Source organism: Bos mutus, chromosome 27 (genome assembly GCF_027580195.1).
Source record: "Bos mutus isolate GX-2022 chromosome 27, NWIPB_WYAK_1.1, whole genome shotgun sequence".
Classification (NCBI taxonomy): domain Eukaryota; kingdom Metazoa; phylum Chordata; class Mammalia; order Artiodactyla; family Bovidae; genus Bos; species Bos mutus.
In genome coordinates this window covers 33,046,884-33,191,062 of record NC_091643.1, presented here as the reverse complement: position 1 = coordinate 33,191,062, position 144,179 = coordinate 33,046,884, and the positions used below count along the sequence as shown (strand labels likewise).

Below are 144,179 nucleotides of genomic sequence, written 5' to 3'. Positions count from 1 at the left end.
AAGCCCCTGCTCCCTAGGAAACCAAGTAAAAAGAGAAAGCCTCCGGAATGACTCATTGCCATTATTCTAAGATGCATGTTTCTCAAATTTTAGCATTTTTGAAATTTGAATTCATCTTCTAAATGATGGCATCTTAGTAATGTGTCTAACTTAGTTAACACTTATTTTTCTCTTTTCCAGTGATAATGGATAATAAAATAATGAATTTTATTATCAACTATAATTTAGATGTGATAAAATACAGAATATAATTTTTAAAATGCCCCGAGTTACTTATATGGTGTAAACATTTACAATTTTAATTAACTTTTTAATATTCCACATGTAATATTAAAATGCTCATCACTGGTAAATCAATTCCCTTGCCATTTTGCTAACTGCTTTAGAGATGCCATTTTACTCAATCTTTGAAAATTTCCTACAAAGCATATTTTACTCATGTTGCTTTATAGATGAATGAACTGGGGGCAGGGAGCTTGAGTAGCTTGTCCAAGATTATAGTGGAGTCAGAATTCAGACTGGATTTGACTAACTCATTTTTTTTTCCTATTTAAAATAGTGTTAAACAATCACCTATAATGAAGTAGCTAACTTAATAATTATTTGTTTACCGTCTTAACATGTAAAATTTTTTAGAGATGGCTTAAATGATGTGGATCTCTTCACAAGGGTTTTTAAGTGAGTATGAAATGATAGCCTCTCTTCCTTTTTCTTAATGAATTTCCTCTAGTGGTCAGGATCAGTCAGTCATTTCACTGACTTTTTAAAAATTAATTTTTATTGGCATATAGTTGCTTTAAAACGGTGTGTTTTTTCCTACTATACAGGAAAAGGAACCCACCATACATGTACATACATGCCCTCCCTTTTGAATTTTCTTCCCACTGAACTCATCTCAGTGCATCGGGTTCCCTGTGCTATGGAGTCGGTTCTCACTGGTTATCTGTTTTATAAATAGTATCAGTAGTGTTTGTGTGTCTTCTGAATTCATAAACTTGGGTTGTATTAGAGCTGAAAGGCCCTGACACAGCATCCACTCAAGCATCATTAACCGCCGTTGCTCAGAGAGCTTCCGCCGGGGTGGATGATCAGTTCCAGGAGAAGCTGGGACCCTGGCAGAGCCCTGGGTCTGGGTGCTACTCCATTTTCCTCTCTCCTTGATCTCCATCTGAATGGATTGTTTGAACTGTCCTTCAAGACAGATGTGCTCAGCCAGGACTTGTCATCAGCAATGAAAACTGTGTTGTTTCTCTTTGTCATAGAAAATTACATTTACAGCTCTATACTGCCCCAGCACTTCTTTCGTCTTTTCCCTTTCTCCTTAGTTCCTTCAAACCAGCAAAGCTGTCCAAGTCTCCTTCCTAAAAAACCACAGTAGGGAACAAGAATAGCTTTGGATTCTCCTTCATTTTGTATATCCGCAGCCTTGGTGTTGTCAGTCACTATCTTCAGTCTGGCTTCCTATCCCAGAGGTTTGAGCATCTCCCAGTGGAATTTCTGCACATGAGATGTTAAATCCTGTGACCCTCCTGGGAACCTAGTTCTAAAACATCTCCCTTCCACCCCTCATTTTTTTCCCTCTAACATCTTTATTTAAAAAGGGAAATAATTTAGAACTGTTTCTCTCTACATCAGGATTGGCTCCCTCATCTATCCTTCTGTCCAGTAGGCAAGATTCTTGTTCTGCAAAACCCCAAAATGCAGGGACCCCAAAACACCACATCTCCAGTTGCACTTGACACTTCATTGATATGTAGGGAGTACTTCACTCATCACTGAAAAGTCAGCAGTATCATAAAGTCATTAGCGCTCACAGTTGAACAGAAATGGGAAGAAACGCCCATGATGCAAAGACTACACTGAGGATGCTATTGCCTTTTTGACATAGAAGTTACCTAAGGAATCGGGGAAATAAAATACATCATAGAAAATGAAAAGATGCTGGCCTTTCCCTGGATGGATAGACAAAGTGAACAGTCAAAGAGCAAGAGAGGAATCTGGGAACCCCCTGCATGTCTTACACTGGCCAAAATTCAATGTGCGTTTTTCTTTTATTTTCTCATTTCCACTAAGTTTTGTCTGGTTTCTGAGTATCCGACCTGTGATCTTTTACTAATTTGCTTTGCTCAAGTAAAGCTACGTATATGATTGGAGCCAGAACAGAAGGCCAGATGCTAGCTCACTGTTCGCACCTGTCTCCAGCCAGCCTCACACATTTATCTGTAAAGATGACATGGAAGTGTGTGCACATATGGACTCTGACCATATGTTTAAATCCACACAAAGCGCTACAGAACATTTCTTCTCTTTTGGAAGACGCTTCCTCAGGATTTGCTGAAGGACGAAAAAACACACATGTTGAGCTCTCTACTTCCATCTTCAAAATACATATTTATTGTCCATAGTATTTAACATAAATCAGTGAGGACATTTTTTAGTTGCTGGAAAATGATGCTGCAGCACATATTTCTTTGCCATCTAAAAAGCAACAACAAAAATAACTTGCCCAGCCTAGTCTCCAGACACTTAGATTTGCCTCCTAAACAAAAACAAGCACAATTATTCATCTTACTCCTTTTCAGGTTCAAAGGCAGCATAGAACATTGCCATAAGTAATTGCACAAATACTAATTCTACTTATGCATTTCCAGTCCTATACTTGAAGTAGCCTGAGATTTTTTTCCTCCAATATGAGCTAAGATCAATCACAAGATTGCAGGTTAGACTCCCTTTGGCTTTTAGATTGGTCACTTTATTTGGAAAGAATCGGGATCCATATCGTCAGCTTTGGATGCTCAGAATACAGGTCTTTCTCTTAAAGCAGGGAGGGGGTGGGGAATCCAATCCTCTGAGGCTTCTAATCTCTTGTCTTTTTTCATTATACGGAATCAAAAGAAGAAAGGCAGCCCTAGCAGTTTCTAAACATTCTGGCAAACAGCAGGACAGTTGTGGGAGTAGATTGTTTTCAGACTTTTTTCTTTTGTATTATTTTATATAGTAAGTTAATGATCACATTTACATTCTTTAGAATAAAAATGCATCTTGTTATGGGGGTGAGACGTTTGTGGTAGGACCTGGAGGAGTCAAAATTCAACATTTGTGATTATAAGATAATGCCATAATAATTTATATACCAATTACCAGGAGAAAGATCCTCCTAATTTATACTCTGGTGGTAATTTTAAACAAAACACACTAACACAAACAGAAGCAAAGCCTCCAGACTAGTATTCACATTTGATGATTCCCTTTGTTTTAGTTTCAGGCTCAGGAACACAAACCAGGGCGTTGTAGGTTTTTCGGTTGGTTTTGAATGTACAAGTGTCATTAGAGGAGCAACGTAAAAGTGTCATAAAAGGAGCAAATGGAAATGACATAATAAGCAGCAAACTGTAGGAATTTGAAACAAAGAAAAAGTGTCAGTTTCACGGTCAGTTGGGGAAAAAAATGTCGCTATTCCCGAAAACAATGGAATCCTAGAACCACGCTTTTGAGAGTTAACCCCATAATATTGCTTAAAGAACTTTTCTTCTTAACATTTCATTTGCCTCAATGTGATATTCATTTCCAAGACAGTATCTAAATTCTGTTTTTTTTTTAATTTTTAAGCTTTTTATTTTATATTGGAATATAGACATTTAATAATGTTGTGATCATTTCAGGTGGACAGCAAAGGGACTTAGCCATGCATATCCATGTATCCATTCTCCCCCAGACACCCCCTCCCATCCAGGCTACCACATAACATTGAGCAGAGTTCTCTGTGCTGTACAGTAGGTCTTTGTTGGTTATCCAAGTTAAATGTAGCAGAGTATACATATCATGTATCTAAATTCTGATTCCCAATGTCTTATAATAGTTAAATATTTACTTATCTTTGGGTTTCCCTGTTGGCTTAATCTGTAAAGAATCTGCCTACAATGCAGGAGATACAGATTGGATCCCTGGGTTGGGAAGATCCCCTGGAGAAGGGAATGGCCACTCACTCCAGGATTCTTGCCTGGAGAATTCCATGGACAGAGGTGCCTGGTGGGCACAGTCCATGTGGTTGCAAAACGTCACACATGTCTGAGCAACTAGCACACTTACTTACTGGTATTTATACTTACTAATGTCCATCTTGAGGTATACTGAATAAATGTTTGTATAAAAATTGAAGAATTTTTGCTACTACTCTATATTAGTGGAGAAAATACATTAGAATCTGCAGGATATGACTTAAGAGAATGTTGCCCTTGATGTCACCTTGCAATATGGAGATATTTTAGTTCATTCACCTTACTTCAATTAAACCTATCATAGTCAATACACATGATTCAGAAGAATTGTAAAACATGGTTCCTGCTGTCAAGTAATGTGTGATCTAGTCAGAAGAGAAAAATGATGTATGTAAGAAAACTTTAATATCAACATAGTAAATCTTAGACTGCCCATGGCCTATTATAAGAATTTAAAATAATAGGAATGAGAAGATAGAAATCGTGAGTTATAGCTGTATTGTCGATTCTGTTGTTGTTCAGTCCCTAAGTTCTGTCCGACTCTTTGTGACACCATGGACTGCAGCACACCAAGCTTCCCTGTCCTTCACCATCTCCCAGAGCTTGCTCAAACACATGTCCATTGAGCGGGTGAGGCCATCAAACCATCTCATCCTCTGTCATCCCTTTCTCCTCCTGCTTTCAATCTTTCCCAACATCAGGGTCTTTTCAAATGAGTCAGGCTCTTCACATCAGGTGGCCAAAGTACCTACCAGAGCTTCTGATTCAGCATCAGTCCTAATGAATATTCAGGATAGATTTCCTTTAGGATTGCAGTCCAAGGGACTCTCAAGAGTTTTCTCCAACACTACAGTTCAAAAGCATTAATACTTCTGTGTTCAGCCTTCATTATGGTCCAACTCTTACATCTATACATGACTACTGGAAAAACCACAGCTTTGATTAGATGGACCTTTGTTGGCAAAGTATACAACAAAGACCTTTGTTGTCTCTGCTTTATAATATGCTGTCTAGGTTGGTCATAGCTCTTCTTCCAGGGAGCAATTGGCTTTTAATTTCATGGCTGCTGTCATCATCCGCAGTGATTTTGGAGCCCAAGAAAATAAAATCTGCCACTATTTCCATTGTTTCCCCAACTATTTGCTGTGAAATGATGGAATTGGGTGTCATGATCTTAGTTTTTTGAATGTTGAGTTTCAAGCCAGCTTTTTCACTCTCCTCTTTCATCTTCATCAAGAGGCTCTTTAGTTTCTCTTCACTTTCTGCCATATGGGTGGTATCATCTGCATATCTGAGGTTATTGATATTTCTCCTGGCCATCTTGATTCCAGCTTGTGCTTCTTCCAGCCCAGCATTTCTCATGATGTACTCTGCATATAAGTTAAATAAGCAGGGTGACAATAGACAGCCTTGACGTACTCCTTTCCAAATTTTGAATGAGGCAATTGTTCCATGTCTGGTTCTAACTGTTGCTTCTTGACCTGAGTACAGGTTTCACAGGAGGCAGATAATGTACTCTGGTATTCCATCTCTTTAAGAATTTTCCACACTTTGTTGTGATCCACACAATGGATCTTGTAAAGATGAGGATATTTCAGGTGTGGGGATGGTCTTTAACATGGTTCTATCTGATTTGGTCTGAGTATTTTCATATTTTCTTTATTAACTCATATTCTGTCAATTATCAATAACTAAAAAACTATGACTATGATCAATTTGAATATTTTTCCTATCATTTTTAAAATTAAATTGTGAATTGAAAAAAATCTTTTGAGTGCTTTTATGTCCTCCTATAATTACCATCTTTTTGAACTTTGGCTCTCAATACTATTGTTCTGTAAAAATTTTGCTTTATGTTTTTATTAAGCATTCAGATTTACACATTAAATGTATCTATCCATTCTTCCCCTTCATCTGGTGAGCTTAATATTCTTTGTTTTGGAATATTATATTTTAATTTAATTTTTATTTAGTGACCTATATATCTATAAAATTATTCTGCTGTATGCTATCAAAATTTTCAAAAACTTGTCTCCAAAATTTTTACTTCTATTTTCTGGAAAAGTAATCCATTTTAATAACAATATATTTGTTGAAAAGATGTCTAGATATTAAATATAGATGTCTGAAAAGCTAAATTTAGAGTGTCTAAATATTTAACAATGGATTCATTGCATGTAGGGGAAATTCTCAAAAAGAGACAATACAGTGATAAATGTGATAAAATTACAATCCCATTTTTTAGTGAAAGAGAGTCTAGTGTTGCATTTCTGCTTTTTCCCGTCAGGGTATGGAATTTGCTAGAAAACTTTAAAAGCAAATGTTCTAATATTCCATAAGGACAGTGTGTATGCTATATAAATAGCCTTTTGATATATTTCAGTGATTCCTTCTGACAAGGTAGCATACCTAAGAGGAATCAATAGATAGCATCTTGTCCACAGTCATCTCGTATTTGTTTTGTAACATGAAAACTATAATCCCTGGAACAAATTTTTTTATCACTAAAAGTTTAGAAAGATATAACATATCTTGAAGATAAATAGTTTCCCCTCCCCTTCTTTTTCATTATAAATATCAAGCAGTATCTGTTGAGGGCAATAATCAGCATAAAGAAAACATTAGTCAAAAGAGGATGATACAAATGCCTAATGTGTTTCCTTGGTTGAAAATAACAATACAGTAGAAAATACACTGAACCATATGTAGCTTGTATATTTCAACATCTTGCAAAATCAGCTACTCTTTCCATGCACAAATGTGCTAAAGCTGATTTTACAAAATAGGCAACAGTTTGTCCAAGTACCTGATTCAGCAGCTGGCCCACATTTTTTATTATGAAAAATGAGGATTAATTGATGAGAATGTTGACCTTCCCTCTGAAGAATCACACTTGAAACTTAGCATTTTTGTTTGGGTTGGCAAATGAGTATTGTTAGACCTACATGTTGTATTTTTAATCTAAAGATACATGAATTTAAACAACAACAACCAAAAAAAAAACCAGTAAATGATATAGTCAATTTTTTACTAGGTTTTGGAGCTGCTGTTCACTGCTCTAGTTTCAGTTACGAATTGCTAAGTAACTTTGTCTAACTATAATACTTGCTTTGAAAGTTTTGCGTTTCTCTTCACTGATGCAAACTCGATACTTGGCATGTAAAATGATTTGAAATGCAGATGAAATTATTCTACAAGCAAAGTGTTGATGTATTGTAAACCCAATGGATGTATTCTGGACACTGAAAGATGACAGAAATTAGTTAGACATAAATCTTGTTTTCAAGGAAATACTGGTCATCTGGAGAAAGGGACATATATTCAAGTTACTCTTGTTTCTGCAAATATTGATAACTCGCCTTGTTGCTTTAGGCAAGTCAGTTCAGTTTTGTGGGCCTCAATTTCTCTTCCCTAGAAGCTCAGATGGTAAAGAATCTGCCTGTAGTGAAGGAGACCAGGGTTCAATCCCTGGATCAGGAAGATCCCATGGAGAAGGGAATGGCAACCCAGTCCAGTATTCTTGCCTGGAGAATGAATTATTCTGCCAGTTTGCAAATTCTATGATTATATTACTTTTTTAACCTCAGAAATGCAAATATGTGTAAGAAATAGTTTTTAGATTTAAAATACAGGTCCACTAAGTTTTACTTGGGTCCATGTGATTTTTTTTTTTTTTAACTTTTAAATATGCTGAAAATTAGAGGGGATAGGATAATAAATACCATATACCTCATAAGCTAGATTTAATCCTTATTGTTTCTGTTTCTGAAACATTTTAGTGTAGATTATAGACATCATGACATTTCACTCGGAAATGCTTCATTATGTAACAACATCACGAATCCATTATGGTATATCATGAAATTAACAAAAATTCCTTTATATCGGCTGATCATGACTTCCTGATTGTCCCTAAATATCCCTTATGGAAGATCTAATCAGTGTCTGTGCACTGAGCTATGGTGTCATGTCTCTTTTGGTCTAGACTTGTCCTTCTGCCTCTCACATCGTGTTTCCTTGTCATGCTTTTATGGCCATGACTGACATGTTTAAGACAGTAGATCCATTGCTGTCCTGAAGAATGACACACACTCTGTGTTTGCCTTATGGTTTTTCTCTCTGTGCGTTCTACTTCTCTAGGCTATTCTAGTTCATAAATTTGAAGTTAGACTCACAAGCCTGATTAGATACAATTTAGACATTTTGAATACTTTCTCGGTGAGGCTGTATATTTCATACTGCCTCACAGAATCCCTTTCACTATCAGTGATGATAGGATTGATTGATCACTAAGTTGAGTGGTAACTTGTATTTTCCATTGTAAAATCTCCCTTTGCATGTGTTCTTGCAGATGATAAAATCCTTTTTTGTTTTAAGTTGATGTCTATGCTGATTGGTAGTTGTCTGAAAAGTTTAAGTAAATGTGTTCTCTCAGCAACCCTATTGTAACATTGAAGTAATATGTGTATAATCAGCACATTTGCTCTCTGATAACATCTTATCTTTAAGGCGTAAATTCATAAAGATAATAGGATAATCTTGTCATCTGAAATACCTTTTCTCCTTAGAGTCAAAATCTTTATTTCACTTTATTTCCTAGAGAATGTCATCCTCAGATCATTGTCATCATTGTTTTACAGAACCAACCTTTGGATGTTTGCCAGGAAATAGTATTTAACCAAATTTTAAAACTACATGAGGAAATATAATCATAGTTTATGATTTAACCATGGAGTATAGTTTTAATATTGATGTTCATAGGCTTTTACAAATAAATATTGGCTATTGTTGTTTAAATTTAAGATATATTTGAATCCCCTGATGCATACAGTAAAATACTTAAAATGTAACTGGCTCCAGTGAGAAGTGATTGATATTTGCACAGCCACCTATTTTAACTAACAGCGTTAGTATTTTACTGGTACCTTCAAGTGTATGGAGTCACAGCACTATGAAGCCAGTCTTCTTGGGTGGAGTCATCAGCCATGTTACGTTTCTGCCCACTTCCATCATGACCACATTGTAGCTGACCTTGTTGGTGCCTGGCCCCATCCCTTTGATCTGTCAGTACATCTTGCAAAGTTTTGAAGCATTTCCCAGGCCTCTGCCCCCCTTGCCATATGATTAAGCTGTCATTATGCATTGCATCTGATTTAACAGAGCCTGTTTATTGTCCAGATTCATTCACATCTGTGTGTCATAACCCATCATCTTTACCAGAATTCTCACTATTTCCCAAGTAAACTGTTTAGACTCAAATCTTTGTCTCAAGGTTTGCTTCTGGAAAAAACCCAAGCCAGGACAGCCATTCTTGTTCCTGACATACTGAACTGTTGGCCAAATTTCAAAGAATAGATCTATTTTATCTTCATATTTGTTCCTACAAGGAACACCATCCTTCCCTCCTTCTCTCTCTGGCTAACAGGTATGCATCTTCATTTTTAACACTTAGATTTATGTCTAATACATATATAGAAGAAAGTGGTTCTATAAAGTCTGTTATTTTTAAAGACATATATTTTGGCTTTTTTGTTTCTTTTTATTGTATTTAATGTGTTTCTCTAGTCCTCTACCTTTTAAATATTTCATTTCCTAAGGGCAGGTAACCATTTTCAACTTTTGCCCTGGATTCTTGTGGAATTTGCCTCCTAGTCGTATGGTAATATTGTTGTTTCTTGATTATTAGATTTTTGTCATTGACTCTGCATTTCCAAAATGGAAGAGAATGATTTCACTTTCTTCACTGGCACAGTACCACATAGATTCACAAACATTTCTGTCTCCCAATTCTCCTAATATATGTGATTGCTAAGTCGTTCAGTCATGTCCGACTCTGTGTGACCCCATAGACGGCAGCCCACCAGGCTCCCCCATCCCTGGGATTCTCCAGGCAAAAACACTGGAGTGGGTTGCCATTTCCTTCTCCAATGCATGAAAGTGAAAAGTGAAAGTGAAGTCGCTCAGTCGTGTCCGACTCTTAGCGACTCCATGGACTGCAGCCTACCAGGATCCTCCATCCATGGGATTTTCCAGGCAAGAGTACTGGAGTGGGGTGCCATTGCCTTCTCCAAGATATGCAGATGACACCACCCTTATGGCAGAAAGTGAAGAGGAACTAAAAAGCCTCTTGAAGAAGGTGAAAGAGGAGAGTGAAAAAGTTGGCTTAAAGCTCAACATTCAGAAAACGAAGATCATGGCATCCGGTCCCATCTCTTCATGGCAAATAGATGGGGAAACAGTGGAAACAGTGTCAGACTTTATTTTTCTGGGCTCCAAAATCACTGCAGATGGTGACTGCAGCCATGAAATTAAAAGACGCTTACTCCTTGGAAGGAAAGTTTTGACCAACCTAGATAGCATATTCAAAAGCAGAGACATTACTTTGCCAACAAAGGTCCGTCTAGTCAAGGCTATGGTTTTTCCTGTGGTCATGTATGGATGTGAGAGTTGGACTGTGAAGAAGGCTGAGCACCAAAGAATTGATGCTTTTGAACTGTGGTGTTGGAGAAGACTCTTGAGAATCCCTTGGATTGCAAGGAGATCCAACCAGTCCATTCTGAAGGAGATCAGCCCTGGGATTTCTTTGGAAGGAATGATGCTAAAGCTGAAACTCCAGTCCTTTGGCCACCTCATGCGAAGAGTTGACTCATTGGAAAAGACTCTGATGCTGGAAGGGATTGGGGTTAGGAGGAGAAGAGGATGACAGAGGATGAGATGGCTGGATGGCATCACTGACTCAATGGACATGAATCTGAGTGAACTCCGGGAGTTGGTGATGGACAGGGAGGCCTGGCGTGCTGCGATTCATGGGGTCGCAAAGAGTCAGACATGACTAAGCGACTGATCTGATCTGATCTGAAAACTTATCAGTGAAACAGCTCAATTTAAATATGGGTAAAAGATGCTCAACTCATATGTCACTAAGGAATTATAAGTTAAAATAATGATATACCATGTCACTCCTATTAGAATGGACAAAATCCATAACACTGATAATACCAAATGCTGAGAAGAACATGGATCAGTAGGAACAGTCATTTGTTACTGGTGGGGATACAGAATGTTCCAGCCACTTTAGAAGAGAGTTTAGCAGTTGTTTTCAAAACTAAACATACTCTTAACATATAAATTTTTGGTTGATTGTCTATTTAGCATCATTATTCAACCTCAAACTGTTTGATTACTATTAAATATTTAGATATCCTGTCAGTTTCTTCATCTTGAAGAAATTTCTCTCTCCATATTCTTAGAGATATGACTGATAGTTTGGTTAGGTATACAATCCAGGTTATAAATAATTTTTTCATTAAAAATTTCAAGACATTATTTCTCTTTCTTCCTCCTGTCTGTCTCTTTCTCTCTCTCTTTCTCCCTCCCTTGAAAGTTTATAGCATGATCTTATTTGCTACTGGTTTTCTGAAATTCTTTAAATTTCATAATAATAAGTCTGATGATTGTGAATCTATGAGCACTTATAAAGTAATTTAAATCTATAAAAATCATATCCTTTGGTTTAGGGAAAATTGACTGACTATGTTTTTTGAAAACCTATCCCCCTCAACTTCTTCAGTTCTTCTTCCATGAATTTTGTATTACTTAAATGATGAAATTCTTAGACATAATCTCTGTTTTTTTCTTTTTTGTCTACATTTTCCATCTCTTTTGTTTTTGTTAATTTTCTCATAACATTTTGTTTTCCAAATCTCCTACTTCTATATAATGTTAGTTTCAAAAAAAATTTTATATCTGTATTTTTCCTCTTATAACATAAGATTCATTTTATACATGAAATAACTCCTCTCACTTCTCTGAAGGTGCGAACGATAATTGGTGAGTCTTGTTTTTCTCTTTTCCTTGCATGATTCCCACTTCTCCCAATATGCATGCTTTCTTGTTTTGGTCTTTGTATTTCATGTCATATATTCTCTTCAAAATTTGGAAACCCTTTGCTAGGAACTTATATCTAAAAATACCAAAAAAAAAGAACTGTATGAAACCCTTGGGCCCTTTGCTGAGTTGGCTGTAGTTCCTACCATAGGCTGACCTGTCTGGACAGTTTCATTGCAGAGCCCCAAAGGTCATTAATTCCCCCCCCCACCCCGAATTAGCCGGATTCCCTAGGAAAGGGTTTTTCAGTGAAGTTTTATGTCTCACTTGGAGCATTCTTCACGTCAATATGTGACCTCGATCTTCCATCAACCTGTTATCCCCAGTCTATAATCCCTCTGTTTTACCATCTCTGGAGATTCAACATATATTCTATGTGGACGGAGGGGTTGGTTATGAAGCAAAGTTCTCTGGTTATGGGGGAGAAGCTGCAGATCTAATTGCTTCTTAAATAGCTTTCAAACAAGTGTGCATGTACCAATTACAGGGTACTTGCTCAACCAATGCCTGTTGCTTTTGGTGATTCTCTGATACAAATTAGGTGACATCACAGCTTCCTCTACTGCTGGCATAAGGCCAAGTCTTTCATGTTCGCTGAATCAATTACCAATTATTCCTGTTTATGTGAGTTTGTAAATAAAACAAGGAAACAGAACACAACTTTTGACTTACTTCAGTGCAAATACCTGTGGTTAGTTCTCCATCTTAAGCCAGAATTGATTTCACTTAACCTGTAAGAAGACTTAACTCCCAAAATTTTCCCTTGGGAGACCTCTCCCACCATAACCTACCTTCACACCATCCTCCTCGTGCTGCAGAGAATCCTGAGTATTCCGGAGTCTACGGCAGTGCTTTCAGATTACATATCAACTCTTTCCCTATCTGTATTTTTATCCTCAATCTATACAAAAACCTTGAGATGAAAGCCTGTTTTTTATCCCTGTGCCTTTTTGCTTACTCAGTGTCCAGCTCATGGTAGGCTTTCTTTATCTTTATTGAACACATAGATGATTGAATGAAGTGTTAAGGAATCGAGAAAAAGCTAAAATAAGAGGAAATGGGATTCAGCCATATTCTAGCTCTTAACAAGTAATTAATAAAATCTGCTTTGCTGTCACATTTATGGGCAGTTTCACTGAAGTTGGATGAAAACAGGCTGAAAGGAGGAATAAAGAATTTAGGTGCTTGTTACCTGTTTATGTTAGTAAAAGTCAACATGGGTCCTGAGCATGTTTTGTGAAACTCTAATTTTTGTATCAACATACCATTTTGCCAAATTGTATTTTCTATTTTTTGGTGTGTTCCCCTCTCATCTGAACAACAACAACAATAAAAAATGTCCTGAACAAGTAGTTGCAAAACTTCTGTATATACTTGATAGCTCACTATGCCTCATCTAAAGTCCTATTTATTTGTTTTAACTAATGTTCCAAGGAAAATGTGCAGACCCTCTAACATATTGCTTGAAGGTTAAAGAGTGTGTTCATTTCATAACCCTAAATTAATGTTCTGTGTTCTGTATTCACTCTAACAGAGCCGTATCTATCTCCTGAACATCTATGAAAGGAAACTCCCGTAGGAAAAATAATTCATAAATATCTGACCAGTCTCAACTGGATCTTTGATGTTACAACTTCACAGGGAGCTGCTTTTGGTTATGGAGGTTTCAGAAAATTTGTACTCCAGGTTCTTAGATCATTCATTTCAGGTTTATTAGTTTATCACTTTCGGGTCTTCATGTAACTGAAACATTCCACTTTGAGTATTGTCAACTGAAAGAAAAAAAAACTCACAACCTGAGAGTTAAGATTTATTTATTTATTTATTTGGTTTTTTTAGGCTTTTTTTTTCCCTTGCCTTCGCTGAGGACTGTAACCCAGCCAGGCAGCCTCTTAGACAGTTCTGAGGCACTGTTCCAAAGAAATAAAGGAGGGGCCAGGATTTGCAGGAATTTTTTGCTGGGTGAAAAAAGTGTAACGTCAAAAATCACTGCTAACCACACACATACACACACACAACAGTCATCTTAAGTTAATGAGTTTAGTGCTATTCTATATAGGGGAAAATGCAAGTGTCCAGGCTTGAAATCATTCCTTTGACGTGCACCTGAACTCTTGAGGGCCAATATCCTCTTTTCTCCAGTCTGAATTCACCTGGGCTGCTGCAATGGTTGATAGCTTTATGGCTTCTCAGGGGGCTCAGCAGGTACAGAATCTGCCTGCCAGTGCAGGAGACCCAAGAGACATGGGTTCGATACCTAGGTCGAGAAGATAGATCCCCTGGAAGAAGAAATGGCAACACACTCCAACATCCTTGCCTGGGAAATCCCATGGACAGAGGAGCCTGGCAGGCTACTATCCATGGGGTTGCAAAATGTCAGATACTACTGAGCACAAGCACAGCTCTAACTTATGGTCGTAACATCCTATGTTTACTGAAATGGCAGGTGACGTTCATTGTCCATAGTATCAAACCTGGGAGGCAACCTTACCTGCTAAGCAAAGATGAGAAAAAAATAGAGTCTTCCTCATGAAGACAGCATTTTCCAGTTCGGCCTGTTCTGGAGCCTGGAGTCAGGGGCCACTGGTAGTACACAGCCCAGGTAGCTCTGCCTGGGCCATGAATTTAGCATCAACTATAGTGTTGGAGGGTAGTGACAGAGAATCAAGACCATGATCTCTGTACCATACCTGAAAGGTCCTCTTGGTCTGAGGACTCTGGAAATAAATGAATTATCATGGAACAACCAACTAGATTAGGATAAATTAATACAAATTGGATAAAGATTTACTATACCATAAAGTGACATAGTAAATAATCCGCCTGCTAATGCAAGAGACATGAGTTCTGACCCTGGGGTGGAAAGATTCCCTAGAGGAGGGCATAGCAACCCACTGCAGTATTCTTGCCTGGAAAATCCCATGGATAGAGGAGCCTGATGGGCTACAGTCCCTGGGGTCGCGAAAGAGTTAGAGACGATTGAGCAAATAAACAGCAACAACAAAATGATGTCTCAGCTAGTGCTCATCAAGAAGGCCTTGGTGTCTTTCTCCCCCAGGAGCACCCCGTCTTGGGTTTATATCTATACGTCTTAGTTTTCCCCTCTTTTAATTTTGTCTTTCCTAGTTCCCTGATACTTTACATCTACTCAGACTCTGATCAGATTTTTAAGGGTAAAAAGATGTTGTGAAATTGTTTGCTGCTGTCCTGTCCATTCTCTGGACAGTGATCACTGTAACTCCCCATTCCTTCTCCAAAAGCTGTCGGCTCGAACACTCCTGTAATCCTGCACTGGGTCCCTTTCCACACTGTGTTCTTATTCCATTGTTCATGCTATCATTTATTTGATTTTTAACAGACTTTTAAAAACTTCTAATTACAATGCAGATTTTCTGTAGGATGAATGATAACACCAATTAGCATTGAAAGATCTGCCAGACTCTGTGAAAGCACTTTACAAACATGATCTGAAATCACTTTCAAATAATCCTTTTGTCTGCAGAGGCTGTTGTTCCTCACTTTATACATGAGGAAAAAAGATGAGATTCAGCAAGCTTTGGTGTTTTCCCCATAGGCACACAATTAGAAAGTTCTAGAGGTGGAACTTGAACCTTAGTCTACCTAGATATTTATCATGGGAGTTAGATCTTTATCAAATGTGAAAAGGCACTCATAGTTCTATTATCTAAAAGAGAACTTTGTGATATTCTTTCTTTTGTTTACGATAGCACATGCATAAATTTGTGTATGCACATACAAATTCATCAGATCAGATCAGATCAGTCGCTCAGTCGTGTCCGACTCTTTGCGACCCCATGAATCGCAGCACGCCAGGCCTCCCTGTCCATCACCAACTCCCGGAGTTCACTCAGACTCACGTCCATCGAGTCAATGATGCCATCCAGCCATCTCATCCTCTGTCGTCCCCTTCTCCTCCTGCCTTCAATCCCTCCCAGCATCAGAGTATTTTCCAATGAGTCAACTCTTTGCATGAGGTGGCCAGAGGACTGGAGTTTCAGCTTTAGCATCATTCCTTCCAAAGAAATCCCATGACCACAAATATATTTACATGAGTTTTAAATTACATGTCTATTTAATGGGATACTTTTATGTGTATTTTTATTTATAACTTCTGAAGCTTTTTGTGTGTTATTTTATATACTTTATGAAAACAAAATAGTTTTGTGAAAATAATATCCAGTATTCAAAATAATCTTCTTTTAACCACTCCTTTACTGGTGTTTATGTGGATTTTTTTCATTTTATATTTTCCTACTCTTTTATTATGAAAGAGGTGGTCATGGGCAGGGTTTACAGTCCACCTTTTAAGGACACACCTCAGCCTAACTCTAGGGGGCCTCCTTTGCTGTATACATTCTCTCATCAACCACTTTCATTGTTCTAGCCAAAATGGCCAGTCTTCCAGCCTGTTGCTTTCACAGACCAGCTCCCAAGAGAGTATATTCCACCTGTTCTAAATCTAATCAATCTTCATAAATGCGTGCAGAGAAAAAGGCTAGCTTCACGGCAGAGTGATGTTAGAAAGACTATTTCCCTAGAAATCAAACCCCAACCTCCTTCCCCTCCCCCGCCCCATTCCCCTCTCCTGTCTCCTATTTCCACATCCTCATTGAGGCCAGGACTTGTCCTCTGTGGAAGCCCAGCGTTAATCAGGTCATCACTAACTAATGTGTACAATGAACTTGAGCAGTACAGTCGTCAACTACGTGGTCCCTGAAATTACTTGTTTCCTTGTTTCCAGCTGCTTCCTGAAATACCACGTCTTAGGAGCAGATGCTACCTGCTTACTTTTATGTAAATTTGGATTCTGACATTAAATCCCAAAAGTATTCTTAAGTGTTGAAACATTTGTCATGTCCAAACAGGATACCTGTAAACACTTTGCTGTTTTAAGCTGTAGTCTTAGTCCAAAGAGTAGATTTTGTCATTTCTTAAAATTACCTTTAAAAAAAAAAAACAGACCTTTGTTTTACTAGCTAAGACTTACAGGAGGAAAAACAAATTCTTTAGATCTGTACTCAACTCCTTATTTCTCATTTTTTTGGCATTTAGGTGACTTACAGAACTTCAGAAGTTCGAACATGCCCACACTTTTGTAAACAGCCTGACTGCAGTTTTTCAAACAGAATTGTGTAATGTTTTCTGTCTCCCAGAGCACCTGAGGAAACTTGTGGGTTCGAAGAACCTTTCTAAATTCTCTGCATATCACACATAACTGCCTTTTTCCTTATTTAGAATATTTGCATCAATATTATGAGCAGTGATTGTAAGATAATACTTATACTCCAACATACAGAAGCTTTTTATTCCTTCTCTCTCTCTGTTTCACACACACATACGAGAGAGAGATAAATATGTGAGGTTCAGTACAGTCACTCAGTCGTGTCCGACTCTTTGCAACCCCATGAACCGCAGCACGCCAGGCCTCCCTGTCCAGCACCAACTCCTAGAGTCTACCCAAACCCATGTCCATTGAGTCAGTGATGCCATCCGACCATCTCATCCTCTGCTGTCCCCTTCTCCTCCTGCCCTCAATCTTTCTCAGCATCAGGGTCTTTTCCAATGGGTCAGCTCTTCGCATCAGGTGGCCAAAGGATTGGAGTTTCAGCTTCAACATCAGTCCTCCCAATGAATACCCAGGACTGATCTCCTTTAGGATGGATTGGTTGGATTGCCTTGCAGTTCAAGGGACTCTCAAGAGTCTTCTCCAACACCACAGTTCAAAAGCATCAATTCTTCAGTGCTCAGCTTTCTTTATAGTCCAACTCTCACATCCATACATGACCACTGGAAAAACCATAGCCTTGACTAGACAGACCTTTGTTGGCAAAGTAATGTCTCTGCTTTTTAATATGCTGTCTAGGTTGGTCATAACTTTCCTTCCAAGGAGTAAGCGTCTTTTAATTTCATGGCTGCAATCACCATCTGCAGTGATTTTGGAACCCAGAAAAATAAGTCAGCCACTGTTTCCACTGTTTCCCCATCTATTTCCCATGAAGTGATGGGACCAGATGCCATGATCTTAGTTTTCTGAATGTTGAGCTTTAAGCCAACTTTTTCACTCTCCTCTTTCACTTTCATCAAGAGGCTCTTTAGTTCTTCTTCACTTTCTGCCATATGTGAGGTGATATATGTTAATTAACTAGATGGGAGAAATTTTGTTCACAATGCACATACATATCGTCACCACAATATATACTTTAAATATCTTGTAAATTTTAGCACAATAAAGTTTAAAAATATGCTTTTATTCATTTTCTGTGCAAATACATTTAAATAATGACAGTATCCCTACTAGTAGGCTCCTTTTCATCCAGTTTATAACTTTATTAATCTATTGTTAACCTTTGATCCTTATCAACCACTTGCCTGATAAAAATTGAAACACCATGTACAGCTCTTTTGAATGAAATGCCATTTGTTAATATATAGTAATGCTAGTTATGATTTGCTGATCACCACGTGCTGCTCAGAACACTTTACATACTCATTTAGGCACCTTAACAGCTTTGCGGAAGTGATGTTGTGACTTGATTTTACAAATCAGAAGAAAAGAGTCAGCGAGGTTGAATAAATTGTGCAGTATCACCGGGTTAGGCTTCCCTGGTGGCTCAGAGGTTAAAGCATCTGCCTCCAATGCAGAAGACCTGGGTTCGATCCCTGGGTCAGGAAGATCCCCTAGAGAAGGAAATGGCAACCAACTCCAGTATTCTTGCCTGGAGAATCCCATTGGACAGAGGAGCCTGGTAGGCTACAGTCCACGGGGTTGCAAAGAGTCGACTGAGCGACTTCAGTTTCACTTTCATCACCTGATTAGTAAGAGACAAAACTATGATTTGCACCCTGAACTCTAAGAGTTTATGCTCTTTGCACAGCTCTCCTCAGACTGTCTTAAGTCATTACCTGATGGCTTAAATGCAGTATTAACCTAATGCATTTATCAACAACTCATAGCAGATTTCAGTGAAAATTAGTCAATCTGAAGTTCAAGTGCTGTTGCACAGTTCAAATTGATTCATTGTGCATATTACTAAGTGAGCATCTACTGAGAACCAGGCAATGTGCTGGTTACTAAAAATATCATGGGGAGAACAAAAAGGCATGACCTCTAGCCTCATGATGATAGCTATATGGTGTATAAGCAACATGCTCTTCCTGCATGGTTTCTTTCACCTGGGGATTTATAACCTGAGATCATGTAAATAAGGGAAGTATACTAATCAAAATCTGCTGGGGCCGCGTCACCCCCACCAATTCCCATAGTCTTTGCTTCAGCTACATGCTCCCATTGACATTCTCTCCCAATCGTTCTCATTCCTGAATTTAAAAAAAAAAAAAAAATCTGAGCTAACTGTAAATATCCTTAAAAATACTCACACCGAGCCCTGACCCATTTCTTTTCCCTACTCCATCCAGCTCATACTTACTTTTCCTAAAGTGAGGCCCAGGCTTCAGTACTATAAGAATACACCCAACTGATTCCCATCGGCAGCAGTCGTCAGGGTATTTTAGTTAACTACTATATCACTTACAGCTTCCCATCATGAATCCATAAAGATTCTGTGGCTGCAACAGAAATCTGGCTCAGGGTCAAAGTTCTGTCCATTGCAGTGGCCCATTTCTAGTGCCCAGATTTTTCTCTGAGTTCCTGAGCTACTGTTAACATTTCCTTTTCTGAGTTTGGTGAATTGAGTTATACCCTCAGGCTCTACCTAGACTGCTGGTCAGTTCAGAGACTGGATGCCTTCTGGGTATTTGCATAGTCTAGGGAGGGAGTGTCTCCTGAAAAACAGATAGGAGAATTAAGGGTATAAGGAAGTAGCAGAAACCTGTGACAATGACAGTAGCTGGTGGCTTCTTGCCTGGCACTAACCGCCCAGTATAATACATGCACAGTCAGTTTTGTGTGAACATTATCATGAGTATTCAATACTTAGGACAACTTACTGAGGATAAAGTTACAAGACACTCCAATGGCAAATAAACTTATGATCAGGGAGACAATTTAAATGATGATAAATGACAATGAAAAATAAGACCATTATGTCATAGTTGTTAAATAAATATTTAACAAGTGTTAGAATTTTAAAGAAGAGAAAGAGTTCTATAGAGTAGTGCTGTGCTTAGTCGCTCAGTCATGTCCAGCTCTTTTGCAATTCTATGGACTATAGCCTGCTAGGCTTTTCTATCCATGGAATTCTCCAGGCAAGAACACTGGAGTGGGTAGCCATGCCCTCCTCCAGGAGATCTTCCTAACCAAAGGATCAAACCCAGGTCTCTTGCATTGTAGGCAGATGCTTTATTGACTGAGCCACCAGGGCAGCTCTATAGGCTAGTAATGTCTTGCTTAATGAAAGGGGGAGATGAGGGATGTCCTGAAGGATAACTAGGATTGTTATGGTGATTAGAGCATGAAAAATAATTCTAGTAGAGAACTTTCTGTGAGCAAAAAAGTGGAACGGATAAACCCAGCTCATGCAATGCTAAATAGAGGCGTTATGTGGCGCTAGTGGTAAAGAACCTGCCTGCCAATGCAGGAGACTTAAGAGACTTGAGTTCAATCCCTGGGTCAGGAAGACCCCCTGGAGGAGGGCACGACAATCCATTGCAGTATTCTTGCCTGGAGAATTCATGGACAGAGGAGCCTGGCAGCCTACAGTTTATAGAGTCACAAATGGTCAGACACGACAAAAGCAAATTAGCATGCATAAACTGGGAAACATAGGGAAGATACAGAATGGATGAAAGATAAAGGCCATTTTGTTTATATGATCTTCTCAAGAGGTTGGGTTTATATTGAAGAGAAGAGTGTTTGAAGCCCTTAGGGCAAGGAAGTAATGAGCAAGCATTGCTTTAAGAAATACAGTCTTCTTTTGTTATCATTTAAATTAATTGGGGATAGATGAGAATTCAGAGAGATGAACTTTTTTAATAAAATGGATAAAAACAAATGTGAAGGACACTGCATTACTAGTTTGGCTAAGGGAAACCAAGAAGAAAAAGGAGGCCATAAAATACTGGATGTCTCAGAAAAATGATGCTGTCATCAACAGAGCTAAATCCAAAAAAGGAGACATTTGGCAAGATCAGATGCAAGAATATGTATTTTAAAAGTCTTACTTATGGCCTGAGGATCTAGGAAGGGCAAATCCATGATGAAATACCTGTTATCACATGAAACTAAACCATTTTAGACAGTGACATATGAAACTGACATGAAAAAACCTGAAGGAAATCTTCACAAAATTGTGTAGTGTGCAGAAAGTGGCAGATGAATGATATTATGGTCACATAGGATAATGCATTCAGGTGAAAGAGATAAAAACTATAATTTTAGCGTGATGAGTTCTCTTATAAAGCTGTCACTTCTGCTATATAAATTTGTAGTTTCAATATTCAAGGGGTTAATTGTACCAAGTCATTGTCACCACCTAAGCAAAGGATGTAGGAATTATTGCAAACTGCTTCCTTAAGCCTTCCTTAGGCCAACATGACACTGAGTACCATAGCCAAACAAATATTAAATGTTATTAGGGAAAGTTTAAAGAGCTACATAATATAACATATACATATAAAGTTGCGATAGCTGTAGAAGGTTTAAGTTACTTCTGGAAAAACATGCAAGTGATATGATAAGATCTTTTTAAAAAAGAATAATTCTTCTGTTGGAATAAAAATGAATAAGTCAAAGCCCCAATCAGTGAGGAAATTACCGTTTTGTGAACAGAGAAAAAGTTTGGACAATTAAATTACTGTAAGCTATGATACCAAATATATCAGAGGAATGAAAAGATTGTTTTGATAGCACAGAGGATGAAGCAATTGATTTTTCCCCAGGTACTTAGGAGAAGTTAACCAGAAGAATGAATATTTAAGTTGAAAATGAAAACTGGAATCATTTCAGTAAAAATGTATGTCAAGAGTTCCAAGTGCAGAGAACAGCACCTGCAAGGCTGTAATGTCATGAAACAGCTCAGCAGTTTTACTGAACAGTGAATTCAGGATTATTTGGACAAGGAGTAGGGGAAAGGAGAAGAAGAATTGCAGGAGCCAAGATGGAGAAGGTAAAGTGAGAATAGGGAAGCTTATGTTGCTGTAACAAACACCCCCAAACCTCACAAATTTAAAGCTGTGAAGATTTCTTTATTTCCTTCACAGCATGGCGATTCCAGTCAGCTTGGAGCTCTGCTCTTTATCTTCCTCTTTCTCCACCATCTGAATGCTAAACACTGTGACAGGGAACAAAAGGAAACCTGGCAAATCACGTATTGGAAACTCACCCGAAGTAAAACGCATCTCTTGCACTGGGTTAGCCACAGCAAGGACATGACACACCTAACTTCCAAAGAGCAGGGAAGTGAAACTTGACCATGTTCCTTAAGGAAAAGCTGAAAATACTGGTGAGCTATATTGATTCCTGACCCAGGCATGCCCATGAGTAGCCAGGAGTCTCCAGCAGAGGCGTGGGTCAGCAGTGGCCTGCTGCAGGGTCAGGGGCCCTGAGGGCAGCAGGCCTGCCTGGGACCTTTTGAGCTCATCTTCATTACCTCCTCCACAGTTTGGCCTCAGGTTAAGCAACAAGGAGGAAACACAGCCCCGCCCTTCAACAGAAGATTGGATTAAAGATTTACTGAACATGCCCCACCCACCCCACCCCCACCATCAGAATAAGACCCAGTTTGCCCCTCAGTCAGTCCTGAGTCTTTCCCATCAGGAAGCTTCCAAAAGCCTCTTATCCTTATCCATCAGAAGGCAGATAGAACTAAACCACAATCACAGAAAACTAACCAAACTGATCACATGGACCACTGCCTTGTCTAACTCAATGAAACTATGAGCCATGCCCTGTAGGGCCACCCAAGATGGACGGGTCATGGCGGAGAGTTCTGACAGAATGTGGTTCACTGCAGAAGGGAATGGCAAACCACTTCACTTTTCTTGCCTTGAGAACCCCATGAACAGTATGAAAAGATAAAAAGGAATGACACTGGAAGATGAACTCCCAGGTGGGTAGGTGCCAAATGTGCTACTGGAGAAGAGTGGAGAAACAACTCCAGAAAGAATGAAGAGACAGAGCCAAAGCAAAGACAACACCCCGTTGTGGATGTGACGGCTGATGGAAGTAAAGTCTGATGCTCTAAGAGCAATATTGCATAGGGACCTGGAATTTCAGGTCCATGAATCAAGGCAAATTGGAAGTGGTCAAACAGGAGATGGCAAGAGTGAACGTGGACATTTTAGGAATCAGCGAACTAAAATGGACTGGAATGGGTGAATTCAACTCATGACCTTTACCTCTACTACTGTAGGGAAAAAATCCCTTATAAGAAATGGAATAGCCCTTATAGTCAACAAAAAAGTCCAAAATTCAGTACTTGGATACAATCAAAAACAAAAGAATGATCTCTGTTCATTTCCAGGGCAAACCATTCAATACTACAGTAATCAAAGTCAGTAAACTAACCAGTAATGCTGAAGAAGCTTTAGTTGAACAGTTCTATGAAGACCTACAAGACCTTCTAGGACAAACACCCAAAAAAAGATGTCCTCTTCATCATAGGGGACTGGAATGCAGAAGTAGGAAGTCAAGAGGTACCTGGAGTAACAGGCAAATTTGGTCTTGGAGTACAAAATCAAGCAGGTCAAAGGCTAACAGTTTTGCCAAGAGAACGCACTGGTGATAGATACCAAACACCCTCTTCCAACAACAGAGGAGAAGACTGTACACATGGACATCACCAGATGGTCAACACCGAAATCAGATTGATTATATTTTTTGCAGCAAAAGATGGAGAAGCTCTATACAGTCAGCAAAAACAAGACCAGGAGGTGACCGTTGCTCAGATCATGAACTCCTTATTGCCAAATTCACTCTTAAATTGAAGAAAGTGGGGAAAACCACTAGACCATTCAGGTATGACCTAAATCAAACTCCTTATGATTATACAGTGGAAGTAACAAATAGATTCAAGGGATTAAATCTGATAGAGTGCCTGAAGAACTATGGACGGAGGTTCCTGACATTGTACGGGAGGCAGTGATTGAGACCATCCCCAAGAAAAAAGAAATGTAAAAAGGCAAAATGGCTGTCTGAGGAAGCCTTACAAATAGCTGTGGAAAGAAGAGAAGCTAAAGGCAAAGGGGAAAAGGAAAGATATACCCATTTGAATGCAGAGTTCCAAAGAATAGCAAGGAGAGATAAGAAAGTTTTCCTCAGTGATCAGTGCAAAGAAATGGAGGAGAACAATAGAATGGGAAAGACTAGAGATCTCTTCAAGAAAATTAGAAATACCAAGGGAACATTTCATGCAAAGATGGGTTCAATAAAGGACAGAAATGGTAAGGACCTAAGAGAAGCAGAAGATATAAAGAAGAGGTGACAAGAATACACAGAAGAACTATGCAAAAAATATTTTCATGACCCAGATAACCATGATGGCGTGATCACTCACCTAGAGCCAGATATCCTAGAATGCGAAGTCAAGTGGGCCTTAGGAAGCATCACTAGGATCAAAGCTAGTGGAGGTGATGGAATTCCTGTTGGAATTCCATTTGGAATGAAGCTATTCCAAATCCTAAAAGATGATGCTGTGAAAGTGCTTCACTCAATATGCCTGAAAATCTGGAGAACTCAGCAGTGGCCACAGGACTGGAAAAGGTCAATTTTCATTCCAATCCCAAAGAAAGGCAATGCCAAAGAATGTTCAAGCTACAGCACAATTGCACTCATCTCACATGCTAGAAATGTAATGCTCAAAATTCCCCAAACCAAGCTTCAATAGTATATGAATCGTGAAGTTCCAAATGTTCAAGCTGGATTTAGAAAAGGCAGAGGAAGCAGAGATCAAATTGCCAACATCTGCTGAATTATTGAAAAACAAGAGAGTTTCAGAAAAATACCTACTTTATTGACTATGCCAACGCCTTTGACTGTGTGGATCACAACAAACTGGAAAATTCTGAAAGAGATGGGAATACCAGACCACCTGATGTACCTCCTGAGAAATGTCTATGCAGGTCAAGAAGCAACAGTTAGAACTTGACATAGAACAAAGCACTGGTTCCAAATAGGGAAAGGAGTACATCAGGGCTGTGTATTGTCACCCTGCTTGTTTAACTTATATGCAGAGTACATCATGTGAAATGCCAGGCTGAATGAAGCAGAAGCTGTAATCAAGATTGCCAGGAGAAATATCAATAACCTCAGATATGTAGATGACATCACCTTTATGGCAGAAAGTGAAGAAGAACTAAAGAGCCTCTTGATTAAAGTGAAAAAGGAGAGTGAAAGAGTTGGCTTAAAGCTCAATGTTCAAAAAATGAAGATCATGGCTTCTGGTCCCATCACTTTATGGCAAATAGATGGGGAAACAATGGAAACACCGACAGACTTTATATTGGGGGGCTCCAAAATCACTACACACTGCACCCATGAAATTAAAAGACACTTGCTCCTTGGAAGAAAAGCTATGAGTAAACTAGACAGCATATTAAAAAGCAGAGACATTACTTTTTGAACAAAGGTCCATCTAGTAAAAGCTATGGTTTTTCCAGTAGTCATGTATGATGTGAGAGTTGGACTATAAAGAAAATAGAGCACTGAAGAATTGATGCTTTTGAACTGTGGTGTTGGAGAAGACTCTTGAGAGTCCCTTGGACTGCAAGGAGATCAAACCAGTCCATCCTAAAGGAGATCAGTCCTGAATATTCATTGGAAGGACTGATGCTGAAGGTGAAACTCCAATCCTTTGACCTGATGCGAAGAACTGACTCGTTTGAAAAGACCATGATGTGGGAAAGATTGAAGGCAGAAGGAGAAGAGGATGACAGAGGTAGAGATGTTTGGATGGCATCACTGACACAATGGACATGAGTTTGAGTAGACTCTGGGAGTTGGTGATGGACAGGGAGGCCTGGTGTGCTGCAGTCCATGGGGTCTCAAAAAGCCGGACACGACTGAGCAACTGAACTGAACTGATATTGATTCCTGCATAAACTTCACTGAAGACACTAATCTAATCTTACAGGTAACCAGTGGAGGTTATCTATGGATGATAGCAGTGGACTTCTTAGATAGTAAACCATTCAGCCAGTAGAATAGAGATCAACTCAAATTAGTGATTCTCAAATTCAGCATTCATCAGAATCATGTGGAGATCTTGTTAAAAACACAGACTGCTGGTACTCACACCCTGAGTTTCACAATCAATAGGCCTGGGGGTGGGTCTTGGGCCTTGTCTTTCTATCACGTGTGATGTTGATGCCCCATTTTTGAGGATCACAGTCTGAGAACCATTGAACTGGCAGAGTCAGATGTTGGAGTTACTGTGAAAATATGATGGGAAGATGACAGATAAAATGAAAGCAAGAGCAAAGTAACAAGAGAAGCAATAGTAGACATTTTTTTGTCTACTAAAATAGAGACATCTTTTTGTGGTTGCATTATGAGAATTTCATAATATCAGATGTTAGAGGTGAGAGAAGATTTGAAAGTGACAACGGAATATCTTCTTTGGATAGGTAACTGCCCCATTAACCACGATGAAGTCTATAGAGGATGGAGCAGGGTTAAGAATGAGTGGAGAAAGTCTTAAGGGAAGAGAAGGAATTTAGTTTATGATATTGCATTTCTCAAGTCCCTGAAGGCATGCAAATTCGATATATCCAGTCAACCACTAAAATTCAGCTCTGGATCTTAGAACAGTGCTAATCTCTGAAGAGAGTAATTGAGAATAGGCAGAGTACTTATGGAATGGAAGCCAATGGATAAAGTGATCATCCAGGAAGAGTATTTTGCATGAAAAAAGGCAAAGAACTAAGAGTAGAATCCTGAAATGCCCTAATAATTAGATACATGAAGAGGATGTTGAGAAACCAGAATAGGACAATAAAAATGATTAAAGAGCAGAAGAACTAGCAAAGATATGTATCAGGAAATTAAAAAAGGAGACATTTAAAAACCAGGGTGTCAAAAATGTTAAAAATCAATGGTGTCAAATACTTTAAAGAGATCAACATGACCAGGGCTTAACACAGGCCTGTAATAATTAAGTGCATCCATAACTTTATTTAGGGCTTCCCTGATAATTCAGTTGGTAAAGTTGCAATTCAGTTGCAATCAGTTGCAATCCACCTGGTTCGATTGCTGGGTCGAGAAGATCCACTGGAGAAGTATTCTTGGGCTTCCCTTGTGGCTCAGCTGGTAGAGAATCTGCCTGCAATGTGGGAGACCTGGGTTCAGTCCCTGGGTTGGGAAGATCCCCTGGGGGAGGGAAAGACTACCCACTCCAGTATTCTGGCCTAGAGAATTCCATGGACTGTATAGTCCATGGGGTCGCAGAGAGTCAGACCCAACTGAGTGACTTTCACTTCACTTCATCACTTTATTTAGCCAGGCCCTAAAACACCTGTTGAATACATTGTTGGCACAAGTCTTTTATCCTCATCCTTAAATTAATCATGGGAATCTTCTTAGCCACCAGGTTCATTTTTTAAAGCTGAAATCACCCTTGAGGATTTAGTCATCTTGCAATTATAGGCACCAGTGAGGTTGTCTTATTCCTTTGGCAAAGGGAGGGATAGTGAAAACTGAGATGAGTCTAAACCTTTACTTGACAGCACTTCAAAGATGACTAGAATCTGGAACTGAAAGCATGCTGCTCTGAGATCCACAGTTGCTTATGTACAAAGGGTCATTGCACAGGCCACACTCTGGCTCATGTTTTAGAAATTCTTCCCAGTCACTTGATACAAAATCTATATCCCTACTTCTATTCTCAGGCCCAATATGAGCCCTAAACTCTAAGTTGAATCTATGACTTTTGTTCAATATATATATGAATCTATATATGACTCTATATTCCCAAATGTGTTTATCTCTACTGGGACTACCACTTAGCCCAACCAGTCAACATGGTTTTTCAAGTCAGACTTCAGAGAATTGCTAAGGTCATCTCAGGTCATCTACAAACTACATCTGACCTCCACCTTTCTTTTCCCAGATGATCCTATCTAAACCTAACCCCTATCTGCTTCTTGCTCTCAGCAAGTGATGCCCCTGTCTTGCTCAGGCAGGTGAAGCTACCAAGTATGGATGCTATGGGCACATAGTTTCATTAGAGAAAGAAGCCAAACAGATTTAAGCAGATCAAGCTAAGCCTTCATGACCATGAATGAGAGATGATGTGTCTTGTTCTTTTTGTTTGTTCTTGAAAGGATCCATTTGGGAAACTTCTTTCACTTCATTATAATTGAAAGACAAAACTATTTTCTCTTGGACCGTTATCAACAAATTGTGGTTTGAGTTATATGCATGTTTTCTTGATTTAAAAAAAAAAGAAAAGGAAAAACAAATGATAAATAAATGAGAAGGTATAGACTGGTTGTCAGAAATCATCATAGTCCTTTATAATTTTCAATCAAAACTATGTTAATGTAACAGAAACGCTCCCCAAATAGTCACTAATTACAAAAGAACAAATAAAGAGTACGTGATGCTAGGTTTAAGAACCTTGGTCCAGTTATTGTAAAGAACCTGAACTGTGTATACCTTTATTTTCTCACATCCACAATGAAGAGAAATTCATGTATGAGTACCTCATGTCATTCTTCAGTTATATATTAATTTATAAATGTTCAGTAGTCATTTTATGGAAGTGTAGATGAAAAAAAATTCTGAACTTGATCTCTATTTTATCCTTGTCTCTGTTATTAGAGACTGAATATGAGCAACACCTGCTCCATAAATAACTCCCTGATTCATCTGAACAACAACAAAAAAAGAAGTTCAGCAAAATAGTTGACTGCTTTAGGATACAGATGGCATCTGTCATTTAAATTACTTAAGTTATTTAAATTGAGTAGCAAAAATATATGATAAATCTTTTTCAGACAAATACAGCAAAGAAATCTGGAATAACATCGAAGACATCAGAAGCTGTTTTTAGGCCTTCAAGATTTTCTTTTATTTAGGGGTAAACTATTGTGTCTGTCCCTCTCTCTCTCTCTCTCTCTTATTTTATTTTTTCTTTCTCTCATGAATCCCATCTGCTTGTAAGTGTCATTGCTGGAGTTGCAAGGAAACACTTTTGCTTAGTACTGAAAAGGTCTAATGTTTGAGACCCTGAATGCAAAACTTCTGATAAAAATAAACTTCAAGGTCTCCAAATACTCTGATCAGATCAACTGTATGATCCCAGAGTAGGTTGCTTAAATCTTCTTGGCTAAGCTTGAGAGTGCAAAGCTTAATACCCACAGGCTTGCAATCTTTTTGAATGTGATTATAATTCAGCACCAGCTTTGCATCCTGGATAAAGGTTTCCCTTGAACACAAAGTATGTTACATGCCTGTGTGCTAGTGATCAAAATACTCAGAGGATTATGGCACTTGCTGTTCTTAAACCTCCAAAATGGTGTTAAAATGCTCCATCCAATCAGCTAAGCTGTAAATTAAATTTTTGTAGATTGAAGACATAATTTTATTTCATATGCCAGAAACTCATTTCAACCCTAGCATTTCTGTTAGCACGTTGCATCCAGCAGCATAACTCAAGAGGTTTAATGAAAGTTTAAAAACAATCTGTTGCAGATTTTGTGCCTAATTTATTTTTAATTGCAAATTGTACAACACATTATTGCCTGTGAAAATAGAAATTTAATTTTCTTCCTTTTTTTTTTTTATAACTCTCATGCAAACTCAGATAGGAAACGAGTTTTAACATGCTGTTTTCTGGGTTTTATTTTTTTGTTTTTAGATCCTTGATGTGACGTCTTTGGAAAATATAGCTCATGTCCCTATCATTATCCTTCAAACACACTTTCATGGTTTCAGAATGCACTATTTGAGATTTCTCTAAGAAGTCTGCATTGACACAATGGTTGCAATTGTTTAACATGCGCTGTGGTTACAGTGTCTCTCTTTTCCACGTGAAAATCTGATAGTTTATTCCTGCTAACAGTGTTCATCTTCATATTTAGATCATGAAGCTTTATTGGTGATGGGGAAAAGCACACACAAAATAGCTTTCATTGTAAGGACAGCTGGATAGTTTGTGAAAATTAGATGTGCTATCATGGTTTCTAATAGGAGAAGAAATAGCCTCTTACTGTGCAGTTTGCTTCTTTACTATGACCTTTAATTTTTGTAATCAGTCTTAGGAATGCAGCGAATGAAAAATCAACACAAGTGCTCATTCTGATCTTTGGGAAAGTTTTGTCACACTCGGCTGCATCTGGTAGTTTGACTTTGGACAGAATCTGAAATGAAGCTTAATGTGAGTGCTATCAAGTGATTCTAGGAAAATGTCAGAATACAAGAGAAGAAAACAAAGGTCTTCTGTGCTGGATTTGCATTCCCTTCTGAAATCTTTGGCACTTGATATCAGAGAGGGAGTTGTGTTATTTATTTTCAATATCCTGCCTTTCTCTTCTTCCCTGTCCGTAGAGAGGGGCCATCAGCTTGCTCCCCACAGCTCTTCCCTCCCCGTGCTGGGGCATTGTGTCCACCCGGCCAGCTGCCTTCAGAGCTGGTGATGAGATGAGAGCTGTGTCTTGCTGGAGAGGGGTGGGTGGGGTGTCCTGACTAGGTCTCCCTGCCTGCCACAAACTTCTTGTTGCTTCCACAAGGCTCAGCTTCCAGGGATGGCCAGATCAGTGTGATACCCGGTCTCACGTGTGCTCCTCTGAGCAGGGTCCCTGCAAGGAACACTTGTTGTGAGTGAGTACCTTGACCTTGACCTCGTATAAAACACCAGAGTTCAAGTTCAGGTAGGACTTGCCCCTGGGTTGGTGGAGCCGGACTTATGGTGTAACATTTTGAGCACTTGAACAGCATTACAGCTAAAAAAAATTAACCTCAAATTAAGTGGGAAAATGGTCAGGACAACTATTTGTCAATAAACTTCAAGTATAAAGTATAATAATCTTTCTAAACTTAAGAATGTTAATCATTGTAAAACAGCATATTCCCATAGAACACATCTGATTCGTTTAAACTTACACAGCTGTTTCTTTGAGACATTTTATGTTTCTATTTTAATTTTTCAGAATAGCCTGCAATATGATGGTAACATTTCTCCTTTCATGCACCACTTGCCCTTAAAGGAAAATTACACTGTTTAAATTATTATTTCTTAAAGTATTTGTTTCCTTCTTTGACATATTAGTTCTGATCAGAGCAAAATATTAATGTAAATTATTCTTAATGAAGTAAATAAATATAGAAATTCCAAATGAATTAGGTCTTTGTGATATACAAGAAAAACTTATCATCTGTTGTATTTGTGTAGCGTTAAGTACAAGTATGTTTGAAAGAGATTTGATGGAATGGGCCAGACATCCCAAAGAAAGTTTGGATGGATGCTATTTATTGACCAAATCTACAGAAGAATGCATGAATTGATGGAATCAGTTGCAGTACGTTTTTAGAATGTAGTGATGTACAGGTTAGGCTAATAAAACTGATGCCTGCATATATAGAAATCATTGTAGAGAAATACAGTGATTATTACTAGGACATAAACTTGTACCTATTTTTATAAACTCCTGTCAGAGAGTGAAAGACAGGTTTCCAAAAGGAAATTGCTTCTCCCGCTTTCTCTCCTTGCTATTTCCACAGGTCAGAGAGCTATGGATAAAAAGAGTAAAGCCAAAAGATCCTTTGGTGGAAGTTTTGCTGATGGGTGTGAAGACAGCTTGAATTTCCACTAGTCTCAGTTCTTTCCAGATAGATCTGTGCTAATTCTTAATTCTTTGCTTATTAAGGGGACGCCTGTCTTTTTCTCTATATGTATGATAAGCTCAGTGTAGCCTTGAAATATGTTCAATGCATGACACTAGGTGCATGCACACACGCATGCACACACAGACACACACACACACACAGACACACACACACACACACTGACCCTTGCTGGGGTAGAGATTCCACTAGAGCGTTCGTAAGCTTTGGAGTTTCAGCAATCTGCTGAAAACGAATATCTTCCTTTTAATCAGAATCTTCAAAATGTGATCAATCTTTAACTCAGGTCAGGAGATGGACTTGAATATACCTACCTTTTTATTTATAACTTTACAACTGTAATTTATTTCTGAAAACTATTCATTGAGTTAAAAAAGCTGTTAGATGAAAAACAGTATTTTCCCTTAATTTGTTTGTATGATCCATTTCATTGAAATTCAAGATCCATTTCATTGAAATTCAAGACACTCAAAGTTGTTCAGTTTAAAATATATGTCCACTGAAAATGAAAACAAGTTTTTACTAGTAAACAAATTTGAACATAAGTATAGTTTGTATATGAAAGGTAATCTAATGAAAGATTATTGCAGTTTTACAAAATGTTAAACTCTTTTAGAGCTTATGAATTTCTTAAATTCAAACTAAACTTAAAAAATAAAGTTGTAGTCACAGAGTGGTTAGATGGTATTTTTTTTAATATAATTGACTTACAATAGTATGTTAGTTTCAGATGCACAGCATAATGATTTGACATTTGTACACATTATGAAAGATCAGCACTGTAAGTCTAGCAGCCTTTGTCCCCGTGCAAGCTTATTGCAATATTATTGACCACATTCCTTATGCTGTATATTACATCGTTGTAACTTATTTATTATATAACCAGAGGTTTGTACCTCTTAACCCCCTTCATGTTTCACCACCACTACCCTTCTCCTCCTTAGCCACAGCTCATTTATTTTCTATTATCTATGAGTCTGCTTTTATTTTGTTTTGTTTGTTTTGCTTTTGTTGATATAAAGTTAGTGAAATTTAAACCAAGTGATGCTCATTTGAAAATTGTATATTTAAGGTGCATGTGTTTCCATATTGAGTATATTACCAATGTGCAATTCTAAGTTGTATATATATACACACACACACACATATACATATATAAAATAAAACTGTAGTCGAGAGGAACATCATGAGGATGAAATAAAGGCAAATTATGAAACACTTGAAAATAGAATATGCATGTGAACCTGAAGAACTGAAAAATCTTACTATTTGTCTCTCTCTAAAATGACCTGTGCAGCTGCTGCTATGATGCTCAATCACTTCAGTCATGTCTGACTCTTTGGGACCCCATGGATAGTGGCCTACCAGGCTCCTCTGTGCATAGGATTCTCCAAGCAAGAATACTGGAGTGGGTTGCCATGCCCTCCTGCAGGGGATCTTCCCAACTCAAAGACTGAATTGTTGTCTCCTGTGTCTCCTGCACTGGCAGGCGGATTCTTTACCTCTGAACCACCAGGACCTGTGCAGATCAAATCCTTTTGGGTTCATTCAAACACAGTGTATATGTGTGTGCCTCATAGATGAGTGCATTGTGGAAAAGACAAAGTTTCTGCCCAAGTATCTGTAAGAGCCTGGCCATCCTTTTTAAATACTGAGGCCAAAAATGAGAAAGATGGTGAAAAATATTTTTCACTTATCTACACTCCTGGATTATATACTATCTTTGAGTATAAAGTGTTCATCAGTGAAACACATATACATTGAATATCTAACTTGGGTCCAGTACTCTACCTGATGCTGGGTACAGAGATAAAAGATTCAGACATATTCTATGATCTTATAGGATATACTCTTATAGCTAAATATGTACATATATTCATCATAATTCTTTTCACTGTGTTACTTTACATCAATCAGTGATCACTTTAACCAATGTAATCAGATTACCTGGCCTAGCCTCATTCATTCAATGTTAATTATTTCCCCATTATATACTATGTGATATAATGCAGTGAGATTTCATAATTTTTTTCTCTTGATATCGTGTCTTACACAAAACAACAGGGTGGGAGAGGCAGAGGCGAATAAAATAAAATCCATGAACAGAAAGCTGATTTGTATTAGCACTTTCACAATATAATCAGTATTTTATAAATACATGTGTGTACACAGACTAAACCAATAGGAAAAGTGTCATGTGTTTTTGAGTCCAACTCTTTGATATTAAGCTACATCAGCCTATAAATCTTTCTTTCTGTTCTAACTAATCAGCATTCTGATAACTTATTATTTGTTTAAGATTACTTTTTAAAGATTTCATTCATCATTATGATATTCTACTGGCAGCTTACTCAATAAATGTGTCCTACAGATTTCATGATCTATACTTACAGATATGTGATAAAGATAACAAATACACTAGTTCTTCAGAGGTGCAGTGCCAAGACATGTCTAAAGATGTGACTTTATGTTTGATATTGCCCCTAGTTCATTGAAACTTTGGACAAGTCATTTTAGACATGCTGATCCTTAGGGGACTTAGGATAATATTCCTCACTTGCTCAGCCATGTCCAACTCTTTGCAACCCCATGAACTGTACCACACAGAGTTCCCTGTCCTTTACTGTCTCCCAGAATTTGCTCAAACCCATGTCCATTGTTTCAAAGATGTCATCCAACCATCTCATCCTCTGTTGCCCCCATCTCCTGTTCTCGATCTTTCCAAGCATCAGGGTCTTTTCCAATGAGTCAGCTCTTTGCCCATGTATTGAAGCTTCAGCTTCAGCATCAGTTCTTCCAATGAATATTCATTGTTGACTTCCTTGCTGTCCAAGGAACTCTCAAGAGTTTTCCCCAGCACCATAGTTTGAAATCATCAGTTCCTCAGCACTCAGCCTTCTTTATGGTCCAATTGTTTGCCACCCCATGGACTGTAGCCAGCCAGGCTCCTTTGTTCATGGAATTCTCAAGGCAAGAATACTGGAGTGGGTAGCCATTCCCTTCTCCAGGGAATCTTTTTGACCCAGGGATTGAACTCGGGTCTCCCACATTGCAGGCAGATTCTTTACTGTCTAAGCCACCAGAGAAGCCTGGGATAATATAAGGAGTTCAAACTGTGGCCCTCAACATAGCTTGCCTAACAAGGAATGACCAGGAATGCATAGGGGTTTCAAAGACTGCAGTTCCTTTCCAGAATTGCTTGAGATACAGTTTCTGGGTGAATAGATAAAAATACAAGTGCGGAAAACTTTCTTTTATTTCCAGATCACATTCACATCACCAGTAATTTGAATTGTACCTTGGCTTTTTAAACATAGCTTCAAAGGTATAGTTTGTGAGTTATGCAAAGAAAATAAAACATGGTTCTTTCCATTAACAAAGTGAAAACCTGAGTAGAGAAAATCTCAACCTGAGATAAGGAACAAGACCAGGCATTATGTAAGCAGTCAATGTGTACTATCAACTGAACTTGAGTTATGAGGAAAAAAGGGTGGTCTTGGAGATAGACACTTCTCATCCTAGAGCTTGCCCTTTATAAGCTGTTAACAAAATGCTACATGAACCCCAATTATGTTACCTGTAGAATGTGTTGAAGAACATATGCACTAAAAGGAAGACATTGATCTTGCGTGTCCTCAGCCTTCAATGGCTTGGAGCAGGGTTCGGGTTCCCAGCCAGAAATTGAGTCTGGGTCATGGCGGTGAGAGCACCAAATCCTAGCCACTAGGTCAGCTCAGTTCAGTTCAGTCACTCAGTTGTGTCCGACTCTTTGCAACCCCATCGACTGTACCACTCCAAGCTTCCCTGTCCATCACCAATTCCTGGAGGACCCTGGCCCTTCGACTTTGCAGAAAATAATTCCCACAAAGACAGAATGTAGTGAAGCAAGTATTTATGTAGTGAAGCAAGTTACATATTTATTAGGAGGAAAAGAGTCCAGTACCTGTGGATAGACACATGGGTGGTCTCGGGGAGAGTCGCAGAGTTGCACCCTCATGGCAGTTTGAATTACTTTTATGGAGCACTTCTGGGTTTTTTTGACCAATCAGTTTGATTTTCCTCGTTCATAGTCCATATATGGGGCTTCCCTTTTAGCTCAGTCGGTAAAGAATCTGCCTGCAGTGCAGGAGAACTGGGTTCGATTCCTGGGTCAGGAAGATCCCCTGGGGAAGGAAATGGCAGCCCACTCCAGTATGCTTGCCTGGAGAACCTCATGGACAGAGGAGCCTGGCAGGCTCCATGGGGTCGCAAGAGTCGAACAAAACTCAGCGACTCAGTTTTTCTTCTAGTCCATATATGGTATATCTCAGGACCCTTCCATGTGTGTTCACAAATCTCTTAGGCAAAATGGATCCAGTCAAAAAGGCCTACAAGTAAAGCATTCCTTGACTTCCCCTTTGACTGCCCAAGTGTCTGTCTGTGCACGTGTGGTCAGGGAGGTCTGCTGACTTTGGGAAGGAGAAATATGTGGTCTGGGCAGGGCCGGACCTCCTCCCTTAATTGTCCTGCTATTCTCTTCGAGTTTCAGTCCATAGGGAACGAATCTCCAATCACTTTACGCTAGGAGGGGGGCTTCTTCCTCCTGCCTCAGTATGTGAATTTGAAGGGAGAATTTAGGTACTTAAGTAGTGTCCCCAAGTAGTTGATTCTAAACAATCATTCATTTCTCTTCCATACTTTCTCTTTTATCATCTTTCTCTTTTAAGTAAATGGGATGATCATGGATCAGCTGTGTCTGACAAAGATCTATCTTGAGAATAAAATGTAATCATAGACGTGAAAACCTTGAATGTTGTTGAGATTTAAGTATTGGTGAGGTGTTATTTCTGGTAATAGATTTTCTGAACTCATAGTGTCAAAAGGCCTTACCAAGAAGCAGAATTGTATTCCCAGAGACTTTATAAATAATCACAGAAATGACAGGAGTATAAAGAACTACCACTTGAATATGGGTTCCAGCTCATGTTCATCTCTATATTCAAGAGAACCACTTTTGCCTCAGATAGAGTCTGTGGATGGGGATGCTATTAGCAAAGATAACACCAGCCTGGATTCATGAGAGCATCAGAACCCTAACCCCACTGCATTAGACACATAATACAGATAACAATGTGTTTAGAGGCTAGAATGTATGGAGGAAGTGTGTGCCTAGTAGAGGCTCTGTTTATCATATACAGAGACCTGATTTTGAACCTGAACTTGCACCCAAGTTCTCTTTCCACCACATACTCTATGATCTCAGTCATGGTACCCAGCTTCTCTAAGGGGTTAATTCCCGCATTTGTAACGCGGGACTAATCATCATGCTTCCTGCATGGACTGCTTGGAGGGTAAAGTGAACGTGTGGCACATGATAAGGGTTCAGTGAAGCTGGGCCATTTTCCTTAGCCCTAAGTATGTGACTATATGATCATCTTTTGTGCATTTATTAGAGAGATAAGTGAGTAACTCTAATCGAAAGGATAGAGGTGGTGGGGTGTGCTTCCTATCTCCTAAAGCCCTGGGAAGGAGGTTGCTCTTTGAAGAGCATGACTAGACTGTGAGAGAGGTTTGAGGTCATCCTCAAGTAGGAACTAAGCTGAAAGTGGAAGGAATACTTGGTAGACAAAGACAAAAATTTTAAAAAAAGCTGTGCGAGATTTAGGGAGGCCAGTAAGACTTAGTAGTGAGCGAAAGAGGTGACGCAACAGTATGTAGACCATACAAATACACGTCAGGACTCATATTTCTCTCTCAGATTATCTGTCCTGTCTACTTGAAATAACTCTCTTATATTAAAACACATAACATAACACAGTGACCAAACACTTGAGTGTTTGGTAAACACTAAATAAACACGTATTATTTTACCCGCTGTGACTAGGTCTGAATGACCTCAAGATCTGCTGTCACCTCCTTGCTTACTTTGCTAAAACGTGTGAAAATATCTTACATTGACCTCTAAAAATTTGGTAGGCAACAGGGACCAATTTAAATAAGATACTTGTGTGAAGAATTTAGTCTCATCATCCCTTTTTTTCTTACTGGGTAAAATGAATGAAATAATAAAAATCTATTCTGTAAGAAAATGTGATATATACATACCTATGATTTGTTTAGATCACTTGGGCTAAACACAAAAGACTCTATTTCATAAAGTCCATTACAGAGACTGCTATAGCAAAGTGAAAATGAATGAAGGAGCAGGCAAATATTGAAGTTGGTATTTTAGAAAGAGTATATATATATATATATAGGTGAGGGATATTTGTTGTTGCTGAGAATTAAAAAGAAAGCGATCTGAAATGTGGTTTTATAATCACTGACTTTAAGTGTTTATCTTTAATTAGGCCCAACACAAACTAAATGATGATAGTGGGTTGATGGATTTCCCTGTTAGATTTCTAAGCCGTTTAAATATAGGTAGTTACTGTAATTATATATTTACTATCCCATTTTTGCAGCTTTCCGAGTGACAAAAATTCAGCAGCCCCCCGTCATGAGTTTGAGATGTTAAACTGTCCTAAACATTGGCAGTGCCGTGATAGCTGAACGCGAGCAGCACACGCTTCATACATTGTCACACGAGGCTAATTTTGGCTGCTGTAAATGAGTGGTTTCTAGGAGAGAAACCAACGTGGCGGAAGGAAGAGGTGTGAAGCCGCCTGGTGACAGTCTCGGTCTGTGATACGACGCTGTTTTATTAGTATCTTATGAGATCTAAAGCAGTTTTGCCTGGCTTTTGTGTCTGCACTCATCATTTGACTGTGTAAGTTGACCCAAGAGCAGTGCTATGAGCAAGACCCTGCCTTTGCATAGTATTTGTTCTGAAAATATGGATTAGACATGAGCATTACAAACAGGACTTGTCAGAGGAGAACCACAGAGACATTTTGCTAAATCAAAGATCCATCCCTTCACAAAATAGACTTATATTTTATAGTTAATGATTTGTCTCAAGATCTGATAAGTATTTTTCAAATATACAGTTGATATTAAAGGAGAGGCATTGAATATTCTGCCACACTAGGTCCTTTGTGAAATCTGTACATGGGATCTGCACAACTTACCTGAAAACTATATTTCAGTATTCAATTTGCTCTGTTTTTTTTTTTTTCCAAGCAGAATTAGTTTCAAGAAGTATTTTTGTTCATTTATTATTGGAAAAGACCTTACTCGCTTATTCAAGCGAGAAAATTACCCCCAAAGCTTGCAAGATTTATAACGCTTAAGGAAAAAAAAAGGCAATTCAAAACCTAATGAGACACTTTAGGCCTCATTTACATCTCTAACCTGACCCATTTTCTGCAAAATGTTTTTGTTGGTAATTTACATACTAAAAGCTAGTTATTTATCCATCCCTAACCAAAAAGTTGATGAGATTACTAAAACAACAGTGAAGTTAGCATTACCCTAAAAGCTAACCATGGCTGTTTCTAGAAGGTTGACTACTGAGTCATTTATTTAGCTGTAATTTCCATTACTGACTGGCAGTGCATCCAGATTCTGAAAGGATGACATGAAAGCTCAAATATAGCTTTGTCACACTCACTTTATTAGCAGAAGTCTTTCCAGGAATGCATACTCTGGAAATAAAGTGTATTAAAGTGCTCTGTGTGTGGATACACATGTATCTACCCAGGACAATAAATAATGCGGTGCAGTGCATTCTCTAAAACAAACTTCAGTATCGTATTTTTCTTTGAATGCCAAAATCCTTTGTGTATGTTCAGAGACTAAAATTGTATTGATGTAGTTCTTACTTTTTAGCAATGTTTAATTCCTGATATTTGGAGAGAAAAAGACTACAAGGAGGAGGTGAAGTGTATAGTAGCTGAGAGAGCTATTTCTCACTATCTTCAGGAATATTTATATTTTTTCATGGTGAAAAATAAGCATCCATAAATATGTAGTATTAGTACTAAGTTGCTTCAGTCATGTCTGACTCTATGGAGACCCTATGGACCACAGCCCGGCAGGCTACTCTGTCCAGCGGATTCTCCAGGCAAAAATATTGCAGTGGGTTGATGTGTCCTTCTCCAGGGAATCTTCTTGACCCAGGGATCAAACCCATGTCTCTTGTATCTATATAGTTTATATATATATATATATATATAATATTTTTATTAAATATGGTGGTGGTTTAGTTGCTAAGTCATGTCTGACTCTTACAACCCCATTGACCGTAGCCTCTCAGGCTCCTCTGTGCATGGGATTCTCCCCTGTGCCATTTTCTTCTCCACGGGATCTTCCCAACCCGGGAATTGAACCCTGGTCTCCTGCATTGCAGGAAGATTATTTTACCAACTTAGCTACAAGGGAAGCCCTGTATTAAATGTAGATTTGTCTTTTTATTAAAACATTTCTATTTTCCATTTTATATATTTGTATTTCAGTATTTAGTATTTGTATTATACATAAATGCTATATATTTTATTATGTTTATGTTATATATGTTACAAATATATATAGTAATATCACCATTTGTTGGTAATTGTTACCTTGATAACTTAGTAACTTGGCTCATATTCATAATATAGTCATCTATGAAATATGAACTATTGATCAATCAATAATTTCAGTTCAGTTCAGTTGCTCAGTCATGTCCAACTCTTTGCAGTTCCATGGACTGCAGCATACCAGGTTTTCCTGTTCATTACCAACTTCCAGAGCTTGCTCAAACTCATATCCATTGTGTCAGTGATGCCATCCAACCAACTCATCCTCTGTTGTCCCCTTCTGCTCCTGCCTTCAGTCTTTCCCAGCATCAGAGTCTTTTCCAATGAGTCAACTCTTCGCATGAGGTGGCCAAAGTACTGGACTTTCAGCTTTAGCATCATTCCTTCCAAAGAAATCCCAGGGCTGATCTCCTTCAGAATGGACTGGTTGGATCTCCTTGCAGTCCAAGGGACTCTCAACGATCTTCTCCAACATCACGGTTCAAAAGCACCAATTCTTCAGTGCTCTGCTTTCTTTATAGTCCAACTCTCACATCCATACATGACTACTGGAAAAACCATAGCTTTGACAAGATGGACCTTTGTTGGCAAAGTAATGTCTCTGCTTTTTAATATGCTGTCTAGGTTTGTCATAACTTTTCTTCTAGGGAGCAAGCGTCTTTTAATTTTTTGGCTGCAGTCATCATCTGCAGTGATTTTGGACCCCCAAAATAAAGTCTGTCACTGTTTCCATTGTTTCCCCATCTATTTGTCATGAAGTGATGGGGTCAGAGTTGGATACTAGTTGGGCAACAGTTCAAAGTCACCTTCCAAGACCTTCAAGACTATCCTCTGAATTGTAACATGTCTACCTCCTAGTTTGAACCCCCTGTCTACCTGGCATAAACCAAATCCCACCAGAATCCAGAGGTGGAGAGCACATAATACATCTGTGCAGTCATTGCTCATTGCTCAAGTACTTTTGTGTGTGTGTGTGTGTGTGTGTGTGTGACTGTGGCATGCAGTTTGTGGAATCTTAGATCCCAAACAGGGGACTGAATCTGAGCCCTCTGCAGTGAGAGCACAGCCCTAACAACTGGACTGCCAGAGAATTCCCAGGAATTTGTAAACACACTGCATTGTGTGTTCCTTGATGAAATCCGGTCCTTTGGGGGCAGTGTTCAATCTGATTTTAGTTTCATTCAGCATCTCCTCCAAACCTTCCTGCCTAGATCAGTGTAGCTTTTCACTGTGGTCAGGACAAGTCTGGTACCAAAGAAAGTCCCAAATTCAACTCCTGCTGGTGACCTTGGAGCCCACAGTCTGCATCTGGGCTATCCGAGACAGCTGCGGGACTGTGTTCCCTGGACAAAGGTGGCTCTATTTCTTTCCTATTTAATTTTAGTTCACTCAGTAATGAGTATCAGATTGTATTTGTTTTTAGAAATTCTGTTTGCTCTTGTATTCTTCCTGTTAGTAGAGGCTTTACAAGTGGATACACAATTGATTACAAGCAGGAAAAAAAAATAATCCTTGGCAAATGTAACTACTAAAAACTCATCTGCAAAGTAAATTGCCATTTATCAGAACTTATTATCTTATGACACAGATCAGATGAGATCAGTCGCTCAGTCGTGTCTGACTCTTTGCGACCCCATGAATCGCAGCATGCCAGGCCTCCCTGTCCATCACCAACTCCCAGAGTTCACTCAGACTCACGTCCATTAAGTCAGTGATGCCATCCAGCCATCTCATCTTCTGTTGTCCCCTTCTCCTCTTGCCCTCAATCCCTCCCAGCATCAGAATCTTTTCCAATGAGTCAACTCTTCACATGAGGTGGCCAAAGGACTGGATTTTCAGCTTTAGCATCATTCCTTCCAAAGAAATCCCAGGGCTGATCTTCTTCAGAATGGACTGGTTGGATCTCCTTGCAGTCCAACGGACTCTCAAGAGTCTTCTCCAACACCACAGTTCAAAAGCATCAATTCTTTGGCACTCAGCCTTCTTCACAGTCCAACTCTCACATCCATACATGACCACAGGAAAAACCATAGCCTTGACTAGACAAACCTTTGTGGGCAAAGTAATGTCTCTGCTTTTCAATATGCTCTCTAGGTTGGTCATAACTTTCCTTCCAAGGAGTAAGCATCTTTTAATTTCATGGCTGCAGTCACCATCTGCAGTGATTTTGGAGCCCAGAAAAATAAAGTCTGACACTGTTTCCCCATCTATTTCCCATGAAGTGATGGGACCGGATGCCATGCTCTTTGTTTTCTGAATGTTGAGCTTTAAGCCAACTTTTTCGCTCTCCACTTTCACTTTCATCAAGAGGCTTTTGAGTTCCTCTTCACTTTCTGCCATAAGGGTGGTGTCATCTGCATATCTGAGGTTATTGATATTTCTCCCAGCAATCTTGATTCCAGTTTGTGTTTCTTCCAGTCCAGCGTTTCTCATGATGTACTCTGCATATAAGTTAAATAAATAGGGTGACAATATACAGCCTTGACGTACTCCTTTTCCTATTTGGAACCAGTCTGTTGTTCCATGTCCAGTTCTAACTCTTGCTTCCTGACCTGCATACAGATTTCTCAAGAGGCAGATCAGGTGGTCTGGTATTCCCGTCTCTTTCAGAATTATGACACGGAAGAATTATGATTTTTGTTCCCTATTTTGAGGCTGTCAAGCCTTGTTGGTGCTGATGCCACTGTCTTTGTGACTGTTGCCACCATCACAGTTTCAGCTACTGCTAAAGCTAGCTCTTGAGAAAAGCCATCTGAAGAGTTTGATTTCTCAGCTCTACTGAGTGGTCTGAAAACAGGCTGTGTTGTCCTTACCCTCTGCCTGTTGGTCTTTCAAAGACCATGTGGCAACTGATTGTTCAGTTTTCTACTCAGCTACTTGGAATGTCTTTGAAAAATGTCTCTAGTGCTGAAATTGTAATACTCAATGAATACTATATTTTCTATGAAAACATTTTATCTTGTCAAAGATTCTCAGCTACATGCTGCTAAACCATAAACACCATCTCCAGAGGTACTATCATATGCTAACGTCAGGCCACTTAGCAATGTATTTCTTTTTGCATCTTCTGAGGATTCTTGTGCTTGATCTGTGAAGACAGTGTTATTTAAGTGCCACAATTCCTATTCACTAATTTAAAAGATATTTCATGATGATCTGAAACTATTAAAGACATTGGTAGATATGAAATCAAAATATATTTAATTAGGGAGAAATATTTATGTCCTTCTTAACATTTCCCCCCAATTAAGTATATTTTAAGATTCCATGTCTACCACTCTCTTTTCAGTTATTTTTTCCAGAAATGTTGAGTGAATATTTACTATGTAATAGTTACGAATGAAACAACCATGATCCCTGACCTCATGAATCTTGGAGTCATGGGGAGGAAGTCAGACCGACCAAAAGACCACGGTATAATGACAAGTTGAGTTAATTTAGAGGAACATAATGTTCAGTGATGGAGAGAGGGTTATATTAATATTTAGATAGAGTGTTCAAGAAGGGTAGCTAGCAGGGGACATTCAGCTCAGGACTGAAAGATGATACAGAGCCAGCCATAGGGAAATCAATGGGGAAAGCATACCAGGGAGAAGATGGCTGTGTGGAAGATATTCCTGATGTAGTAAGGAGATCACTGTAACTAGGAATTGGAGGAAGGCTACTGTGGTTGGAGTGTGACGGTTTGTGTTGGAGAGATGCACAAAAGCAAGACTGGAGAGGTGGATGAGGAGAGACCGTGACCAAGCACGGGGTGCCATCGTCACCCGCGGACTGAATCTACAGCCCCGACTGTGGCCTCCACCCCAACTGTCATTGGTAGTACCGGTTCCTGAGTAAGCTTGTGGCATACAGGAAAACAGAAAGGAGCACGCACTTTCAGAGGAGAGGCCACCTCTGAAGAGAAAGGGAGGAGGAGCATCTGCCCTGAATTTGTTCATTTTCTTTTTCTTTTTTGTAAATTCATTAATGAGATAAGTCACGTCACTTTCCCTGTGGCAGAGAAATGAGTGGCAGAAGTTGCCTGGATTTGTATCCTAATGGAGTGCCCACAACACTCCTGTTGTCTCCCTCACTCTTCTGAGAGCAATCTATCATTTTATAAAGGAAAGTTCTTTTCTTTTCCATAAAGCTGAATTTCTTTCTGTGTGCTACCAAAATGCATAATGTATGTTGTTATTGAAAGTGAAAGTGTTAATCACTCAGCTGGGTCCAACCCTTTGTGACTCCATGGATGGTGTCCCACCAGACTTCTCTGTCCATGGAACTCTCCAGGCAAAAATACTGGAGTGGGTTGCCATTCCCTTCTCCAGGGATCTTTCTGACCTTGGATTGAACCCAGGTCTCCTGCTGTGCAGGCAGATTCTTTACTGTCTGAGCCGCCAGGGTGGTTCATGTTGTCATTGGGTTAGCCCAAAAAAGTTTGTTCAGGTATTTCCATAATATGCTACTGAAAAACCCAAATGAGCTTTTTGGCTAACTCAATATAAAGTGAACATGTTAGATATACCCAAGTTATACATGGTCAGACTAGACTTGAATACTATAACCTTTGAATACCCTAAGAAAATTAAATCTAGTGCCGAGAAGATCAGAACCAGAGTTTTGATTGATCTAATTAACTATAGTCAGCCATATGCTTCAGTGTTTTATTTGTATCATTAGTGAATGTTGTATACCTACAAATGCACAATTATATCATATTTATCCATTTATTCCTCTTTTTCAGAAAAAGTTTTAAAGCTCACGTAATTAAAATAAATGTTTTTGCATAATAATTACCACTAGAAATTGAATTTGTATCTGTGAATTGTTCACCTGCAGTCACAGTCATGGGTCCCTGTGTAAGGAATGCCTTCTCTCAACAGGCCAAGAACTATTTCCTAAGAAGAGCTGCTTCCCAGGGAGGCGAGGTGGCCCCCATCGCCCACAGGCAGAGCCGGAGGTCCGGGCTCAGGCTCGGCTGTCAGCTGGTCTACCTGAGGACCGTGCGGCCCCCGGGGAGGACACAGGAGTGGTGAGTACCCATGCGAGGCCGGGCGCTGTGATAGCCCTGTCTTCTGGAGAAACTTGTTTTCTGATTTTCCAGTCAATCCCGTCATTCTTTCAGACATAGCTTCTAAGAAACTGTCAAACATCTGCCTTTCCTTTTCACACTTTTTTCTGCACTCTGCCTATAGCTGTGGTAGTTCAGTAGGTAAATGACATCTCACCTCCTCTCTTTGCATACATGCGCAGTGCTACAAATGCCAATTCATGAAAGAAAGAGAGAGAAAGAAAGAAAGAAGGAAGGAGGGAAAGAGAGGGAGGGAGGGAAGAACGAAGGAAAGAAGGAGAGAGAGAGAGAAATAAATCAGGCTGTTTTGTAAGTCTTTAAGTTCACGGTCATAGTTCTATTAACATCACTTAGAATTATACCAAATGTCCAGCTGCCGGGAGCCTTTGAAATCCAGTAATTATTTATGAGAATTTTATACAAAAAAGGTAGAAACCATAAAAGAGCTTTGGTTCATAAAACAGGAAAGACAAATGTTGCCAGGAAAAAAAAAATCTATAACAAATGTGGAGTAAACTCTGTGAATGAAAATCTGCTGTATGCTGGTGTGATCGTTAAATGGAAACCCAGGGTATTTGTGTATTTGTTTTGTTAATGAGCAAATCCTGCCCATGTACATAAAGGCAAGTTTATTCCCAAAGATATGGTACAGAAATATAACTTTTATTATTAGAATATTGTTGGGCATCATGATTGTGAACATATTATAAAGTAAATATATAGCTGCAGTTTTCTTTCTTTCTTTTAACCATGGTCTTTTGAAGTATTTTCATATGGAATTTCTGAGTTCTTCTAAGCTTAATTATAATTTTTGACCACTTTATGAACAAGAATTAGAAAACAGAAATCATAAAGAATTTCTATTTGCTGCATCGTATACCCTCTGAGTACTTGAATATTTTAAGGTCTCTGACTATTTTTAGAGAGAAATAATACCAGCATCTGATGCAGACAAAGATTGAAAGCAAGAATTCTATAGAACGTCTAAATGTCACAGGTGTTATTGGAATGCAAATGTACTTTTCTATATGTTTTATAGGTGTTATATATAGCAAGTGTTCGACACCATATTTTTGCACTTTTTTTTTGACTTTTTCACCTATTACCTTTCGCCAAATTACTAGAAACTAAAAATACCTGCCTGAAATTAAGAGCATGGATGCTTTGGCAAATAAAGACAGTGTGGGTTTTCTGCTGTCATTAAGATATATGCTATATATCATTTCTCAGTGGGCTGAACTAACTACTCACTGTGAGAAATCTTCCTGAGATGAGATTTCTGTCAACATAGGATAAATTTGACTTTGGAGACAAGGAATTTGTACAATCTCATTATTTAAAAAAAAAAAAAAAAAGTAGAGAAAAGAGAAATAAAAGCATTATAAAAATTAGATTTCAATAAAAGCAGAGTCAAAAGTTAGAAAACACATATAATTAATGAAAGGATTCATTTTATTTGATATTTGAACCACAAAATTGAAGTCTTCACAGTCTTTCATGAACAAAACTTGGGTTTTGTGGAAATTAAGTGAAATTAAGAAATGATTTCCTTTCAGAGCAAAATGAGAGGGTACATTTTGAGTTAAACACACTGTATAAAAATGTAATGAAAATATGTGTATTTAAATAAAATATGTGTGTTAAATACAATGTGTTTAACTCAAAATGTACCATCTCAATAATATAAAACCTGTCACTTATGTCATTCTGCATATTTTTAAGTCAAACTTCTCATCAATGAGCTACTAAGTAATATGTAAGAGAAATGCTATGTTTAAATAAATAATATCATTCTCTTACTGGATATTACATCAACGGGTATAAACATATGAATGCCTTAGCAGAAATGCTACTTAAACCTTTCAGAGTTGTCAATATCCAAACGGTGTCTTGTCTGATATCATCATAGCCTCATTTGTAGCCAAATGTGTATTTTTATAAGTACTGTAAGTCATAAACGCAATGGGTTGTCTTTTTTAGGAACACATTTTTGGAGTTAGTTACTTGAGTAATTTTCATTGCAAACACTTTCAGAGTAATTTTGCAGAAATAAAACAACTCTTGAAGGAACACAACTGCTTTCTTACTAGGGACGGAAATATTTTAGAAAGAAAAGAGCATCTGTTCCTTTTCCTCACCAATGATTTTATTGTCTTCCGGATTGTGCGAATTTGCTCTGGGAAAATAAGAAAGGTGTGCTGCAATTCAGGATAATTTTGCCCACTCAGGAACCTGAGTTTCCAATTCAGAATATGACCTGGCTTATTCGGGTGACACCAGTTCCTCATATTCTTCTATTATCATTTAAATTTCTGTTCATGTTTTGACAATCTTCTTTAGCAGAAAGCTCAGAAAACATCCAGCTGCACCTCTTGAATCTTCATTCTTATGCTGGGATCCATTATTCTAGGACTAATATTTCCATAATATGTGATGTCATGAAGAAGAATGAAAATCTCACTTTGGAGATGCCACTGTAATAATTCTCACTTATAGTCTATAATTAATATGAATAATGGCAACAAAAGAAACACTTGAGAAAAGTAATTCTAGGCTTTAGTTAAAGAAGCTTAATGAAAGCAGCCTTCTTCCACTTAGCAAATATTTATGTGCCAGAGACTTAGTTGCTAGGTGCTGGGGATCATGAAACTTACACCTATGCTGTGCTATCATTACAAGTTCTTCTGATTGATGGAAAAAATAGAGCACCCAATTTTACCTGGATTTCCATGTAATAGACCAGACTGCCCTTGTCATAGAGGGTGAAGGAAGGTGTGAGGAGTTTCAGACTTGAAGGTAGAGGCGGGGCGGGGTGCAGGATATTAGGCGGTAGAAAGAACACTTAAGATGAAGAACTACTTGGTGTACTTGTTGCCCTGAAAGGGGCCCAGTGTGTCTAGATCAAGGACAGCAGAGAATAGAGAGGAGAGAGATCATACTGGAGCAGTCAGTGAAGAACAGGTTATTTAGGGCCTTGCAGACCCCATTAAAGAAATTTGATCTCAATTCTAGGTGCAATGAGAAACCACAGGGGAATCGGTAGGCCAAGGGTGTGATGACGTCAGATTTCTATTAAAATTCATCACTGATTAATGTGTGAAGAACAGAACAGACATGAGGACAGGATATAGGAAGACCAATTTGGAAAATTTTACACCAGTTCAGAAAAGAGAAAGGGATGATGTTGTAGGAGTCCCCTGGGAAGATAGAGATATAAGTCCTTGGATGTCATGGCTGGTTAAGGAAGAGAATGCACCAGATGGGTCAGAGATCACAAGGGCCCCAATGACTCTCATGTTTCTGGTTGGAGAAATTCGAGGATGTTTTTGATTGTCATGTTCAGTTTGGAGTAGTCACAATGTATCAGAGGGGTGTTTCAAAAATGAAGTTCTGAATGTAGTTCTGGAGCTCAGAAATCTGAACTAAAGGTTTGAATTTGGAGCCACTGGCTTTCAAATGTTAGTTGAAATCATGATAGAAGATGAGGTTGCTGGAAGAGAGAACACAGGAAGATAAAGAAGAAAAGTCCTAAACAGAAAGAATCTGAAAGACTCTGAATTTTAGTAATTAGGTAGAGGAGGAGCAGTTGGGAAAAGAGGCTGATGAGGAAGAAGTATCATAGAAGCCAAGGGAAGGAGAGTATTTCCACAAATTGCTGTAAGGCCAATGAAATGAAGATTATGACATATCCCCTTCAGTTAAACACCAAGAACATCATAGGTAAACTTTGCAACAGAGTTTTCATAGAGGACTGGGGCAAAATCCAGATTAAAGAAGGTTAGTCTATGAAAGAGAGGAAGAAAAAAGATCAACAAATACAGACAGCTCTTTCCAAATTTAGCTGTGAAACTCAGAAGATGAATAGAAATGCATAACAGGAAAGATGTGAAATAAACAGAGTGTTTTTGTTTGTTTGTTTTTAGTGATGATATAAAATTCCTGAAAAAAATAGGCACAGATGGGATCTGGCAATTCAGTGTAGAAAATGTGTATTTTTTTTTTCTTGAACAAGAACATTTTTATTAATATCTCAATAATAAAATTCATGTTTTGGTTTAACTCACATCTTCATCTTTTTTTGCTGAGAAAATCTCCAAGTTAGCTTGGAGCCTCATCGTGTATTCAGGTCACCCTCAGTGGTCTTCATCCGTCTCCATAGGACAATCACTTGGGATGCTGTATAAAATACAAATGCCTGGTTTCTGCTCCTGGAGAGACTGGTTTAATTGGACTGGGTTTTATCCAATGTACTGAGACTTTTAACAGTCCCAAATGATACTGAAGAGCAGACAAAAGAGAGAATTACTGATACAAGGGACTATTTTGTTCAACCTCTAAACATTTTCAAGATATTTTAAACATGCAAGCCCATTATATTAGAAAATGGTTTTTAAAAGAAAAAGGAGTATCTCTCCCACTGCATTAGGAGAGAAAGAGGAAAGGATGGCTACATGAGTTAAAAGGCTTTATTGGTTTGGTGGCAGGAGACTGAATTATTTGCTGAACCAAGGGAGACCATGTTGAGGGTGATGGGCAAAGACAGTCATGGTTGAAACAAGTAAACAGTGTTTGAAATAATCATTGCATTGAGTGGAGAAGAATAACACCTAGAGAAATGCAGGGAGATTACCCACTGTTGCTGGGAGGTTATTAAGGTTTATGACTATGAATATTCAGAAGGCTGCCTAATTTTCTGCAGAAACTTCCCAGCAGGAAAGCTCACAGATGGTATTAATCCAGGGCGAAATTTTCCAAATAGTATGTAAAGAACAAAGAGCACGAGAATGCAAGAGGGCAGTTAAAGAATGATTCCTCCATGGGGCCTTAGGTAGTAACCAGGATCCACAAGGGAAGTGAAGGCAGGAAATCCTGGGGTAATGGTCCTGCTGGAGTCAAATATAAATTCAAGGTGAGCAACTGAGCAAACAGGTAGGTGGGGAGAGACTGGCAGTGAGAGAGAGGATATCTGCTTTAACGTTTCCAAGCTGGGTTATGGGAAAGGATACCCTGTTCCATGACACTGCAAGTGGGTGGCTGAGATGGAGATGAGAAGGAAGAGGTCACTGAAAAGGTGAATATCAAGAAACAGAGAAGTCAGATCATGTCATCCCAGGCTGGCAATGCTTGGATGCGGAGAGACAGTAGACAAAGTCCTCAAGTAATGAAGAGCCATAGCCAGAGCTTTAGCAGTTGACAGCAGAGTGTCGAGGGTAAGGGAGGCATCACTAGGACTCAAAGATAACATGGACTCAGAGAGTGGTTCCCCCCCACGAGGATAGAAGGGATGAGGTCCTGTGAACGGTGTGGACCAGGCAGAGTACTTGTCAGTACTGTTCAGTCACTAATTCGTGCCCGAGTCTTTGTGGCCCCATGGACTGCAGCATGCCAGGCTTCCCAGTCCTTTGCCATCTCCGAGTTCCATCAGATTCATGTCCATTGGGTCAGTGGTGCTGTCTGCTTTTTCATAAACAGTGCTATACTGTCTTTACTGCATATAAATCTGCCTGTGTTGCTATGGTTTGAGAGGAAACAGTAAAACTTTGGGTCCAACTAACTAACCCTTTAGTCCCATAGTGATGCCTTAGTATTTTGTGAGAGTCGAGTCCTCCCCTATTTCTCCTGGGCCAGGAACATTCAAAGTCTTAAGGTTTGTACAGGAGACTCCTCTGGCACAGTGACTCTGAGGATCCTGGCTTTGAACTATGGCTGTACCACTTTGCTGCTTGCTAGCCTGTGGTCCTGGGTGTGTGGCTTAACCTTAATCTCTGCACTTCATCCATGAAATGGGAATAAGAATAATAAGTTCCAGTGTGGAATTGTGAAGATTAATAGAAGTAATTACAGCTGGCATTATTTGTCACATAGGAAGTATTTAAAAGGTAGAAGTCAATCACATTATTACTATTTTAATGTCTTACCCATTGCATGCGCTACTGTTTAAGCTCAAATAATTGTAAAAGGCTTCTGAAAGCTCTCCCTGCCTCTCTGACATTACACATTTTGAAATGCTCCTCCAAGTGCCCATGATCTACATCTAACTGGCACATTTATTTCAAACTGATTCCAGCCCCAAATTTATTCTCACTTCAGCTTCTAGATAGTGAACAGATAACCTTATCTAATGAATCCTAGATAGCATACTGAAAAGCAGAGACATTACTTTGCCAACAAAGGTCCGTCTAGTCAAGGCTATAGTTTTTCCAGTGGTTATGTATGGATGTGAGAGTTGGACTGTGAAGAAAGCTGAGCACTGAAGAATTGATGCTATTGAACTGTGGTGTTGGAGAAGACTCTTGAGAGTCCCTTGGACTGCAAGGAGATCCAACCAGTCCATTCTAAAGGAGATCAGCCCTGGGTGTTCTTTGGAAGGAATGATGCTAAAGCTGAAACTCCAGTGCTTTGGCCACCTCATGTGAAGTGTTGACTCACTGGAAAAGATTCTGATGCTGGGAGGGATTGGGGGCAGGAGGCGAAGGGCACGACAGAGGATGAGATGGCTGGATGGCATCACTGACTCGATGGACGTGAGTTTGAGTGAACTCTGGGAGATGGTGATGGGCAGGGAGGCCTGGTGTGCTGCGATTCATGGAGTTGCAAAGATTCAGACATGAATGAGTGACTGAACTGAACTGAACTGAATGAATCCCATATCTATAACCCCTGAAACACAACTTGGATCAAAGTAGGTGCTAAATATTAGCTTAATGTAAAATGATAGGAAGAAGGAACCTAGTATGTGTTGCTAAAAGACATGTTGTTATTTGTCTTCTGGAAGCAGTGTTGGGGTGGGAAGCAGGTGCAGGAAGGAGACAGCCTGTTAATCTAAACTGAGTGAGGAGAGAGAACACCCTTTGCTTCATCCATTGCAAGTGATGTATTCCCGTGCACTTGGCTGGGAGAAAGGATAATTACGAATTACAAGCATCCATCTTAGAAATGATGAAAGTTCTAGCATCCCCCCATCATGCCCGCTGAGCAGAGGTCTTAATCTGGCAATATTTCAAATATGATAAAAAGATGTTTGAATAACATTTTGGCAAAGGTTTATAAAACATTAAATCCCATAGAAACATATTTGAAAGACCTAGTTTTTCAAAGTTTAATGATTGGATTATTTTTTAAATGAATCACTTTTTAAGATGTCATGCCCAACAGGAAGCCAACCATGTGAGCAAAACTTCAGTCTTATGAAATTATAATTAAATTAAATCATATCTGGTAGCTTACATGCAATATGTATTACAGTGGTGCTGATCATATGGAACAAAACATTATCAGCTACAAAGAGGTATAATTAGCTTATTCTTGCAATATATAGTCACTTAAATTTAAAAATATATAAACAGGAAAGAAAAGCTAAAAAATCTGAAGTACCAAATTTAATTTAATTTTTTAATATTAATGACCAGGTTGTCCTAACAAGCTGGTTTACTATTGAAATTAGCAAATGGCTATCCTTATATAACGATGGCCAGGAGAAAAGCAAGTAGCATTGACTAAGCACTTCTCTTCTGAAAAATCCTATAGATGCTGCATGTGTCATATCTCATTTAACTGTCATTCACTATTGTCCTCAATTTTCATATGGTTTAAAAATATGATACCAAGAAAGAATGACCTGGTGCAAAACAGCTATTAAGTGGCAGATCTGAGGTCTGAATGCTGTCAGATGCCAAAGCCAATATTTTGATCACTGACATACAAAGTGTCAATTCATCCTTGGATTGTCTAGAAAGTCCTGGATGAATTAGCTTATTCATTGCAAGTTCTTAACCGATTTGTTCTGATCTTGACATAACACAGATAAGCCACTTAAGAGTTTAAAACCAAGGAGTGAACAAATGATTTATGAGGTCTTAGAAAATGTGGCAGAACAGCTTGAATAAGTTTTGTCAAAATTTGTCATTTTCCTTTGATAGTTTTTAGACTGACAAAAGTCAGAATTCTAAGGAGGAGTCAGAATTCTAAGCTAGAATAACAAAGCTTAATAATAATAAACTCATGAGCAAGATGGCGAATTGGGAGCAAGATGGTGGAACAGATAGGCAAAACTGGTGCTGAGATTATATTATCATCAAATAATTATCTTGACAAATGAAGGCCATAGATTGTGTGAATGATAGATTTTAGAGTGGGACTTAAAATGCATTGTTCAAAATTTTCTGTTTAAAATATCTTGGAAAATATTTTGAATAAATAATATATTTGAGATATTTAACTCTAGAAAATAGATTAAAAGGATTTAATCACCGACTATGCTTTTTATGAATAATTAAGAAATTTAATTTAGAACTCCTCACAGCATGGTATAGATGTTTTGCTAAGAATACAAGTCTGTATAGCTCACTTCTTGCATTCAGTTCAGTTCAGCTCAGTCGCTCAGTTGTGTCTGACTCTTTGTGACCCCATGAATCACAGCATGCCAGGCCTCCCTGTCCATCACCAACTCCCAGAGTTCACTCAAACTCATGTCCATCGAGTCGGTGATGCCACCCAGCCATCTCATCCTCTGTCATCCCCTTCTCCTCCTGCCCCCAATCCCTCCCAGCATCAGAGTCTTTTCCAATGAATCAACTCTTCGCATGAGGTGGCCAAAGTATGTAGGCATAATTTATTTCTGGTTTAAATATTCACTGGAGCTTCCCTGGTAGCTCAGATGGTAAAGAATCTGCCTGCCAATGCAGGAGACACAAGAGACGTGGGTTTGATTTCTGAGTTGAGAAGATCCCCTGGAGTAGGAAATGGCAACCCACTCCAGTATTCTTGCATGGAGAATTCCACAGAGAGAGGAGCCTGGAGGGCTACAGTCCATGGGGTCGTAAAGAGTCAGACACAACTGAGCAACTCAGTACATACCCACACAGTAAGGAAGTGCTCTTCTTTGGATCAAGTCCCTAAGTGTTGGGAGTTTCTCGGTCACTTAATCGGTGATGAAACAGAACAGGAGGAAAGGAATTAAACCTAATTGGGAAAGTTTATTCAAGGTTTATATTATATAATGTTATATAATAGATGATTTAAAATAGTAAAAGTGGCATTTTAAGATGATTTCTACTAGTTTAAAATTTCTTAATATTGAATAGCTGATAGAAAGGATGGTAAATGTTGATGGGCTTTATAGGAGCTTAAACTTGGTGTGGTAATAATCCCTCTGGTAAGCAGCTTATTATGAAAGATACAAGTCAAAAAAAAGGCAGAGCAAACAGAGACATCAATATGTTTGCCTCAAGTTTAGAATTAGTATTTATTTTAGAAGTTTGATTCAGTTTCATTATTCTGTCTCCTTGGTAGTCAATTTATTGTTTAGGGCTCTCTCAATTAAACCCTGTCACTTCAGGGTAAGTTCAAGAGAATAGTGCATTATTGATATTACAGAAACAGTTGTCAGTAATCAATACATTTTGAACCACATACAAGGTATATCTTTAAGGATATAATTCATCAAAAACAGGCTTGCTGGGGCTCTTCATGCTATTTTCATTGATTTTCCTGTTCTAGGAACACATGGTAGATATTCTGTATGTGACATGAGTTATATTCAAATAAAGAAGCCAGCTACTCAAAAAATGCTCAGTTACAGAGAAAAAAATTAAGGCTAAGGATTCTAAAGAAGAAATAAAATTGAATTTAAGTTGTTATTTTCACATTTGAATATTCCTTTCAGAAGAAGTTAATTAGATAACTTAAAATGTTTTAAAAGATTACACATAAGGAATACCAAATTCTAGGTGTGAATCCTGTTCTTTACTTACTGTGTAAAATAGAGGTAGAAAGCTACTTTTATTTAGTTATTTTATTGCTGCTGCAGAACTTTCTTTAAAATAAAGCATAAAATATGCATTGCTTTATGCTGTATGTATTCTACATATTTGTCTGTTACTGTAAATTTTACAACTATTGGAGTTCACACTATGAAAGTATTCTAAGTGAACCCTAGTGTACACCAAGTGATTGACAAAGGGAATAATAACCTTCTAATCTTGCAAACCTGTACTTTCCTTTATAATGTGAGCTTCAAAAATCAAGATAATATATTCTTTTCCATAATTACAAAGAATCTGAAATGAGGGATAGATGAAAGTAACATCTTAAATTATTTGGTAAGATAGAATATTACTGTTCTTCAGAGTAAGGAAGAAAGAGTTGATCTAAAAGTGAGGCTTTTTACACTTAAAGCGGTGGCTTGTTTCCTGAAATCCAGATGTTTTCGTTCAGCCCAAATCTAACCCTAATACCTGCTCAGGTAGCCTGTTATTCTCATTTTTGTATTAGAAAGGCATTGTTTCAAGCTACTTGAGTGAAAGTGCCATGAAGGCATCCCATTTGTGGAAAAACAAGCAGTCTACACACAGATATGTGTGACAATTGACTCAAACAGCCACTAAAGGCACAGGTACTGTGTGTGTTGCCTCGATGTAGGTCGAACACTGATTTGGGATCTTACTTACAACTTGACCTCTCCACTCTTTCCACATAACACTTCACCAGTCCAGCCCATCTGACGCATTGCTCTAGTTAACATTATCTTCAGAAAGATTCTCCTTTCTTTTTGTATGTGTCAGTGATTCAATACTTTTTATTGATGAGCAGTGTTGTCTATGAATTCATAAATGGAAGGGTACTTAAGCTGGAACCCACATGTATTTTAAATAATTTGACATGAGAACTGGAGAGAGTATTTGTGTGAGTGTATATTTTTATTTTCCATGGGTAAATAGCTAGAAAATGGCATTTCTGTATCTTATTGTATGTATATATTTACTTTTAATTGCCAGATTTGTTGTTGTTGAGTCACTCACTTGTGTCTGACTCTTTGCAACTCCATGGACTGCAGCCGTCAGGCATGCCTGTCTTTCACCATCTCCCAGAGTTTGTTCAAACTCATGTCCATTGAGTCAGGAATGCCACAGAAGCATTTCATCCTCTGTTGTCCCCTTCTCCTCCTGCCTTCAATCTTGGCCAGCATCAGAGTCCTTTCCAATGAGGCAGCTCTTCGCATCAGGTGACCAAAGTATTGGAGTTTCTGTCCTTCTGATGAATATTCAGGGATGATGTCCTTTAGGATTGATTGGTTTGGTCTGCTTACTGTCCAAGGGACTCTCAAGAGTCTTCTCCAACACCACAGTTCAAAGCGTCAGTTCTTTGGCACTCAGCCTTCTTTATGGTCCAACTCTCACATTCATACATGACTATTAGAAAACCATAGATTTGACTAGATGGATGTTTGTTGGCAAAGTAACGTCTCTGCTTTTTAATACTCTGTTGGTCATAGCTTTTCTTTCAAGGAGGAAGTATCTTTTAATTTCATGGCTGCAGCCACCATCTGCAGTGATTTTGGAGTCCAAGAAAATAAAGTCTGTCACTGTTTGCATTGTTTCCCCATCTATTTGCCATGAAGTTATGGGACTGGATGCCATGATCTTCATTTTTTGAATGCTGGATTTTGAGCCAGCATTTTCACTTTCCTCTTTCACCTTCATCAAGTGTCTCTTTAGTTCCTCTTCACTTTCTGCCATAAAGGTGGTGTCATCTGCATATCTGAGGTTATTGATAATTCTCTCCACAATTTTGATTCCAGCTTATGCTTCATCTAGCCCAGCATTCCATATGAGGTACTCTGCCTATAAGTTAAATAAGCAGGATGACAATTTATATACAGCCTTGATGTACTCCTTTCCCAATTTTGAACCAGTACATTGTTCCATGTCTGATTCTACTTGTTGCTTCTTGACCTGCATACAGATCTCTCAGGAGGCAGGTAAGGTGGTCTAGTATTCCCATCTCTTCAAGAATTTTCCACAGTTTGTTGTGATCCACACACTCAAAAGGCTTTAGAGTAGTCAATGAAGCAGAAGTAGATGTTTTTCTGGAATTATCTTGCTTTTTCTATGGTCCAACAGATATTGGCAGTTTGATCTCTGGTTCCTCTGCCTTTTCTAAATCCAGCCTATATATCTGGAAGTTCACAGTTCATGTACTGTTGAAGCCTGTCTTGGAGAATTTTAAGCATTACTTTGCTAGCTTGTGAGATGAGTGTAATTGTGTGGTAGTTTGAGCATTCTTTGGCATTGCCTTTCTTTAGGATTGGAATGAAAATTGACCTTTTCAGTCCTGTGGCCACTGTTGAGTTTTCCAAATTTGCTGACATACTGAGTGCAGCACTTGCACAGCATCATCTTTTAGGATTTGAAATAGCTCAACTGGAATTCCATCACCTCCATTAGCTTTGTTCGTAGTAATACTTCCTAACACCCACTTGACTTTTCACTCCAGGATTGCTGGCTCTAGGTGACTGATTACATCATCATTGTTATCTAGGTTTTTAAGACCTTTTCTGTATAGTTCTTCTGTGTATTCTTGCCACCTCTTCTTAATATTTTCTGCTGTGTTAGGTCCATACCATTTCTGTCCTTTATTGAGCCCATCTTTGCATGGAATGTTCCCTTGGTGTCTCTAATATTCTTGAAGAGATCTCTAATGTTTCTCATTCTATTTTTTTTCCTCTATTTCTCTGCATTGTTACTTTGGAAGGCTTTATCTCTCCTTGCTATTTACGGAACTCTGTATTCAGATGCATATATCTTTTTTCCTTTGCCTTTTGCATCTCTTCTTTTCTCAGCTATTTGTAAGGCCTCAACCATTTTTCCTTTTTGCATTTCTTTTTCTTGGAGATGGTTTTGATCACTGCCTCCTGTACAATGTCATGAATCTCCATCCATAGTTCTTCAGGCACTCTATTAGATCTAGTTGCCAAACAATTTTTCAGATATTGTTGTTGTCTAGTCACTCATTCGTGTCCAACTCTTAAGTGACTCCATGGACTGTAGCCAGCCATGCTGTACTGTCCAGGGGATTTCCCAGGCAAAAGTACTGGAGTGGGTTGTCATTTTCTCGTCTAGTGGATCTTCCCAACCCAGGGATCAAATGAGCATCTCCTGCATTTGGCATGTGGATTCTTTATCACTGAGCCACCTGGGAAGCCCTTTCCAAATACAATACTTTGCATTTGCACGAGCAATGTAAAAGACTTTCATCCACCCCACCTTTGCACCAAAACTTGGTATGTCATTTCTCTTAACTTTAGCCACTCTCTAAAATAAGTACTAATATCTCATGGTGATCTTAATTTGCATATTTCTAATAACTAATGACATGTAATATTTTATGTGCTATATTGCTTATTGGAATATCTTATTTTGTCACCCACCAGAGCCCTTGGCCTTTCTTAATCAATAGAAATTGATGAAACCAGGCAAGAAATTCAGGCAAGACTTTATTGGGGCCCCTACTGTACCACAGTAGGTGGTTCAGATGGTAAAGTATCTGCCTGTGATGCAGGAGACCTGGGTTTCATTCCTATGTCTGGAGAATCCCCTGAAAAAAGGAATGGCACCTCATTCTAGTATTCCCGCCTGGGAAATCCCATGGACAGAAGGGCCTTGTAGGCTACAGACTACAGTCCATGGGGTTGCAAAGATCAGACACGACTGAGTAACTAATACACAAAACTGAAGCAGGGGTGAGCGAAAACAAGTAACAGGTTCTCTTGCTTGCCCCCCAAGTTGGGAGGTGAACTGGTTCCTCATATGGAGTGATGGTAGGGGTGTGCCCAGGAATCAGGCTAGAGGGGTGGCTGAGGTGCTTTGCCCACTTCTTTGGTGGTAGTAAGTACAGGGGCGGGCACAGTACCTTGCTTTTGCTTCTGACCTGTAGTTTTTGCTCCCAGCTCTTCAGAGGTGGCATTTGGGTTTTTTATCTTTTTATGTTTTGTTATCTAGTTTGTCCCAACTGCACACACACACAGACACACACACACAATTATCTTTAGTTCTTTATTTGTTATTGTTGAGTTGCTGAGTCATGTCCAACTCTTTGCAACCCCATGGACTGCAGCATACCAGACTTCCCTGTCTTTCACCATTTCCTGGAGTTTGCTCAAGCCCATGTCCATTATGGAGAAGGAAATGGCACTCCAGTATTCTTGCCTGGAGAATCCCATGGACAAAGGAGCCTGGCAGGCTACATACAGTCCATGAGGTCTCAGAGAGTCACACATGACTGAGCAACTCTCACTCACTCATGTCCGTTAAGTCAGTGATGCCATCCAACCATCTCATCCTCTGTCCCCCACTTCTCCTCCTGCCCTCAATCTTTCCCAGCATCAGAGTCTTTTAAAAGATCAGGTGACCAAAGAATTGGAGCTTCAGCATCAGTCCTTCCAATGAATAGTCAGGGTTGATTTCCTTTAGGATTGACTGGTTTGGTCTCCTTGCTGTCCAAGGAAGTTTCTTTGTATTTTGTTGGTTGAGGAGACATTTGTCAGGTGCAAGCACTGCTGCCAAGGATTTGAGGTCCCAGCCTGTCTCAGTTTTATAAAATTTCTCTGTGTTCAAATCTTTTGTCCCTTTAAAAATAGTTATCTTATTATTGGGTACCTTGTGCATTCCGAATAAATTTATCAGGTGTCTGTTCTGTGAACATTTTTCCCACTGCTAGCCTTGCCTTTATATTTTCTTAATGGTATCTTTTGAAGTGCACAAGTTTTAAATTTTGATTAGGTATAGTTTATCATTTTGTCTGTGTGTCCTGTTTAAGAAATCTTTGTCTAATCTAAGGTAATACTATTTTCACTTGTGCTTTCTCTTAGAAGTTGCATAATTTGGGGGCTTTTATGCAGATTTCTGATTCAAGTTACTTGATTTATATGGTACAAGACAAGAGTCAGTGTTTTTACCTATGGATACCCAATTGTTCCTGTACCTTGTGTTGAAAAATACTTCCATTCCTCACTGAATTACCTGAGACGCCACCAAAAATCAATTGGCTGTATAAGAATGGGTCTATTTGTAGACTATCTATTCTGTTCCATCGATCTTTGTATCTGTTTTTATGCCAATATTACATATTGTCTTAATTACTGTAGCTTTATAAGTATGTCTTAAAGTCAGGTCATATAGATCTTCCATATTTGTTGTTTTTTTTTGGAAAATTATTTTGGTCATCTGTAATACCCTTCCAATTGCCCTATAAATTTTAGAATCAAACTTTAAACCTGAAAGCCTATTGGAATGTTGTTTGGAGTCACATTGTAAATATAAATCAATATGGACAGAATTGACTCCTCAACAATATGACGTCTCCTAATTCCTATTCATTTATTTGAATCTTCTATTAGCAATGTTTTGTAGTTTCAGTGTAAAGATCTTGGACATATTTTTTAAAAAATTATCTCTGCATATTACTTGATACTGATGTTATTTTAAATGACCCAATAATAAAGTTCCACTTATATTTGTTGCTAATATGTAGAAATACAATTGATACTTGTATTCTGTGACATTGAAACCTCATATATTAGTTTGGGGAACTATTTTGTATATTCCGTGTGAGTGTGCGCTCAGTTGTGTCTAGCTCTTTGCAACCCCCATGGACTGTAGCCCACCAGGGTGCTCTGGAATTTTGGAATTTTCCAAATTTGGAATTTTGGAATTCTCCAAATTCTGGAATTTTGGAATTCTGGAATTTTCCAAATTCTGGAATTTTCTAGGCAAGAATACCAGAGTGGGTTGCCGTTTCCTACTCCAGGGGATCTTTCTGATCCAGGGATCAAACCCATGACTCTTGTGTCTCCAGCATTGGCAGGCAGATTCTTTACCAAATGCACTACTTGGGAAGTATATTCCATAGGATAATTAAATAGATAATCATTCCACCTGTGAGTTGAGTGAGTTTTAGTTCCTGTTTCATATCTTGGACATTCAGTACAAATTTGAATAGAGATGAAGAAGTAGACAATGATGCCTTGTTACTGAACTTAGAAAACACTCTCTCATTCACCTAAAGTAATTGATATGTAGGTTTGCTATAGACAGCACATATTTGAGTGTTGCTTTTTTGGTACAATCTAACAACCACTGGCTTTTAATCAGTATATGTACATACGGTTTATGTAATTGATATGTAGGTTTGCTATAGATAGCACATATTTGGGTGTTGCTTTTTTGTACAATCTGACAACCACTGGCTTTTAATCAGTATATGTATATACGGTTTATGTATATACTGTATTTATATTTTTATACTTTTAAAATATATATTTATATATTTATATTTAATGTCATTGTTGAAATGATAGGTGAAAAGGTCCCACTTTGCTATATTTTCCCAATTAGCCAGAAGTGTTTGCTTCTTTTTATCTTTTTTCCCCTGCCTTACTTTAGTTTAAATGAGTATTTTTAGTATAATATTTTATCTCTGCCATTGGCTTATTAGCTGTAGCCTGTTCTTATTCTGTTTTTTGTTTGTTTGTTTAGAAGTTGCTCTAGGGCTTACAATACACACCTCTACATTATCACAGACAGCTTTCAGCCACCTTCTACCAGTTCACATATTATGTGAGGAACTTGCAACATTGCTCCTCATCCCCTCCCTCCTGTCCGTTGTGCTAACGCCGTCATACATTTCACTTCTGTATGTGCTATAAACTCTGCAATATATCATTACTATTTTATTTTGGAGAGGCAGCTGTCTTCTAGTTTTATTTTCCCATGCGCCTTCACCTCTCTGTACATCTAAATTTCTGTCATTTACCCTTTTCCATTTGTTTGATAAGCATCCTTTACTATAATTTGTGGTGCATATCTGCTTGTGATGAATCTTCTTGGGCTTTATTTGGAGAAAAGGCTTTTTTTTACCAATGCTTGAAAAATATTTTCACTAGATATAGAAGTCTATGTTGGCTTTTACTCTACCCCTCTGTAATTTAAAAATATTGCTCTTTTTTTTTTTTCTTTTATCATTTGTGTTACAAAGTCTACTACCGTTCTTATCTTTCTTACTCTACATCTAATATGTCTTTTATTCTGGGTACTTTTAAGCTTTTTTAATAATCATTGATGTTCAGCAGTTTGGATATAGTGTTCCTTGGTGTGGTTTTATTTGCATTTGTTTTGTTTGAAACTTATTGAACTTTGATATGAAGTTTTCTTATTTATTTAAACATTTTCTTATTTTATTCTCTTTCTTGTTTAGAACTTCATTACACCTATGTTAAACAGCTTGTTGTCATTTTGCAGTTACTGGTCCTCTGTTGATTTTTTTTTTCCTCTCCGTCTTTTTTCTATGCTTTATTTTGTGGGATTTTTTTCTTTTTTTTTTTTTTTTTTTGTCCCCATTTCCTTTTGGAATATTTCTATGTCTGTGTTTTCAGTTAATGATCTTTTTCTATTCTGCATACTACAATCTATTGATCTTCTCTATTATATGTTTCATGTCAGTCTCTTTTCTTTCATTTTTATAAGTTCCATTTCAATTTCTTTTTTATGTCTTTCATATTTTTCCTCATTATGTCTGCCTGCTCATCAACATCCTTAAGTATATGGAGCATATTCATTGCTGCTTCAATGCTTCTTCTGTCTAATCCTACCTTCTCACTTGTCTTTGTTAATTCAATTGCTTGGTTTTTCTTCTAATCATGACTCACAATTACCTGCTTATTTGTCTGCCAACTAATCATGGGTTGGATACTAGATATGAAGATTACATTTTTGAATTCTGGATTTTGTTGTATTCCTTTATAGCAAAAGTATTAGATGGACTTTGTTCTGGAACACAGTTATGTTACTTGGAGTCAGTTTGATCCTTTTCTGTATTTGCTTTTAAGGTTTGTTAGGGAGGGTCCAGTATTCTTGCCTGGAGAATCCCAGGGACGAGGAACCCTGGTGGGCTGCCGTCTATGGGGCCGCACGGAGTCGGACACGACTGAAGCTACCTAGCAGCAGCAGCAGCAGCAGGGAGGGTCCAAAGCAACTTTAAATAAGACTAATAGCCACAGTATTAAAATGATGTCCCATTTGAGAAGTCTATAGAATTCTCCATGTATCATGATGTCTTTCCACTCTAGCTGATGGTAACACAAGCTCTTCTCAGCTCCGAGTGATCTCTAGGAATTTCTATTGCTGGTACTGCAGCTTCCCTGTGGTTCTTTCCCCACCTTTGTATAGTTTTCTCTCATGAACAAATTAAAGATTCAAGGGGCCCATCTGCAGTTGATTTTTTTTTTAATTGTAGCCATTCAAGTGGGTTTGAAGTTGTATCTAATCTAAGGTGATATCTAGTAGGTATCTGAAAAGTGAAGTGTTGGTTGCTCAGTTGTGTTTGACTCTTGTGACCCCATGGTCTGTCCATGGAATTCTCCAAAAAAAAAAAAGAATACTGGAGCGAGTTGCCATTCCCTTCTCTGGGGGATCTTCTGGATCCAGGGATCTATCTAGTGATATTGTTTTTTTGATTTGCTTGACTATAGACATTAAGTGTTTTCTCATGTGCTTATTGGACATCTATACACACACACACACACACATATATATATGCACACTTTTGAGAACAGTTTATTCAAATTATTTGCCCAATATTAACCTTTATTTCCCCATCATTGAGTTGTAAGAGTTCTTTCCAAACTAGATAAAATTCCTTTAACAGATATATAATTTGCAAATATTTAATCTTAATCTGTAGGTTGTCTTTTCATTTTCTTGATGGCTTTATTTGAAACATACATTTTTTTAAAATTTATTTATTTTAATTAGAGGCTAATTACTTTACAATATTGTATTGGTTTTGCGATATATCAACATGAATCCACCATGGGTGTATTTTGACAAATCCAATCTATTTTTTCAGTCACTTGTGGTTTTGGTGTCATATCTAAGAAATTATTGTCTAATCCATGGCTAAGCAAATTTTCTCCTATGTTTACTTGTGGAAGTTTTATAGCTTTAACCCTTACGTTAGTGACTATAATTTATTTTGTATAAATTTCCATATATGGTCTAAAGTAAAGGCCCAACTCTTTAAAGATACTTTTCTAAAAAATGACTTGCACCCATCTCTTTTAAACATTATTTTCCATTATTGTATTCTTTAATCAAGTAAATACATAGATGTGTTGAGAGAAAAAGAAAACTTAAGACAAGCTGGTTCAATTCATATACTTATTACAAATTAGTTTTTCACTTAGATACATCAACTGACTAAGGCATTCCTCAGATGGTGATCAACTGAGCGTTTTATTGCCCAGGATTGTAAAAAAGCAAAGAGCACCTCTACATAGACATTTTGCTGTTCATTCGCTAAGTTGTGTCCGACTGCAACCCCATGGACTGCAGCACTCACGCTTCCCTGTTCTTCATTGTTCTGAGCAAACTGGAGTTTGCTCAGACTCATGTCCATTGAGTTGGTAATGCCATCCAACCATCTCATCCTCTGTTCCCCCCTTCTCCTCCTGCCATCAATCTTTCCCAGCATCAGGGTCTTTTCCAATGAGTCAGTTCTTTGCATCTGGTGGCCAAAATGTTAGAGCTTCAGCTTCAGCATCAGTCCTTCCAGTGAATAATTAGGGTTGGTTTCCTTTTGGATTGATTTGTTTGATCTCCTTGCAGTCCAAGGGACTCTGAAGGGCTTCTCCAGCACCACAGTTCAAGAGTATCAATTCTTTGGCATTCAGCCTTCTTTATGATGCAAGTTAGACATTATCTCTTATTAGCTCTTCTTAAGCTTCTCTTATCTAAAAATATCATTCCAAGGAGATAACACAGATGAATCCACACCCCCTCAAATAAATAAATTTTAAGGTATATGAATACATACATTTATATATGCTGTATTTTTTTTCCAACAGAATTGTACACTCTTTAAAATTTGTGCTTTAAAAAGTAAGATTTTATAGACATGTATTTAAATGGTTAGCAGGATTGACACATCCAAGACCTCAGAATACTCAGAATAGTCCTGAAGCTTCACTTTCCGCTACCATGGGCATTTTCACTGGGCACCAAAAGGGGGCAGGTTTAAATGGGAAATAACTAGAAGTACACATCACATCACAGAGTGGAAGACTGAGCCACAGAAGATGGACTTAAGTCCTCCTGTGACACTGGGCCTCTTGCTTTTTGGGGGGAATGACGTTTTTCCCTTCTAAAATGCATTGGTATCAACTCCCCAACTGATTCCATACTTGACTTTTAAATGGTGAATCAGAGACAGCCTATATGCCATGACTTACTCCAAGCAGTCATGTTTTTGACATCCGCTTAGCCAGCGGGAGGCCCGTGCCATGTAAGAAGGCTGAGTCTCATGGAATTTAAGGGCACTGTTGTAAGAAAACTGTATGCTACAGTGTGATCGCACCATGCTGCATGAGCCGCCTACACTTTTCAGGAACTGATTGTGTGTATGCAGTTTATTCCTTGTGAATCCATTATTTTAACACCAGAAATCCTTGGGAAGGTAGAAGAATGAACACATTGCAGTCAGATTGCAATGACTATGTAAGCGGTTTAAAGTCATTTCACTTGTTTTAGATGAGAAAAACAAACCCTACAAAGAAAAACAAAACTACAATTATGCAGTTTATGCATTTGATGTGGCTTTCTGATTTCATGCTTGAGACTGAACATGATATTATACTTTTTAACGTTGATGTTTAGGGAAACAACTGCTTGAAATGTGAAATAACAGCCCCCAAATCTTTACAGGTTGAAGTGTAATATTCCTCTCCAATTTTTGTCTAGTTTTTAATCATGGAAAAGTTGAGCGTGTTAGCACAATGCCTTTATTCTATGCAAGTCTTTTGTGATATCCTTACTCATGTGGTAGGAGCTCCTTGCTGCATCTCTCAAAGTATTTAATTGGTGTTGTCTTAGATCTTAGGAAAAGATAATAATGTCCCTGTATCTGAATAAACTAGATATAGTCAGAGTTTTCCTTCAGCCTTCTTTAGTTAAAAATTTAGAACTTTATTCTACTTGACAACGGGCAACTAGCAATATTTTTAATGGTATAGAGTTACGTTTCCATCTTTTAGTTGCTGTTCAGTGACTCAGTCGTGTCCGACACTCAGTGATCCCATGAAGCAGCATTCCAGGTTTCCCTGTCCTTCACTATCTCTCAGAGTTTGCTCAGTTCCATCTTACACAAGGTATAAATTTCTAGAATCACAAATGTGCTACGAATGATGTCTATTGCATTTATTATCTCCTTTCAATGGATAAAAAAAAAAAGTAATGGAGTATGAAAAATAATTTAACTGGATTAAAAAAACACTCCAGGTTGCAAAATACCTTCCTACTAAAAAATATTTAAGACTGCATGAGTGAAGGATTGTGGGAATATTCTTCAGGTGACACTTGTAAGAGAAATTGTAAATCCAGGACCTGAATCAAAAGGACCAGGGTGGTACAGCAAGAAATAAATAAGAGTTGAAGACTCATTGACATTGATCTTTATTTTTCAAATATTTGTGATACAGTGAGTTTTTTTTTTTTAGAACAGAAAAAAAGGAAAAGTTAGTAATATCTGTGTCACTGAATGATAATACTCTTATTTTTGATACTGCTACCATATTCAAGAAACAGGATCAATCCTATATTATGTACTTTAAAGATTTGTTAGAGTAAATAACTTGAAGTTAACAAACAATAACACTATTTGGCTCTATTCCATCACACTTAGTTAAGCAACTATAATGTAAAATTAAGAAAAAAAAAAAAAGACAAAGTACTTCCTTTGTAAATCCACTAGTTTTATCCCCTCCGTCCCTTGATCTCTTTTTTACATCTTGTCTGTATTTATTGCATATGTGCTCAGATTATCTGCATTTTATTTCACACAGTCAAGGGCACACAGAGCAATTTCTAGTTCAGTATGAATCATCCGCATTTGGGAATTCCAGTCAGTTTGAACCACAACTGATCTTGTGTGTTTGGTCACCATCTATGTAGGGCTCTCTTCAACCTCTCTCGTTTTGGTTCTTTTGCTCGCTTTAACAACTACATTTGTGTAGTTTGACACATTAGTGTAGAAACTAGAATTTTTCTTGGGCTACTATGCCTAAGATCCAGAGCAGACAAATGAAGCCTTGAGCTCTGTTTCTCACTCTATATTGCTGCCAAGGCCCTGACGTGAATGCCTATCTTTTTATCCTTCCAACCTAAATTTCAGCTTCTTATATGCATTTTATTTTTGCCAGCATTTTGCCTTTGCACTCGCTGATTTAACATGCTTTTCGCATGGTATCCTCAGCTTTCCTTACAAATACAGCTTTTGGAAATATTGCTATTTTACTAACCTCTCTTGATTCCACCACACCTATTTGTCCCCTATGTAAATTTGCCTTTTATTTCTTTTTGGTAGATCATTTTTTAAGTCTCAGATGTTAAATGGGATGTCAGAATTTCTTTCAGTCTGTACATCACTTGGTCACTATTTTTATAAAATTAATGAACGGTAGATCTATGGGTTTTGGATTCAAAGAGCTAAATTTTTTTTTTTTTTGTCAAATGGTTCTATTGTAATTCTAAACTGTCATGCAAACTTTTTTCATTGGTTTACTCTGGGTGTATCATAAATTTAGGCTTGCAGTGATGTTATACTTAGTTGCATAGTAGTACTATATGATTTTGCTTGTATTTGAACTGAAATATGTAACATTCTAGCCTCATACATAGAATTACTCCTCTTTTTTTCCTTCATATATATATAATATAACTTATGATCACTTCTACATTTAAAAAGTTTTATGGCCATTAGAAAACAATGCTCTAACTTTGGCCCAAATATCTTGTAATGTTGTTATTTGGGAAGAAATGTAGCTTATTTATAATCAGTCAGCTTTCAACATATTTGTTCATTGAAATTTTATTTTAAAGAATACTTGCATATTTTTATCCTCAGAAATTAGATCCAGATACAGTTTTGAATAACATCAGAGTTAAGAGTAGTAAGTCTCCGTTCATGGCTAGGACAGTAAAGCTGACAGAAAAATTGTGAGCCTTTTCTAAATGTCTGTGCTCTTACATGAATATCACGAAATACCATTTCAAGAATGCTGTTGTGAATAATTAAGTGAAAAACTAATTAGTCTGGTTCTTTTTCTGCTATTTAAAATTACAGCATTTTACATATTTTCCATTAATTGTATTAGTTCTCAGCCAAACATGAACAAGTTCTTAAAATTATACTTTGTCAAAATTTTATGCCTGGGACTTGCTATCTTTACAGTCATATCCTTAAAATAATATTTAATCACAACCCCAGAGTCACAAGTATAATACAAAAAACCTCCATGATATTTTATCATTAAGTCTAATTATTGTGCATGGCACACGGTATCACCCAAGGACATCTGATTCATCTCAGAACATAGCACATGGGGTAGTGAAATGTTTCTCTTCTCAACATGGGACTGTGTTTTCTTTCTGCCAATTCATAGTGCCAGATTTACTAATTGATAAAAATGAAAAGTGGCTTACACTGTGAAAGATTACAAAGTATTCAGGAGGAAGTATCCTATTTACTAATGGCTAAAATAAATTATTTCAAGATCAAGGCAGGAATTTGAAACTTATATAGAAGGAAATTATTTTAAAGTATGATTGGTCATTTTCAATTTGCAGGATCTTTCCAGAGGATGAATTTTGAAGAAGAGGTATTTTTAAACTTTTTTCCCCTAAAGTTCTCTTTAAAATTTTTTTTCAGCCTTTATAACGAACTAAAATATATAACTGGTGTATTTGTTTCATATCAGAAACTTGATGATAAGCTGCTTTTAATCTTGAAGCACAGTTTTTTTTTTTTTTTTTGGTCAATATAAGAAGGGGTCCTAGGTGTTCAAATTGACCTTATAAGGTTCCTCAATGGCAAGCTTCCCTCCCCATCTCAAATAATGTGTTCCCTAAATCCATCATCTCCCAGAGCAATGGGAGCATATGAGCTCACAGTAATGGAAGTCTAGTGAAGCTCTCTGTCCCTCAATTTCCATTTTATGGTTAAATACCAAGTATTTCCTCTGTCAAAGATCTTGAATTTAAACTTGCTTTACCTTGCTTTCTTTAGAAATACATCAAAATTAATCAGCCCAGAGTAATACTATTTCCTAAAAGTATTTGCTAGTACTTTTAACCTTCTTTAATTCCTTATAATAATTGGCTTAGAAAACCAAACTGTAGAACTGGAATGATTTCCAAGTATCAACATTACAGGTTAGATGGTGAAAAGTTTTATTAAATACTGCTAATTTTACATCTTGACATGAAATAATGAATTTATTTTCATTTTCCCCAGTTCCAATCATATATTTTGACATAATTGAGTTTTTTATTTATTTGATAATTTGCTTAGTTAAAAACAAAACAAAACTGTGTATAATCTTATAAAAATTCCATTAGCCCTGACTAATGAGAAATAAAGTACAAGCATTGGATATTGATTTTTCTGTTGGTTAATATTAAGGTATGCACAGCAATGTATCTTTTTAAATTGTTTTTAAATTAGAGGATAATTACTTTACAGTTTTGTAATGGTTTTTGCCAAACATCAACATGAATCAGCATTAGGTATACATATATCTTCTTCCTCTTGAACCTCCCTCCTGTAGCTCTACCCATCCTACCCCTCTGGGTTGTCATAGAGTACTGGCTTTTGGGTTCCCTGTATCATATATCAAACTCCCACTGGCTATCTATTTTCCATGTGGTGATGTATATGTTTCAATGTGGTTCTTTCATATCATCTGACCCTGTCCTTCCCCCACTGTGTCCAAAATGTCTATCTCCTTTGCTGCCCTATGAGTAGAATCATCAGTACTGTCTTTCTAGGTTCCACATATATGTATGTGTATATGTTTGTGTTAATATATAATATTTGTCTTTATCTGTCTTTAGTATATTTACTTCACTCGGTATAATAGATTCTAGGTTCATCAACCTTATTAGAACTGACTCAAATGCATTCCTTTTTATAGCTAAGTAATATTCCATTGTGTATAAATACCACAGCTTCCTTATCCATTCATCTGTTGAATGACATCTAGCCATTGTAAATAGTGCTACAATGAACATTGGGATATCTTTTTTCAATTCTGGTTTCCTCAGGGTATAAGCCCAGCACTGGGATTACTAGGTCATATGGTAATTTTATTCCTAGTTTTTTAAAGAATCTCCACACTGTTCTCCATAGTGACTGTATAAATTTATATTCCTACCAACAGTATATGAGGGTTCCTTTTCCCCTCACCCTCTCCAGCATTTATTGTTTGTAGATTTTTTAATAATGGCCATTCTGACTGGTGTGAATTGATACCCCATTATAGTTTAGATCTGCATTTCTCTCATAGAATTTTTTCATGTGTTTATTAGCCATCTGTATCTCTTCTTTGGAGAAATGTCTGTTTAGGTCTTCTGCCCACTTTTTGATTGGGTTGTTTGTTTTTCTGGTATTGAGATGCATGAGCTGCTTGTATATTTTGGAGATTAATTCTTTGTCAGTTGTTTTGTTTGTTATTAATTTCTTCCATTCTGAGGGTTACCTTTTCACCTTGCTTATAGTTTCTTTCATTGTGCAAAAGCTTTTAAATTTAATTCAGTCACATTTATTTTTGTTTTTATTTCCATTATTCTAAGAAATGGGTCATAGAAGATCTTGCTGTGGTTTATGTCAGAGAGTGTTCTGCCTATGTTTTCCTCTAAGAGTTTTATAGTTTCTGGTCCTATATTTAGGTCTTTAATCCATTTTGAGTCTCTTGAGGTATTCTAATTTCATTCTTCTGATCAATGATAGTAAAATCACAGGATATAAAATTAATATACAGAAACCCCTTGCATTCCTATACACTAACAATGAAAAATCAGAAAGAGAAAATAAGGAAACGAACCCATTCACCATTACAACAAAAAGAATAAAATACTTATGAATAAATTTACCTAAAGACACAAAAGACCCATACGCAGAAATCAAATCTTTGATGACACAAACTGATGGAAAGATATACCATGTTCTTAGATTGGAAGAATCAATATAGTGAAAATGGCTATACTACCCAAAGCAATCTAGAGATTCAATGCAATCCCTATCACACTGACTATGGTATTTTTCCCAGAATTAGACCAAATAATTTCACAATTTGTATGGAATCACAGAAGACCCCAATTGCCAAAGCAATCTTGAGAAAGAAGAATGAAACTGAAGGAATCTGCCTTCCTGACTTCAGACTACACTACAAAGCTACAGTCATAAAGATCGTATGGTATTGACACAAAAACAGAAATATAGATCAATGGAAGAAGATAGCCTGAAGATAAATTCACAACCTATGGTCACCTTATCTTTGACAAAGGAGGCAAAAACATACAATGGAGAAGAAACTGTCTCTTCAACAAGTTGTACTGGGAAAACTGGTCAACTATGTGTAAAGGAATGAAATTAGAACACCTCCTACACCATCCACAAAAATAAACTCAAAATGCATTAAAGAACTAAATGTGTCTTTTTAAACAATTAATGAAAATAATATCTTAAAAAAAGAAAAAGGTAAGAATAACTAGAATCTAGGTTTCTCATAGTTTAAGTACATAAATTCAAGCAATACAGGAAGCCACTATAGATAAATGGATAATTCAATTCAAAATTCAAATTGTATGTCTGCTATGTCTGAGAATATCACAGTTTATTTTTTATTTTATTATTGATTGATTTATTGACATTTGTTAACATGACTCTTTTAGTATTTCCATTAGAGTGTTATGTAGTCACTGTCTATAGGAAGATTCAGGAACTGCAGGAATCCACTCTTCCCTTCAGCTGCAGAACTGATCATTGTAAGGGCTGCTGGGTGGCACTTCAGTGCAGCTCTGGGGAAGTTAGGACCTTCCCATGTGCCTCAGTGGTAAAGAATCAGCCTGCCAATGCAGGAGCTCCAGGAGACATGGGTTCAATCCCTGGGTCAGGAAGATCCTCCAGAGGAGGAAATGGCAACCCACTTCAGTATTCTTCTGTGGGAAATCCCGTGGGCAGAGGAACCTGGTGGGCTACAGTCCACAGTTGAAAAGAGTCAGACTTGACTGAGAACGCACGTGGGTGGTTAAGACCATAAAGAAAGAATGAAACCCACCAAACTTTGAATTTGGGTTCAAAGTTTGCAAAAATGGATTTGTGGAATCCTAGATGCTAGGGTTGTTTTTTTAAAGCCCCTTAATCTCACTCCTCTTCAAGCCTTTATAGGGGGAGGTATCCTCTAAACCCTAAATGATTTTGGATATAGGAGGCCCTTGGCCACCTGCCCAGGCATCTATCCAAAACGTGATGTGCTCTAGGATTGGTTCATTTACTTACATAGTCACTGAATCATAAGAGGAGGTGGAAGGCTGGGGTACAAGTGCTTTAGACATGAAGGTGGAGTTGGGAACTGGAGACCTGATGGGGTAATAGCATTACGGCAGAAGGTGGAAGGGACCACCTAACAAAGTCGACTGACTGAAAAACGTGGGGCCCTGGTTTTCCAGTATGCAAAGAATGACACTCACAGCAGAAAGGATGTTTTCCTTTGTTCAACATGGAACACAGAGTCAGTTTAACAGAGAAGAGAGAGCAGGATAGAGGGGCACCAGAGAGTACCCTTGCCACAGAACCTATTTCCAGGCCCCTGCATAGATGAGAAGGCCAGCACAGCTACTGATGAGGGCGTAGTTCCTGCACATAGAGGAGAGGTTACCGCTAGAGTCTTGGGGTGGGGGGCTGGGAATTCTCCAGATAGTGAATGAGAATGGATAAGTGTAGATATATTCTTACTCTTGGAGGTTTTGGCTTGGGGCAGTTATTTTCTTGTTTTTTGTTGGTTGTTTCATTGTGTTTTGAGTAGCAGTGCAACCTAATGGCTAACAGCATGGGCCCTGGAATAGCCCGCCTGGGTTGAATCTGGGCTGTCAAGCCTGTTTATCGTTACATCCTAAGAAGTTACCTACACTCTGTGTGCCTCAGTTTCCCTGCAGAAAAATGGAGATAATAATACCTCTTTCACAGACTTTTACGAGAATTAGGTGAGTTAATACATTTTAGAATAGTGCCTACACAAAGCCTGGTTACTGGTTTTGATTTTGGATTTTGCCTATCTACACATAATTTTGCTTAATCCTGCTTATAATTAAGGCTCTTGAATCAGGCATGAAACATAAAGGGCAGGTGCCAAAGATTGAGGAATTGAGATCAACAATATTTTATTGAAGTCATTTTTAAAATCAAAATTAATGCAGAAGAGCCTGTAATGAACAAAACTTCACATAAATGCAAAGATCCATCAGCTTATGAATATAGATGTTTCCCGCAGCATGGATCGGGCCTGGGTACTTGAGTAACAAAAACAGTATTTCTGAGTAGATTTGGACCATCGTGGCTGAGATTCACTAATGGGACAAGACATGCCTACTCATTCATTTTCAACTTAACTTTCTTATCATTTAGGCATTATTGCAACTGTAATTATATAGTTATATGTATCTATACAAACACTTAACCTACTGTCCCTTCAGTCATGTCCAACTCTTTGCGATACTATGGACCGTAACCTGCCAGACTCCTCTGTCCATGGGAGTTCTCCAGGCAAGAATACTAGAGTGGGCTGCCATGCCCTCCTCCAGGGGATCTTCCCCACCCAGGAATTGAACCTGAGTCTCTTACATCTCCTGCATTAGCAGGAGGGTTCTTTACCACTAGGGCCACCTGGGAAGTCCACATTTGTGCCTAAGTATATATAACAGCAGTATATTGATAGGTTCAACTTTTAATGTATAGCACATAAATACATGTTGCCAGTTAATACTCATATACTGTGAAAGACTAGAAGATGATTCTATGACAAAGATCCCATAGACATGCCACATATTCATCCATCCGGTGCATATATATTGAGTGGCTCCTCTTTGCCCTACTCCAAATGCAATCATGAAAGGTTCCATCTTTCTGTCTAATGTTCTTCAGCTTTTTTTTTCCTTACGTGGAACTCCAGGGTGCAAAGCAGATAGATCTGGAGTTACTCTATGCGGATCAGAAACAGCGTGTTCTGTGGCCCCTGCCTTACTGTGAAATCTTCCACATACAGCCCTGCCCATAGATTTCAAGTTTGAAAAACACAGTTTCAAAACAAATGATTGTGTAAGAAATTTCTTAAAATGAATACCAATGTAATCATCAAAAGACAAGAAATAATACATCTATCTCTATTTTTATATGAGATTTATATGATTTGTTTAGATGTAAATGTGTCTAGGTATCAAAGCCTAATCTACTCTCTGGGAGTTTGGCAATGAAATGGGCACCTGAGCATCTCTGAATAAGCTGTAATATCAGTGGTGGCAGCCTCTATCCTGCCTGTTGTTAGAGCATTTAGAATTTTTGTTTGGTGTCTTTATTTGGTTTCTGTAGAACTCTAGGATATAACAAGGTAACAAAGGCATGCAGATGAATTCTGTGTTTATTAGCTGATGCTCTTCCACAGGAAAATGTGTGAAGAAAGGAACAAAGTTCCAGGTTTTTTTTATTGAGCAATTGCTTTTAATTGGCTGAAAGGGTGAAAATCAGAAATTCCTAACCCTGTTCTTTTGCTCTCGGAAAACACTGGAGATGTCTATGGAATATTTTTGCCTCTATGGCATATTTGAGATGTGAGACACATTAACAATGAGAGGGGTTTTAGGTCAGAATCACTCTGCATCAGAGATGCCATTATCTGCTGATTTAGCTGGGCTGGAAACTGCTGAAAATAATCCTTTTTGTGCCCTTGTCTCTGGCTTCAGCCTAGAGTTATAGAAAATCGGCTCTACCTGAGTCAGATAATCATTACAAAATGAATTTTGTTCCTGACTCAATGGAAGTAATTGGGGGGACATATTTGATGGGTATGATGACAATTATCTTAAGTTAAAGCTTTCTAGTACATAAAAAAAGAGACTAAGTGCCACTAATAATCAAGCCAGTGGAGGCATTGGCAAATTATCCTTCACTCTGAATGTAGGTGATCACCTGAAATGTATTTCTGCCCCCAAAGCTTGATATTCTCCTTTTCCTGGGCTCTGGCATGGTGCACAGGTTTCATCCAGCTGAGGTCCCCCCCTGCAGCCCACGAAGCTGATTACCCAGCAGGCGTGCGGTTCCAGCGGGGAAGGCAAGATGGTGCAGCCTGTTCCTGGGGAGGGGACATCCTGTGAAAACACCAAGGTTGAGAACTGTCATATTCACAGCAGTAGGTGCATTTTCCTCAGAAATTAATGGAGCAAGCTGGGCAAAAATGTTTTTAAGCTACATCTTCCCTAGAGTAAGATGCAAATTCAAAGCTCTTTTGAAGCCCTGGAATGAAAGTTAAAGATAAGACTTTTTAGTTTTTTGACATTGATAATATAGGCAACCCTAGCACAACGAATATTAAATTGAAATGCTAGATAAGTGGGCTGGATGTTACCCAGGCTGGCTCGGAGTGAAGTCACAGCCCACTCTGGAGCCTGTTTTTCAGGGACACTTGGCGATAAAGGATTATTGGGAATTTTCTGTATATTTCTTCTTCCCATGAGCTGTAGACAAGCAATTGCGTTCAAATTATGACTGGTAAATTTTAGGATGTGATAAATATATTCAGTGAGTGACTTTGACCCTGAAAGTAACATCTGGAAAAGAAATAGTCACAGCTTTTGGAAGTTCTCTGATCCCTGTTCTGCAGGGTTGAGGGCCTGGGGGTTGGAAAACTGTTACTTTCCCCCTGCACAGCATATAATCTTAAAGTATGCATCCTATTCAAGAGAGGTAAGAGAGAATTATGTGCTAAACTTAAAAGAATGTGCAATTCATTTTAGAGAACTATCTGTTACACTTTCTCAAAGAATGTACCTGTAAAGGTTTTGAATGTGCTGGTGATGGCGACAGTCAAGGTTTCTGCCGCATCAATTACCTCTTCTCTTCACGTGGTTAAGTAGAAGAAAGCCCTTTCTATCTTAGATGTACGTGTCTCTGGCTGGGACTTTGATACTCATTTCCACAAAAAAGAACAATAATGATAAGAGCTTATATGTGTACAGTCATCATACTAGCTCATGTGTGTACAACGCCTGAAAAGGCACACACGTGGGATTCCTGCCTTATCCCATTGATCTGAAGAGCTGCAGAGCCTTCTGGATTATTTGCCTCATTTTACCAACCAGGAAACTGTGGCTAGCAGAGGTTTAGGTAATTTTCCCAAGAGAAAACACGAAGACCTAACTAATTTGGTAATTCATTCATTCATTCATCCATTGAATTACTTAAATATTAGTTAAATTCTCTGTTATGTGTCATTATATTTTCTTCCACCACTCACTAGTTCTGGGCCCTCAACAAATCCCCAAATTCTTCAGTGATCTGCTGCTGCTGGTAAGTCGCTTCAGTCATGTCTGACTCTGTGTGACTCCATAGACGGCAGCCCATCAGGCTCCCCCGTCCCTGGGATTCTCCAGGCAAGAACACTGGAGTGGGTTGCCATTTCGGGCTACTTCAAGTAAGAACTTGATTAGAGAAAAAGGCCTGAAAATTGGGGTTTGAATAAGTGAACTTTTGAGACGCCTTCCTGTTTCAATATTTATACTTCCATTATTATTTTTTCTTTTCTTTAAATTTCCTTCTTCTCGCTGACTTACTAACAGACACTTGCAAAATCTGTTTCTATCTCACTTGTGTGTTTTATACCTGAAAGTTCAGGAAACATTCAAAATAGATTGGGTGACGTTTTTGTGTATTTTTTCTGATAAAATATTTGGGATACAAACAGAAAGACCCATATATACCATAGCTATCTAAAAAAATTTTATTGTCAAATATTTAAGGCCACCCAAAATATAACCTGAGTTCTGTTCCCGGATAAAGCCTTTGTTTTAAAGAGAGTTGTCTTTTATATGCAAAATAATTTTCTTAGAGCTTGAAACCTTCAGTCACCAAATTGCTGGCAGCAACAACAACAAAAAATTCGGCTGCAACTAATTGGAAAGCATTGGAGCATAAGTATCTGGGTGTGATTCATTGTCGCTAATGACGTTTCCAATTACTCAAATGTATTTATTCATTCTGAACCCTGTGAGCACACATAAGGAGGAAAACAGGAGTCCACAAGTTCGGTTTTACATATTTTGAGTGTCGGCTGAGGGATTTTTTTTTTTACCAGCCTAATCATTCCTCTGCCCTTCGCAGAAAAGAGGATAGTCTAAATCATTAATGATGGAAAAATATTTGCAGTTCACTCTTGCACATGAGAAATGGACTGGATTATATTAAAAGTTGTCTTCAAACATTCCATAAAAATTATAATCATATCAATTAAATGCTAGTGGCAAATATTTCAATTATCCTTAATGGAACAGAGCTTACAAATGAGCATACTGGGAGACTATAGGGACTTTATGTGTAGCCATTCTCTTCGAAAAGCAACAATTATAGTTTTGCTCATGAAAATCAGTCCATAAAATGCAAATGTGCTACAAGCTTGGAGTTTATTCTAATGTAACATTATCATAGGGTATGATAATACCCTTACTAGTTCCTTCTGAAAAAGCTATAAACACAAAAACTTAAAGACATGTATTAGTATGATCTCTCATTAAAATGTCATCTTTAAGTGGACACAGAATTTCTTTTGTAATTGTGCTATTTCTCTTTGCTGGCTAATAGACATACAACATGATTATACCCCTACTGTCCCATGTTGTCTGGGCAACAAAAAAGACCACAAATCCCCAAACTTCCATGCTGTCCACCCTCTATGCAAACTTAAGGTTATAATAGTTTTTTTTTGTTTTTTTTTAATCTAATCATTGCTTTTAAATATGCACTAGCCATTTCCAGAAGACAGATGGGTTTATTCATTCTCGCCGTAAAAGAGCATCCTTTCTCTTCCGCATACTTCCTTAAATATATCAAGAGATTTAAATTTAGATATCTGAAGCTCCCACTTGATGACACGTTATTAAAACATCTGCCTTTCCAGAAGCCATTCTGTTCCCTGCCATTCCACATGTCCTTTTCTACTTCACCAGACAAAATTGCCCAATCTAAATTTCAGCTCAAGTGTTTGATGGTTTTCACGCTGAGCTCAAACTGTTAATGCTTCCCTGAGAGAATAGAATTGAAACGGGATTTAATCTAAAATAACAAAATAGAATAAAGGTTTTACATATAAATAAGTAATGTCCTGTACATCCTTATGCAAGTTTCTGTTTTCTGGATTTTGCATGTAGGAGAGGGAAATGACAAAATGGCAGGGATTCAGAATCTGACCCCATGGCAGAGACCACTCTAAATAAATGAACTCTGTGTTGTCTGCTATCCAATTAATGAGGTCAATTTTTAAATTGTTTTTAATATCTATTCCTAATATTAACTTTTAATTTCATGTGGTTATTTTCAACAGTGACATTTTCAAATATCATGTGAGATAACCATTATGAACACCTTGCAAAATGCTAATTGGAAAGATAGATAATTCCCTCCTTGGTAGAAGCATCACAGAAGGCTTAGACTTAATACTGAGCGTTTCTTGCAGAACCTAATGCTTCAGTGGACTTCACATCACAAACCAAATAACAAATTACTTGTAGGGTTTGGAGCCGGATTCTAGAGCAAAACCCTGTAGTCTTTGCTGGAAGAAATTAAAAAAACCTTTCTTTCAACAAAATGAGTTTAGTACCAGAGCTGTCTGTCTGTCTACCCCTCCAGTCTTTCTTTCTCTTGTAAACATGGCCCTCTGTTCCACTCTCAGAAATGTCATCTCTCTCACTTATGAAACAGGGAGGCATTATGGTGCTGTGTGGAAAAATGTAATAGGACTCATTTAACATGAAATCATGATTTATCCTACTTTGTTGACACTTAGTAGATATTTTCTGACCTGTTTTCTGTATATACTGTATGCATTTTTTCCTTTTTCTGAACAGACTTAAAATGGTACAAAATATTGCCATTTCAGGGTATAAGTTGAGTTCCTTCAGCTCTAAAGTAAAAACAATAAAACTTCTGTAACTCAGCTCCTAGTGTAGGTGTGAAGTTAAAGGGGAGAGAGAATATTTTGAAAGTCCTGTGTAAGATGTTAACCTCTGTACCATTGCACCCAGTTTCAACTATTACCTAGAAATCACAGTGACCAATAATATTTATTTACATTTCACTTAGTGATCATACAAATAAAATTAAGTTACAGCTAATTCCAGTATTCTTACAGGGCTAATTATTTATCCATGATTATCCTACACAGAAACCCAGATCAATTTTTAATAATTGAATTGCTAAGAAACCTAACACATTTATTTAAACTGTTTCTGTTGCCCTCTCTAGTATCCATACAAAATAAAAACACATAGCATGTTTTGTTTATTCAGATTGGGACCTGGAAAAGCTGCTTGTGTAGCAAGTCACAAAAAGTGTGAGGTTGGGAGTACAGGTTCATATATGTGTTTCTTTATCAATAATGGAAACAAAGTGTGTTTAATAAACTCTATTTAAATTGGGGAAGATTAAAATCAACCATTAAATTGAGAGATAGATTCATATTTTATGGATATTTATTATCAATATTGAACATTAACCAAACATAAAATTCAGTGTTAATTTAAGTGTATAGGGACATTTTCATGCAGGCCATATCATTATAATACACATAAAGAGGACATTTTATTTATGAATGAGTTGGTGATGTTATTCTAGAATAAATGTCCACTGTTAATGAGTTGGTTGTCTGACTTAGATGGCCCCTACTTTTGTTTCTTTCTGCCAAAATTAATAAGTTCCCAAAATTTGGGGTTTAAAAGTTAAATGAGAGGTTTATGCAAATATTAATGACCAAGATTGATAAGTGTCAGCAACATTATCTCAAGGATAAAAGATAAGGGAAATAAGGATTCAAAACTGAGAAAAAATATATAGTACTGGAGATTTTTTTTTTAAGCTATTTGTCATTAAACTAATGGAATAAAACCATCTCAACAATTCTCCGTAAGAAATCAACATTAAATAGTTCAATGAACATATGGCTAGTTCAGGATAAAGTTGATGAATTTTGCAATTAAGAGTTTTATGAGAGAAAAATAAAAATCAAAGAATATTTTTACCTTTTTCTTCATTTAAAACATAAAGCAATATTTATGCTTTAAATTTAAATAAACTGTATTTATTTAATGCATAAGCATTGCTTTATTTATGTTAAAGCAATAAAGATGGCTTTTTAAATCATCTTTATTGCTTTAACACAAATATCAGAAGTAGCATAATCTACCTATAACACATTCACACAATACAGAAATGTACCAAATAAAAAGTCAAACTTCCCACCACCAGCATCTCCCCTCATCAGTTGATAATATCTATAAACAGCCAGTGCTCCTCCTCCAGGCTCTTTTTCCTAGAAATATACCGCTTAATGTGACAGTCCATATAAATCTCTCTTTTTTTAAGGTTTCATACTTTCCATTCATATGGACATCCACACTGGAGGGTATTTGAGTTGTTTATAATACCCTCCCTATCCCAGCTATGTTCAGATAAATATATTTTATGCATTGAGGGAAGGAATTGGTGTGAATATTTGCTGTCACCTGTTCTTATCTTCAACAAGCCCATGGAGTATTTATTATTATCTCAGTTCTTACAGAGATGAGACTAAAGGCACAGAGAGGTTAATTAACTTGAATAAAGTAACATAAGCAGAAAGCAGCAAATCCAGGCCATCTGGCTCTAGAATTTGCACTCATAGTGACTAATTTATTCCAGCAGCCTACACAGAACTCCAGCTGTACTCCCAACTCTCTGTGAGGCGTTGGGCACATTTCTCCTCTTTTAAACCTCAGTCTGTTCATGTACGAAAAGAGAGATCATCATTTTATATGTCTAGTACAGTGGAAGCGCTCAATAAAGGTTAGCGATCATCATTCTTATAATGAATTTGATCTTTATGTTCATACCTTCTTCCCGAAATGTCTAAAATACAGATCTCTAGAAGCCGCGCTGCCAGGTCACAGTGTTTCAGGTTTGGTTCTTTATTAGGATGTTAGTTAGCAGTGAAAAGCTATCAGGCTTGCTCAGATAGAGCTGAACATCAAAGCAACTCAGAAGTATTGATTGATAATCAGTCCTCAGGAAAGTCAAGTTGACTGCCTTCTCATTAGAGGGAAAACTTGTAATGGATTCCTTTCAAAAAGCAAGCAAGTTTCTCCTTTCTACAACTAGCCTGAAAATTGTTCTCCACGTGTTTCCTCCCTCCTGTCACTTAATTCACCAGCATTAAGCACTGTTTGCTTTAACTTCCATATCCTGTATTTTGTCATTTATGCAAACTTGGTTTCCACTGTTGTTTCACTGTGGTCCAAGTGCTTATTTTGTTCATCCTCGTCATTAAACTCTTAAAAAAGTGAGTACGTATGATTGCAGTTTCCAAATGCATAGGTATTGGCAATAGACTTGCTGGGAAGAAAGTGTGTTTGCTTCATATTGTGCATTCATAAGTGTGAGGCATTGGTCTGTTTTTTTTTTTTTATATATTCACTGAAGATGAAGCATCAAATAGATACTTTGTTGATGATTGCATAAAAAGTTTCTTTCGCCTTCCCAAAAAAAGGCTCCCTTAGGAACATGAAAGATAGTTTCTTCTTTGTTTTTCTGTTACCTGAGCTTTTACCAAGTAGTTTCTGTAAGATCTGTTGGACGTTTTGTGTCTCTGTATTTTACCAACCTTTTATTTTATATGTCTGTAAAATTTACCATCCTTTAATTATATTCCCATCTATTGACTAAAATCTCAAAGAATCAGACATAAATAAAATGGATGAAAGGCAAAGGCCATTCAAAAGCGATGATTCTTCCTGACATATGATGTTATAAACAATCCACTTTTTGTACCAAAGATACAGAGTAATTTGTATGCTAAAAATGATTGTCACTATTTTGGGTGTATAAAATTGCCCTTTTCAGGCACAAAAACATTAGAATTTTATAAAAATACGACTGTGAGTGACTAAGTCTGAATTTCTTCTTTGACATAGTATAAAGAGAATTTGGGGGCTTATGCTGGAAAGACTTAATATGAACCATCAGGTTGAGTCTGGACAAATATTCCCTGCTAATTTCAGAGTGAATGGTCCAGAAACTGTATCTGTTTTGCCAGTTAATATTGCTTTCGGAAAGGTTTTTTTTTTTTTTTTTACTATTTTTACAGCTTGAGACCGCTGTGACACTTATCTGCAGTGAGAAGTATAATTTTACCATTTGTTGTCACAAATAGGACTTCATTCACACTATGATGCTAATTGAGTGAACCTCATCAGAAAGGAAAGCAGAAACAATCATAATCACTCCGAGGATTAAATCCTTAGCTGTAATAAGGTGGAACTCTTTCAAACCCACCTGCAGGTCTTAGAATTAATTCTGGGAGAAAGTCTTCCCAAAATAAATGTTAAGAATTAAAACAGAAGATGTGGAATATCCTGGGCTTTATCTCCACCACAGGTACTTTTTAAGAAGATTTTGATTTAAAGTTTAATTGCAAGTGAATTGTTTTTCTGGTGATAGATTGTTTTTTCTTAAATTTTCTTAGATGTGATTGTATGAAATATGTCGTGTTGATGTTTTATATTTGATTGGCTTTTTTTGCCAAGTCAAGAGAAAGGTTGATACAAGTTGATCAGCACCAGTCTGGGCTGTGTGATTTATCTGATTACAAAAATCTTTCCAACTTTTCTTTTAAAAGGCTGTGCAGAAATTGTTAGGTGTTTCAAGCAGTTCTTTATCAGCAAACTTACCCCCTCCTACCTCTAATCAGTACTGAGCTCTGCTTTCTGTGTTGTCAAAGCTTGTCTTCTGTGTCTTGATTTTCTAGTTTATTTCTTGTGCATAGAATACTTATTTAAGGCAAAATGAAAGGTTCAGAAACTTTCAACTGTTTTCTTTTTTTTTCCCACTTAGAGCTTAGTGTCTGTACTTTTTTAGTTTTGTGTTTTCTTTTTCTTTTTTGACTTTAAAGGATCTGACTTAGGCTTAGAACGCGGCTTGTTTTGTTACTTCCCAGGTCTTGTGTGCATTCCTGCGTGTGTGTATTTTATCCCAGCTAGTTATAACCTGATAACCTGATTTCATACTGTGCTTTAGCACAACAATACAGTCATCAAACTAAAGCAACACAGTAAGCGGTCACATTAACCATCATTTTGCTTGATCACTCAGGAGAGATTAAATTTATTCATTTTTACTATAGATAATCAAATATTAAAACATGTTAAAGGGAGGTAGAACTATTCGCTGTGACATGCTCATTGCCAAAACAATATCCTATATGTGATGTGTAATGCTTCTTGGCAAGACGTTTGGAAGAAATTTCATCAGGTCTTTTTTTTTTTTTTTCTCATTTGCATTTGGTTTATCTAAAGTGAAATCCATTCAATTTTATTGAACTGTAATTCTAGTAATTTACAATATTTACATGCTGCGGTTAGATTGAAATCAGTCCTTAATTCAAATTCAATCTAAATTTACTGCATAGTAATTAGGGCTTTGTAACTGACACGAGGGGCCTATTGATTTAATGAAAAACTTAACCTTACAGTAAGTGTTTAATTAGTTGCTGCAGTAGATTCTGTTCTGTCCTAAATTGTGGACTTTAGAGAATCAGGTACTAATTTAAATTACACAACTATATAAAGATCAGAACTAATTTTTTTTTTTTTACATGTAGCCTAACAGATGAATTAATTTCTTCCTCTTTGAAAGGAGAGGGGAAAGAGGCAGTAATGAAAGTAATTTCCTACCCTGCCTAATTTTATGTAAGGCCGGGCTAGCTATCCTGGAAATGATTACCTACCTCTGTTAAATATTGATACAAAGAGTTATGAAAATTAAAAGTCAATGAGATTTCTTCCAGGATTATTTTGTAAATGGAAAGCTGAAACAATATGCATACCTACTGAGAGCAGAAAGAGTCTTGATACAGAAAGAAAAATAAAAGATTACCCAAAATAACACTGAAGTTGTTTTTCTTTAGGTAATATGAATCAGCAGCCTCAAGCTTCCTTTTTAGCAGCTATATTAATTTATTTTCTAGATGAGAATTTAAAGGATAAGTTGAGATGTACTGTAGTGATTTTAAATTGCAATCACTGATGATCTCCTTTGAAATAAACCTAAAGCAACACAAATTATTAATATTTTAATTGTAGTCATTAATTTTTCCTAATTTATTTTGAGAATTACACTAGAGTATTGAAAAAAGGACACTTTTAAACTGAATTTTAACCTGTCTATAATCTGACAGGTCTATAATTCATTTCTCTTAGTACATATTTGTGTTCTTGAAGCTAGAAATAGCCATGCTTCCATCTAAAACTAAGAGATTAATGCCAAAGGAAAGAAGATTCCTGCTGGCACATTTTTCATTACTTGTCTAATTTATATTAGATGTACTAAAGGTAGAGTGAAAGGAGACTTAAAAAAATAAAAACAGTGTTACTTTGATTTTCTATTTCATGTGAAAAACATAAAGCATTATTCGATAGCAAAAAATAATTTCTAAAGTGAAATCTTTAAGTATGTTAAAACGTTTTCAAATAGTGAAGTTTTAAACATACCATGTAGAGAACGTGAACAATGTACTTAATAGATGAAATTGGAAAGGGTTGATAATGATACGGCTAAGTCATTAATGCTGCCTGGCTGTGTAGTATCATAGTGAGTGAACAAAGCGTTTCAGTTTTAATCAACAAGGAGTTAGTCTTAAAACACATGAGCTATAACTCTAAGTAATGTAAAATAAAACTAACTGATGCCTAAAATGATTGGAACACCTGTTTCAAATGAATTCATTAACACTGAAATTAAAAATGTTGATTTCAAAGATATCTCATTTTAAACCCTTCAATTTTTACGTACGGTTATAAGTGAATAATATTATTATAAAAAGTAAAACTCCTAACATAAATAGAGAAATGAGAATGACACTCAAAAATTTGGTGGGGGGAGGTGGGGAACCTGTAATATGTGTTTGTGTGTCTAAGACTGTATTTGTGAAAGCACTTTGCAAAACTATCTTTGTCTTCTTGACAATGCATCAGATCTAGACTTCGCCACCTTGACAATACACCAGCTTTAGCCCTCACTCCCCCAGGGCACCTCAGCGTGAAAGCAATACACACCAGGTACAGAAGGTTGAACACCACACACTCTCCCTCTCCTTTTAATGTGGGCACTGATGAATGGCACACACACAGCCATATTGCCCATCTCTCAGAGTGGCCTTCGCTGCCAGCACAGCTGAAATCTGGAAGCTTGCCGCATTCACATTGTCAGCTTAAATACCCAGTAAGGACTCAAACTGGGAATAAGACAAAGTACCATTGCATGTTGATCCACTTCACTGGCCCCACCAATTAGCTGTGAAGAATATGGCTCATTTAGAAGTGTATATGATAATACTGAAGCATAACTGAAAATTAGATATATAAAAAAGGAGGTCATTAGCTTGCACTTGTCTTATCTTCAGCTAAATGAATCGCAGATAAAATCAAATAGGGTAAGTTAAGTCTTCTTAAGCTTTTGAGCCCTTTCTTGTGTACTTACATTAGATCCATCTCGATAAAGTTTATAGCACTGCTATTTACAACACCACAGCTAATGTTGTGTTACAATTTTCATTACCAACCTCTATTTTCTGAGGTGCAGAACCTTAACATAAAAATGTGTTCCAGGTTAGAAAGAAAAGCAACGTAGTAGATTACAACCGGAAAATAAACCTAAAGACAGTATCTATGCAATTTTCAAAGTATTAGAATGCCAAGATAGCTCACAATTACATTTGCACCTGCTATGAGTTAATGAATTCTTATAGATTAAAAATATAATCTTCTAATAGAAAATTAAATGCAATTTATCCAAAATATATACTCGAGAGATGTGTTTGTTTGTGAGTGAGAAATTGAAATGTGACTCATTATTGATGGGATTTCGCTAAATAAAATAATGAAGTGTCACTGTTGAAAATCATAATTATAAGTTGCCTTCAGTTCATGGATTATGTACTTGCCATAAAAACATTATTAGGAATATAAAAATGTGTAATGTTATGTCTTTCTCCAGGAAAATGATTCCAATTTTAGATGTAAAACTTAGACAATGCAAAACATTTTCAATGAGCAGAGAGTAGAAGAGCTGTAATGGGATTCCAGTTTATAATCTTGGTTGGCGAGGGTCATAGATCAGCGGTATGTGTTTTGTTTTGTTTCTGTTTAATTTCTACTTCTTAATATTGATACCAATACAAGCACATCTGACAGGTACCTGAAACATAACATCTGGAGATATCTTACCTTCTAGCAATCTAGAGCTCATCAGATGAAAGGCCTAGGTCCAGAAGATCAAATCTGGGAGCCCTCTTTCAACATCTGTCTACCCCAGTTAGTTCTGGTCCCACTGAGTCCACATCCTTCTATGTCCCTGAAGGATGATAGAAAAAGGGTAATACGGCGTCTGAGCTTTGATGAACACCTCTTGCTGGCAAGACCTGCCTCTGGAGAATAATAGGGACATGAAAAAATTCCCCACTCTGATAGTTTGGCTCCTGAAATTCTAAAGATAATATTGACTTCTAAACATCATGAAATTTTCTGGCTTCTGTCAAAGAGAATTGAACTGCATGCTGAAGCTGGTCTTCTTAAGACGATCATGGACAATCATCGCAGAGTGTTTGGAGGGGAGGCTGTGGAACAGATCTGAACTTTGCAGTCAGGCATCTAGGGGGATTTTTGGCTTCACCATTGAGCTTCTCCATAAGTCTGTTTCTTTTAAATGGAAAGATGATATTCAACTTGCATGGTGATTTGAGGGACTGAATCAAATTTTATACACACACCACATACTTAGTACTGTATAGGCAGACACAAACCTGGTTATCATTATGCTCACCATCTGTACCACCAGCGAGTGTTGGACAGTAAGTCTTTATGTTTCCATTGGGTTTTCTTCTAGGTTCTTCATCTCTGAACCCCCTGAATGTTCACTCTGTGGGATTTTCAAGATTACTAGGTGGCAAAATCAGGATAAGCCACGGGGTAAACATCACCTCATTCGCTCTAAGAGTTTCATTTTTTCATTCAGCCAGCAAAATCAGAAATTTGATTTTAGGTTGGAAAACAAAACTGTAAGAAATGTTTATTAATTAACCATGCTATAGACCGAGCTCCAAAACTTTTCTTAACCTTTGTTGACATTTAACCATCTACGTAATCATTTAACAATAACTGTGGGACAGCGGGGCCTGGTGGGCTGTCTATGGGGTCACATACAGTCGGACATGACTGAAGTGACTTAGCAGCAGCAGTGGGTTTTGGCAATCTTGAATATATAAGAGATTAAAATGGGTTTGTTACAAGTTTACTGGTACACTGACAGAAAGCATTGGCTTGACCATTGTCTTGTTTGTGTGTGTATGGTTTTGTATAGATGCATATTATAATAAATTTAAACAAATTGCAAAGTTCAATGTCCTTAATCCTCAGATTGAGTGTACATAGTAGACAGTGTTTGAGCCACCAGATCTCACTTAATGGTAACTTTGTCATGAGGAACCATTTGCCGAATTTCCAAAGGCAAGGGTGCTTGCCTCATCAGAAACCAGGCAGAATTTCCAGTGTAGGATCACATACAAGGTGCAGACCACCCAGCAGTGATGACTTCTTTCTGTAGCTGCTGCTGCCTAGATCGAGGTCCTCTAAGTCTTACAATAATCTCCTCTAAAGGACACTGGGAGACCGAGCGGCACATGAACAGAGGGTGCCCTCACAGCAAATTGCCGGAGTGCTAAGAAGCCCATTCATTCATTTGCAGGCAACAGCCTTGAGACTCTGAAAAGGACCCATGATCCTTCCCAAGGCAGTCAGTGGCCCGAAAGCTTGTCTTCTGCTCCATGGACAATATTGGGTGGTAGGCCTCCATGGTCTCCTGAGAAGAATCACAACAGTCTACTTCATGTTTCTGCTCTTTAGACAAACCTCTCCTTGGCAGTGGCTGTTAGAAAATTCCAGAAAAAGCTACTGAAGCAACTTCAAAAATAGCCAGAGAAATCAGAATGGGCTTAAAAAGTACTGCCATATGTATGCGTCTGTGTGTGTATATGTGTGTGGATAGACAGATGGATCAGTTCAGATAAGGCTGAGATTAAATAGTTTAAATTATAATCATGTGAGATTTTTTGTTGTTGTTTTTGTATTTTACTTTCAGTAATTTATTTACAGTCATAATCCTAATTCAGGAATTTCAACATTTGATCTAGGATCTCTTTATATCATCCAGGAGGCTCACTGTTTATTTTTTAAAGTTATATAAAATATTTGACGACACATATAGAATTGTACAGTAGGCAAAACAATCTTATAACATATATATGTGTGCTTGGAGGTGTGCATATAATTAGAAATTCCAGATATAGGAAGCTATCATTTGTTAAGTTTCTCCAGATAACTATTTCTACCTTCTTTCAATCCTGATTTTAAACAAAGTTCATGGAAAAGTTTATTTTCAGCTCACCATAGTACACATTTGTAATTATCGTCCAATTGTAAAGTATCCATCGGCGTGCTCTTCTGGGTTCAGTAAGGCCATTTGTAGTATTTCAGAAACAATTGATCTGAGATGAGGTTCAATAAAATTCTTTGTCTTAATTTAGCTATGTGTACCGTAGTATGCTTGCTCCAAGTTAAGATTGTAATTTATGTTCAGATAACCTCTTTTTTGTCTGTACTTTGATGTGGGAATATTTTTAGTGTGTATCTGGGGATGAGTCAGCTCAGCAGATGGTAGGTTGCCATCCACAGGTTGCACTTTGCCTGTTTTGCAGGCTTGTGACAGTCTGCAGGGACATGCTGAGTCACCCGTCCAGTCAATAATGTGTCTGGGACAGCATTAATGCAGCAAACATCTTTATGAGTTCAAACGCATCCATTTGTCCCACTCCAATAAAATTGGTCAACACAGTAAGGCATGGCATTCCGTTCAGAAAGAAGGTACTGTGTTAATTGCCCTCATCTGGGCAAGAGGAAAGAACTAATTGTGGTCATTTTTATGGAGTTTTCACATAGGACTACAGAAAATCTTCCTTTCTTTGTGCTGATACATAGAAGGAGTACAGAAAATCATTTTGGTAGAAACACCTTGCATATTGGTAAGCATTAGAATAACAACAATGGTGGCTATTGTTAGCAGCAGTGATCACCTCTGTTATTATCATCAGCCATGTTATTTTTAAAAATAAGAATCTATCATGTGGCGTATGCTGTGTAGAACTTTCACCCTTTGATGAGTCTCTAGAGTCTTGTGCTATGGAGCAAATAATTTTCCATCTGTCTTCAGATTTCTCAAGTATCATGCTCTCTGATGACTTGAAACTGTCAAGGCATGCCTCCTCCCATCCTCCACCACAATGTAATTTTACATTTTGCATATAAAACAAACCTGCCATGTAACATATTTTAAAATTAAAATTATTTGTTAATGTCTTGCAAATTAATTTTGATTCTCTCTGTAAGTTTCTTTAAAATGCCTTCCAAGATTTTATGGTTTAGGAATGCAATTTATGGTCTTTCTGACAAAAGTTGGATTTTTGAATTTTCTGATAAGTCAGACACATATTTGTTCACTTCGTCGAGATGGAGTGGAATGGTACATGCCCGGATAAACAGGAAAGGGTATATTAAGATTCACGCTTTCAGTTTTATTTGGTTATTGCTCTTAAGCTCTTCTTTTTTACAAAATTGAAATTAAAGTTGAATTCACTATTAAAAAAACAGAAAATTCATGTTCACCTTATGAAGTATAAAATCACTGTGAAATAAATATATGTGGATTATTCCAAATAAAATAGGAATTTATTTTTTTCTCATACACTTCTACATATTTTCTGTCTGCTCCACTTACCCCAATTCTCAGAAAAAAAAAAAATAAAAGTATTAAAAAAACCCTAAGAACAGATGATGATAGATGGGTTATTTCTCACATTTCGAAAATGTATTATATAAATATACATATATTTTAAGATTATGCCTTGATAAAGTAAGTAACAGGTAGAATTTCCCATTATGTGAGAGATGTATTTCAGGACTTCTTTAAAAAATAGATACAGAGATAGCACTGACAATTAATCATTTTTGAAGGCTGTTGAATGGTACTAAGTAATGATTCTCTTAAAACTCATTGTTGGAAGTTCACACAGATGAGTGCTATTAAAATATATTATTTTAGGTATGACTTTGCTTTTAAGTCAGAAAAGTGGACATTAATTTGTAGTTTTCTACATTAGTAATTTATCTACTTATGTAAATCAATTCATTCAATATATTCTGACAGTTTGGTCTTAACGAAGAAAAAGTGAATACCACTTCCTTAACATATTGTATGAATTTTTAAAAATTGAAAATCATATGATAATGTTTCTTTCATCATTTCTCCTTATCTAGTGAATGTCATTTTGGAAGCAAAAGCATATTTGGCTGAATAAACCTAGGTAATAGTCTTTCTCCTTTGTGATGCTAAAGTAACTTCCTTGTAGTTTTATTACTCGTCACTTACTATTACATAAACACAGCTGCATCTATAATGTTTGGACAGTCGTTAATAATACCTTTTAAGTGCTTGTAGTCTGACAAACAGGTGTGTCTGTGTGTAAGAATGTATGTCACAATTATTTTAAAAGATGTATTTAACTAGAGAATTCTTTAAAGGTGGTAAAATTAAGCTTGTACACAGTTCTGGGAAAAATATAAATACTGTTTCCACTTTTTCACAAAACACCATGTGTTTTAACAAGTCCCAAAAGAACAGTTTGTAGAAATTCATTTCATCCAGAGACACTCTAAGGATAAAATGAGGTAATATGTGTAGATGTATTGACAGTATAAAAACAAACACAATATTGGGTTGGCCAAAAAGTTCATTCAGGTTTTTTCCGTAGGATGGTACAAAAAAAGCTCAAACCAACTTTTTGGCTAGCCCAATATATTGGTTGTCTTATTATTAAAGCTTTTATGAGTGTAAATAATAACTCTGGGCACTAGTGGGATCTAGTTCTGGCAAGTTTGTCTGTCTTATATTAGCACAGAAGTGTCTTTTATTAAAATATTAGTGAACAAATTCAGCTGTGATAAAAATCATGACTTCCACAGTGAGTACTTTCAATGATGCAATTGGCATAGGGTCTATCTCTACACTATAGATTTTCTGTTCTTGCTAAATTGTATTGTAAAACTCAGTGTGCAAACAAATTCTTGTGTGATCAGAGGCACATCAAATAATCTTTCTGGGTCCACTGTTTGCATCTGTAATGTGAGAGGGCTAGACTAGACAATATTTTGTTCTCTTAAAACTATACATTTTCATAAAACTATGCATTTCACATATCTAATGCTACTTTATCGAATCAGTTATGGAGATAATGCCTTTACTTCTTTTTAACTGTGTGTGTGAGAGAGAGACTGGGAGGGAGAGAGATTAAAAATATTGGCCATAGTAACCAAAAAGAAATGGTTTGTATACATCTATTTGATGACTTCTAAGTCCCCCTCCAAAAAATTCAAATATAAACAAAAGTAAGAATGCGTTTAGTGCATTGTCCAGAAAACGTTGAATGCTCCAACTCTGAATAGTGAGGAAAATGCTTAATGAAAAAGAGGCACCAGGGAGGTTTTGGTGTAAATGTGTAAAAAGTCTTTCCGAATCAGAACTTATACATCATAGATGAGATCTGCAATTGCAAGCATCCCAGAAGAGGAAGGTAACCAAGAGAAGATGATGTTACTGGTTACTTGACACGTGGAGCTTTGCTATCCCGGCAGAGAAGGGGTGGGTTAGAGGTAAAGAGATAGGCTATTTTTTGCATGTTTTGATCTATTTCACCTCTAAACATTGACATTTACATATTTGTCAATACTACAAAATTTACATATCCACCCCAGATTTTTCTATAGAGCTCAGTATCTCTATAGAACGCCAATAGTAATAACAACATCAGATATGTATATAGAGCTTACTCTATACCCCTGGTGGCTCAGATGGTAAAGCATCTGCCTATAACGCGGGAGACCTAGGTTTGATCCCTGGGTTGGGAAGATCCTCTGGAGAAGGAAATGGCAACCCACTCCAACACTCCTGCCTGGATAATCCCATGGACAGAGGAGCGTTGTAGGCTACAGTCCGTGGGGTCGCAGAGTCGGACACGACTGAGCAACTTCACGTCTCACTTCTACTCTGTACCAGGCAGTATTCAAGAGGCTTTACCTACACAAGTGAAGTATTTAATCCTCACAGAAACCCTGTGAAGTAGATGCTATTATTTTTCGCATTTTGTGAATGAGATGGCTAAGACACAAAACAGTTCAGTAACTTGTTCAAGCTTAAACACATCGTTAAGTGGTGGAATCAATGTTTGAACCCAACAGTCTGGTGTGCTATTTATGACTGTGTTATATTCCTTCTCAGCTGTCCATAGGCTATCTCCACTTAAATGCCATGAATACCGCCTAGAAGGTCAACAATTGAAAATCCAAACCTGCCAAAGTCTGCTTCCATTTTTTTCATTGTTCTTACAATTGTGTTCTATTTGTGGTCTTGTACATAAAGGTATTTTCATCTGTTTTCTTTATCCTCAGTATTTAATGAGGCACTGAGGAGTTTCCCTCTGCCAAAATTTCTTTATCTGTCTCATCTTCTTTTTGTCTTGCCTTTTCATTAAAAGTTTCATAATTTTTCACCTAAACTGGTAAAATAGACTTTGATTTGCCATCAGACTGTTACTCATTACATTCCAATCTATCTTCCAAGCCTGTGCTTACAGGTATCTTTATAAAATACACATGTACTCATGTCATTTCTCTATTAAAGTGCTCTAATGGTTCTTCTTAATCTTCAAGATGCTGAAACATCCTGCATCTTTACCAAATTAATTGATAAGCTCTAGTTTTTCTTTATGGTAGCATCTTTAGGATTTTCTATAAATAGTATCATGTCATCTGCAAATACTGACAAATTTTTCTTTTCTTTTCCAATTTGGATTCATTTCTTTTTCTTCTCTGATTGGTCTGTCTAGGACTTACAAATCTATGTTGAACAAAAGTGGCAAGAGTGAATAAAAATGGTGAGTGTGGACATCCTTGTCCCTGATCTTAGATGAAATGATCAGAAACTCTCACTTGTCACACCAGTCCCATCTTTCCAGATTATCCCCAACTCTCATCTCCTTCCTTAATGTCAACCTCACATACCTTCTTGTTCTAAACAATTTTCTTCTGTTTCCCACCCCCTTGGATGTTCAACTCAAATGCCATCTCTATTTTATTCATCCATTGAAAATGACTCGTTGAGAATGTGTTAAGTGTTCAGGCACTGAGAAACCTATGTTAGAAACCCAAGTATAATAAACATGGATATAATTTGTTTCTTCCCTGAGTTTATGGTTTAGTTAACTATCAAGACAGACAAGTCTTCAGAGAATAAGAACTACAAGACAGAGGAACTATGTTCTTTAAACATGGACTCAGGAGAAGAAATTGAAGACTTTCAGGAATATATTATGTCCAGGTTGCAAACTCAAGGAGTAATAGAAATTCATCACAGAGTCATAAATATGGTTGTTCTGGCACCAGTAACAGTGCCTATAATATCCTGGAGGTCTTTGGGATCTTAGAGGAGAAACAATGTGTTAAAAAGTGAAATTTCTCTAGAATTCCCTTGCACTCCCCTTTTCCCTGCTTCAATGAAGTCTCAAAGCATCCATCCCTGTTTCATTCCATCATGATACAGGATCACTAGATACAATCATTCTTTCTTTGTACACTTCATGGCAGGTCCTTTGCAAACATTTAGCATATACTTCAGAGATATATGAATTGATTTTAAAAGATGCTGAGATCTCAGCAGCATTGTATGATGATGAGGCTTTGTGTATAAAGTTGATGTAGAACAACAACAAAAAAATCAGACTCTATAGATTTAAGGAGATTGAGGAGATACAAGAGATTTTGTGTTTTCCTTACATGCATGTAAAATGAGAAAGGGGAAAGATCTGTGAAAAGGAGCAAGATCATCAGCAAAGAGAATTCTCATAAAAAACAAGTGTAGTTGAGAGATTTTTTAAAATGAAATCCATGTAGCTATCACACAAGTCATGCGGAACTAGTATAAAGCTAGGAAACACCCAGCAATGCACCAAGCGCTGTGGAAGGGTGCTGTGCCGTGCGTGGTCACTCAGTCGTGTCCAGCTCTGCGACCCCATGGACTGCAGCCCACCAGGCTCCTCTGTCCATGGGATTCTCCAGGCAAGAATACTGGAGTGGGTTGCCATGCCCTCCTCCAGGGGATCTTCCCAACCCAGGGATCGAACCCAGGTCTCCTACACTGCATGCAGATTCTTTACTGTCTAAGCCGCCAGGGAAGCATGGACGGGTAGAACAAGACAAATATATATATATATATATATATGAAATGTTGTTCACCTAGTTTATTTGAGGCACTTACTATTTACTTTTGAAGATATTATATCCCCCAAATAAATGTAGTGACTAAAAATAAAATGTCAGCAAGCTGCCAGGGCAAATGACCAGAAAATGACCAAATCTGGATACTAAGTCCTGGCCATTAGTGAGCAGGAATTGAACTTTTTTTTTTTTTTTTTAATCACTTAGAGCTATCACAAAAATGAAAACCGAGCCTCAAAGAAATTTGAACAGGCCCAAGGGAAAAACATAACAGAGTAGAAGACTGTACACTTGGGGAAAAGAAAGAGAGACTGGTGTTGGCAGATGTGGTATCTGTGTTCTGGAGCCAACATTCAGTCTTTGACTATGCAGTATTTGAAAACTAGTCAATACTCATACATCTCCCTTCAGTGTTGGCCATGCTTATGTCCTTATGATTAAAATTCCTCACTATTCATCCATGTATTCATGTTATTTTTCCCCTGAATGTCCTGTTGTACACATATCTACTGAAGTGTTCTTCAGAGACCACATGCCATTAAAGATTTAGTAAAATATATCTTTAAGATGAGACAAAATTATTTCACTGCTCTCCACTAATTCTTGCCATAAAAATACAATATCAATCTGTAGCTTTTCATTGTATGATTCTAAAGGCTCCTGGGTTTTTTTTAAATATAAAAAGTCACAGTTTTTTCTGTTTTCAACACATTGATTAGTACTGATTTACAATGGAGCACGTTAGAAAGTACAGATAATATGCACATGCCAAATGAATTCATTAAGACCAGTGCGATCACAGTGAATGTCAAATGAATTAATAATAATGGGACCTCTATGTATTACCATTATTTTCACAGTGTGTTACTGTTTTTATACGTGTGAGTCCTGAGGATAAGTGACACACACATATTACCCTTGTATGTTAATTGTTTCTTGATAATCGGAGGTTGGTCTAATAATCTCATGGGCAGTAAAAGTTTCTACCCCTTATACGTAGAGAAATTACTATTATTTATATGTTTCATTGAAGAGTAATTCAATATTTTAGATTCCAATTAGAAATGGCATTTATACGAGACCTCCCACACATTCACTGAAATGTTACAGCCTTTTAGACATATGTTTTCTGTGACTAATATTTAAAAAGAAGAATTTAAATTGCTCTAAACTTTTTCTGGGAGTTCGTGTTTTATTTACTTGACAATTGACAGCTCATTATACATAAGCACATATATTCATGTTGATTCTCCATCCTGATAAACACATACAGAGGAACACAGAGTCATTTTGTCACATACTTGATCTTGGAATAATTTTATCTGGAACAGTGGCTCCGTTGTCAGGAGTGGCAAAATTATAAGGAAACTACCTATCATATAATTTTTTAGTGAATTTTGAAATGTATGCCTTTTAGTATGTAGTCACCAGGCTTTCCTGGTGACTCAGCAGTAAGGGATCCTGCCTGCAGTGCAGGAGATGAGGGTTCGATCCCTGGGTCAGGAAAATCCCCTGGAGAAGGAAATGGCAACCCACTCCAGTATTCTTGCCTGGTAAATCCTATGGACAGAGGAGCCTGGCGGGCTATACAATCCACGGGGTCTCAAAAGAGTCAGATATCACTTCGCAACTAAACAACAACATATATGGTGCATAATACTTCTCTTTCCTCCCATTCCTAACCCAGCTTTTTATTTTTCATTCTAGTGATGACTGGTTGGACTTAAAGGTGTTAGGATGGATGAAGAGGAAAGGGTTGACATTTAAGGCTGTTGCAGCTGCAGCGAGAAGTAATGGATAAATCTTACTTTAATTCCTAAAGAAATCATGAGGTTCAGACCTTCATATACAAAGGAAGAAAAAAATGAAGGCAAAGTCTTCACACTGTATAAGATAGAAACCAGGAAACTGTAGTACTCTCATGTTCTTTTGCTTTGAAGCAGTGATATCTCATTTCTTCTATGCTTCAATAAATAGCAGACTCGCTTGCAAATTTTAATGATCAATCTTAGTAAATCTGCACGTTCCCTCCCCACCTCTTCCTCTCTACTCATTACTCTTTCAAACTTCTTGTTTCTGACCAAAAAGAAGTTCAGTAAGTGTTGTTTCTATCTCAATGGTAGGTACTCCTCTAAAGAGAACTGAATGTTTTGGAAATCCGTCATTTGGAATAGGTTTCCTAATAGAAAATATTATGAATTTCAAATAGTCAACTCACAAGCATTCTTTAGCAATACAGCATTTCAAAAATGGATACTCTCCTTTCTGGTCAAGATTTCAGTTACTTCCTTCAATGTCATGAGTGATATGCATCTCAGGCTTTTAGATAATAGGGAACTGTGACAAGCAATTTAAAAGAATGCAGCATGTAGATTCAGAAAGATTTGCACAGTCTTGAACAATAGGTATACACCTTAACAAGAATAGATGTAATCCTAAACCTACATTCCTTCTCTCCACCAAAAATATTTAAGCACATTTCAATGAGGCTTGGCAGAAAGAGCCATGGAAATTACATTTTAGTTGACTATAGATTTGATAATAGTCAACTGTATGTTAATATTATTGAGGGCCAGATTAATAGAGGTATAATATCAAAATCAAGGAGTTGATAACTCCTAAATCCCCTGGTTTGGCAGATCAAACATGAAGAACTGTACTCAACTCTAAATATCCTGGCTCAGGAAGACACTGCCATACTTGATGCTTCCAGACAAGCGATATGATATACTTAAGAGGCTTTTATAAGATGCCATAAGAGAAACTACTGAGGAAAATAGAACTAACAAAACTCAGTGGGAAAATTATAGCATCTTCAAATAATGGGAAAGGACAGACATGTGGAAGGGGTAAAAAATTAGTCTGTGGTACTCCAAAGATTAGAATCTTACCTAATCAGATACAGATTTTTGACTCACTGCAAGAAAGAAATGTAACAATTAGAGCTGAACATAGAATCACCTGTTACATGAGTAGATAAATTTGTCATCGCTGGTGGGATTCAAGTGAATATTTAAAAACCATTCTATCAGGAGGAGGGAGGAACATCACCCAGAGGGATGGACTTGATCATGACTTTCAGTTTTGGGTGTTTTTTTTTAAGCTGTAACTCACAGTAAGAAAGACATTTTACATTATGAGTATTCACACACATCAGTATGTATAACTTAAATAATATGTTCTCAAAGTAATACTTAGCCTTATTATACATAATTCACTCATACATTCTTTCTAGTCTGGCTGGACCACTTTCATTTTTTTTTAATACAGTTGCATCTTGCTAGATTGACCTCACATCTCAATAATGGAACGTGGTCCAAAATTTGAAAAACACTGAACTAAATGACCGCTTTCATCTCCAAGAGTCTCTCATTCAGGTAGATGTGATGGAGAAGGCTGACCACCCAATGGTCAGAAATAGATGCTCCCTCCAACAGTCAAAAGGAAATGGAAAACATGATAACGAATTTCTTGGGATTCCCTCACAATTTTGACTTCGTTTACATTTAGAAATGCAGTAATAAAAATAGTACTTTTGAGCACTTTATTAGGTACACATACAGAACCTATTTTGATTTCACGATAACGTTCAGCAACAGAGCCTCACATCTAGAGACAGCGGTGCAACTGAGGTTCTTGCCCTGCTTCTTGACAAATCCATGTAACTCTTCTTACCATTGATGAGGAAAACGTGCCGTAGTGAGAGAATGTGGCTAGGGACATGAAGGGGCAGAGCTGGAAGAGGATTAGTGCCTATGAACACCGTATTACCAGAATGAGAGAGGAGGTGGGGGAGAGAGAACTGGAAAGCAAGGCTTGAAAATCTACCTCTGATTGCTACTAGCTACCAACAGGGTTCTGTGAGTACATTTTATTCAATTATAACCGTCCTCCAAGGAATATCTTATACAAGTGGCTTAGTGAAGTAGAGGGACTTGCCCAGAACTTGGTATAATTTTTGTACCATTAAGAACATTATTTTTTAAAAAAGAAAAAAAAATAGTGGCTTGGTTGGATTCTTTAAGTGCCTCATTTTTTTTTTTCCCTTGAGATATAGAATAAGTCTTTTTTCAGAGGGGAGATTTTTTCAGGAGAGATATGAAAAAAAGAATTGCCAGAAGTGATGTGGTATATAAAAAAAAAAAATCAGACCCATCTTATTACTTAAACACATCTTTCCAAATGCTTTCTGTATTGGGGATTAGTGATTTTGACTTATGTTTCTTTTAAGAGATCATTTTTCACTGAAACTTCTGAAGAAACAAAATCCACTTCTTATAGGAAAAAATTATGCAGATTCTCTGAGGCAGATAGCTCTTAAAAAAACAAACACACTCCCCAGTCATACTCCCAAACTCCCAGGTGGCTCATGGCCATGGTTGAAAAAGATTGCAAATCCGGACAGGTTGGTCTCTCTGTATCATCAATCAGATGTTCATACACTTGAGATGTTTATACCCCGTAAATTTCAGTTGCTTCTCTTTTGTAAATCAAATGTTTATCGTGTATTACCAAAACGTCTATATAGACAGGAAACATAAAATAGTCTTCCTTGCCGGTTTACTTTGTATCATTAAATTTGAATGCACAGAGATCTTATCTGTGGTATATACCCTCTGTTTGTCCTCACAGGCATTTACCTTTATGTAGAATAGTCAAAGCTACTCTACTCCGAAGTGCAATACTTTTTTATTCTCTCGGAGAAGGTTAGAACTCACTTGCTCTGGGAATCTTCCAGAGACTGCTGGTTTGTTCTGTTAAGCTCATACAACCCTGGCAGGACCTGACCCTTTTTCAGTTATTGCAAGATTTACTTTCAGAGACAGACCTAAACATGCAGGGCTGGCAGGACAGTCCGGACACGAGGAACCTCTACCCCACCTCTCAGTGACCCCTCCTTTCTTGGCATTTGTTACTGGGGGCGCTTCCCAGCCCGTGACCTGACTGTCTACCTGCCCCTGCCTGGCTCCTGGCCCACCTCACAGGGTCGCCAGCTGCCCTGTCTGGGCCAATCAAAGGAAAGAAAGGAGAACAGTGGAGAATGACTTAGGGACTTGGCTGCAAGTGGGGACTTAAAGATTTGGCACCATGTCTAGACTTCCCTGGGGGCTCAGATGGTAAAGCGTCTGCCTACAATGTGGGAGACCCGGGTTCGATCCCTGGGTCGGGAAGTTCCCTGGAGAAGGAAGTGGCAACCCACTCCAGTACTCTTGCCTAGAAAATCCCATGGACGGAGGAGCCTGGTGTCCACGGGGTCACAAAGAGTCGGACACGACTGAGCGACTTCACTTTCACTGGGTCTTGCTGGTAGTGGCGGGTGGTAAGAGAAGGCAGCTCTGTCAGACCTCCCTCAGCGATGGCTTTGGGACACAGAGGCAGCCAAGATCTGGGAGATGTCCCAATCCTTTGAAGTCAATTTTCTTGCTGCGGCTCCAAGCCCTACAACGTTCTCTCGATGATGGTACAGGTGTTAATTACCCTGTCTATGCATGGGACCACTCATGACCATGAGCACCTCAAACTATTTCCCTGAAAATTGTGAATTCCAAGGGAAAAACAGCAGTTGAATGAATTGATCAGACAATCCAGTCAACTCAACATTAAAATAAATTGAGCCTGTGATGCTGAGCTCCATCACTGTAGGTCCGTGCTGGGGATCTGAAGACACAGATGCCATACTCAGTTGTTTTAGGACCCCGTGGACTGTAACCCACCAGCCTCCTCTGTCCTTGGGATTCTCCAGGCAAGATATTGGAGTGGGTTGCCGTACCGTCCTCCAGGGGATCTTCCTGACCCAGGGATCAAACCTACCTCTCTTTCCATCTCCTGTATTGGCAAGTGGATTCTTTACCACTAGGTGCCACCTGGGAAGCCGAAATAAGTCAGAAGAGAAAGAAACCAAGATGAGCTGCAGGTTCAGCTGCAGGACTGAGTAATAGACCTGCATCTGTTTCAAGCTTAGAACATTAAGTGGAATTCAAGACAGTGGGGCATAGCAGGCAGGGTCTCAGGGCCAGCTGAGTCTCAGAGTTGGGGCAACAGTATTGATATTCTGGGGGACTCAGCTTTTTCTTTAAATTATTTTTATTGGAGTATAGTTTCTTTACAATGTGCTAGTTTCCTATTGTTATTCAGTTGCTCAGTCATATCCTACTCTTCATGACCCCATGGACTGCAGCATGCCAGGCTTCCCTATCCTTCACCATCTCTGGGAGCTTGCTGAAACTCACCTCCATTGAGTTGGTGATGCCATCCAACCATCTTATCCTCTGACATCCCCTCTCCTCCTGCCTTCAGTCTTTCCCAGCATCATGGTCTTTTCTAACAAGATGCCTCTTCACATAAGGTGGCCAAAGTATTGGAACTTCAGCATCAGTCCTTCCAATGAATATTCAGGATTGATTTCCTTTAGGATTGGCTGGTTTGATCTTGATGTCCAAGGGCCTCTTAAGAGCCTTCTTGAACACCACAGATGAAAAGCATCAATTATTCGATGCTCAATGTCTTTATAGTCCAACTCTCACATCCATACATGACTACTGGAAAAACCATAGCTTTGACTAGATAGAATTTGTTGGCAAAGTAATGTCTCTGTTTTTTAGTATGCTGACTAGATTGGTCATAGCTTGTCTTCCAAGGAGCAAGCGTCTTTTAATTTCATGGCTGCAGTCACCATATGCAGTGATTTTGGAGCCCCCCCAAAAATAAAGTCTGTCACTGTTTCCATTGTTTTCTCATCTATTTGCCATGAAGTGATGGCACCGGATGCCATGATCTTTGTTTTTTGAATATTGAGTTTTAAGCCAGCGTTTTTGACTCTCCTCTTTCATTTTCATCAAGAGGCTCTTTAATTCCTCTTTGCCTTCTGCCATAAGGATGGTGTCATCTGCATATCCGAGGTTTTTGATGTTTCTCCCAGCAATCTTGATTCCAGCTTGTACTTCATCCAGCCCAGCATTTTGCATGATGTACTCTGCATATAAGTTAAATAAGCAGGGTGACAATATACAGCCTTGATGTACTCTTTCCCCAATTTTGAACCCGCCTGTTGTTCCATGTCCAGTTCTAACTGTTGCTTCTTGACCTGCATACAGGTTTCTCAGGAGGCAGGTCAGGTGGTCTGTTATTCCCATATCTTTAAGAATTTTCCACACTTTGTTGTGATCCACACAGTGAAAGGCTTTAGTGTAGTTAATGAAACAGAAATAGATGTTTCTCTAGAGTTCTCTTGCTTTTTCTATGGTCCGATAGATGTTGATATTTTGACCTCTGGTTCCTCTGCCTTTTCTACATCCAGCTTAAACATCTGGAAGTTCTTGATCCACATACTGTTGAAGCCTCGCTTGGAGAATCTTGAGCGTTGCTTTGTTAGTATTAGTTTCTACTGGACAGCAAAATGAATCAGCCACAACATACACATATCTATCTTGTCTCTTTTGGATTCCCTTCCCATTTACGTCACCACAGAGCACTGAGTAGAGTTCCCTGTGATGTGCAGCAGGTTCTCATTAGTGATCAGTTTTATACATACTATCAATAGTGTACATATATACACACACTCACAGTGAACATTAGGGTGCACGTGTCTTTTTGAATTACGGTTTTCTCTGGGTATATGCCCAGGAGTGGGATTGCTAGGTCATATGATAGGGCTGCCGTCTATGGGGTCACACAGAGTCGGACACGACTGCAGCGACTTAGCAGCATGATAGTTCTATTTTTAGTTTCTTAAAGGACCTCCATAATTTTCTCCATAGTGACTATATCAATTTACTTTTCCACCAACAGTACAAGAAGGGTTCCTTTTCTGCACACCCTCTCCAGCGTCTATTGTTTGTAGATTTTTTGATGATGTCTATTCTGACTGGTGTGAAGTAATACCTCATTGTAATTTCTATTTGTATTTCTCTCATACTTAATGATGCTGAGCATCTTTCATACGTTTTTGGTCATCTGTATTGGATAAATGTCAATTTAGGTCTTCTGTCCTTTATTTTTTTTTTTGATTGGGTTGCTTGATTTTTTCTTTTCTCATTTAGTAGGTGGAACACAGGGGATTTTAGGGAGTGAAACTATTCTGTTTGATACTAGAATGGTTGATACATGTCAGGATACATTTGTCAAAACTCATTGAATATATAACAGGAAGTAAACCCTATGGACTCTGGTTGACAACAATGTGTCAATGTTGGTTCATCGATTGTAATAGACTGCAGTGGTGCGGGATGTGGATGGGGAGAGGCTATATGTGTGGGAAATGGTATAGGAGACCCTTCTATACTTTGTGCTTAGTCTAGTGACAGTCCTGAAACTGCTCTAAGCAATAAAGTATAATAATAATTTCAAAAGCTAAATTTCGTCATCTAGGTCCAGGGACCAGGCAGAAAGCTGCATGGGTCACGGTCAAGCTGGGCCCCTTTCCTAGTATGGGAGATTCTGGAATAAAAGAGAAAAAAAAAAAAGTCAAGACAGTTAGGCACCTAAAGGGAATAGATGTTTAGCTCCCCAAGGACTCTGGGAACACTGGACCAGAAGTTGTGGGGATTCCCCACAACTACGTCCTAGTTTGTGGGCCAATGGTCAGGATGAGCCCAGCTTGGTTTGGTGGCGGAGACTGAGTTTCCTTGATTGCTGTATGCCTGACTCTAACTTAAGAATGGGTTGGGTTTCAGGTTCAAGAAAGCTCAGTTCTTTCAGAAACTCCTCCAGGGTGGAGTCAGGGGTAACATTTCAGGCGTGCTGCCCTGACAGAGGGGGCATCATTAGGGAACAGACCCCCAGCGCCACTGATCTTAACAAAGCAGCGTGAGGAGTGTCTTCTTGACGTCCGCTATAATCAGTAGTGAGCATGTATTGCATTTGTGGAATGAGGTCTGAGGCCACCTCTAGGTCTGGACCACTTGTGGGCTGTGACAACTTACAGCTTCCCTTCTCTGACCTCCAGTGACTTCTTCAAAATGTGAGGGCACTTTGGGGACTCTTACACCAAGATGAAACATGATTATTTGTATAATAAATATATTTTACAGGTATACATTTTCTTCCTACTTCTCTCCATTTTTATCTGCAGACAGCAAAAGGAAAGGACTCAAATTACCCTCAGAAAGAATTATCTGCCAAGATGAAAGGGATCAGGTACTGTCTTTAAAGCCAATCTAGTGAGAGGCAGATAATCAACCTGTTTTCTTTTCTTTTTCTTTTTTCAACAAATTCTTCTGGCCCAAAGGCAAAGTGGGCTTTCCTCCAGCTGAAGACAGAGGGCATCTGATGGGTCCCCCTGTTCTCTTGTTTCATCCCGAACTTTGTCCACTCAGAATCCATGACCCCCAGATGATCTGTTTATCCCAGTGGGGACAGAAATGTCCTTCCTACCAGTTCTCAGCTGCTATTTTAGCATCTGAATTTTTCCACCCATTCCATTCTGAGGGTAGCATTTGCCTCACAGCCCCTGCCTGAAAAATAGCTGTCAGGCTCCTTAGAAACCAAGCCTTCCTTGGCTGAAAATGTTCTCAAACGAAGCAGTACACTGTGTATTTCCTCTTCTTCCTAAAGTGCCAGCAGCTTTCCCACTCATCCTGCTGTTTAATCCGAGGCTTTAGTGACAAGGCAGGCTCCACTCCAGCACTGCGCCTTCAGCACGCTTTAGCTTACTTACCTGGTTCACTCTTGAGCTGCACTCGAGCGAGGACGGAACTTGTTAACTAGGCGTTTTCACCGTGTGACCTTGGGGCCTCCAGCGTCAAGTCCAGTGAAACCCAGGCAGCCATTCTGAGTGAAAGCAAGCCCTTGACTTGGAGGCACCCGAGTTTCAGATGAGCCTCAACTGGCCGCCATCAGCTCCCAGCTGTAGATGGTAGGAAGTCCCGTCATGTTCGTGTTCAGGCTTGATTCCCCTTTCTTCCTTCTCCTGCATTTTCTTCCACCCTCTTCTTTCTCCTTTCCTCTCCTTCACTTCTTCCTTATCTTCATCCTGTTCTTCCACTCCTGCTACATGACCATGTGACCCCTGCCCCCCATTCTCAAGACCCAGAATTCAGGATAATTCTAGTAGCTGTAGAGTTCAGCCAATGGAATAAATAAGCTTATGGGGGAGAGACTAGGAACAAAGCCACCTTTTCTACACTTTAAATTCCAAACAACCCACTGAACATGTTAGGACCTCGACCCAGCCTTAAATAGGGGATAGTCTGTGTATATTTGGGACCTCTGTCTCTTGGAGTTAAGAAATCAAGATAATCCCCAAGTATGAAAGTCACAAATAGTTGTATATTTTGCTAAATCCTATTAATCCCTAATAACATCATAAATGTGTTTATTTAGCCCTGCCAGCCCAAGCAATGACATGCAATTGATCTTTGTCTGACAGAGCCTGAAACACTGGCTCAAGACAACACACTGATTCGACTCCAGAGAAAGCATTTGGGGTTAACTGTGCCAGGTGTGGGCTGGGCAGATGGCATAGCAGCGGTGCCTTGTGTTGTCATGCACGTAATCTGATTTTCTGAAATGACCTCGAGACACCAATTTGCTCTGCTCACTATCAGGTGTGCGGTGAGGAGCCCAGCCTCTGGGGACCGCCAGCACCACTTCTGAGCCCTCCTCATCTGTGCGCTAATGGACAGCACTCTCTTTGGAAATGGCGCTGCTTGCTCTTCGAACAGGAAAAAATTGTTAAAATGCTGGTAGCATTAGCAGGCAGCAGGTGTGGCAGTACATCCTGAATAGATAATTGAAGAGGTTTTTTGTCTTTTTTCTTTTGTAGTTGCAACTTTGGCACCCAACAGCAAATAAATAGTGCCATTTGGAGCGCCTACAGTGTGCAAGGATTGAGCTTAATATTTACTCAAACTGCTGATACCCATCTTTCCTCCCTTCCTTTCATCCTCCCTCTCTTTCTTTCTTTCTTTCTTTTCTTTCAAAAAAAAAAAAAAAGCTGCTTATTTCTCACTGTTAAACCTTGAAAAAAACTTAAGTACATTTTGTAGAGATATGCCACACCATTATTATCTGATCAATGAATAATGAGAATGATTACCTTTGCATTTATTTCTAGTGAATCTTCAGTGACTTCTAGTAGGATCGGTTATATGGGAAAGGTGTATGCTTTTCTTTTAGTCAGAAAATTGGAGGAACCAGAGGCTTGAGCTTTCTAAGTTTAATGACCCAATGACAAAGTGTTTTGCAAAGTACCAGGCATTTACTTAGGAAACTCTTCTAACTTTCTCAAGTTGATTTTAGTACATTTCTATATTTTGCTGAAAAAAATCAGATATTATCAGCCAAAATTACACTCTTATATACTAAACCTAACAAGTAGAGAACATCATTTCTCTGCTTGTATGTATAAGATATTAAAATCACATTTTCTATTGGTTGTTAAGCACTTCTTTAATAAGTCAACCAATTATTTCCAGTCTTGAGAACTGAATTGTTGATGGATTGATAAAGATTTTTTTTTCCTTTTTAATGACTTGGGTTGATAATATGAAGACAAGATTTTATCATCAGCAGAAAATTTACAGTCTTAAAGACAAATATGTACTGAATAGGATAAAAAATTTGATCAGCTTTCTCCATAAGATATTATGGAAAACCTGAACCAACATTTTGGCCAACCCAATAAGTGATGACCTAACAACAATAGTTTTAAATTAATGGCAGGATCCATGGAGGGTGATATTTCTCCTGCTAACTTTGAGTTCTGAGCATGCCATAAATGGTTAGGAACTTCTGTGTACAAAACACTGTTTTGATTTATCACAAAATTATTCTTATTTCCTATAACAGTCCATTTTCAATCTTTGACATTTTGTTATTACTTGATAACATACACAGGGAAGCCCTGCCCACATGTGAACTATGTGAATTATAGTTCATTTCTGTCTCTTAATTTCTGTATCTTAGTTGGGAAATTGACACCCTGGGATGTATCGATGAAAAAGACTGGGGTCTTGAAAAAGCTGGGGAAAATATTATTATCTGAAGACTGCCTGCAGGAAGTAGGTGTTCAGCATGGAGAATTCAACCCACTCCATTGTTCTTGCCTGGAGAATCCCAGGGACGGCGGAGCCTGGTGGGCTGCCATCTATGGGGTCGGACATGACTGATTTGACTTAGCAGCAGCAGGGCAGCACAAACTTGCTTTCAGAACTGAAAGATCAGACAGGAAGGTTCTTATCTCAGACTGGGACTCTGCAATTCATACTTCTCACCACAGATTAGAATGAAGAGAAAGGCAGTCTTTAATCTACTAAAGGAATGAAGTTTCTAATTCTTAGAACAATTGTAAGTGAGTGTGTGCACCAGCATTCCACAGTCATGGTCACTGCTGCTGCTGCTAAGTCGCTTCAGTTGTGTCCGACTCTGTGCGACCCCATAGACGGCAGCCCACCAGGCTCCCCCATCCCTGGGATTCTCCAAGCAAGAACACTGGAGTGGGTTGCCATTTCCTTCTCCAATGCATGAAAGTGAAGTCATGTCTGACTCTTAGCGACCCCATGGACTGCAGTCCACCAGGCTCCTCCGTCCATGGGATTTTCCAGTCAAGAGTACTGGAGTGGGGTGCCATTGCCTTCTCCAGTCATGGTCACAGTTATACGAATTTCTAAAGTAGCAACGGGAACCATTTGATGGTTTAGAAGCAGGTGAGAACTTGGACCCGATCACCTTGAAGTTCCCTTCCAAAAGGCTGAGTTCTGCTTTTCTAGGTGATCTATACACATTCTTTCTCTCTGTGAACAAACACACTTTGGTCCCCACTCCTGATTGAGTGGCTTCTGGTCCAGCCTTCCAAGATAGACTCAATCTTGAATCCTCTGCCTCCAACCTTGGTTCCCCATGCTGGCTCATCTAGGTCCCACAGAAGTATTTTTTCTCACATCTCTAAAGTTTAGGGAGAGAACAAGCTAAAGTCAAGAAGTGGTCCAGGTGAGCATTTTCCTTTTGCAAAACTGAGACAGCTATCAAGGGTAGAGAAGCTCACGTGTGTCATCTACAATTACATCACAGCAGCCAATGGCACACTATTGCATCTAAGTTCCCTGCCTTCCTTTTCAGAATCTGTTTACAGAATTATTCCTAAACACAGATGGAGTCTTTTCTGCCTGCACATATTAATTTGTGTTTTTATTTATGCACTTCTGATCTTTGTGATGTGTTGTCGTATAGCCCAACATGAGTCATTTTTTATACATGTCCTGTGGAAAGGTGGTGCTTGCCCTGCAGTCAGCCTCACAAATCCCTGACACACACACACACACACACACACACACACACACACGCATTTTTTTATTGTTCTCACATGTTGCTTTAAAGCCTGTGTGATTACTGCTTACAGCACAGCAGATGGGGTTCTTGCATAGCGGTGAAACAGATGAGATGCTCAAATCGATTGTTTTATCAACAATCAGTTGCAGATAAAAATCATTTTAATGAGAGAAATTAATGGTGTTTGCAAACATGATGTTAATTAAAGAACATTGCTTACGCATTTTTTTCCTCCTCTCCCTTTTTTTTTCCTCTGCACACAATTTTTTGTTACCCCTGACATCTTTCATTATTGACTCATGCCCCAAAGAAAAGGCGATTAAAATCTGCTTTTGTTTGATGTAGCTTTTATTGAAGAAAGAAATAGATCTTTCTGAAGCTTCCTGGTGAGATGAAAGTCTAATTATCTCCACAAATGAAAGGAAAAGCTTTAATTAGGCCTGTGCTGAATCCGCGCGCTGCGAATTTGTGCATTGTGATGGATGGAGCCGGCATCTCCTCCGTGACTGCCTCTGAAATAATGAAGGAACAGCGCAGTAGCCCGCTCTCAGGATTCAGCTGGCAGAGTGGAGTCGGGGCACACCTGGGTTGCGAGCCTGCGCCCGGAGCAGCTGCCACGGGCCATGTTTCAGTCCTGGGCGTTAGGCTGTTTTACAGCCTCCCTCTGAGCTTTGATCTCCTTTCAGACAGCAGGGGTCCTAACAAATCAAGCTTTTCATGTTTCACTCACTTTCCCTCTCTTTCGCTTCCCCATTCACACTCGAACTCCAAAGAGGATGGGTAAAATATTGTCTTTTTCTGAAGCAATTAATGATTAGCAGCTGACATGATTGAAGTGGGTGTTATGCCTTACAAGCAGTATTTTGAGGCTGGCTGGTGGGAGGATGCCGGGGCAAGGGAGGAATTCTCGAGCTTTTTTATTGTTTGCTGCGATGTTCACGATGTGACCGGTTTTGCTAATTGTGCAGAAGGCTTCATCTGTGCGTCCACTTATGGGGGAAAAAAAAATGCTGATACATCCATCCGAGGATGAAGGGTGACATTGCGAATTATTTTAAACCGCTAAGTGTCCCACGGGAGAAAGCTGAAAACGCCAAGGACGGCCCAATCCCTTATCTTGCCCCACTTCCCCATGTTGCATGCAGTTCGGTCTATTTTCGTGTCATCTGTCCCATTGATGCCGGGAAGGTCAAATTTGTCTGGCACTGTCATTGCTGCCGCTAATCAACTCTTTTCAGTGACTCCAAAAGCACTTTGGACATAGAGAGTGGTGGTTGGGATTATTTCACTTCTTTTGGCCAGGGTTACAAAAGAAGTCAGAAAGCGGGAAATGAGAACAAAAATTGAACAGCATGTATAGGGACTCTAACTTCACCCTGCCCCTTGCCCTTCTTTGAGTAGCAATTTCCTGCCATGGAAGAATGTTACATTTGTTTCAAAGGTAATAAAAGCAATAATAATAATTGTTAATTAAACTGTCCACCCAAAAACTGGGGAGAGAAGAAATTTTGCATGGAACACAGAACTTTCACATACTCTTGAGTGAGGGGGTAAACTGAAAGGTGATTTTTGTGATCTAAAGAAATCCTAGCTCTTGACAACCTTCTGTTTTATAGAGGTCAAGATCAGGCAATAAAGTCATGCAGTGAGTGGAATACACTCGAATTAACTGAGACAGTTACTGAGGAGGGGTCTGACTTGTTCTGTGGGATGGAAAATTTGAAATGAGTGCTTTCTTGAATGGAGTTTGAAGTTTATGAAATTTAGCCTTTAGAGCTAAAGCTTCATTCCTGTTTAAAAAAAAAACAAAAACATGTTTTGTAATTCTTAGATCTCTCGACAATGCTTTGGACCTCCCTCCCACTCTGTTCCCTTCTTGTCTCTAAATGTTTCCCTCATTTAGAGAAAGCTTGCTTTACAGCCTGTGCGTTTCATTTTAGGGCAGTATCACTGCCATTTACAGATTTCACCCACAGGACTGACCTTCTTGCAGGTGGCTGTCACCCAGCAGGAGAGTCTTACGAAGGTCACAATACAAAATCAGAAGGTCTGAAATGGAACTTGGCAGCTGCCTTGCTCTCAGTCCGTATGGAAATGATGTCAGTTTCGGTCAAAACAGTTCGAGCGGGTAAGGAATTTACCGAGGTGCTAAGGGTGAGCGATCTCTAGACAAAGTTGACACAAATTAGGAAAGAGTGGGTGCAATCAAGTAGTTCATTCAGCAGCACATGTGACTTCTCAGGCCCAGTCCTTCTCCTGAAATCAGGAGTATTGGGAAGGCTGGGGACTTTGGTAAGTCTATAATTTATTTCGTTGGAGTAGATGATCATCAGAGTGAGGTGGGAAAATAAAACCAAATGCCAGAGAACAGATGCCAGCATACCCCTCAATTAAGTGCTCGCTTTCCTCCTTCCAAGCTTTATCTCCGTCAACAGACAAGTTCACTCTTTGGAGCTCAACACCCTCTCCTCCATATGCAAGTCCAGTGTTGGTATAAGTGTCTTATGAGGGAGTGTATACAATGCTTATTACAAGAAGTGGAAATAGTGACACAGAGGCATCACTGTTTATTGGTGGTTAACTTTCACAGCTGAAAATATCTTAAATTACATTTTCTCTCCTTTTAAACATTGATATGATATTTAAGGCCACTTTATGCCAAAGTCAAGGCTTAAAACCCTTTAAACATGTAGGAAAAATAATCTGAGGTACAAACAGGAGGAGAAAAAGCCTTCGAGAGAGTCCCATACTGCCCCCAGAGCTTTGTACAACTTTCTGCTTCATCCACCCACCAATTCTCCAGAGAACGGAAAGTATTTTGTGATGGTAACTTCAAAATATATAAACTTTTACTAAACAAGTAAAGTCTACTACTACTACTACTAAGTCACTTCAGTCGTGTCCGACTCTGTGTGACCCCATAGACGGCAGCCCACCAGGCTCCCCCATCCCTGGGATTCTCCAGGCAAGAACACTGGAGTGGGTTGCCATTTCTTTCTCTAATGCATGAAAGTGAAAAGTGAAAGTGAAGTCCCTCAGTCGTGTCCAACTCTTCGTGACCCCATGGACTGCAGCCCACCAGGCTCCTCCGTCCATGGGATTTTCCAGGCAAGAGTACTGGAGTGGGTTGCCATTGCCTTAGATAGATAAATTACAATTACTTGAAAAATGTTATTTTTTAAATACTCATTGAGAATTCAAATGACTAATCAATAAACTAACATTTAAAGAAGCAAGTACATAAATAAGTAAATGTATGTATAAATAGCTTCAGAATGCAAAAAATAAAAAAATCTGAATGAATAACTCAGAGTAAGATACATATAATAGTCTGGAAGTGAGGGGAGAGAATTTCTGTTTTTAAAGAGCTCCATAACCCCTTAAAAAGTATCTCAGATGAGAGGGTGAAGAGCAGATGTGAGGGAATGCATTCACAGTAGCTCCCAGTCTGTACAGTGACCACAGCCCTTCCAGGGCCAGGGAGGGTGCTAAGACCTCAGAGACCAGCATGCCTGACCCTCATATGGGCCACATCTTCATCTTTATCGTCTAGGATGTGGGGATTCCAAAACACCTCCCATCATAGCTATTATTGTGATGCTTTAAAACCATTAACCACTTGTAATGGTTAAGTGTAAGTTTCTTGATTACACTGATCAAGATAGTTGTTGCTGTTATAACTGAAGTTGAGTTGGTGCCATAGGACTGCCCCATCCCAGGAGACTGTCTCCTCAAGGTGTTATTTTCGCTTTCATTCTGGGATGAGGGGTAATGAGTGAGTACAAGCCATTTGCGGGGAGTCAAATGCTGTGGGCAAGGGGGAGTCAAGGGGTTCTGAAGTGGAGGACTTTGGGCAGCCTATTGGTCAGAACATGAGGGGGTGGCATCCAGCCACGGAGAGGAGTGACAAGCAAGACTAGGATGCGGTGGAGACAAAATTGGCCTAAACTCCGTTATTGCCTAGACCTGGCTGGGCAGTGACCTGCTGCCTCTGGGAGTCTGCTCTGGGTACCAGGGGCCCGCCTCGTTCACGGCCGTTAAGTGGACTCTCCATTGGTGTCAGGACAGAGCACTCGCCGCGCAGCCCAGCCCTATAAAGTCCTGATGATGTACGGCTCACAGTCATCCTCTGAAGCCAATGTCCCAGCCACGAAAACTCCTTTTGGTACATGGTGGCCCCTGCTGGGTTCTGTTGGGGAGGAAGACATTTTCATCCTTCCTTCTAAGTGCTTCTGTCCAGACAAAGAATTAAACTGACAGGAGACAATCAGATTAACAGGAGAAAAATCAAAAGGAAGTTTGTGTGTGTGTAGGTGAGACCTAGGAAAACTGAGTAAATCACCAAAATGGCATAAACTCTCACCTTAAAAACCACCCTCAGCTAAAGATAAAGGACGTTGAGGGTAGAGGTTTAGGACTTTGAAGGCGAGGAAGACAGTGGACACAGAGAAGGAAAAGCAAATGTTTGGTAAACATGTGTTTGCTGGGCCGGGCAGAAACAGAGAGACCCAGAGAAAAATTTTAACAGACTTTGAGGGGTTCCTACATGTTCACACACCCTGTTCCTACAGGTATTGAGTGATCCATAGTGATGACTTCCTTTCTGAACAGGAAGTTCTTTAGGCATTCTTTAGGCAGTCGGCGTGTGTGTGTGTGTGTGTTAAGTCACTTCAGTTGTGTCCAACTCTCTGCGACCCCAAGGACTGTAGCCTGCCAGGCTCCTCTGTCCGTGGGATATTACAGGCAAGAATACTGGAGTGGGTTGCCATGCCATCTCCATAGGCAGCTGGGGGAAAATTGAAGATTCTTCCAAGTCTTTGGGGCCTTGACTGTTTTCAGCTGGAAATAACCCACATGGCAGAGAGACCTTTGGGGGTGGCAACTTTTACTCCCCTACCTACACTTTGCTCCTTTAGGCGGTCAGCCCGAGTCACTCTCTCCCCACCGTTTCTACTATTCTGTATTGTTGTCCTCTGTTTGCCTAATGTTTCTCTTGGAGAAGAAACTCCCACGTTCCCCTAAGGCTAAGGACTGTATTATTACCTCTGTGTCCCCTAGAGGAAGTCTATGCAGTAGTTGAGAAGTGCCAGCAGCGGAAACCGATGCCTTTTGGTTTTCTTAAGAAGCAAATGGCACGCAAGAGGGGAGGAAGGCGTGGAATTGATGTATCTTTATAACATAAAGTGTGCATTCATGAATTTATTATGATGCAGACCTTTGTACTGTCTGGTGGTTCAGCCATAGTTTCCTCCCTTATATTTCAATACAAAAGTTTATTTCTTTATAGGAAAAGCTCATTGCTTACAAACATCTAAACTTGACTTTTTGGCTAAACCCTTTATCACACAGGCTCCTAGACTTCCACCTACATTTGAAACCAGGACGTATTTCTGCTGCAGAGTCTATGAGCCTGCTTATCTATTGCACTTAAAAGTGTTTTCATAGGAAACAACCAAACATAAATAATAAATAGTGAAGTACATTTTATTCCTCCATCACGGTGTTAATTTGCCCTCTGGTTCCTATATAATGTATCAGGTGCCTGAGTCCAGACACATTTAGATTAGAAATAGCCCAAAATGTGGGTGATACACATATTTATCATGTTGATTTATTAAGGAGCAGCTGTAGAATGATGCTAATTAAGTGACTATGCTTTCTTTTTGAGACTATAATTGTTTTTGGAACAGGCAGAAATGGAAGAAAACAAGTAGCAGGGGTATTTGATTACATTAAATCTCTATTGTAAAGGTAAAAAATTGTCCACTTACATTTTTTCCTGAAATTTACATATTTCAGGAGGACATTACCACGGTTTACAAAAAGTTGCATAGTGTCAAGATTCCTCTAAAACCTATCTGCAGCATTTTTACCCCCGGTTTGAATCACTTAGTCAGTTGTTGCTGGGTGTCTTCAGCCTGCTGAGCTGAGCTTGGTTTACAGGGTTCCTATGGCCAATTTCTCAATCATACATCATTTTTTTTTTAATTGAGTGGGATAACATTACATGCAAGGCAAATATAAGCATATAGTATAGGCTTTAAAATATTATTATTCTTCAGACGTTCTGTAGAAGCTACATATTCTACCTTAACTGTTGAGAAGCAGAGTAACTATAAGTAAATTTTAGACAAAACAAACAAAAATTAGCCACAGCCCCCAGAGTTTAAAGTCAGTTTCTTTACTAACACAACCTAGAAAATCCAAATAAAAGCAAATGTTATTCCTTTGGATTGGTCATGATAAAAAATGTATCAGTGAAATAAAAGAAATAGTTTCAAGAAGTTTTCAGTAGGTAAATCTTGTAAACCTAGTAAGAATAGGAGAGATTTTCATGGGAAACTCCTGGCCTAATACAAGAAAAATAGTCAATAACCCGAAATCTCAGTTTCCATACTACCTACAAAATGAAATACAAAAAAAAAAAAAAAAATAGCTTACATACAAAGTAAAACTTCTGTAAGTACAGAATAGACAAGTTTTAATAGAACATTCTCCCTGCACATTATTCATATCATCACATTGCATACTTTCTTGTTCCTGTAATTGTTTCCACTTAAATTTCATTTTCTTTAAATGCAAGTCCAACAACCTTCAAACTGGCCATATGAGTGGGTATTTCAGAGCATAGCATTAAACAAACTTTCTTCCCTCCTTATTTTTAGATAATTCTGCAAAAAAAAAAAAAGACTTTTTAGTTTACTAGAAAATTATTTTCAGAATCAGCTAGGAGATTTATGGAAACATTTAAAAACAAGTGTAATCAAGAAAAACCACCAGTACACCAGCAGTAATCCTGTCAACCCTTAGTAAGTAATACACCCTTCAGCTGCAACATGAAACAAGAAATCAGATTTTGGAAAACAGTAAACACTCTTACTGCTTTAAAAACTTGACCCAGATAAGGTTCTTGAAAATGAAGGTTTGACTCTCATTTTCAACTCAGGCCATTTCTGAAGCAGTGGTTTATGTTCCTAGGAGGATATAGGATTCGTAATTCCATTTTTGAAATTGTAGTAGCAGAGTTTTTTTAGAGCTCTGGTTCACTGACTTACTCTGTGCCTACCTTATTATCATCATATTAAAAGTTCCAGATTTGGAGGAAAGGTCGTATATTCAAAGCTTTCACTTCTTTCTTCAGCTTAGTTGAATCTGTACTTTTGCTGTGAATTCTCTTACAGAAAAAAAATGAAACACACTTAGTTGCAAACAGTTATGCTGTTCTCCTGAATTTAAAAAAAAAAAAAAAAAAAACAAATTTTCCATCTATGGAATAGGTTTGCATTAGATCACTCACTTTGCAGAAATTTGTGATTAGACAATGGCTTTGAAGTTGCACAAAGTGTAACATGTTAGACGGCAGTGAGTCATCTTGGGTGGCATGTGTACTTGTGTTGGGGGCAAGGTGGGGCGTCCGGCCAGATCTGTCTCCTCTGGATTGTCAGGCATGACTGCCATTGATGGCTCAGTCCTGTCACTGTAACGAAATCTAATAAAGCAATAAGACAGTCTATTTAGAAAGGCTAAAACACACTTCAGAGTGTGAATTAAAGGGACTGAATATACATTCTCATATTTACTAATGCAAAGCCCATTGCCTGGTAGACACTATGGAGATAAGGATTGGATATTGAATAAAAGTTCCAGGCAACCTAATTTCCTACATATTATGACACTACTTGGAACAGACTTGGGAGACAGATCTTGGTTATTCCCATTTCATAGATCAGGTAGAGTTGCACTAGTGGTAAAGAACCCTCCTACCAATGCAGGAGACATAAGAGAAGCAGGTTCGATCCTGGGGTTGGGAAGATCCCCTGGAGGAGGAGATGGCAACCCGCTCCAGTATTCTTGCCTGGAGAATCCCATGGACGGAGAATGGTCACAAAGAGTGCACAAGACTTAGCACACATGCACAACTGAAGCCAAGAGGTGAAGTGAACTCCTCAAGGACACAGACCGTTAATAAGTGGTGGAGCCGAGGCTGAAATCCAAGTCAGCTTTGCAGTAAAACCAGCACTTGTTTCATGGTCTGACCCTTTCATAAGCATGGCTGTATACAAGCAACTACATATAATATGTGGTTGGGCTGAGACATAATGTCCCAGTGCATGAGAATTCTTAATTTTTATGTAATATTACAGTTGATTTACAATGTTTTTTTAGTTTCAGGTGTACAGCAAAGTGATTCAGTTATACATACAGACATATCCATTCTTTTTCAGACTCTTTTCCCTTATAGATTATTACAGAATACTGAGCAGAGTTCCCTATGCTATACAGCAGGTACTTGCTGATTATCTATTTTATTTATAGAAATGTGCATATGTTAGTTCCAAACTCCTGATTTATATCCGCCCCCCCCAACCTTTCCCCTTTGGCAACCATACATTTGTTTTTGAAGTCTGTAGGCCAGTTTTCCTTTTGTAAATAAGTTCATTTCTTTCAATTTTGTTTTTAGATTCCACATATAACTGATATCCCAGAGTATTTGTCTTTCTCTAACTTACTTATAATGTCTAGGTCCATCCATGCAGCTGCATATGACGTTATTTCATTCTTCCTTTTATGGCTGAGTAATGTTCTACTCTATGTATGTACCACACCTTCTTTATCCATTCCTCTCTTGATGGACATTTAGGTTACTTCTAGGTTAGATGTTTATGTAGTGCTGCAGTAAGCACCGGGGTGGATGTATCTTTTCTAATTATGGTTTTCTCTGAATGTATGTTCAGGAGTGGGATTGCTGGATTCTATGGTTATCTGACAGTGATGAGGGAGTTGCTTCTCTTCTCTCTGGCCGGTATTTTTATACTTGCCTGGCCAACATTCCACTGTGGTTTTGTCTTTGTCCTTGCCATGGCAACTGGTTTGGGCTGGAATTGTCCCTTCCTGCATTACAGTTTATATCGATAACTGCACACCACTGTCTTTCTTATTTGCTCAATGCCTGCCCTGGTGGCTCAGAGGATAAAGCATCTGCCTGTGATGCAGGAGACCCAGGTTCAATCCCTGGGTCAGGAAGATCCCCTGGAGAAGGAAATGGCAACCCACTCCAGTATTCTTGCCTGGAGAATCCCATGGACAAAGGAGCCTGGTGGGCTACAATCCACAGGGTTGCAAAGAGTCGGACACAACTCAGCGACTACACTTTCTTTCACTTTCTTTTCTTTTCACACTTAAAGCAGGAAGTTTCTAGCAGGTGTACTTCTAGGGGTCTTCTCCAATAAGCTTTGGAAATATTTGCCACTAAGAAGCCAGGAATGACCCATCTGCTCTCTGTTTCTTTTTCCTTGTTTTCTGTTTTCTGCCTCTCATGTTCTGTCCCTACAGAAATGGTAAAAAGGGACTATTTTCCTTAGATTTATTGAGACATGTAATTAACATATACAATGTGTTAGTTTCAGGTGTACATCATGATTTGATATGTTTATATTGAAAAATGATGACCATATAAGGTTAGTTAACACCCAACACCTAATGACAAAGTTTTATTTTCTTATGATGAGAACTTGTAAGATCTTCTATACAGTATTATGAACTTTAGTCACCCAGCTGTACATCACAGTCCCTTAACCTTCGTTTTATACCTGAAAGTTTGTGCCTTTTGACTGCCTTCATCCATTTTGTCTGCCTTCTTATCTCCTAACTCTGGCAACCAGAGATCTGTATTCATGAGCTTGGTTTTTTAGATTCCACATATAAGTGAGAGTATAATGAATTTGGTATTTGTCTTTTTCCGTTTGGTTTGTATCATTTAGAGTAATGCACCCAAGTTTCATTGATGTCTTTGCAAATGGAAGAATTTCCTTTTTATGGCTGAATAATATTCCAGTATGGAGACATTTATATAATATTTTCTTTAATCCATTGAAGGACACTTAGGTTATTTCCATGTCTTGGCTGTCATAAACAAATCTGCAACAAACAAGAGGATGCAGATCTTACTTTGAGATGATGATTTCATTTCTTTCAGATAAATACCCAGAAATAGAAATGCTGGATCATACGATAGTTATATTTTTAATATTTTGAGGAACCTCTATTTTGTTTTCTGTAGTGGTTGCACCAGTTTACATTTCCACTAATAATACATGAGGATTCCCTTTTCTCCATACCCTCACCAGCACATGTTATCTCTTGTCTTTTTGGTGATAGCCATTCTGACAGGAGTGAGATGATATCTCCTGGTGGTTTTTTATTTGCATTTCCCTAATGATGAGTGATATGGAGCATCTCTTCATATGCTTGTTGACAATCTCTTTCTTTTCTGGGAAAAAAAGTCTGTTCAGTTTCTCTGCCCCAAAAGGGGACTTTAAAATGTACTCACAGATTGTGGTTGAGGTTGAAAATAGATGTCTCCGATTACAGTTTAAATACACACGGTACTCCTTCTGGAGCACTGTCCAATACCCCTTTCTCTGCAGTGAATCAGTGGATTTAGACATCTTCATGTCCTTATCATGGTCTGTTAGCATAAATGGTAATGAGAAATTATTCTGAACCTTGTAAAGAAAGAGTTAAGTTTAAGGCAATCATTACACAGTTACAAAGAGCCTTTCCAGCTCTTTCTCTACACTGTTGAAGGCTCCATCTCTCCTCAGTCAATGCTCACAGACCTTAAGGAGATCTGAAACTCTGAAAGTAGATCAATTCTACAGCATTCTGAGGACAGTTTATCAGGTCCTAGGCCAAACAAGGCAGGCTGGGCACCAGGCAACAGGAGCCTCAGAGTCTCTGCTTATAGCTTAGAGAAATCTTACTTGCTCCTTGGTGCCAAGTATAACCAACCATCCTTAAACTGGATATGCCATACCCCCTGCTGTCTCTGAGTGTGTGCAGCCTCTTCAGGCTTCTTCAGGGATTCTCAGATTACACTTGTGGTAAAGAATTCACCTGCGATGCAGGAGATGCAGGTTAGATCCCTGGGTGAGGAAGATCCCCTGGAGAACGAAATGACAACCCACTCCAGTATTCTTGCTTGGGAAGTCCCATGGACAGAAGAGACAGAGGGGCTGCAGTCTATGGGGTCTCAAAAGAGTCAGACATGACTAAGCATGCCTGCACACATGCACACACACACACACGCACACACACACACACACAGGTTTCTTCAAACTCATAAAGCTCTCTTAAAAGCATATGCTTGGGGCCTCCACATGTGCTTTTAAGGATTAGGGTGAAGCAAGTAAGCATTCATTTCAGGCACAAAATTTAAGAGGCACCCCACCAAGTCATCAAACTATATATTAAAACAGTGTTTTGTTTTTTTTTTAATCAAAATTAATGCCCAAAATGCCTAGTAAATAGAACTCAAAGATTTTAAGCACAAAATCAGTATTACCGATTTTTTCCTAAGGAGGACTTTAGCACAGCGCTGCTCCAGATCAATGCAGGCCTGGTATCCGATCTCACCTGGGAACAAGGACATTGGCTGGATAGGTAGTTGATCAGTCCCATAAAAATTAATATGATTTATGAGGCTCTAACTACGGACCACTTTATGTGGATTATTTAAAGTAGATCATTTCCTTATCTTCAAAACAGAGGTAACATAAGCCCCAGAGATAACATAAGACAGAGACGCACTTAATAAGTGACAGAGTAGGGATTCCAATCCCACAACTGAGTCCTGCACTCAACCACCTGTTTTGTACTGAGTCCCCATGCAGTCATTTTAAGCATCCTTAAAATCCGGGGCATATCCTCTGCTTTGTATACGCCAATGTATTCAGCAGCCACAGAGCTATAATTGTATTCTTAACAAGCGTAACTGGATGGAAACTATGAAATTGGAGAGAACTAGAAAATAAAATTGTCATAGGGTCAGTACAAGATAGAGGGGAAGATTGTTCTCAAACCAGATGATGAGGCATTTCAACTCGTGACCCACTTTCAAGTTGAAGAATTTGGATTCTCTTAATTAGTTTTCAGCACCTGGAATTGTAGATACACTATCTATGTATTTCTGAGTCATTAATCTTTTCTAACGTCAAAGAAAACTCTATCATGGAAGGAGATGCCCCCAGAGTATGGAGAATAGGTACCCATCTATGCACATCTATGGTAGGCACACAGAGATTGTGTCAGGCATGAAAGGAGAGCATAAATGTTAGCATTGGCCCTGCAGAGCAAGGCTGCCTCTCTGCAAAATGCTTTTGTTACCTATTATCACAGAAATGCTACTGGAACCAGGATATTAACCAAAAAGGCTTTCTTTGTGCACACACATGTCTATGGTAGGGTTTCGTCCCCTAGTATCTTCCCATTGTATTACAATCAGCTTGTTCATTTGTTTTCTGGTAACCAGAATGCTTTTTTCCACTTCACAACTATTTCATAATAACGCTGATGTTTGAACCATAGGGAGAACTCTGAATGGTTTACATACACTATCCCGGGTACATTTTCTACCTCATGGAGCTTTGCAAGTGATATAGAATAATTCCCTGTTTTTATAAAACACGCCCTTTCGTTTTGATTTCTTTTTGTCCAGCTTGAGTATTATTTTGGTGTAGATTTCATACGTTACCTAAGGAACAGGCGTTGACGATTTTGCTGGTTTTAATTAAGCCCTTTACAGCACACTCAGGTGCTCTCATTCAAAGCTATCCATCACATCCAAGTGAATCAGGAGGCGAGCTTAACATGTGTTGAGTAGTGATCTTGTATTTGTGTTCATCTGTTCATCAAGGAGAAAAAAAAGTCAATTTAAAGCAACAAGGGAGTGGTGATCTTTGTCTTTAAGGCAACAGTTGTATAATTGACCTCTTTTAGCATTTAATTTCTCAAGCCTTTAGGAAGCTTAATTTTGAACATCAAAGAGGTACCTGTGGAAAAAAATACTGTTCCAGGCTAGTGAGTAAACAAATTACAGTTAATAGGGTCGTTAGCTTTCATGGTAAAAATTTAGACTGGGTATTCCTTACTAACAGATATGGAAACTGTCAGGATGTTCAGGGTCTTTTGAAGCCTCTAAAAAATAAAATTAGACTTGAGAATTTGACAAAACATTCTATATTCTTTGCTGATGGCATTTCCTAGGTTTAGACAGGGCTCGGGTTTTATAATGCTGATGTGTTTATGAAAATCCCTTCCTAGCCACAAATAATCCACGCTGATAAATGTATTCCTATACATCCATGAATTATAGCGCTCTGTGGTTCTTGCCACACAGTAGCATGTCTCTCTCCCATCCAGGGTGCCAGCTGTGTAACAAAGTGCTGGGCTTCTAATTGCTCACAGCACAGTGTCCACAGCAATCTGCTTAAACACATGGAGTAATTCATGAAGATACAATGTGGGGGGTGGCAGGGAGAATTAATAAAAGAGTTTGTTTTGCATTAAACCTCAAGATGGGGTGAGCAAAAAAGATATTTAACATGAGGAAAAGCAAATATTTGCTAGCACTGACAAAGGAGATTTGCGGCAACGATTTAGACTTGAAGTCTGCAGCTGGTCAAGCACATCGGTGGTAAACCACCTTCTGACTGTGAGAGCTTATTGTACCAGCAGGATGCAGGAAGAGAGAACAACAATGAAAGCAAAGGCTTAAAGTCAAAGGAAAACTGAGGGAGGCAGAGACCGTGCAGTGCTCGGGTTTTTAAAATGTGTGCTTGCTTGCAGGGATTGGGGGATGGGGGTGGGCGCTGCACCTTGTAACTTAATTATGAATGCATTTTTAAATGCATACTTACTCTTTCTTCTCTGAAAATGAAGCATATTAAGGTGCCATTGTAGCTTTGCTTATAATTGGTACCCATCAGTTTTACAGAAGCATTAGTCTCCTTCAATCCCTTTGTTCATCTTGCTGCCTCTAGTAGAAGCAAAATGTCTTATTTCCATCTTACTGCTTGCTCCAAAACAAAGGACGCAAATATATGTAAAAATAAAACTTCGATAATTACTACTTAAACTTTTTACAGAGACGTAATTATTGCGCTAGTTTAGATCAGCAGTTCTGTTTCGTGACTTTATGCCTACAGGTGATTGTGGCACATCATTTTTCTTCAGTGCTTGACTGTTTTTGTACTTATGGAGATTAAGAGCATCAAGTAATATTAACATATATTAATATATTAATAGCTTTCCTGAATAATTTGAATAGTTTTGTTTTGTTTCTGCAAAGAGGAGGAAATATTAGCCATTGAACTCCCTGGATCCATACCTCTTTGTCATCACGGTATGAAAACTAGAAATACCACAAGGAGCAGAGGCTGCTGGAGCACAAACCTTGGTGAGAGGAGTTTAGCAAAACTTCCAGGATTCAAACCCAGACAGCACCCACCTGACTCATTTAGTACATGGAGGCATCAGAATTGCTCAGGTCAAAATTTATGTCTTAGTTCCTAGTACATGTGGTAATAAATACTCACCTGGAACTCGGGCCCATGAGGCTGCCTGATTTCTCAAGTTCTTTGTAAGTCTGGGTCAGCAAATGAAGCTTTAAGCTTTTCTACAATATGCTGGCAAACCCCCCAACCTCCATTCTCTTTGAGCTCTGCCATCCTTAGGGAGATAAACTCTGGGGAACCATAAGTGCCTTAAATTTGCCACTTGTAAACAGCCTTATCACTGAATGTGGTACTGACACACCACTTCTGCACAATACGGCAAGAACCGGCGTCCAGAGATGCTGTGCTGTGTTGGCAAAAGGGAGAAAGTGCTGATGTGCATCCTGCTGCTGGATTTATGGCCTGAAGTTTGGAATATTTCTGCCCACCCGATCCTGCTGTCACTTTTTTTCACTTTTCCCACTGTCAAAGGGTACTTGCTTATGTGATATCTCAAGAGTTGTGAGAAAGAGTATTTTGTAATAGCAGCAAATAACTACATGTAAACACAAAAAAGCCATACTTCTCTAAGAAAACCAAAAGCTGTAGTTGCCTAAGTGGCTGTGTCCAAGAAAGCAGCAAAGGCTTTCAGCGAAGAGTGGCAGAGATTTAAAAAGAAAGAAAGAAAGATGTAAAAGTATTTTTCTAACAGATGGACCTTTCTCTTTCAATATTCACCCAATGAAACTTACTTTATGGATAATATCACCCCTCCCCCACCCCCCCATGCAGGTGGAGACTTCCATCGGTCCACGTTGAACGCTAAACAATTTCACGACCCCAGAAGTTTCAAGCATCTGTCTGCTTTACCTGAATTAATGGTGGGGCTTAAATTAAAAGTAAATCATCAATCATCATTAATTATCCGTTCCACTGATGACTGCCCTTTCTTACACTTTAATCTTCATTAATGTAGAGGAAACGGAAAAATCCCAGAGGGCGTGCCCCATGTGTTTCTGCGCTGCGAGTCTATCTCTCCAGCACACTCAGCTGCTTCGGAAAAAGCACTGCGAAATGGGAAGCCGATACCACCAGGGCTTTTCCTCTGAATGCTTCAGATGAAATCAAAGGGCTCCACCCGAGCAGCCCAGGGCCCAAAGCAACGTTCAGCACTTTATGTCTGAGACCCTGGTGCTCTGTCACTGGAACATCTCGGGCTGCACTTGAACTTGTCCCGTAAAACGCGTGCCTCCTGGACGGAGCTGCACGAAAGCGTCTCCATGCCAGACGTGCCTCTCTCACGCTTTGTTATGAGCTGTTCTGAGCAAAAATAACTCTTAAGAATACCATGAGCTTCTTGCTGGTCTCGTTAAATATATAAGCTGTGTAAGTGCTGTCTGGTGTATAAAAATTGCTTGCAGTTAGGTTACCTGAAATAGTTTTCCTCGCACAGGGAAAGGGAAAACTTGAAGCTCTCTTGATGAGCCCTGCAATGAATGGTGGGTTTGGTGCAGAAGCTTCCCGCGTTGCTTTGTGTGATATTCCCTCTACTGCAGGATGCAGGTGCTTGGCATGTGTGATCCTAACTCAATAGCAAATGATTTTACTGTATACAGCAACATCCTTAAACATTGGAGACACTTGGACTCAGCCTGTCCTGGTGGCGAAACGAATCTCCAGCTAAATGGGAAGTGGTGCTGTCCGTTTCTCAACATTTGACGGCTTCACTTGCTGTTTTCCTCCGCTTATTCCCCCACCAGCTATTATCAAGCAAGTATGAAAGGGTCCATCCGACCCCATGTGTGCTGAAAGTAACGTTAAGTAACGAATGTGAGGAGAATATAGTGCTTGGCTTGGTGTTGTTTCCAAGGGGAAAGAATACATAATTATACTTAACATAGCAGTGTGCCCCAGTGGACATGCTCTTACCTCACTGAGAGGGTCTTGCAAAAATCTAATAGTATTCCTTAAAGCCTGAAGACGTTCTGTGCTTCTGCACATATCCCAAGAAGGAGATTACTTTTATTATCCATTCTTGAGCTTTTTAAATGTTCTGAAGTGATTAGAGTAATCTGAGGAAATTATTCTGTTGCACCCTGATTAGTGGAGCTAATCTTCCAGAAACAGCCTCCAACCTTTTCGCACAACATCTTTCTTTTAAAAAATGGTAATTATTAGGAGAACAATTTCAGTTTATCTTTCATTAGTAACAGAAAGGAGGAGACCCAATCTCCTCAGAACACTGAGCCTATGTATAAGAAAACCCGTACCTTTGAAGACATGGATAAACAAGTTTGGTGTCTGTTCTTCTGTCCAGTCTGTGGTCATCTCAGACTACGGTGGAGGAGGTGGTTTTCAGAACTGTTTCTAGAAGCAAGAGGGAGAGAGAGGGAAAGGACCAGAAATCAGAAGTGTCTCTGATGCAGTCATCAGTGCTCTCCTAGCGATAAACAATCCGGCATCCCTGGGAGATGGGATTGTACATTATCTGCATATTCTTCTTCGGTTAATTCTGCAACTTGATTCACCTGCTCCCAAATGTCCTGGCCCCGCCATGTCTATGATAAATTGGCATCCAGCATGTGTCTGTAAAGCAAGCTCTAACTGAGAGGAGAGTATGGTGCTCTTCTCCCAAGGATCGGGTGTCTTCACAGACATCCCTTGAGCGCCACAAAGTGGTTTCAACCTTCAAAAGTATCAGATGCTTTGGTGTACTTAGAGCAAAGCCACACGAAGTCACATCCTACAGGATTCAAACGGAGACAGACAAGAGCCCAGTCATCTCTGAAGAGCTTTCATTTGACAAAAGGGGAAAGGAAACAGGTCTTTGTTGGTGGCCCTCTTTTTTTCTTTAAGAAACAAAAGAAGGTTCGATTTTTCTCTTTCTTTTTTCCTCTCCATTCTACACTCCCAGAATTCCACATGGTTTGGTCGCGGCGGAAGACAAAGGCTGCTAGGTCCCTTGTCACCCACGACATAGACCTCTTAAAACCATGCACAATTTTCTTTGTAAAGATTCACCTGGGACAGTGTGAGGGGACAGTACAGGAAGGCATTTCCACAGTGTTATTGGTTTTAAGGGTATGGAATTTTTTCATTCCTAACTTTACAAATAGGGATCTCAGTGGGTCAGTGAGTCACCAGTTTATCACAGGACAAGTAGAAAATATGTCAAATCGGTGACTCATTTCCTATTGTGTTTACTAGGAAACACTTCCATACCAAGCACACCTGTTTAACAAATACATAAGTTATTGGAAAGATTTAAAAGGAGCAAAAATAAACTCACAATTCCTTTCCTCTTCTTTGGGATGACACCACAGGTTTGCAGGCGGCTGTAGTCTATGCCTTGCTTTAACTAGGAGTGAAAAGAGGCTATTTGATTAATCAGTTCATAGCAGGTTTTATGCATTAAATTTACTTTTACAAAATCCAAAAGTTATTCTTATCCATATCTCTCAGTTTGACTGATTAATTATCTATGGTTCCCCAGCACATACCATGATCACAGTAATGCTCTTTGGAGATATAATCATCAAAGAGCATCCTTTGGTTAGTGTGGTACATGAGAAGGGCATAAATAATGAAACAGAACAGGGGCCATTAATTCGTTCTGTTTTGTTTTTAGTGCTTGGAGGTTGGTTTACCAGGTAGGGGGTATGGAGCAGTTGGGGAGTGGATGGGAGGAGGCGGGTGATGGAACTGTGTATCAGGATTTTGCACTGTTCCCTTCAGCCAGCCCTGCTCTTTGGACCAGGAGCCCTGAAGCTCTGGCAAGCCTGGAGGGCTTAGAAGTTCTCATTTTGACTTGCCAAGCTTTGGGTATTCCCAGAGCATAGAACTCTCATTTGGAGCTGAATACGTGTTTCTCCAACATCAGATGACTGGAAGAAACTGCTTGCCTGTGACTTAGATGGTTTACATTTTAACCCATTGTTTAAGGCCGATCTTTAGGCAATTTTCCTTTTAATTGAAAAGTTTGACATGTTGGATTGCTAATCAAGAATGCAGAAACACAGGGCACAGAGCAAAGCTTGCAAAACCTCTGTGCATGCCCCTGACTTTTGTCGAGGTTGGAGAGTTACTAGCTGAGTTTATGGGGCCTACTTCTATTGTGTCTCATTCTTGGGAAGCCCTCACTCACATTCTGTCACATTTCTGTCAAGAAATTGACAGGTTGAGTCTTTGTAATATCCCTCTGCCTGTTTACCTGTGTTTCCATTTTTCCAAGACTTGAGTATTACCATTGTAGAGATATTTTAGAACCAAATTACTGTTGACCAGCTTGTTGAATAGGGGTCGCCTTGTCTCCAGCGCAGCAGTCAAAGGCTGGGGCCTGGCAGGTCGTTTCTGCCACGTACTCGCAGGAGCAGCTGGGTTAGGGCCCTCAGGCAGAGCTGAACTGTCCTCTCCTTATATCTCCCAGTGGGTAATTAAGTGCTATACTGCTCCAGCCTGCTAAGGAAATGTCAGCCCTTCTCCTGGGTTGATTATTATTTCTTTTTTCTCTAGTGGAAGAGAGAATAGCACAATAGGTCTTAACCAAACAATGTTAAGTCCAGGGCACTTGAGAGCAAGCCTGTTTCCCAGGACCTCTGAATTTAGCCTTCCCAAGCAGTCCTAAACCAAAATCCTCAAAGGGAGCATTACTATAACAAGCTCAAGGAAACCCAGGTCAGAGAGTGGAGTTACTGTGATATACCTTTGGCATAGTCTTGAATTTACAGGATTGGTTCCTTTCCCTGGTTGCAGGAAATCACTCTTTTTAACCTTTGGAGAAAATGATTTCTGTGGAATCTAATCCATTTGGCTTGATAATTTTAAAGCCACCTAAAAGCAAGGAGGAAAAGAAAGAAATCACTTAAACAAGAAACCGAATAGAAAATTGGTGAATCCGTCTTAAAGCCCCAGAGGGCTCCCCATGTGAGATCTGCCAGTCCTGCATTTTTTGACCCTGTCACAGTTTTTTATTCGACAGATAAAGCAACATGCCTTTTTTTTCTTCAGGTGTAAATTCCACTTCACTGGATGTGCTCAACCTGTAGCCTGAAGAGGTTAGGAAGTTTTACAATGTGATTCAGAAGTAAAGCTCAGCCCAGGTTTTGTCTGATCGCCATGTATTTAAAGGGCTTTTTTTTACCCATCCGTTGCATGCCGTCTTAGTGGCCACACAGCTTCTTCTTTCTCTGGGCAAGGACTTCTAACCAACAGCATTTTGAGACTCTCTGTGTTGTTAAGGTGGTGGTGTGTAGTTGTTCTTTGTATTGTTACAGTAGGGGTGGTGTGCAGTTGTAAAGTCCCACTGACAAAGGATTAGTTACAAGGAACTGAATGAGTATAGTGGAGGAAGTCCTTTGAGTGTAAGTCATTTTCCTCCTGTTTCCTTTGGATGTTCTTTCCCACCTTCTCTCCTGTGTGTTTCTCTCTCAGGTTCAAAGTCAGTTCGTTCATCTCTGTCTCTCCAGTAGTCGTAAAAGCGTACCACTCTGATGACTGTCTGGTTCCAAGTGCTGCTTCTGTCGCGGTCCCGGGACCCTCCCCCTCGGTCGTCCTGGCTCGGGGACAGAGCCCCGGGATTCCCTTTCCAAGAATACCTTTGCCGAAACATATCCCCTTGACCCCTTTCTACCACCGGCACTCTTGTGTTTGCAGAGAAAGCTTTTGTGTTTGGGAAGTGTTAAATGTGATTTTCCAAGTGAAAATTTTAGAAGTATCTGACCAATTCTGCTGATGGCTTACTGCGAATGGAGTCCCAAGTAAGCACTTTATCTGTCTCAACATGTGATGGGCTAAAACGTTGAAATACACTTTTAAAATTAAGAAAAAAAAAACTGCTGTAAAATAACAAATTGAGAAGTTGGAAAACATAAATGTTTGTTTATACATATTAAGAATAAATAAAAACATTCAGAATTCTACCACCAGGGATATGACATTTTATATGGTATGTGACATGTGAAGTCACTCTGTTGTGTCCAACTCTTTGTGACCCCATGGACTGTAGCCTACCAGGCTCCTCTGTCCATGGGATTCTCCAGGCAAGAACTGGAGTGGGTTGGTATATTTGCTTGTAATATTTTTAATGTGATATATGTACATACACTTGACATTTTCAACTCTAAAGTAATTTGTAGATTACCTTGCTTTTTATTTAGCCTTATATTAAGCCTTATACTTCTGAGTTATGCTCTTTAAAAATATGATTTTAAAAGCTGAATAATATTCTATTGTGTAACTGTACTATAATGTATTGAAAAAATTATTTTTGTATAGAGAGGTAGGTTTAAAATGAAGAACCTAATACTTAATCTTTATACATATCTTTTTTAGGAAAAAATTAATTATAGGAATAAAATAAATATTAGGAGTAATTATTAGGAAAAAATTAAAATAGAATTCTGTCAGATGAAAACAACCTGTGATTTCAAATATAATTTCACAATCTAGATATATAACATATGCTCTGTTATGTCAAACTTTCCTTTTTCAATATATATCTTGCCTAATACAGTAATTAAAAATAAAGTCATTTAATTTCTACAAAGTACAGCATTTTTAACAACAGAATCTCATTTATATTTATTGAATTTAGAAGAAAATATGGGAAAATATAAAGCAAACTGCTAATAATTATTAGGGTAATTAGGTAGCTATGAATTTTCATTTTCTATTTTATTCAGTCTACATTATTTGAGTTTTATTGGGATAAGCTTTACCAATTAAAAAAGATATTTTTACTTTAAACAATAAAATTTGTAAGCCTACTTCCTTTTAAAATATTTACTTTTTTTAATTTTGGAAGTTATATATAAATACATACTTTGTGTTAAAATTTCAAAAAATATGGACAAAGTTTTTCTTCTTAACCAACCCAAGATAACCACTGCTATGAGTTGATAAGTTTACCTCCAGGCTTATTTCCATGCATTTATCCTCATTTACAAAGGATTTATTATAATAAATAACTTTCAGTCCAAGTATTGGTTTAAAATCATTCTTCTTAATCCTGAAAAAATAACAGTCTTGTCTTTACTAAAAATAAGTACTACTTTGATAACTAGAAAAGGTAATCTTTAGCATAGTGCTAGACTTTTGACAAACAAAATTTAAAATATTTACAGGAGGGAGTCATGACTTTTTTGTATAAATGTGGCTCACAAAGCACAGGAAAGCCTAAGCACCTGGATTTTTCACTTGTAACAACACTAATAACAGCTAATATTTATTGAATTCTTATGAGCATCAGGCAGTGTTTGAAGTGTTGTGAATGCATTAAGCCATCAGATCCTCATAATCCGATGAGGAAGATTAAATTACTGAGCCCCTTTTGCAAATAAGGAAGGTGCGGCTCAGGGAGGTTAAGTAACTTTCACAAAGAACAATATTTGAAGGAGTGGTTTTCAACCCAGAAAGTCTAGGCTCACAGACTGTGCTCTTACCACTACACAGCCTTGCGCCCCAGTGTAAGAGTGTGTGTGTGTGTGTGTGTGTGTGTGTGTGTGTGTGTGACGAATGTTCATAGGATCAGAGGCTGCTCCTTCTGAAAGATGTGAAATGTAGCCAAACACACATGCACACACACGTATATAGGTATGTGTGTATATAATGTACATATCATTATGTATATGTAATATAGGTATACATTTAATTACATGTAAGTAGTATAAACATATGAGAACTATTTTACATCTATAATCATTCCATTTGATATGTTTAAGGAGTTTTACTCACATTACCCCATCTATGGGGAAGGCACAGTAGAGAGTATTGGACCCATTGTACAGGTGGGAAAAACAAGCTCATGGAGAGTAAACTACCATACCCAGGACCTGAGAGCTGGGGAGGCAGAGTGGGAATTAGAGCCCGCATCTTCTGACTTTAAATCCATAGCTGCTTCTACTCACCTCTTCTAAAGGACCCAAAGACATGACTAGAAGCTAATGAACAGCAGTTAGGAAAAGGATCTGCCTCTGTTTAGATCTAGACATTTTTAGAAAAGAGGAGGGAATGGCAGAACTGCTTTTCTGAAGATGAACAGAAAACACAGGAGGAAGAACTCACTTCAAGTTTTGCTTGACTCTCTCCCCTAAGAAGGCTTAACTTCACACAGGAAAACAGAGAAAGTTGAAGTGGGAAGGTAAATACCAAAGTCTGAAGTCCTTTTGAAAAACAAGAGAACTTACAACTGACAGCCTTAGATAAATATAGTCACATTTGGTGGTGATGGGGTAATTGTGATTAATCACAGTATAATATAAATTATTTCTAATGACACTAGATAAACAGATGCTGTGATAATACCTCACCTGGAAATGAAGATACTGCTTACTGATCAGATAATGTAAGGCCGCAAGCACTGCATTTACACTGAGTGGTTCCTTGGTGCATTTACCCACCCCTGTGGCCAGAGGCAAACATTGATAAGCCCAATACTTGGGACCAGAGCTCAGCTGTCACAGTGCTGTGGACATAGTAGGAAAAATGTTTGCTGAATTAAGTTCAATTGGACTAAAACTTTCATGAGGTTGTCCATGCACAGAAGTTCTCTTCCTCCAAAATGCAATCTTTCTACACAGCCTTTAGACCAAAGTTACCACAAATCTGTCTTGAAACAAAAAACAAATAATAATTAGAAATAGGACACACACAAAAAATCATATGTATACCATAAAGATGTGCTCTTCTCTTAATACTGTGATCTTCATAAACTAGAAGAACAACTGTGTACAATTAGATTTTAATTTATGCTGCAAATGAAAAAGTACTTTTTTAAAAGTAGCATTTTAAGTGTCAGAGGAAAGGCATATTAAACTATTATTTCTGTCTCGATGATCATAAAAACATGCATTCTGAAATCAGGACAGCTAGATGCTTAAAAGTCCTACATATAGGGTAATAAATAAGATAAATGAGTAATTGAAATTTTGCATTATGTGGCACCCATAGATTAATTTTTGCAAGGGAACTTATTTCCAGTAATGATCTTAGGAAGTGATCCCTCATTAGTAGCTGTCAGTAAAGAAAGGTGGCCAGCCTTTACCACATACATAAAGTGGCAAAGCTGAATTCTCACTAATTTCTCCTAAGACTATTTTACAGATAATTCATCCACTGTAACAAACCAAGCTGATCCTAAGGTTGATCTTGCTGACAGAACATAAAAAGCCTTTTTTTTTCTCCCTCATTGCTACCAAGCATAGAAGTTGTTAATTCAAACAACTGATAATGAGTTTTAAGGAGACACTTAATGTGTAACATGCAAAATGATGCATCATTTTTGTCAAATTCTGTGAAAAATTTAATCCACAAAACAGACATTACCATTAAAGCAAAACTGATCATTAATGGACATTGATTTAACAGCAAAGTTATCACCTATTCACATGTTATATCCTTTGGAGGGATGACTGTGTGTGTGTCCCCATATGCGTGTGTTACACAGTTATAAAAATTCAACTAGTCTCAAAAGTTATTTCTCCTAAGGCCTGTAGTCACCATGCCAGTTCTGTGTTTCACAAATTAGTAGTTTTTAGAAGTAGCTTTTGCTACCTTTTTTTTTTTTTTATGGTAGGTCTATTGTTCAGGTCTTATGCTGATACCATCCGAATGACTTTTAGAGTGTATCATGTCTTTTTATCTGTAATGAATGACTATTAGCATCAACTTTTATTACATTCAAAATAACCATCAATTTCTCCTTCAATTACATGTTTAAATGTCATGTGGTTATGTGCTGTCTCATGAATTAGATAGCAATCAGAACCAGAGTGACTTTAAATTGAACTGACCCATACAAGATAAGTGGTCTGAATTATAGAGAAAAGAAAGAGGGCGGGGGAACAGATTTACAGGGATCATCTGAGAAGAGAAAGAAAGGATAGGTACAGGAGGGACTGCCAAAGACAAGTGCCAGAGGAAATTTCTGCCTTCCTCAATTTTGGGCTTAGCCTTGATGCTAATACGTATCAAGAGATCGACGCATACACATCCCTGAGTCCATCTCTGCCGACGCAGTTGGCTCTCTGGTCTTCCTGTCGCACACACAATGTCTTTTAGAGGGAGCACATGAAAAGCCCTGTTACATTTTAAACCACGAGTTGACATACAGGGTGTGAACTTTAGCCAGTTGTTTACTGAGCGCCCACCAGTTCCAGATATTGTCGTCAGCTCCGGGAATCCAGCAAACAAGACATCTGGGATTCTGACTTTATGGGGCTTTCAGTATAATGGGGAAGAAAGGCATTAAACAAATAATTGTGGATGTTAAGTGCTATAGAGGAGAAGCCAGGCTGCTGTGGAGAAGTGAAACAGACAGGTGAGCATGAAAGGGACTGGGGAGAAAGCTTCTGCAGGCACTGCCACTGAGGCAGCAACCTGAAGGATGGAGCAGAGTTCTCGGTAATGGCTCCACTGCTATTTAGTTCTCAACTCCAAAAGGTGCCATTAACCTTAACCATGATACAAATACATGGATCCCCATCTGTAATTGCACCCTGACTGCCCACTACTGCCTCTGAGGATGAGTAGGATTTAGTTAACTGATTAGCAGAAGAGATGGGGAGAAAATTGTTACACAAAGAAGAGCATTACATCCCTAGGGTAAGAAGAAGCAGGGTGGCTGCAAGAGAAAGTAGGAAACCCAAAGGCTGAGTTTAGCATACAATGTTATAGATTCATCTTTTTCTTCTAAAATAAATTGAAAGTCCATTTACATGAAGTGCATTGAAAATGTTACTTAGAATTAAGATCTAATTTCAGGAGGACAAAATTGGATGTGGGGGTTAAGGTTTAGACTTTTCTAGCAGTAATGCTGAGAACTGGTTGTTGACCAGGATTATTACCATAACAAAATTCTAGCCAAAACTAGAATGTACACTACTTGGGTATGGGAAGTAAGAAATAGCAATGAATCAAGAATGACGCTGAACACCTATGGTCTATTAATCTTTGACAAGAGAGGCCAGAATATATAAAATGAGGGAAACACAGTACCTTCGGCAAGTTATGTTGGGAAAGCTGGATGACCAAATGTACATCAAAAAAGTTAGAACACACCCTCATACCATACACAAAAATAAATTTGAAATGGCATAAAAGCTTAAGTATAAGACATAAAACTCCTAGAAGAGAACATAGGCAAAATATTCTCTGGCATAAATTGTACCAATGTTTTCTGAAGTCAGTCTACCAGGCAATAAAAATAAAAGCAAAAATAAATGAGACTTAATCAAACTAATAAGCTTTTGTGCAGCAAAGGAAACCATACACAAAACAAAAAAACAGTCTGCAGAACAAGAGAATATATTTTTAAATGATGTGACCAACAAAGGTTTAATACCCAAAATATACAAATGGGGGCTTTCCTGGTGATCTAGCAGTTAAGACTTCGCCTTTCAACTCAGGGAGTGTGTCTGACCCCTGGTTGGGGAGCTGAGATCCTATATGCCTTGTAACCAAAAACCCAAAACAGAAACTATACTGTAACACATTCAATAAAGAATTTAAAGAAAATGGTAAACATAAAATCTTTTAAATATATATGTATATATTAACAGCTTATAAATGCTAATAAAAAAATAGGCAGAATACCTAAATAGATATTTCTCAAGAGACAACATACAGATGACCAATAGACGAATGAAAAGATGTATTTCTCTAATAATTAGCTAGTTAATGGTGTTGGACAAGTAAAAGCTACAATGAGGTACCACTTCACACTAGTCAGAATGGCCGTCTTGTAAAAGTCTACAAACAAATACTGGAGAGCACATAGAGAAAAGGAAATCTTCCTATACTATTGGTGGGAATATAAATTGATGCAGTCACTATGAAAAATGTTATGGAAGTTCCTCAAAAAACTAAAAACAGAGTTGCCATATGATACAGCAATCCCGCTTCTGGGAGTATACTTGGAGAAAATTCTAATTTGAAAAGATGCAAGCATCCCTATGTTCAAAGCACATCATTTAAAATAGCCAAAACATGGTAGCAGCCTAAGTGTCCTTCAATAGAAGAAAAGATAAAGAAGATGTATGTATAATATACATGTTCTATGGTGTATCTCATATATACATACTTAGATTATTAGCCATAAAAAAGAATGAAATGAAATCATTTGCAAAATCATGGATAGACCTAGAGATTATCATACTAAGGAATGTGAGTCAGAAATACAAAGACCAATGTCATGATATCATTTATATGTGGAATATACAATATAAACTTATCTACATAATAGAAATAAACTCATGCATAGAGACAGACTTGTAGTTGTCAATGAAGAGGGAGGTAAAGGGAGGGATGGAATGGGGATTTGGGACTAGCAGGTATGAACTATTATATACAGAAGGGATAAACATCAAAGTTGTATTGTCTAGCACAGCAAACTATGTCCCATATCCTGTAAAAATCATACTAGGATAAATACATATATAAATGTGGAGATTCCTGTCTTGAAAGCAAATGATTGTACTGTATCTGAAATAAAGCACAATGGTGGCCAGTTTTTAATACATACAGTTATAGTCATGGATGGAATATACAAATTGAAATATTAAATAGGAAGTGATATGTGGTTTTGAAGGGAAGAAGTGGAATTGTTGGAGATATAAACTTTGGAATAAAATATCCTATTTCAGCATACTTAAATCAACTTATTTACAAAAGTAGAGATTACAAATCAGTTCTACTAAAATACTTTATGAAACCACCTAAGTGAACAAGAAACTTTTATTTTATATTCAGGTAGCCTTTTCCCCCCACAGATAACTATGAATAGCTATAAAGTTTCTTGAATGCTACAATTTTTAAATCTAACATGCTATCATTTAATTCATAGCATATACTTTGTTTTCATATTGAAAATGTTGTATACCAATCTCTGAATTTTGATTATTTCTATTATATTATTTTTAGGCATTAGAAGCATTTGTTAAAGACGTGTATATTTCCAAAGTTCTCTCCATAGCTACTAGCTGACAGTACCAATGACATTTTGCAATCGGCTGAAGCAAAGACTTTTTAGCCCAGGATATTAGAGGAGAGGAACTGTGACCAGTTTTTAGACTAGAGATCATTTCTACTTGTAAAGTTCCTGAAGAACTCACAGTGATCAGAGTAGGATCCCAGGGAAAAGAAGCAAGGATGTGGCTACTCAAAACCTTTTCTGGGTTCTAAAGGGACAGAATGAATGTGGCACTTGAGGTTTAGTGCAGAACACTGGGTCAGAAAGAGTACTGGACTGGCTAAAATATTTGTTGAGGTTTTCCATAAGATGCTATAGAAAAAAAACCAGAATATTTTGGCCAACCCATATCCCAGTATTCAAATGCCAGGAAACCTGATCAGAATTAAAGAATATTCATGCCATTGGCTTATTTGGTAGTGGTACTCCTCACCCCTCCACCTCCCAAATATACTATGGACACAAGACTCTGATTTCTAAAAATACGTATCACAAACAATACACAAAGTTCACTCACTCATGCACAGATGCTTTTTCATGGGCACAATGGGAATCAGTCCCCTCTGGGGGAAGACAGGTAGATAGAAGGTTCACATTCTCCCTCATGTTCTCAGTATCAACACTTGTTTCCAACTCTACATTGGTCCTTTAAAGATTCTCTGGTTTTCTAGCTAATAGACACCAAGAAGAGAAGGAATTGCCCCCAGCACTCATTGTCTGGTATAAAATCCTCATATCCTTTGTCTCTTCTCCAAGTAGCCCCTCAACATTAAGCACTCATTCAGTTCAGTTCAGTCGCTCAGTCGCGTCCAATTCTTTGAGACCCCATGGACTGCGGTTCGCCAGGCCTCCCTGCCCATCAGCAACTCCCAGAGTTTACTCAAACTCATGTCCATTGAGTCGGTGATGCCGTCCAACCATCTCATCCTCTGTCATCCCCTTCTCCTACCGCCTTCAATCTTTCCCAGCACCTGGGTTTTTCCAATGGGTCAGTTCTTCACATCAGGTGGCCAAAAGTAAGACTTTCAGCTTCCACATCAGTCCTTCCAATGAATATTCAGCACTGATTTCCTTTAGGAAGGACTGGTTTGCTCTCCTTGTAGTCCAAGAGACTCTCAAGAGTCTTCTCCAACACCACAGCGCAAAATATCAACTCTTCGGTGCTCAGCTTTGTTTATAGTCCAACTCTCACATCCATATATGACTACCGGAAATACCATAGCTTTGACTGGACAGATCTTTGTTGGCAAAGTAATGTCTCACAGCCTTAAACCACTGCCAACTCTGCAGTGCCATCTCTGAAATATTGTCCAAACATATTAATATTAATCTTTCTGCCATTAATGTTTTTAAAATCTCTAAATTTTCTGGGGATAGGCAGACCTTTATTCAAGCACATTATTTCTTGTTTCTCGTTTTTTACCTACACACTTTCCTGTTGTACTTACTGGCATAAACTCCCATCTTAAGTTCGCCATCACCACTAACAACTTTAAGCACCATTACAATCGACAGAGGTAAAACCAGTGTTAAATCCAAAACATAACCTAGACTCCTGGAATATAATTCAACTAGATCAAAATGGATTTAGTGAATACTGTAAATCATGCTGAGATTCATGCCAATAGAGAGAACTAAAATGTTAACTTAGAAACAACATTATATACATGCAACAGTTTTCAAGGGTTGTGTTCTTCTTAAAGAAGATGCTCTCTGAATTAGTATAAAAATATTAGACAAGGAGTCTTGAACTTCTTGTGTAAAGAGGTCAAAATATTTACCAGCCTCTTTTTAAGCCCTAAGATGTAAAGGACTTAAAAAAAATTTTTTTTAACACTAACCCTCTTCATTTTCATTTAACTTTCTAAACATCACAGTGGCTAAGATATTACTTGAAAATTAAACATATATTTGAAGAGTGAACTGATACCAAGTCAGGTTACAGCACATTAGAGGGTGAAAAGCATAATTTAGTTCTTGTAAGACATGCTCCAACTTAAGCTAAACCAGATAAGGGGATCCCAATGTCAAAGCACACCTTGGCTTCTACTGCAAAACCATCAGGAATCAGGAGGGGGGCTTTTTGAAAATTATAAACAAACTCAACTTTTTACTTCTTAAAGAAAAGATAAATCTTTTCATGGTTTTCGAGGCTTAGATATGTGAAATCAAGGTGTTGACAGGGTCATGCTGTCTTGGAAGACTGACCTTGTCCCGCTTCTGCTGGTTGCTGACAGTCCCCTCAGTTTTCTTGGATTGTAGCTGCATCACTCTGGCCTCTTCCTCTGTCGTTTCATGGCCTCCTTCACTCCGGTGTGTCTATTTGTAACCAAATCTCTCTCTCCTCATAAGGACACCAGTCACTGGAGTTAGTGCCCAGCTAATCCAGTATGACCTCATCTAAATATAGTTAACATAGCAAAAACCATATTTCCACAAGGTCACATTCATAGGTATTGGGAGATTAGGACTTAAATACATCTTTTGTGGAGACAAAATTCAACTCACAACTTTGGAAATTTATATGGGTCAGAAACTCTGGTCCATATAAAGAAAAGGACAGATTTGGTAAGGAATAAATGAAATACACCAGGAGCCACACTCACACAGAAGATGCAGAGGACCACGAGGCCAAAGTCAGCCGCCCATCAGAGCTCTGTGAATGCAGGTCACACTCTGACAGTGTTTTCTGGACCTGCTCAACCTCAAAATCTTCATCAGAAGTAGAAAAAAAAAAAAAAAATTGACTAAAGAGAGGAGAGGCCTTTCAGTTACCCATAAATAACTAAAAATGTCAGTCCCTTTGGCTACTTAGACTAAATCTCACAATGATTAAACCTCCATATAATAAGGATAGTAGCAATGCCATACATCCACTTCCATCTTGCAATTATTGCAATTAAGATGAAGGTATCTTAACCCTCTTCCCCAAAAGAGAAGATGTAAAATCCTATCCATTACCACATCCATATCTGGGAGATATTAATTTCCCTTCCAGTTTGGCCACAATGCCAGCTGAATATTTTCTAATCTAATGATAAAATTGCAAAACTAACAATACCAACAAAACTGACAGACATGTAGCCAAACTGACCAATAAAGAGAGAGAGAGAGTTAGAAAGGAGGGAGGAAGAGAAAGAGATGCACAACCACCCACATTCCTTGTATAGGATAGGAAAATAAGAAAGAAGGAAGACGACTTTTTAAAGGAAGATGACTTTTTAAAGTAAGATTATTTAAAATGTTACTTAGAATTAAGATCTAATTTCAGAAGAGCAAAATTGGATGTTGGAACTAAGGTTTAGACTTTTCTAGCAGTAATGCTGAAGACTGGTTGTTGGCCAAGATTATGACTGTAGCAAAATTCTAGCCAAATGTAGAATGTACACTACTTCAGTGTGGGTAGTAAGAAAGACTAGTGAATCAAGAATGACCAGGAACACTTACGGCTAACTGATCTTTGACAAGGAAAGCAAGAATATATAAAACAAGGAAACACAGTCCCTTCAACAGGTGGTATTGGAAAAGATGGATAGCTACAGGGAAATCAATAAAGTTAGAACACACCCTCACCATACACAAAAATAAACTCAAAATAGCTTAAAGACTTCAGTATATCGGAGAGTGTTTTGCCTATGTTCTCCTCTAGGAGTTTTATAGTTTCTGGTCTTACATTGAGATCTTTAATGAAACGAGTCGCCAGTCCAGGTTCGATGCACGATACTGGATGCTTGGGGCTGGTGCACTGGGACGACCCAGAGGGAGGGTATGGGGAGGGAGGAGGGAGGAGGGTTCAGGATGGGGAACACAGGTATACCTGTGGCGGATTCATTTCGATAGTTGGCAAAACTAATACAATATTGTAAAGTTTAAAAATAAAATAAAATTTAAAAAAAAAGACTTCAGTATAAGACATGACACCATGAAACTCACAGAAGAGAACATGGGCAAAACATTCTCTGACATGTAACTTATCATTGTTTTCTAAGGTCAGTCCACCAAGTCAATTGAAATAGAAGAAAAAATGTACAAATGAGATCTGATCAAACTAATAAAATTTTGCACAGCAAATGAAAAATAAACCACAGAGACAATCTATACAATGAGAGAAAATATTTGCAAACTGTGAGACCAACAAGGGCTTATTATCCAAAATATGTAACCGGCTTCTACAAATCAGTAACAACAACAATAACAAAACAACCTTATCAAAAAATAGCTAGAACACCTAAATAGACTTTGTTTCAAAGAGGACACACAGATGGCCATTAAGCACATGAAAAGATGTTCAACATCTCTAATTTTTAGAGACATGCAAGTAAAAACTAAAATGAGGTACCACCTCACACAGATCAGAACGGCCATCATTAAAAACGCTATGAGTAACACATGCTAGAGGGTTTGGAGTAAAGAGAACCCTCCAAAACTGTGGGTGGGAATGTAAATTGGTGTAGACCCTATACAAAACAGAATGGAGTTTCCTCAAAAAACTAAAAACAGACATGCCATATGATCCACCAATCCCACACCTGGGCATATACCCAGAGAAAACTCTAATTCAAAAAACTAATTCATCCATAAGAATGTCAGTTCCCTTTTTTGGGACCTCATCCTACATATCACTTTATCTGGCTGTTTATATGTATCTTTTGATAGCCTTTTATATATAATAAATTGGTAAACTAGCAAGGAAAAAAGATGAAAAACATACCAAAAAAATTCAAAAAGACTCATGCACCCCTATGTTCATAGCAGCAGTATTTCAATAGCCAAGACATGAAACAACCTAAGTGCCCATTAACAGATGAATGCATAAAGATACACACAATAAAGAAAGAATAGAATAATGCCATTTGCAGCAATCAGATGGATCTATAGATATATCATACTAAGTGAAGTATGTCAGAAATAGAAAATATCATACAATATCACTTATATGTGTGATCTAAAATATGACACAAATGACCTTATGTACTAACAGGAAAAAAAAAACCACATACATAGAGAACAGACTCGTGGTTGTCAAGGGTGAGGGAAAACAGAGGAGGGATGGATTAGGAATTTGGGACTGGCAGATGTGAAGTATCATACTATTATACATGTGCTTAGTCACTCAGTCATGACTCAGTCATTTGTGACCTCGTGAACTGTAGCCCATCAGGCTCCTCTGTCCATGGGATTCTCCAGGCAAGAATACTGGAGTGGGTTGCCATTTCCTTCTCCAGGAAATCTTCCTAATCCAGGGATCAAACCCATGTCTCCTGCATTGCAGGAGGACTCTTTATACTCTGAGCCATCAGGGATATAGAATGGATAAACAACGAGGTCCTGTTTTACAGCACGGGAAACTATATTAAGTATTCTGCAACACATCACTAGGAAAAATAAATAACATAAATGAAGAAAGAATAAATAGAGATTCCTGTCTTGAAAGTGAAGGATTATACTATCTTGAAGCATAATTGTGGTCAGTTTTTAAGTTGCATATTGGATGTGGATGTAACATAGCAACTGAAATACTGAATAGGAAGTGGCATGTGGTTTTGAAGGGAAGAAGAAAGATCATATGTAAATTTTGGAATAAAATAACCAATTTGAGTATATTTAAGTCTACATATTAGCAAAAGTAAGGGGATTAGACAGAAATAATATTAAAATACTTCAGTGCTTTATAAAGTCACCTACATGATGAAGAAACCTCTATTTTACATTCTAGTAGTTTTCTTTTTCCCACAAAAATGACTAACTATAGAGTTTCCCCAGTGCTGCAATTTTGATATCTATATGCTGTCATTTAATTTAGAGCATATACTTTGTTTTCATTTTGAAAATGCTGTGTATAAATCTCTACATCTTTGATTTTCTCCATTAAATTATTTTGTTATAAATATTTGATAAAGATATAAACCAAATATCTTTATAAATATATAAACCAAAGCTCTCTCCGTAACTACTTTACTGACCAAAACTGCCAGTGACACTTCACAAACACATGCAGCAAATACTTTCCAGCCCAAGATTTCAGAGAAGACCATTCATGACAAATATTTTAGATGAGTGGTCACCTCTGCTTATAAAGTTCCTTTGTTCCTGGAAAATTCACAATGATCAGAATAAAAGCACAGGAATAAGGAGTGAGGATATGGCCACTCAAAACTTGTTTGGGCTTCTAAAGGCATGAAATGAATGTACTTCAGGTTTGGTCCAGAACACTGGGTCAGAAAACAATTGACCAAAAAGTTCCTTTGAGGTTTTTCATAAAATTCTGCAGCAAACCTGAATAGACTTATTGGCCGACCCATGTCTTAAGGCCAGGAACCCTGCTCAGGACTGAAGAATGTTCATGGCTCTGGCTTATTTTGTGACAGTACCAAGCCTTCCTCCACCCCCGAGTTGTACTGTGGACACAGGACTCTGATTTTGCAAAAACACATCACAAACTGTAATATACAAAGTACACTCACCCGTGCACAGATGCTTTCTCGTGGGCACAATGGGTGATCAGTCCCCTCTGGGGAAAGACAGGTGGACAGAAAGCTCACATTCTCCCTCATGTCCTCAATACCGACAACTTGATTCCAACCTTGCCTTGATCCCTAAAGACTGTCTGGTATTCTAGTTAACAGGCCCCCAGAATAGAGGTGCTGACCCAGCATTCATTCTCTGGTATAAAGTTCCTTTGGAGCCCCCTCTGACCTCATATCCTTTCTCTCTTCTCCAAGCAGCCCCTAGACAGTAGCATAAGATAACCTTAAAATACTGCCAAGTCTGCAGTGTTCTCTTTGAAAAATTGCAAAACATTAATTTTAATCCTTCTGTATTTAACCTTTTTACAAGCTTCCCTTTGTTTTCCTGGGATAGGCAGACCTTTCTTCAGACCCATTCCTTCTCATTGTTCGCCTACACGCTCTTAACTTGTTCGACACACGGTTGTAAACTCCCATCTTAAGTTCACCATCCGCACTGATAAGTTTACCTACCGATGACACAGGTAAAACTAGTATTAAATTGAAAACGTAACCCAGAAGCCTGGAACACAATCCTACTGGATCAAAGTGGATTTAGTAAATACTACAAATCATTCTGAGATTCATGCATATATAGGGAAAGAAAGAAAGAAAACGAAGTTGCTCAGTCGTCTCTGACTCTTTGCGACCCCATGACTGTAGCCCACCAGGCTCCTCTGTCCATGGGATTTTCCAGGCAAGAATACTGGAATGGGTTGCCATTTCCTTCTCCAGGAAATCTTCCAATCCAGGGATTGAACCCAGGTCTCCCGCATTGTAGGCAGACCCTTTACCATCTAAGCCACCAGGGAAGCCCCCTATAGAGGGAACTAGGTGGTTAATTTTAGCTCAGAAACCACAGTATACATATATGTAACAGATGTTTTAAAAAGGAGTATCTTGAAGGTTTTTGGAGCTATAAGGAAGATTCATGCAGAATGGCTGCAAAATTTAAATAAGGAGGTTGAAATTCTTGTCTGAAATGGTCAAATATATTTACCAGCCAACTGTGAAGCCTGATAATGAAGATGACTCTTTTTTTTTTTAACTCTTGACTTTCTTAGTCTTTTTATTTATTTTATTTTATTTTTAAACTTTACATAATTGTATTAGTTTTGCCAAATATCAAAATGAATCTGCCACAGGTATACATGTGTTCCCCATCGTGAACCCTCCTCCCTCCTCCCTCCCCATACCATCCCTCTGGGTCGTCCCAGTGCACTAGCCCCAAGCATCCAGTATCGTGCATCGAACCTGGACTGGCAACTCGTTTCATACATGATATTTTAAATGTTTCAATGCCATTCTCCCAAATCTTCCCACCCTCTCCCTCTCCCACAGAGTCCATAAGACTGTTCTATACATCAGTGTCTCTTTTGCTGTCTCATACACTGGGTTATTGTTACCATCTTTCTAAATTCCATATATATGCATTAGTATACTGTATTGATGTTTTTCCTTCTGGCTTACTTCACTCTGTATAATAGGCTCCAGTTTCATCCACCTCATTAGAACTGATTCAAATGTATTCTTTTTAATGGCTGAGTAATACTCCATTGTGTATATGTACCACTGCTTTCTTATCCATTCATCTGCTGATGGGCATCTAGGTTGCTTCCATGTCCTGGCTATTATAAACAGTGCTGCGATGAACATTGGGGTACACGTGTCTCTTTCCCTTCTGGTTTCCTCAGTGTGTATGCCCAGCAGTGGGATTGCTGGATCATAAGGCAGTTCTATTTCCAGTTTTTTAAGGAATCTCCACACTGTTCTCCATAGTGGCTGTACTAGTTTGCATTCCCACCAACAGTGTAAGAGGGTTCCCTTTTCTCCACACCCTCTCCAGCATTTATTGCTTGTAGACTTTTGGATCACAGCCATTCTGACTGGTGTGAAATGGTACCTCATAGTGGTTTTGATTTGCATTTCTTTGATAATGAGTGATGTTGAGCATCTTTTCATGTGTTTGTTAGCCATCTGTATGTCTTCTTTGGAGAAATGTCTATTTAGTTCTTTGGCCCATTTTTTGATTGGGTCATTTAGTTTTCTGGAGTTGAGCTGTAGGAGTTGCTTGTATATTTTTGAGATTAGTTGTTTGTCAGTTGCTTCATTTGCTATTATTTTCTCCCATTCTGAAGGCTGCCTTTTCACCTTGCTAATAGTTTCCTTTGATGTGCAGACGCTTTTAAGTTTAATTAGGTCCCATTTGTTTATTTTTGCTTTTATTTCCAATATTCTGGGAGGTGGGTCATAGAGGATCCTGCTGTGATGTATGTCAGAGAGTGTTTTGCCTATGTTCTCCTCTAGGAGTTTTATAGTTTCTAGTCTTACATTTAGATCTTTAATCCATTTTGAGTTTATTTTTGTGTATGGTGTTAGAAAGTGTTCTAGTTTCATTCTTTTACAAGTGGTTGACCAGATTTCCCAGCACCACTTGTTAAAGAGATTGTCTTTAATCCATTGTATATTCTTGCCTCCTTTGTCAAAGATAGGGTGTCCATATGTGCGTGGATTTATCTCTGGGCTTTCTATTTTGTTCCATTGATCTGTATTTCTGTCTTTGTGCCAGTGCCACACTGTCTTGATAACTGTGGCTTTGTAGTAGAGCCTGAAGTCAGGTAGGTTGATTCCTCCAGTTCCATTCTTCTTTCTCAAGATCGCTTTGGCTATTCGAGGTTTTTTGTATTTCCATACAAATTGTGAA

The 144,179-nt window shown here is 38.3% G+C and overlaps 1 non-coding gene across 1 annotated transcript; it reads left to right on the top strand.

Moving 5' to 3' along the window:
- The first annotated feature begins 18,506 nt into the window (after positions 1-18,506).
- TRNAW-CCA (transfer RNA tryptophan (anticodon CCA)) lies at positions 18,507-18,579 on the top strand. The gene has a single exon. It is a non-coding gene; the product is annotated as a tRNA-Trp (tRNA).
- The last annotated feature ends 125,600 nt before the right edge of the window (positions 18,580-144,179 follow it).